Source organism: Mytilus galloprovincialis, chromosome 2 (genome assembly GCF_965363235.1).
Source record: "Mytilus galloprovincialis chromosome 2, xbMytGall1.hap1.1, whole genome shotgun sequence".
Lineage (NCBI taxonomy): Eukaryota > Metazoa > Mollusca > Bivalvia > Mytilida > Mytilidae > Mytilus > Mytilus galloprovincialis.
Window position 1 is genome coordinate 104,279,438 of NC_134839.1, and position 133,914 is coordinate 104,413,351.

The window sequence follows — 133,914 nt, forward strand, 5'->3', positions numbered from 1 at the left end:
CTTGATGGAATGATGTACACCAATTTTAATTGTTACACAACAATATGTGCAATATAGAATTAATTAGAGTGAAGAAAAACAAGATAAATGAATTAGGTATTGAGAATTCACTTAGAAACTTAGATCTGTTCATTGCGTCTTTTTGTGTCGGGATGTATGAGTACCTGGCCACGTCCACTTGTATTTTTGTCCATCTGATGAGTTCAGCCTTTTTCAACTGATTTTTATAGTTCGTCCTTATGTTGTACTGTTATACCACTGTCTCAGGTTAGGGGGAGGGTTGGGATCCCGCTAACATGTTTAACCCCGCCACATTATATATGTATGTACCTGTCCCAAGTCAGGAGCCTGTAATTCAGTGATTGTCGTTTGTTTATGTGTTACATATTTGTTTTTCGTTAGTTTTCTCGTTTGAATTGTTTTACATTGTCTTATCGGGGCTTATTATAGCTGACTATGCGGTATGGGCTTTGCTCATTGTTGAAGGCCGTACGGTGACCTCTAGTTGTTAATGTCTGTGTTATTTTGATCTTTTGTGGATAGTTGTCTCATTGGCAATCATACCACATCTTCTTTTTTATATTAACATATAATCTGACGACAATTACAAAACAGGAAAGCCTGGTTTAATTCAGCTCTGTTCTATGTTTGGAACTTTAACCATAATGGAGAACTGAATCTCCCATCGCTGTATTGGATACCTAAACTACATGAGTGTCCTTACAAACAATGGTATAATGGAGGGCATTCTTAGTGCTCCAAAAAACCTCTTTCTGAATTATTAACATCAATTAAATCAGCAATCAAAGCCGGGCTTCAAAGTTATTGCAATACTACCTATTCTAGTGGGGACGTGAATCAGATGTGGATACTTGCAAAGATCGTTTAGAGTACATATAATTTTATACTCTTTCATCTTGCAAGAGTATTGACAGATCTGACTTTTCTGCCTTTTACATAAGTATACCCAATTCCTAACTAAAAACAAATTGAAACAGTTGGTATTGCTTTTTTCCATAGAAAAGAATGACCAACATCGGTTGATTTCTCTAATGACAACAAATTTGTTACGTTTGCAGATCGTGTTTTTTAAACAGACAATCGGCATTCCAATGAAGACCAACTGTGCATCTCTTCTTGCAGACTTCCTTCTGTCTTATCAGGCTGACTTTATATAGGAAATTCTTAGGAAGAACGACAAGAAGTTAATAGTATATTTTAACTTTTCTTTTAGCTATATAGATGATGTTTCTCTCACTTATTTAGTTATTATTCAACACATGGTGTCTATTTTGAACGAAGTTATCATATCGAACATGAGATAAAGGATAATACAGATACAAGTAAGTCTGCCACATATATTGACTTACATCAATAAATTGACGATAAGGGTCGGTTTAAAAACAAACTTAACGATAAAAGAATTGATTTCATCTTTCCATTTCTATGTAGCAACATTCCAGCAGCGCCTTCATACGAAATACACATCTCCCAATTACCATGATGTAACCGCTTGTATTTCCTATCATGATTTTTATAATATAGGGTTGCTGCACGCAATGACGCAATTAAACGAAGAGTTCTAAATAGTGAAGTTGAAATCCTCCTTTTAGAAATGTTTGACCGTCATAAAATATCCGTTTCACAGATGATAGCGGATATGTTGCTAGTGTCGTCAATACAATCCGTCCCCTTTTCACGAACGTGACCGACCGAATAAGACTTGTTACTGGGTTTGAACTAACTTGAGCAACGACATGTGGCGCAGGATCGGCATTCAATTTCGGAGCACCTAAGATCACCACAGTTTTAGTGGAGTTCATCTTGCTCAGGTATTAGTTTTTCTATGTTGTGTTTTGTGTGCTATTGTTTGTCTGTTTGTCGTTTTCTGTTTTAGCCATGGCATTGACCATTTCATTTTTGATTTATTAGTTTGAATGTTCCTTGAATGTGCATTTATATAACTCGTGGTTTCAAGTTCAATTATTGAGCTAAATAGATATTGTTTAATAATTCGACATTTTTAAAATAATTTGAATAATCTTGAGTTTCAAACTTTTGGAGATTAACTATCGATTTATTTTTGTTGAAATTTTGTTGGGTTATAATTGTCATAAAATACAATGTATACCAACAATAGTTGTAATATATAATGCAGAGGCATAGATGTTTTTATCAAGTGTATAACAACCTTTAATATGATACTTATTAGTTTAAATGTAGCTTGAACGATAGTTAACGTAGTATGAAACATTTATAAAGACACAAAGGTCTGAGAAATTAACTTCCTTCTTATGCAGCTATCGAGCCTAGTAGCAGTAAAACGGCAAATGTGTGGACTTAATCACACTTGATTGCAGGTAAAATAGACATTTTGATAGTAGGTCAATTTTTTATAGTTTGTGATAAATATTGCATCTGGAAAGAGTTTACCGAAAATTACTTTTTTGTCAGTTCAAAACAGATAGATTTATTGACAGTCAAACCCACTCAAGACAGTTGTTATTTTATGAATTAGTTTGATTAGGGTAATAAATTTTATGAGATTTGTTTAGAAATTTATAATAAGCATAATTGTTAAAACTAATACTTGTTTTATGCATGCTCGCCTTTTTTCGTGGCATCAAAAGTTGATAGTTAGAGGAAAACAAGAATATTTGACGACGTCAATTTTGAATTTGACCAAAAAAGAAATAGAATTAGACGAACCACACCTTTGTTATACAAACACACAATCAAACTGTTTGGAAAAGGATAAATTGTGTCCGAATTACAGAATTAATAATTACATATTCAAATTCCGCGGTTAGTGTTTAACTAGTGGAATAGTCAAATCATTTAAACAATCACTTATTTGTGAAGAATCTACCTGTAAGAATTTAAAATTCTCATTATAACATTAATATAAATAGGCTATGCATAAAAGCAGACAAATTGTTGATGATAAAATGTTCTGCGAACAATTACATTAGTTACTGTTTTATATAATCTTAAGACATCATTGTAGGAAACAAACAAAAATAAAAGAACATTATGAACTGAGTGTGTCCAAAAATGAAATATTAATCTATCTTTGATTTTAAATTATTTTTTTTATTTTGTATTCATCTCGTGTTATATTTTGGTTTTGGATTTATATATGTTGAGACATGTTTGCTTAGAGATTGTATAAGTATTTATTGTATTAGTATTTCCGTTGAATATTTCAATATATAACAAACATTGACTTATTGTGTGATATACATTGCGTTCATTTAAATACATACAAAAAGGCAGTAATTCGTATTGACAAAAAATGTCACGACTAATCTAAAATCAAGGTTAGCACCAATCAAAACATTTCCAAGGATAACGAGTAATACAATAATAATTTCAAAATATTTAAATGCTGGTTTCATTATTTTGTTCGTGCGTATTTGTTGTCGGGGATCTTTACGGTTGAAAGAACAATTTATAAAATAATAAAGTAGCATTATGGGCTTGTATGCTGTGTTTTTTAAATGCGCAATGAACCAACCACACAAAAAAAAAAAAAATTTTTCCGTTATCTTTGAAATGCGCAGTAACATAAATTGCATAACATCTAACCTTAATTTGCAAACCTGAACATGTCCTGATGACAAATATATTAAATTGACCAAAATCTCCAAAAAATAATAATATGATAACATGTTCAGGAATACGTCAACATGTTGTTAGATAGTATACAAAACATGATACTTGTCTTGATAAAAATTGAAATACTTTTAACAAACGTGCCTAGTGTGAAATCAATTTCCAAGATCATGGCCCTACCCCTTACAAAATGTCTCAATTGTCCAAATATAAATGGATCTCTCGTTTTTAATTGTATGTGTAAGAATCTAGAACTAAAACAAATAAACTGTATAAGTAGGTTTTTGTTTAGCTACAAACTCTTCAGAGAATGATCAATAAAATTTAGTTAAAGAAGTCTTATAAAGTTGTTACACCATTGATCATAACTCTAAAATACCTATATGTTAGGGCTTATTGCTTTTAATTTGTTTTCATAAATATAAAAATTAAGAAGATGAGGCATGATTGTCAATAAGATAACCCTCCACCAGAAACCAAATGGAATATAGGCAAACAGCTATCGCTTTCAACAAAAAGCAAACCTCATATCGCAAAGTAACCTTATCGCACCGCAGGTACATTATCACGTTGTGATTAGTTTAACACTGCCACGTAGTGACCACTATGGAACCGTAGGGGTTAGTAAATTTCAAAGGGGTTTCATGACGTCACGTCTACTGTTTATGGTGACGTCATGTCTTAATGTTGTTGTGTTTTATTGTTTATTTTTTCAACAAAACGATAAATTAGTTATACGGTTAACCACTGACCCACTGAGGATCTATAAAGGGTGGGTAAATTCTACAGAAGATTCGGCTTCGGCCTACCCCCATTTGGATTTTAATAACCCTCTATATATTCGTATGTGGTCAGAAGCGAACCATACAACTTTTAATAATAACAGACCCCGAAATTACAAGTCCTTATAACTTATTTTCGTTTTGAGGTAATTTTGATTTTATACCTTTTTCATATGAAATATCATGACATAAGAATAATTTAAATTGGAATTTTTGCAGAGATTTACTATAATTAGTCAAATTGATTATTCGTCGTGCTTTATCTTAACAGTTATAAATGTATTTTAAATCTTTAGTCCAATAAACATTATATTATCACAATGCTGTCATTATTGCAAATAAATAATGTCTATTTCTATTCAGCATTTTTTTTTTGCAGTACATAATGTAATGCGAAAAAGTGTTTCAGTAGAAATCTTGTAAAACTCATGATGTTCTTAGGACTTATGATTATGATGACAATGTACTAGTGATAAGTTAAGTAAACATATTCTTGAAATGAGTTCATGCTTATTCGTGTTTTACAGTTAAAACAGTTCGATCCGACAAATTAAAAATCGACAACTGATGACCCAGTTTGACGATTTCATTACCACAAACTATACATCTTCCTACTTTTTTTATTTTTATTTTATATACTTTCTTTCGTTCATGTTTTAGGGTTAGTGATTTTCTCTCTCGATAATATTATTAGTGTGTTGTGTCTAGACAAGCGTCTATCCTTTTGTAGAACCCCCCGCAACCATCGTTTCTTGAATATGTCGTTCTGTAAATGATAATAACAACCTTATTGGTTGGTGTTTTTTTCGACTTAAATATTGGAACGGACTATTAAGAAAGGGGTAGGTCCGGTAAGGGCCGATTTTGGCCTCAAATTGCAATTTCATCTCACGAAAGATTTTGAACACTTTTTAAACTCTTAAGTGTCTATTTCACTTCATTCAATTAGTTTATGTGAAGGATTTTAACTGATTAACTCATTAAAACGCTCCGAGTCAAGCTTAAATATGAAAAATATTTAAATATGCCAAAACATGTCACTTTTCAGATGGTTTTTGTCAAAAATGAAAGTGGCCGCATCCGTGTTCATCCTCAACCTTTATATATGTTATGTATTATCCTCAAATACAACTTACATTTCAATATTAAGAATGAACACAAATGCGGCCACTTTCATTTATGACAGAAACTATCTACAATTTAACTAAAATGCTAAATTGTGAAGATTTCAGTAATTTAGCATGATTTAATGCTGCTAGAACCCGATATATGTGCATTGTATTGTAAAAAACAGCTCATATTTATGTAGCAGAAGCATTTTACTTTCCAATAAATAACTAAAAGTTTACATTTAAACAAATTGGTAAAACTGCTATATTTTGGGGCCAAAAAGGGGTCTTACTGGACCTACTCCTCTAGCACCTAGCTTTTCCTTTATTTTAATTATAAATTTCTGTACAAACATACATGAACAAAATCAGTTATAAAAGCACATACATGTTTCCTTTTGAACGGAGATATCACGTGAACTGTTAAAGCAGCTAAACAAATTTAATCTAAGTATGTCAATAGCAAAATGGTAGCAATTACAATTTTTTAATACATAATGCACATTGGCTTTCTTTTAAATGCATTGTGTTTGTGTCAAACATAATGTCAGTAATTCATATTTGAAAATAAAGAAGTTAAGGATTTTAAAATTTAATTAAAAGTGAAATCTATACTTTTTCCAAAGCTTAATGTTTAAAGGAATACGAATAAATACCTTAATTAGTTCGAATCTTATATATTCGACAAAGGACAAGGTACGATAATGCCTGTTTTTGGCCACCCTATTTTCTCATTTTTCAGATTCTGTTTTTGGAAGCTACTTGTTATGTTAAAGCTTTCCATAATGTTTGAAGTTTGTTTGGATTAACTTCAAAACCAATAATTTTTTGCAGCTTGGGAGGTTAGGGGGGTTAACTTTCTGTTATTATTCCAATATTGTAATTATTATTCATTTTGCAGTTGATTTTACAACAAATTTTTTTGGTGCCTGCGCCAACATGACCCAGGATTTTTTTTATTCCAATGTCATGAGAACTGTTTTTTGCTGTCTAAATCGCATAATTTTTCTGGGTCACGTAGGAGCACGCTTTTAGATTTTAAGAAACAATGGCCAAAACTCATTATTTTTCCTTCTTTTGACGTTTTTGATGCCCTTTTACCCCCCTAACCTCATCCATTTTCTGAAACTAATAGTTTTGAAGTTCATCCAAACAAACTTCAAACTTAAGGAATATTTTAGTGTGATAAGTAGCTTTCCAAAGCAAAATTAGAAAATGAGAAAATAGAGGGGCCAGAAACGGTTTGAATCCATTTACTTCTGATTTATTATTTTGTTAGTGGGGTCTCAATTATCATGGATTTAGTTGCTATAAAGAATTAGTGATACAAGTGATCAACAACATTCGCATATCCTTTACTGCATGGTTTTAACTGCAAAATTAATACCAAATAAGGTACCATTATCCCACAATGTACGACATTCGAACCAATTAAATCTTTACTCCACATCGCTAAAAATGCATAAAATTTAAATGTGGTTGAAAATTTACAGATAAATACATAACATTCAACATTTCCAAACATTAATTAAATAATACATCATACTGTTTTAAAATGTTTGTATTGTGAAGTGATTTTCAAAGATCATGGGACTACCTCTTTATGAATGTATCATTTGACGAAATATAGGGCGATCTTGGGTGGTGAATTGTGTGTTAGTGTCTAAAATTGAAACTAAAAAACCAAAATCAGTACAAACTCTTTATCGTTATCGAATTATTAATGAAAAGTAGTAAAACAATTCTTTATCACTGATCTTTTTAGCATCAATCATTAAGTACCTACATTTCATAGTTATTGCTTATACTTTTCCTTTGATAGCAGTTCCATACTTTATAATATACTAGAACACACCCGTGATATCGTGGGTCCGTGACTGAATTAAAGTATATAACTATGCGTATGCCTTATTTTAGTATTGGTATTGTCATCTATTATAAAATGCACAGTTTTCTCTGCTTTCAAAATCTTTCTGTTTGAACCCGTCGACCTGGAACCCATCAATTATTGGTAATATTAATAATTTGGAAAACAAAAGAGCCTTGATTGGAGTATTTATTACTCAACAGTATTAAACAAAATTCTAAATACACCGTTTGGTGGTGCGCCTGTCAGATGCGGAACGTACAGATAAGGTAGTAGGTAACAGGTGAATATACTATTGGTATCGGTGTCGGACTCGACCCGGAACTTCTTAAATATTGGCAATATTAATTACGTTGAAAACAAATGGGCCTGGAGTGGTGTAATTTTTAATCAACACCATTGTACTATATTAGTTATATATAAAGTTGAATTCTTTGATTCATCGTTTTTACGTGATGACGGCTGACAAATTGGACCTCGTAATTTTAATATTATAGATGACAAATTGATAAGGATTCCACATTGAAAAAATAATCTTATTTGTTGCTTCATAACTCATGAGCTGTGTCGGAAGGCAAACACAAATTGTTTTTCCCTCTTTTAATTTACAGGCACCAAAGTTTATGAACATTTTATTTGAAATGCATGTGCATAGAATTAGGATGTACTCCAAAGTGAACTCCGTTACTATGACCTATAAATTAACAACACATTTCGACTTAATTTTTAATTCAACTTTTTGTGCAAATTTTACTATTTGACAATAGTTTATTCTTATCAGTTATAAACTATTTTTCTATTTTTCGAGTTTCAACATGTATTACATTATCGAAACGCTGTTATAAATGATTGCATATAAAACATTTAAAAAAACCAAGGTGAAGTTTTACCTATTATCATGCAATGTAATTAATGTGACATGAATAGCAATTTGTTTGAAGCACATAATGTTAGATAAAAAAGTGTATTCAATTTAAATATTGTCAAGACCTGGGTGTCCTATCGACTCACGGTTAATGTAATATTTTAAATCAAGTGACTTTGTCCCAGTGATGAATCATTAAAACTATAATATTTGTTCAGGGAGAGGCCGTTTGATGTCTCAAACAAAAACACCTTTAAAGTGAGCATTACATTCAGTTACCGGTAATCAAATTCGTTGAGCATTACTTCGTCATTTCACTTGACCTATATATTTATCCCTCAAACGACGAATTCGTAAAGCTACTCAAGTTTCAAATAAAAGATAATGGAGTCGGAAGCGAGAGCATAACTATTCTCACTTTTGATTTAAAAGTTTTATGATTAAACAACGGTTTCAAACACGCCGGACAGAAAATTTTGTAATTTATGAAGACGCATCTACAAGAAAAAAAATTTATACTTTCTGAATCAGGTTTTTTTGTCTAGTCTATAATTATAATGATGAATGGATACTAGTATAATAAAGAAAACGTACAATCGTATGCCTGATACAACGTTGTATCTTTTATTTTATTTTTCACACGGAATACTAGCTAAAAGTTTTGAGTAGGGTGGTTTTTTTTTATCAACTTATGATAGCAAAGTGATAATAAATTTACTGATCTGTGCCTCCGTCCTTCCTTCCGTTCTGTTCAAAATAAGAAAATTATATACACAATTAGAATCTGAACCGGATTATAGATTATATAAGCGTGTACCGTGTAACATAAATTTGAGAATTAGCTTGTAGTGTACTAAAAAGTAGAATAACAAAAATACCGAACTTCGACGACCACAATTCAAAACAAAAAGTCCGTAGTAAAATCGCAGAAAAGCTCAAATATATCACACGAATGGATAACAAATGTAATATTCCTGACAAATGAGAAATCAGAGAATGTGTACTTTAAAAAAAAACACAAAAAAAAACTATTATAATCTGCTTATATTGTATAATGTAAACATATTTTATTAATTAAATTCAGGTTAAGTAATGTAAACAAATTTGCAGTTACATATTAAAACTTTTCTTTCTGGTGTTGAAATGAAATAGTCGATATTGTCGTATAGCAGAAATCCCCATTTCCACGTTTAAAGAGAATTATTTCGGATGTTATGAAAAACGTAGTATATTTTTTTATAATAGTTTATCAAATTTTCTTACTGGCAAAGGAAACCACTTGAAATTATGTTTAAAACTAAGTTTTATTGATGTGTTTGAGCTTTTCATTTTGCCATTTGCTTAGAGACACTTTCCGTTTGGAATTTTCTCCGAAGTTCGGCTTTGTTGTTATTTTACTAAAATATCTTTTTATACTTTTAGAACGCACAAGTAACACTTAAAATATATTCTTTATTCAGAGTTGTGAGGAAACGTCAAGATACTATCCTTTAAAATTTTGTGCACTGATAAACTCGCTTATTAACAAAGAAATTAAAATTTTCAAAAATACAAATAAATTACATTTTAAACTTATGGTGTCAAGTTTACTTTACTAAGAAAAATAATATTTTTTAAATGTTTGAAATATAGGAAAATGAATTGATTTATCCTGGGGTTTAAACTTATAGAGATAAACTTTTCGATTTGATTTTCTGGAAATTTTGTAGGGTAATAAAAATTAAAAAAAAAATCGTCGCAATGAGTGTAAACAAATCTTTAACAGTATATGTTTCACCTTCACACATAGCTTGAACGACAGTCCAGGCCTTTGTTAGTCTTGTATTATTTTAATTTTAGTTTCTTGTGTACAATTTGGAAATTAGTATGGCGTTCATTATCACTGGACTAGTATATATTTGTTTAGGGGCCAGCTGAAGGACGCCTCTGGGTGCGGGAATTTCTCGCTACATTGAAGACCTGTTGGTGACCCTCTGCTGTTGTTTTTTATTTGGTCGGGTTGTTGTTTCTTTGACACATTCCCCATTTCCATTCTCAATTTTATGGTAAACCCCCTCAAATATTAAGAAGGTCTGAAAAAAATAACTTACTTCTTTTCTTTCTGGTGTTGAAATGAAATAGTCGATATTGTCGTATAGCAGAAATCCCCATTTCCACGTTTAAAGAGAATTATTTTGGATGTTATGAAAAACGTAGTATATTTTTTTATAATAGTTTATCAAATTTTCTTACTGGCAAAGGAAACCACTTGAAATTATGTTTAAAACTAAGTTTTATTGATGTGTTTGAGCTTTTCATTTTGCCATTTGCTTAGAGACACTTTCCGTTTGGAATTTTCTCCGAAGTTCGGCTTTGTTGTTATTTTACTAAAATATCTTTTTATACTTTTAGAACGCACAAGTAACACTTAAAATATATTCTTTATTCAGAGTTGTGAGGAAACGTCAAGATACTATCCTTTAAAATTTTGTGCACTGATAAACTCGCTTATTAACAAAGAAATTAAAATTTTCAAAAATACAAATAAATTACATTTTAAACTTATGGTGTCAAGTTTACTTTACTAAGAAAAATAATATTTTTTAAATGTTTGAAATATAGGAAAATGAATTGATTTATCCTGGGGTTTAAACTTATAGAGATAAACTTTTCGATTTGATTTTCTGGAAATTTTGTAGGGTAATAAAAATTAAAAAAAAAATCGTCGCAATGAGTGTAAACAAATCTTTAACAGTATATGTTTCACCTTCACACATAGCTTGAACGACAGTCCAGGCCTTTGTTAGTCTTGTATTATTTTAATTTTAGTTTCTTGTGTACAATTTGGAAATTAGTATGGCGTTCATTATCACTGGACTAGTATATATTTGTTTAGGGGCCAGCTGAAGGACGCCTCTGGGTGCGGGAATTTCTCGCTACATTGAAGACCTGTTGGTGACCCTCTGCTGTTGTTTTTTATTTGGTCGGGTTGTTGTTTCTTTGACACATTCCCCATTTCCATTCTCAATTTTATGGTAAACCCCCTCAAATATTAAGAAGGTCTGAAAAAATAACTTACTTCTTGAGCACACAGCGAGCCTATTAGCAGCAAAACGGCAGGTAAAATAGACATTTTGAAAGTATGTTAATTCTAAATAGTTTGTGATAATTATTGCATCTGGCAAGAGTCTTATGAAAATTATATGTTCGTCTGATTAAAACAAAAAGTTTTTTTTTTTAATTCAAAGTTAGACCCACACATATGGTAGTTGTGAATTTTACAACTTAGTTTGATTAGAGTAATCAATTTTATAAAATTTGTTTCGAAATGAAAATTAAATATAATAATTGTTGAAACTAACATTTGTGACATGCCTGTATATAAACCAACTAACTGCGCATTTAAACAATCTCAAATATTTATGAAACATGAAACATCATTCTCCGCTAAGGGACCCTTAGTCTGGAAAGTCACATCATATACCATAGTCTGAAACCTAAACTACAACTTTATTTATTGTTTAACACTGTCTTATGCATCTAGTTGTTAAGGTATTTTAATATACAGTCATTATACCGTGTAGCTATACAGTTCAAGTTTCTGTATATTGTTTTTACCTTAGTAGCAATATACCAACATCACCTGCATATGGGATATACGTTTTACGACTCATTCGATATGCAAGAGCTTGAAGCTGCTACTTAGAATTTGTCACCATTGTCTGAGCAGAAAGTTGATAAACCAGGGGTATGTCAAAGAAAGTTTCGTCTTTTTTCTAAAAAGTTCATAAGGAAATACCAAGATCTTGTTGTTAAATATTCCGTATCAACTTCACATATAATACACGGTGGTCTTGAAGTATAGAGTCTAGGTACTGATGTTGTTTATCATCTAAATAGCGTGGTATAATATTCTTTCCTTTGTCTTTGTAAATTATTACGTTTACTGTTAAGTCAATTTTTGGCGACATATTCATTGGGCGTGACTCAGTACTTATCTTTGTATCATTGTGCTATGGTAAAGTTTTAAATTCTTGTCTTTGGTATTTGCCAAGGTGCTTTGTATATATGCCATTTTTTGTATTTGTTAACCTGTTTGTTTGACTTATGTTGATTTAGATTTTAACACAACTTTGACTGCTGTTCCCCACATTTTGACATGTTTACCTATTATGACTGTTGGTTTTGTTTACACAACGTACAAGTGAGTTGTTTACCAGAGTGAAATATATACACGCGAGACTTGAAAAATTACAAGGGAGACAATCCAGTGTCAACAGCGACACCTACAGAATACAGAATACACAACGTCGTCAATATAATGGAATTTTATGCGACTGTCATACAAATGAGAATTTAGCGAGCTATAAAATCATGTTTTATCCATGATATTCTACATAAGAAAATGCATGTACCTAGTCAGGAATGTGATTGTTTATATCCATTCGGTTGATGTGTTTGAGCTTTTGATTTGCCATTTGACTACGGACTTTGCACATGAATATTCGTGGGAGTTCAATATTTCGTTATATTTTTTGACGGTTTGTCCAAGCCTTTTTTTATTCTGTTGTAACGGTATTTTTTTTTACGTTAACCTTGTAGTGTTGCTAAAAAGTACAAGTATCTGTATATCGTGTTTTTATGACATACTTATTTTCATAAATAGATTATTTTTACGAGATAATGTTTGCAATAAATTTATTACCTTATTTCTGCATAGTTTGTATGAAAGTTATTATCTTACCATCAGCAATGCTTAAACAAACCTGATATTTGTCCGCATACTTGAATGGTTTGGTGAATACTGCAAATTATTGCTATTTTTTATATAAATTTGAATTAATGCAACTGAATGAGTATCGCTATAATTTGAACTCACATTCGGATAACTGAAATAAAGACCTGTATGCACCTTTTGTTTCAAAATCACAATAATAAAACTTGCATTTTTGTCCATTCTTGAAAAATAAAAATGATACATGCACGCGATCATTTATGAATTTCAAGTACTATTTACTAGTGTAAAAATTCTTTATAACAAAAATTTTAATCATTATTTTTTTGTTCGGTGTGCGAATAGCGCAACTTTAAATTACACACGTACACTATACTCATGTGTCATCATCAACGAGCCTCTTACATTCTAATACTGCTAAATATTTTAAGACTATGTAACAAAGCAATGTTCGTTATAATGGCGCTAATTTAGGTCACACAATCACGATTTTTACAGCCCGCCTTGACAGGACCTTTCCCGATTAAAATTTGTCAGATCAAGATCCTGTGAATCAAACTTTAATTGAAATGTAATCCCCTTTTTCAATCCGATTCTTGTCCGATTAGCATGGATACAAACGACCGAAGATGTACAATCAGTGTACAAACAGTGAACAGATAGTCAACCGACACTGAGTAAAGATACCAACCGAACAATGTTAGATCGGTAAATTCGCGGAAGCAATTTTTTGTTCTTCTCTGGCGGGGATTCGAAATCATGCTACTGGGATATCGTGGCACCAAATCGCATTGCACAATACCCGAAGCGCTACACCACTCGAACACCTAGCATCTACAAAAATGAAGTTTTCGTTGGCCGGGTGTGACTTTTCTCGTCAATTTTTATCTAGCGTCGTAACAATACATGATATATAGGCATGTAGATGGAATGTTTACAGATCAGCTAAATAATTTATCGTGAGGAATCTTACAAATAATGAAGAATGCAGTCACGGAAGTAATGATATTATAAGTACGTCTGAACCAGCGACAACTCTACGACATATTTCATCAATCGGATCACCAGTGATGGTGATATAAGGCTGAAAACACATTCATATAAATAACAGCTCATCAATGTTAGATCTGTAAATTTGCAAAAGCAAATATTTTTTGGTTCTTTCCTGGCTTGGATTCGAACTTATTCTACTGAGATATCGTAGCACTAAATCGCCTTACACTATGCTCGACGCGCAAGACCACTCGACCACATAGGCTTTACAGAAATAAAGCTTCCATTGGCCGGGTGTTACCTTTCCTCGTCAGATTTAATCTAACGTAACACAGTACATGATTACTAAGTCATGGAGATGGAATGTAGCTAAAATATCTATCGTAAAGGATCTTTCAAATTAATGTAAGATGCAGTCACAAAAAGAATTATGTCATAAAATTAAATATACGACATAATGGTTATCTCTTTTTTTAAAGGAGAAACAAATGTATATACATATATATTAAATATCATAATTTTCATAAGTATTTTATTTAAAACTGGGCATATATTCAAGAATCTAAAGATCACAACCTTAAATGTTACTTTCACATATTTATACTAGATATGTTACAGAGAATATGAGTATTTGTGTCATACGAGTACGGTGCGGATCGTATACGTATTCCCGTATGGTTGGACCGTATGAGTATACACACATACAGTCTAGTACGAGCTTTTTCTATTATACTGTAAACTTGATAAAGGTTGAAAGACTTTTTAACAAAAGTCCTCCCCCATTCGAAATGTCTCATTTGATCAAAAATAAATGGATCTCTGATGCTGAATTGTGAGTAAGTATCTTCATAAAAAATAATGCCTGTACCAAGTCAGGAATGTGACAGTTGTTGTCCATTTTTTGATGTGTTTATCTTTTGATTTTTGCTATTTGATTAGGGACTTTCCGTTTTGAATTTTCTTCGGAGTTCAGTATTTTTGTGATTTTCCTTTTTGTCTAGTATTGAAACTGAGAAACTGTTTAAAGTAGGGTAATTTGTTTACCATAAACTCTTCATCGAATGATCAATTAAATCTAGGCGGAAAGTTCTTAATTTGCATCGATCATTATTTTAAAATACCTATATTTTAAAGCCTATTGCCTATACTATACTTGATAATTATGAACACTAAGCAAATATGGTATGCTTGTCAATGAGACGACTCTTCACCAGAAACCACATGATATGTAGGTAAACAGCAAAATTTAATTTGTGTTTGCCTATGCCAAAATTGAAGCGGTTTTAATTTTTCGATACATAATTAGGTCTTTCCACTCTTCGTGGAAAGACCTTTTGTTTTTCTTCTGATTTTTTTTTGTTTTTCTTCTGCCGTCTGAGATGCTTATTTGTTTTACAACATATCGAATGGATTTTTTGGCCAATGATGTTGTACAGTAATGGGGGTTTCAAAACTCACCGTGTGTGACCGAACACTTATTCTTATTGGAGTTATCTCCCCGCATTCCCTTTTTCTTGTTATCGCCATATTTCTAAAACCGTAAAAGATTTTAACAAACTGTCTTCACCAACTTGTTAATCTACTCTTAATAATGATTTGGTTAATTTTGACTGGTGGGGTCGGATAACCTCTTATGGGAGTTATTTCCCTTTAAAATTTAAGATAGCCGATATGATGGATAAATTCACACATTATAAGTCGTAGAGGCCTAAAGTCTTTTGATATGGAGTCCTTGGTCCATTTGGCGGAAGTTGAGGTCAAGGTCAAAGTTCAAGGTCATGTTCCAAATTTTGAATTTTGCTTGTTATCTTTATTCAAAAGAAACCGCAACAGTTAATGATATGATGTGTTTTCCAAATAACTGTTTACGATAAGGCGCAACTTCAACCCATTTAAGTCGAAGTGTTTTGTTCAACCCTTGTAGGAGTTTTCTCTCCTTTTGTATTTGAAATCGGTATTTCTCCACAACCATACAATTGATTGACCTGGGGTCTTTTGATTTGAGATCACTGACCTATGACCTTGAAATTGAGGTCAAGATCAAAGGTCAATTTAACGTTCTAGATTTTGACCTTTGCTAAAAATTCTTTCTTGTTCATTATAAAAGAATTAAGTCTTCTGCATATACCTAATAATCTTATTTTTTTATATCAGTTTGAAGAACCAAATTACATCAACAATGAGTGATATTTTCTAACATAGTTTTTTAAATTTCATTCTTATTATCGAGGTGGAAAGACCTTCAATTGTTCTCTGAAGAATTGGTTTTTAATTAGGTCTTTCCACCTTTCCGTGGAAAAACCTATTGGATTTCTTCTGATTATTATTATTTTATTTTTTTTCTGCCGCCAACTTTGTTTTCCTTCGCTGTTTTTGTTTTGTTTTGCAGGATGTCGCTTAGACATCAACCAAAAGGCATACGTTATTTCACGAAACAACTATAATATAATGAAACGAAAAGCACAATTTAAAAACAAAAGTCAAAAAGGTATCGAACTCTGCGACTTAGCTAGAACCGAACCGCGAAAGTGCTGGTCTTCTTTAAAACAAAAAGTAAACAACAAGTGTAAAATTGATAACGAAACCATGATGAAACACTTTGAGTCAATACTAGGAGATAATTCGCAGGATCTATGTGAAAAGTTCGTAATCTTATAGACAATACGGTATTTGGCGGTATAAATGTTACACAATTAGACTCTGATATAACTGAAGACAAAGTAATAGCATCAATAAAAAAAATGAAGTCCAGTAAAAGTTCAGGTAACTATGGACTAATAAGTGAAATGTTTTCTACCTGTCCTGACGTATTTGCGCCAATATTAAAGACTCTATTTAATTACATTTATAGTTTGGGAATATACCCAGATTCATGGTCAGAATGCTTGTAGTTGCTGTCCCAAAGAGTGGTGATCTATCCGATCCTAATAATTATCGTCCGATTGTATTGATCAGAGTTTTATCGAAGGTTTATACTACTATTTTGACAAATCGTTTACTCAGTTGGTCCGAAGAAGAAGACACATTGATCGATAACCAATTTGGATTTAGACCCTGCAAGTCAACTGTAGACGCTATATTTATTTTACTTGGAATAATTTCGCATACACTTCAAAATAAACAAAAACTTTATTGTTCGTTTGTGGATTTCCGTAAAGCGTTCGACAAAATTAGCAGGAGGATTCTCATTTATAAACTATTACGGAGTGGTGTTAGCTCAAAGTTGGTAACTATGGTTAGATCAGTATATACATCTGTAAAAATGCGTGTCAAAACTGCCGATTTACTGTCCGACTCATTCGAAAATTTTCTTGGTGTAAAACAAGGGGAGCCCTTATCACCTCTACTGTTATTATTTTTTATAAATGACTTGATTGAAGACATGAATATTAGTCCTTCAGTTGACATAGTTAATATTAATGAAGTTCTGATATACTTAATACTATTTGCAGACGATACTATATTATTTGAGAAATCTCCTTAAATTCTGCAGGAAATACTTGATAAACTACTTATTTATTGTAATAAATTGAATATAGAAGTGAATATTAACAAAACGAAAGTTGTTATATTCAAAAATGGATGGCAACCCGTAACTGCAAAATTTTTCTACAACAACGAAGAACTAGAAATTGTCGATTCGTATATATATCTTGGTATGCTGATACACTAATTGAAAACTTTTAAAAACACAGAATCGATTAGGCTTACAAGGTTCACGATCTTTGGCAGCTCTGAATAATTCTACAAATGGTTTATACTTGACGAAGAAAAAGAAATGTGATTTGTTCGATAGTATGGTTGCGTCTGTTATAAATTATGCTTCGGAAATTTGAGGTTTCCATCGTGGGAATGATGTTGAAATTATCCATAACCGTTTTTGTCGATCTATTTTGAAACTGGGTAAACGTACGCCAAATGTATTTTTATATGCCGAACTAGGACGTTTGCCAATGAGTGTAATTAGAAAACAAAACGTTTTAAAATACTGGTTAAAAATTGTAACTCATAAACCACTTATTGTGTATGATATCTATATATTGTTACTCAGAGATGCAAATACTGGTAAAACTAATTGGGTTTCTAATGTTCGTGACCTATTGTTTAGTATTGGTTTAAACGTTGTATGGTACCAGCAATCTGGTATAAATATATCATTAGATGTCATAACAACTATGTTAAAAGATCAATATATTCAAAGCTGGTTTGCATCTATACAGGATTGTGAGAAACTTACTATGTACAGAATTTTAAAATTAGATTTTTGTTTTGAAGATTACGTAGATTATAACTATAATTCACATTTTTTCACAAAACTGCGTAGTGGTACTATGAAGTTAAATATTGAGGTGGGGCGTTATACAAATATACTAATAGAAAACAGATTATGTACTTGCTGTAATATGAAAAGTGTTGAAGATGAGTACCATTTTTCTTCAGTGTGTCCTGTGTATAGACATGTACGGCTGCTGTTTTTACCAAATTATTACTGTTCGTGGCCAAATGTTAAGGTACTCGTCCGTTTCGTTTCCGTTTTGTATCCGTTACGTGTCCGGTATACATCCGTTGGAGGTCTTGAAGATAAATTCACCAACGGACTTCTACCTGACGTTTAACGGATAAAACGGATGCTGAACGGATCTGAAACGGATAAATGCCAATTGAAAATTTAGAAATGCCATGTATTGGTATGTCAGATTTCTTAAGGTTCATGAGTTCTTATTATTCCTAATCGATCTAAGACATAGGCACGTCTTCACAATCAAGCAGTTCTTATTCAGGCCAGACACTGCCCGGAATTTTTGAAGAACAAACCAAAACCAGTTACACAGAAACATTTTGAATATTTATTCGATTGGCATGTGTTATTATTGTTGCCTTTGATTTTTCCGTATATCTTGTTCATCCGTTTTATCCGGTACGCTTCCGTTAGGTGTCCGTTTTATGCGGTACTCGTCCGTTGAATGTACGTTCGACATCCGTTCTGTCCGGTACGTGTCCGTTTCTCGTACGTTGCATATCCGGTGTGTGTCCGTTATGCATCCGTTAAACGTCCGTTTTATTCGGTCAGTACTTCAACAGACTCCCAACGGATAAGAATTTTGTCAACGTACTCCCAACGGATAACAATTTTGTTAATGTACAACTTTTATTTTCATACGTTAGACGTCCGTTCGTGCTATCCGGTAAGGTGTGACCGAGGCTTAAAGGACAGTGATACAGAATTGAAAATAAATAAGTGAAGAATTTTAAATATTTAATTATCAGTGAACTCAATTCCTATTTCAAGGATTAATGTTTGAAGGACAACGAATAAATACCATAATTAGTCCAAACACGCAAATGGTTGTTTGAATCCATATAATTATGTTTCATTATTTTGTTCGTGGGGTTTCAATCGTCGTGGATTAAGTTGGTTTATAGAACAATTGTTAAAAGTGTTCTACAACATACAAATAAAATAAGTGCTGTGTGTATTTTTTTACTCCAATAATGATACCCAAGAGAGTGAAATTATCCGTGCAATGCTCGAAATTCGAACCAATAAACACTTTACTGCGCAGTACTAAAAATTGCATAAAATGCAAACTTTAGTTAAAAAAAAGAATTCCCAATATGTCTCCATATCCAAACATTAATGAAAATGATAACATGTTCGGAAATACGTTGTTCGAAACTTTATTAAACTATACATAACTGTTTTATTGAGAATTCAATAAAGATTGAAGACTTTTCAAAACAGTTTCTAGTGTGAAGTGATTTTCAAAGATCCTGGTTCCATCCCCAACTCTTTACTGAATAATTACAGAAATTCAACTAGAAAAATTCTATATCACAGTTTGCCTCAGCTTCGATTATCACTCAAAAGTACCTATATTTTATAGCTTTTTCTTCACTTTTCTTATTATATTTCCTACTAAAAGAATATAACAGCAAATCGATAATAAGTCCAAGTTGTAATCAAATATTTTTCTTTGTTGCTTTACAACTTTGTATTCCACCTGAGAACAAACCAGTGCAGTTTTCCGCTTCTTTATTATTTGTATTAAGAAATGTTGTTGAAGACACCAAAGTTAATGAACATTTTATTTAAAATAAATGTGTTTATAATTAAGAAATACTAAAGAATTTACTTTCGTTTTTAAATATTAGTAATTTTGATCACCATGCATATAAGTTATTAGTTTACAACACGCTTCAACATAATTACTAATTCGAAATTTTGCATTATTGTTAAGAAAACGGTTTATTCGTCGTATTTTATCTTTATAATAATCAAGTTGTTATTTTTCTCGAGTCCAACATATATCATTCTATCAAAAAGCTTTCATAAAAGATAGCAAATTAAGCATTTAAAATATCCAAGGTAAAATTACGCATAATGTAAATTACCAAAGCAAATTCTTTTCAACAATTGTACATAATGTAATTTGAAAAAAGGGCGTTCAATTCAAATCTTATAAAAATCAGGGTGTCATAACGACTATTGATTATCTCAATATTTAAACAAACACTACGGATAATGCAGAAGTGATTAATCAGGTTAAACTATTCTGATGGCAAGTTCTTGTCGTTCGCAATCTCATGGTAAAAGGAATACCAACTCGAAATAATGAATTAACAGAATCTTGTTTATTAGGAATAGTTTGTATTGTACTTGTAGATAAAATTTTGTCGTTCTACCACGAACGATTTTAGTTGTACCTTGGAATCTTTTTTTGTATTCCTTAAACGTAAGATATTTATTATATTTCTGCAGAAAACCGATCATTTTTTGTTTTTGTTTTATCTCCGGAAATCTTTGTGTTTAGTAATTAAAATTGCCTAGACTCTGACCGAATGGGATCATTTTACATTTATTACAGACATTGCCTGTTGATGATGACTGAATGTTAATCATCTCTAGATTATTTTCATTGTGCTGGTTTTTTTTTAACTAAAAATATATTTTAGTTCGTTTATGAAAAAACACAGATGAAAAAATGATAGAACATACGTCATGCTTAAAACTTCCCTCCAGACTATACACAGTCTCCATGTAGCAGGAATATGATTTATTAAAGCAAAAGGGGTACAGGAAATCTGTGTTAAAACAATTGTTATTGAGATGACTACCCGTTGCAATCGTTTTATGAATAAAGACACATCCTTATTGTTTGTTGTATGATAAAAAAAAACTTCTGCGATTTTTACAAAAATGCCCTCTATTTTTGTAGAGAACCAATTATGACGGATACAGTTCCTACACATAGTCACAAAAGTGAAAATACAGGGATGTAAGTAGAATTATAAACATGACGGCTCTGAATTAAACATTGCTTTTCGATGAATACGGATTTTAACTAGTTGAGGTAGTGACCTGTAAACTATTAATTCGTCAGCAATATAGAAGAGTGACAAAAGATGCCAGAGTGACAACTCATAAATCGAAAATAAACTGACAACGCAATGGCTAAAAATGAAAAAGAATAACAATAGTACACATGACACAACATAGAAAACTAAAGAATAAGCAACACGAACCCCACCAAAAACTAGGGGTGATCTCAGGTGCTCCGGAAGGGTCAGCAGATCCTGCTCCACATGTGGCACCCGTCGTGTTGCTCATGTTATAACAAATCCGGTAAACTTAATAGTCTAATTCGGTAGGTCACATTCATGAAAGGGAAGGGGATTGTAGTTACAACTTAAGGAACTTATCCGATACCATCTGGGAAACGGTTATTTCATTACGGTCAACCAATTCGTGATGGCGTTCTTAAAATTTACGAAGGAATGATTTCAACTTCACCATTTGGAACTCTTGGTTTAATAGCTTCCTTGTGAGCAGCAACCCTCTCTCAAGAAAATTATGATAGGAAACACAAGCACGGGAATACCGTATCAATTTGGAGATATATATCCTGTATGCAGGTGCTGCTGGAATGTTTCTTCTTAGAAATGTAAAGTTCCCAATTGAAAAGCTGAAATCATCTCTTTTGTCGTAAAGTTTTGTTTATAACCGAGCCTCATTGTCAATTTCTAGATGCAAGTCAAAATATGAGGCCAACTTAACTGTATCCTTTATCCCTAGTTCAATGGGATAAATGCGTTCAACATAGTCATCAAATTTTGAATTATTTAGTGAGAGAACATCATATATATACATATATATATTGATAACTTATCTTTCTTCATGTGAAGTTCCTATATGAAATCAGCCTCATAATAATAAAGAAACAAGTCGGCAAGAAGAGGGGCACAAATTGATTCTCCATCGGAATGCCCACAGTCTGTTGAAAAACACGTCCTTCGAACTTTACAAATATGTTGTCAATCAAGAAATCAAGCATCTTGATAATGTCAGTTTCAGAGAATATTTGTTTGAATCAGAGAGATCCTTTACAAAGTAGGATATATCCCTCCATTAGACAAGATACGTGTATCTACGTTGGTCATTCTTTTTTATGAAACAAAGTAATACCAATATAGTTTATCTTATGTTGACCCAATTGAACGACATTGTTTTTTGAGATACAATGGTGCGTCAAAATATTATCCTAAACAATTTGATTTAGTATTTAAGTTTCTTACTTTAACTGTTATTTTCTGGACAGCTCGATATATTTCATCGAAATGAAAGTGAGTGTAAATTTCATAATTGAAATGTTAAAAATCGAGAAATGTACATATTTTATTATTGTGTAATGTAAACATTGTAGCACTGAATCTTCTGAAAAAGAAAGCGACCCATATGAGGAGCAACTTAAAGATTCGAATTGTTCACCAGAGAAAGTTTTAAAAGTTTGTTTTGCCATATTTCTGTTTATCATGGTGATCTGTAGTGGATTTGTAGCAAGAATATCACTTCATATCCTGATTTGGCACACGAGTCCTCCAGTACAGTCTGGCAGGTCCAAACTTGGTACACTCGGTGGTTTGTTGGAGTCCAACTGTTCCACCTGTTCCACAAATAACACAATAGCTTGCAATTTGGACACGTCTCAGGTTGATGAATCTTGGATATGGGCAGTATTTCTTGTCATCATTGCACCCTATCTATTAACATTTCTGTCAACGTTTTTTAGAATTTGCTTTAAATCGAATAAAGCAATCAACTGGAAAATACTATTTGTGGTATGTATGGTGGGTAGATGAAAAAAAATGTCTTTCCAAAATATACTGTACAATAACTGATACCTATAAACGAGGAGGTATGATATAAGCCAAGATTACATAGATGTTATTTTCACATGTAAACATGGATTTTGTAATGACGTTGTCGAAGAGACTTCATCAAAGCGAACCTTACAAGCGTACACAAAATATAGCTTCTTCTGATTTTGGCTATATATCCATTTAAAAGCTTATTGTTTATGTAATAAAAAAACTGACCAGATAATTATATATCGAAATATACTACTCGTGACAGAACAATTTGATAAGTAATTCATACTTTTTGTGCATAATGTACCTCTCCGTCACTCCTTGAATTTTTTTTCATATTTAATCCCTCGATTAGTTATTCTATAATTTTAGTTCCTAAAATTGCAATAGTTATAAATTTATCCAAGCCGTTCACAAGTTAATTAATTCTATTGATTAATGAACTGGTTGATTTATCTGGACTAAACTTAGTAGAGAAAGGTCAGCTTTACCCTACATTGGTATTTTTTCCAATTTGCACACATTTACATCTGTTTAAAATAAATGTTGCAGCATAATATACTCCTGGGTAAATCTGTTGTCATTAATTTCAATATAAACCTTAACCAGCTTGTTATTTTGTGTATGTTCAGCAATGGGACTATTAAACCGACTTATGATACACTTCAAAATCAAATCTTTATCATTATTTGTACTTCATATGTATTCATCAAATAAAAATGCTCAATCCTTTTTCTGACATTTTCAGTAATTAATTCAAATATCATTTACTATAAATGAAATAACTTGTGTGAAAGTAAATTGTGTACAAATACTATTATTCTTTTCAGGCACTGGTTATTGAAACGATCCATTCTGTTGGTCTTTCTATCTTAGCTTTCGTCATATTGCCTGTATTCGATCCTGCTTCCGCTTCCGTTGTGTATATGTCAGTAGCAGTGATACCGTCTGTATTAGATGTTATTGATAAACTGACAAGCAAACAAGCAACTCAAGTTTCTCCCAGTCTTCCATTCTGCAGTGAGTCCAAAAAGATCTCACTTATCTTTCCTGTTATAGGGGCGGCTCTTCAAATGACTGGAATTGGATTTGTTGCTTGGTATATAAAACATGATTTGATGGTTGGTTTGTTTGTTATGGCTAGCATTTTTGTTTCTATCAAATATTGGGAAAACTTTATTAGCATTAAACAGAACTCTCAACATTTGAAACATTTAAAAACGCTGAAATTTGAATTACAAACCGGTCGGACTAAGGTAACATGCCTTTTAAGCATATGGAAGATTTTTATAACTTTTCTTGTAGTAGTTGCTGTTTTTTGTGTACGATCAAATAACTCAATGAATGGTTTCAAATCTCTCTTTAATCATGGAATGTCTACTTTATATTCTTTTTTTGGATCGCAAGAATTTGGACAAAATTCGACATGCCAAAGTCATGTGCCATATTTTATAGCTGTGGTTACCATTGTCTGTGACTATTTATGTTATAAAGCTTCAAAAATTGTGTGTGTCATTAACTGTCAAAGGTTCGCTTTCAGTCCAATATTAAGTATGCTGCCAATTGTTACAACTTTGTCCTTAGTTGCGCTGATGCATGATCCAAATTTTCTAAGACTTGAGTCATGTGACATGTTTTTCTCTGACTGGTGCATAAGTGGGATTGATCGACTACCAGAAAATTGCTTAGAAATCTTGATTGCCTTCATAGTATTAACTATCTCCCTGATTTTCATAACAAGGCATATTTGGAAAGTTGATGGATACAAGCACGGAGAGACAACAAGGTAAGTTATTTACAGTGTTCAACCTACTCAGTAAAGGGTAAATAGTAATATGTTATACCTTGCAATGGATATAATAAACTTTCATGATTCTTACACGATGTATCATTTGCTAGACCCGTTGCTAATTTCTATTTAAACGTCTGCTTAGTTTGATCTCAGTTCTTCATTGGTCAAAATTCAATTATGACGTTAAATGTTCTTGTTTTTCTCAAAATGTCCTTTTGTGGCGTCATTAAAAAAAGATGCCATGTCTGATGACGTCACATAAAAAGAATACATATTTTGCAGTTCATTAAAAACGAAGGATTAAGTCTGTCTGCATATCGATTTTTAATCATTAGATTAGCAGATCCAACCGCCATATATTGTGCAATACGATATGTATTCAGTCGCGACAGTTTGTTACATACTTCCTCGTTAAAACTGAACAATCATACATTTCATTATTTAAATGCAATGCTTACAGTATTAATTCATCAATTGAGTATTCAATCTGTAAATAAATCTTTATACAATGCCGGAATATTTAGTTACAATGCCGGAATATTTAGTTATATGCAAAACATAATTTCAATCGTTAAGATTGATATTTTAATATTTACACAGGATATTTGTGATGCCATTCTATTGTGGGATGTTTATAGACCTTTCGTTGACATTAAATCGTCGAAGAAGTGACAAAGAATATGACATAGTTCTTTGCACGGTAATTATTACATAATTAGTAACAAATAAATCTATTAATTTGTTGAAGATAAAACCAAACGGGTGTATTCAATGATAAATATAAATGGAATTACCTCGTTTAAAGCAAATCAATATTATAGAGGGTCTGATAAATGTAAACCATGTATTGAAACATTCACAGGTCAGAGCATCTTAAGAAATTCAACTTCAGAGCAATACATGAACTTAACCGAGTACCGTTATCTAAAATTAAAAAATCACTTGACCAAGGAAGTATAATAGATAATAGGATTTAAGAAGTATAGCCAAGCAAAGCTATACTGGAAAACGAAAAGTTAAGACTTAGTCAAATGCGGTACGATATAATTTGAGGTAAAGTATGATAATGGATAATGTTACACTCGTTTCTGGAGTTATAGTCTACCCAAGGCAAAATTTGACTTTGCAAACATGAGAAACCAAGTTGTCAAATATCTTTTATATACTCGAAATTTGAAGCTTTTAAAAGCTGCAAAATATAATAGTAGCGAAACTTTTTATTATTATTAGGTCTTTCCACTTTTCCGTGGAAAGACCTATTGGTTTTCTTCTGAATTTTTTTTTTTTTTTCTTTTCTTCCGCCTAATTTTGTTCTTGCGATAAATATTTGTTTCGCAATATGTCGCTTAGATATTTGGTATAATGATATTGAACAGTTTATGCGCCTTTAAAATTTACCCTGCGTAACCAAATAATTTTCTTTGTAGGAGTTATCTCCCCGAACACTGTTTTCTTTGTGCCCGAATGTCCTCCGTAACCGTAAAAGAAAGCGACAAATTTATTCTATAAAATTGCTTGTTATATCCTTTGCATGATTTGTCCTATTTTGACCGAAGCGATATGAACACTCCATATGAGAGTTATTTCCCCTTATGCATTTGATGTAAGTGATATGAATTTCTCTCTTAACCATAATTGATACAGACCTAGGATCTTTTGATTTGAGATCCTTGGCCCAAAAAAAAAATGAATATTAGGTCAAGGTCAAAGGTCAAGGTCATATTCAAAATTTTTGAATTTGGCTTATTTTCAATTATTTCCAAAAACAATATAAGATATCGACAAATTATTTTTGATAAATTGAAAGTTGCGACATGTCCTAACACGTATATTTTGATTGCAAGGGTACGTTGAACGTAAAAGGGAGTATTTTTATTATTATTATTATTATTATTATTATTATTATTATTATTATTATTATTATTGAAGAAGAAGAAACTACGACAGAAGATTAAATTGCTTCGATTTTCGCCAACTGACATTTTACAATTGATATATAAAACGTTAGCTAGTTTGTACCTTGAAATATTAAGTTCAAAATTGTATGCTTAAGTTTGCTTTTATCACTTGTGATGAGTTCGAAAAATGGAAAAATCCTATTTCAGTGAACAGTCGTGTGTTGTTCATTGGTTCAAGTCAAGTTCACATGACATTAACTGTTAAAATTTGCTTTTAACTGTAGTAAGTGACACTTATTAATTCAATCAAACCCCAAGATTACCAGGGTAGAAATCAGGATAGAAAAGAATATTACAACTACCAGACATCTGCATTTTAACAGTTAACGTCACCTAAATGTAACCTACTTGAGGATTGAACCATCATTATCTATTGAAATTCAAGTGTTTTCATCATGTACTAGTTGTTTGTCCACAGACATAACATGTTTGGGAGAGAGAAATAAGATCTAAAACTTCTGTATGTTCGTCGTATGTTGGCTAAATGGCCGTTATTGAATATAAACAGATTTTTCAAATTTTGAGGTATGCGTTTAATACTACATTTTACCAGAAAGCGTTATAAGGATGATAGTTAAAATAACAATTAGCCCACAAAGTAATGATTTATTCTAAAGAAAGAAGAAGATGACACAAATAGAACTGAGAAGAAGAAAATGCGATTAGCATGTTGTGCAACGATGTGGCACGAAACTGCCGCAGAAATGGAACAGTTGTTGAAGTCTTTATTCAGGTTAGGACTTTTAGTTATGAAATTCTTGGCAATTAATTTTTCAATTTCTATTGAAAAATATAGTGGTTATGAATGACTGCCACTTCTTTGATTGACTTAATCGAAAGATGCAACTTATATGACATATACATCGCACACCTATAAAATGTCTATCACTACAATAGATTTTCTAGATAAAATTTTCTTGAGGCTAGCGTGTATATGCAGCAAATATTTGTCCGTATGGGCATTTGGTGATCCAAATCCAGAACTGCAGTTACATTATTGTTTAGGTTGGCATGTTTGTTATCATGATGTCCAAATGTCCAGTGTAAAAGGTAACGGGAGGGTTGGGTCCCGCAAATATGTCTCATCTCACCACTTTCGGTATGTACCTGTCAAGTGCCAGGGGCCTATGAATCAGTGATTGTTGTTTGTAGTTGCTGTATCAGAAAAATATATGTTTTGTGCATAAATTAGGAAATTGTTTTTTCACGTTTGAAATGTTAACATTTATCTTTTCTGGGCCTATTAAAGCTTTTTGTTCGGTATTGGCTTTTTTCATTGTGTATGGTGACCCATAATTCTTATACTCTACGTCAGTTGGTCTCTAGTTGATAATTGTCTCATTGGGAATAATACCACAACTTCTTATTGTAATTTTGAAAAAGACTTAGGTGATGATTGTTAAGTTTGAAATCCAACACACACACTCCACTTTAAAAACGAGGAAATCCCTTCTCTTTACACAAGTTTACCTTATTCTACACCTTAACAAATGGTGTATATACTTGTCAACAACAGCAATATTACACAAGTTTGAACTCTAATTTATTATAAAATATAATAAAGAAAGAAAAACTGTTGAATTAACCATTTAAAAAAAAATCATTTGCGAAACAAACGCTTATGATTAAAAGAATCTGACCAAATAGGAAAGTGAAAAATACCGTGTTATTAGACACAGGGGTCAAATTTATTTTAGTTTAAACAGTATTTATTAATAAAAAATGTCAAGATAGATATTACAATGTTACATAAAGTTCAAATATGGGATTCGGAAACAAGTTTGGAAAAACTTTTATAAATCCGTCTCCCTAACAAACAATATTACGTGCCAACAGTATATTCAGTTTACGGTAGCATATGATAAATTGAATAGATACACACACACACACGCAAAAAAAAATACAACAAATAAAATAAATTAAAAAAATTAAAATGTGGAAAAAAAAGGGAAAAAAACACGAAACAGTCAACTCTTATTTACTTTTCTAGACAGTCACTGGAACCAACACACACGTCGATCCGACTATAGTCAATTACGCCGGGCAATCCACTCGATTTTACATCATATTAAAAATTTATTTTGCTGATAATGATGACAAAAGCCGGCAATTAATTTAGAAGATTAGGGAGCTACCATTTGATTTTTATGGGGGGCTAGGTTGAAAAATTTTGTCCTGCATTTTTTTTTAGTTGTAGTCTCTGTCCTGCCTTTTTATTTTTCACTCTATTCGGTCCTGCTTTTTTTTTTTTAGTTTATCCTGACTTTTTTTAAATAAATTGTCATCCTGACTTTTTGTTTTTGCAAGTGTCTCATCCTGCCTTTTTTTTTACTCAAAACTCCTGTCCTGCCTATTTTTTTCAAATTTCATCCTAGCCCCCCATAAAAATCAAATGGTAGCTAGAATGAAGTATCAAAATATATGCAAGGTCAATCAAAATTTTAAGCAGACCATGTATAAGTTTAACGTTTAAAGTTTTAATATCGATTTTTGAATTTTTTGGGGTAAATACGATTTTTGAAATAACAAAAACTGACACAAAAATTAAGTATTTGCCATAAATTATTGGTTTTGGTATGAAAATAACACTTATTAAGAGACCAATTGAGCAATCATTTATATTAGAATAGTGTATCCAATTTCATTATACATAGAAAATATATTAAACCTATAGTTCCATTTATGAAGTTGCAATCATTCCCTCCGTTGAAAAGATTATATTCTTCTCACCTCAATGAGTTGTTTAAAACATGTGCTTTGTCCTGTACCAAGTTAGGAAAATTGCAATTGTTATATGTATAGTTCGTGTCTCTGTGTGCTACATTTTAGTGTTGCTTCTGTTGTGTCGTAGTTATCCTCTTATATTTGATGCGTTTACCTCAGTTTTAGTTTGTAACCTGGATTTGGTTTTTTCTCCATCGATTTATGAATTTTGAACAGCGGTAAACTACTGTTGCCTTTATTTATTTTTACCTGTGCCAGTAAGTACATTTGAAAAATTTGAAAAAAAATAATAGCACCACGTTTTTAATTTTATGTTACTACTCCTTAACCGTGGAAATATAGGTTCTGCTACACGGCAAAACCGATTATGTAAGTAGGAAACTGATCATGAAATAAATTCAAGTGGATAAAACTGTTACAGATTACAGATACTAGTATGGGAACAAAATCTATGCTGACTTCATGTTTATCTGTCCACATGAATAGAAGTAAATTCAATTCTTGAACCAATGCATGTGTAAATCATGAACTTAGTCTTATGTGCACGATTTCATCATTTTTCAAGCATTCATTTCGTAAAATCGTCAAAATAATATTTATTTCGGTCAGTGTTGTTGTGAAAATATGGCAGCTAAGTAATGGTCGTGTTTTGTAGCCGAAGTTTACCTATTGTCACCTTTTGTAAACAATCAACAAAGAAGCATTGTATTAGGATAAGCACGTGTATAACAGGAACTATAAGATATAATTTATTTTGATGTCGAGCGATTTTTACGTTTGTTGACTCTCTATGCTAATTTTGTTTTCCCCTTCGAACTAGCGTATTACGATCACCGGATTTTTACGAGAAAGGTCAAGCTCAGGTAACTGCATACGGAAATCATGTCACCGAATTATTGGCTTGAAGCTAAGAATTAAAAAAAGTGAATTTCTTTTTAAATTTGGACAAATTAAACAATTTATGTACATAAGTTTAATTATAAAAACTAGCTATTTAATTATAAAAGAGTATAGTTACGCATCATTTTGTTTTAATTTGCCGTTTCATATGACTTTGAGTCTGTCTCACATTTTGATTCACATGTTCTATATTTAAGCATCTCATGTAAGTTTGTAAAAGACGGTAATTTAAAATGATTTGCAAACTTTTTTATTGAAAAAGAAATTCATTCCAACAAATATTTCGTACTAGATATTAATGTCAAAGTCAACTTTATTAACTCACAAACATTTTTGTACAATAATTGAAAAATAGAAATTTTCCTGACTATACAAAGTTTAGATTAAAAACATTTCTACAGTTAAACAACTTCCAGGTTAGGATTTTCAAATTCTTGGTAATTTTTTGTCTGGGCCTATGTAGAGTCTCAGTTAATACATGTTTGATGCCTGATGTTCATATGATGAAATCATAATCTTTCAGTCAGTTTAATTGAAGTCTGGAGCTGGCGTGTCAGTTAACTGCTAGTAGTCTGTTGTTATTTATGTATTTTTGTCATTTTGTTTATTTTCTTTGGTTACATCTTCTGACATCAGACTCGGACTTCTCTTGAACTGAATTTTAATGTGCGTATTGTTATGCTTTTACTTTTCTACACTGGTTAGAGGTATAGGGGAGGGTTGAGATCTCACAAACATGTTTAACCCCGCCGCATTTTTTGCGCCTGTCCCAAGTCAGGAGCCTCTGGCCTTTGTTAGTCTTGTATTATTTAAATTTTAGTTTCTTGTGTACAATTTGGAAATTAGTATGGCGTTCATTATCACTGAACTAGTATATATTTGTTTAGGGGCCAGCTGAAGGACGCCTCCGGGTGCGGGAATTTCTCGCTACATTGAAGACCTGTTGGTGACCTTCTGCTGTTGTGTTTTTTTATTTTGGTCGGGTTGTTGTCTCTTTGACACATTCCCCATTTCCATTCTCAATTTTATTGATGCACTATTCAAATCATCATCACTTTTTAATATCTTCCAGTTTAGACCACAGGCAGAACACAAACGACTGGCATGCTAAAGTAAAAAACGATGAGGAGGAAGTGGAAGATTTTGATTTGGAAGGTAAATGTGAAAAAAATGATATATTCCACTATTAAATACATGGATAATGACTGTAGAATATGCCTTTTGATGAAAGAATCAAGTTTATTGTAAAACATAACAAACAAACAATTTTATGTGAAAATATCAGCCACAGTTCACTTTGAATGACGAGACCTGACATGATGATGATATCAGAATTTCCATGTGATTGATTTAATTAACATGTCTGTGCACTATTGATGACAAAGAATGCTCGTTACTTAAGGTTAAATACTACAGAGAACGAGGGCCATAATCCCAAAATACGTCGGGTCATATTCGCATCAGCCCTCACCGACTCAAAAAACAGGAAATGCTCATAACCCCTTAATTTTGCCACGTGAGTCTATACACACTAATTAAAAACCTCCTCTTTTAAACTCAGGAAAAAATGCTAATAAATATAAATTCCTTGCCCAATTATACTTCGGGGGATTTTGTGAGTTGACAAGAAAGTTTAAATTCTCTCTTGTATACACAAAGAAAAAAGTAAAGCACATCCACTTTTTTTTTTGAATTGCCAAATATTACGATGAGGGTCATGGGATCCCGGAACAATTGGTGGCAAAAATAGTAATGCACACTGATAGGACATAACATTAGCTTTAAGACATACACAACAAATTGCAACATAATTAATCATTTAATGAATAGATTATCACAAAACTTCAAGTCCAGTTTGAATACTAAAACATGTCTATTTTAAGTATGCACCTTCTGAGTTATGCATGCTACTAATGTCATTCACTTAGAAAACGTCCATTGTAAGTCTGTTAACGATTTCCGTAGTTCAGTATTCAATATCGGGTGTAACAACCACGTGATTGGATGCAGGCCTCAACCCTGCGGCTCATCCCTCCAGTTAGTCGTCGGATTTCCTGCTGTGGTACTTGCCGCCATTCCCGATGCAATGGTGATTCCAACTGACGTTAATTTTGTACAGGTGGTTCGGTTGCCTGTACCGACGGCCTAACGTGTCCCACTTATCTATCGGATTTAAATTTGGGCTCATGGCAGGCCATGGAAGAGCGTTGCCATTCATAAACACAGGTCTTGCAGCTAATAGGTGGTCATCAAAATGTGGTACAACAACTGACCAAAGAACTTCTCTGATGTATCACTATAAAGGTTTCCTCGTATAGTGAACAAGTCCGATTAGCAGTTATAAGAGATGCATCCTCATACCACCACAGAGCCTCCACCGTAAGGGACAGTTGTTTTGATGTTCCTTGATAGAATGTGCTGTATTTTTAAGTCCCCAAATTCTCAATCATCCATGCAGAAGAAACCGGCTCTCGTCTGACCAATGGATCTTGCTCCAGTTCCTCAAGTTTCCTCTTTTACAGAACAGTACGTTTTGTCAATAAAGTCATTAGCGGTGTGATGTATTGGAAAGGACAACTTATGAATTAATATGAATTCTAATTTATTTTTTTAGGTATAACTGAGATCGTAGAAACACGAAAGGTGGGGAACGGGGGTTTTGAAAAAGGACCAGCTTTGATCCCTACCAAGGTTTATTTATTTCAAACTTTTGTCCCTAGCGATGGTCGCTCTCTTCTCATCCATTTCTTTAGAAATCTTTATCCATAGGAAGTTTTGGACCGGAGTATTTAAGTTTAAACCTGGCTCCAGGTCCTTGAATAGTGCAATCTCTTGATGCGGATAATTGACGAGAGCTTTCTTTGCTTCATCGACATTGATTGGCGACTTACCTTTTGAATATAAATGCGTGTAACCTGCAAATTAAAAGAAAATAATAAAAAATGATTAATGACAATGCAATTAAACCGGGTGAAATAGGGCAACATAATGATAAACACTCAGTTACATCATTCGATTATAACTAAATAGCATACGGGTTATTTTTTAGCGGTCTATGTTGACAAACAATTGTTAATAATGTAATTCAAAAACACACATAGTACTAGTGCAAAGAGAGATAACTCGAACATGTCTATGAAACAATTTCAATTGCACTATGATAATAGGTGATATCGGCGAAAGTACCAAGCAAAGCCTATGTATAGTAAAAGAGTGATTTCGCCCTAACTTTTTAAAAAATCAACATATTTTAGATGTGTTTTTTGCAAACTAGATGTTTTGATAGATGCCAAATCCATTTGAAACATCAAATCGTTGCTAAAATATTTGGAATATGGACTTTTTGCTGATTGGTATATGGTTGCTAAGGGGAGAATTTTAGTTGCTAGGGATAATTATATGTCAATATTTGCATTAGATTATAACGTTGGATATGAAGTATTATAAGTATTTCGATATTTCATTGCTTTTTGGCAATTTCGATTTTTTTGATTTTTTGTAATTTTAATATATTAACTTTTATGAAAAACTAATATTTACAAAACTACGTAAACAAATACATAGTGAAAATTATGGAAAGCCAACGGGGTCAAAATTCTTAATTCGTAACTTGTCAATTCGTAAATTTTAACTGTGTAATTTCTAAATTTTAAATGCGTAAATTGTCTTGTATATTTGTAATTTCAAAATTGTTAATTCGTAAATTGTCAATTTGTAACTTGTTACTGTGTGATTTCAAAATTCTTTATTGGTAAATTGTCAATTTGTTTATTGATGTTTTGTAACTTGTAACTTGTCGATACGTGAAATGTCAAAGTGTGAAATGTTGTCGGTGTATTATGCTAACGATCATTATGACGACAAATGGCGCTCAGTTTCTTCTTCGCGTGTAAGTCATCTATAAGAAGGAGCACCTTCATATGGAGTATATACCTAGTAATTTATATCAATTATGTTTAGCAATTGCCGTTAAAAGAAATCAAAACCAAAAAAATGCATTATTACAGGAACCCAGTTTTATTTTGTTTACTGAAATTAAACTAGAACACACCCGTGATATCCCGAGTCCATGACTGAATCAAAGTATTATATATTACTACGTGTAAGCCTAATTTTTGCCTAGATTTTATGTATTGGTATTGTCATCTGATAAAGTCATGCTGGTTATAAGATGCACAGTTTTCTCTGGTTTCAAAATCTTTCTGTTTGAACCCTTGAACTTATAATCTATTATTAGTAATATTAATTGTTTGGAAAACAAAAGGGCCCGGAATGGAGTTATGTTCAATCTACAAACAAATTGAAGTTTTTAACGATCTTGACTGGCTATACAGTCCTTGCACGGTCGGTAAATCAACAGCATTGTCCTATCTATAATACTAAAATAACGAGGTCCAATTTGTCAGCCGTCATCACGTAAAAACGATGAATCAAAGAATTCAACTTTATATATAACTAATATAGTACAAAGGTGTAGATTAAAAATTACACCACTCCAGGCCCTTTTGTTTTCCCTGTAATTAATATTGCCAATAATTAAAGTTCCGGATCGAGTCCGATACCGACACCAATAGTATATTCACCTGTTCCCTATCACCTTATCTGTACGTTCCGCATCTGACAGGCGCACCACCAAACGGTGTATTCAGGATTAATATGCTATATAAACGGGTCATATTAATAATAATAATAATAATAATATCTTTATTTAGAGAGAGTAACTGATTTGGATTACATCAATTTTCAATCAGGCTCTCTTAATACAATAATAATTACATAATAAATAAACAATGCATCAATAATAATGGTAAATAAAGATTATGTACAATTTAAAATACAATAAACATTTATGATATGGCATTACAGTAAAAATATGATGGTAATGTTAAAAGTACATAGATTTGTATTTATGTTTAAATCTGGATATTGTATTTGATTTTTTTATTGAATTAGGAAGACCATTCCACACTTTTGGTCCATTGTACGAGAAACTAGACTTATACAACTCTGTATATGGTTTTAGAATAATAAAATTATCTTAGGATGAAAATCTCGTATTATATTTTTGGTTTGCAGAAGCTGATACAATAAGACTGGACATATATTCTGGAACTAAGCCATGTTTGCCTTATACATTAGTAATGATTTGTGATAAAGTATTCTTTGTGTGATTGGCACAATGTTACATTTGTGAAATAATTCTCTTGAAGGTTTGGTGTAATCATGTTCGTCTAAAATTATTCTTGCTGCCCTTTTTTGCAGTTTTAGTAAACTATCTAATAGAAAGTTATTACAGTTTCCCCATATTGAACAACAATAATCTAAGTGAGGTAAAACGTAAGCGTTATAGTACATTTGTCTAGCTTTATGATTTAAATATTTCTTTATCCTTTTTAGTAAAGCTAAAGAAGAGTTAACTTTTTTAATTATATAATCGATATGAGAAGACCAAGATAGAGATGCATCAATAAAAACACCTAGAACTTTTTCACATGTACTTTCTATAATTTGTTGTCCATTTAAAGCAAGATTAATGTTTTCATTTGATGTAACGGAAAGCTTTTGTTTAGATCCAATGCATATGGCTTTCGTTTTAGATACATTTACAGCCATTTTATTGTCATCACACCAGCGAAAAATATCTTGTAAAACCGTATCAAGTTTTTGACTAATTCAACTTTTGTTTTGTCCAATGACTGATATGGTGCTATCATCAGCAAATAAATCTGTGTTATATTAGGATTAGACAAAGGAAGATCATTAATAAAAATTAAAAACAACACCGGTCCTAATACGGATCCTTGAGGTACACCTGGTTTTTTTTTGTTTTTGTACGTCTGATAATGTATTTGAAATAGATACTTTCTGATATCTGTTAGCCAAATATAATGTAAACCAACGTAATGAAGTATAAGCTAATTTGTATTTGTTTAATTTTTGAATAAGCAGTTCATGATTGAGAAGATCAAAGGCTTTTGCTAGATCTAGAAATACTGCTCCAACAAGATCGCCATCATCAATGGCTTTAAGCCATTTATCTATTAAAGCTGTTAAAGCAGTTTGACAAGAATGGTTTGCACGAAAGCCTGACTGCATTCTATACAATAACTTGTATTTATTAAGATATTTTACTAAGATTTACTTAATCACAGGGTTGACACTACTAAATTGACAAATTGTTACCTATTGTAGTATTTTAATCAGTAAGACTTTCTAAGATAACAATACGAATACTAAAAATCTGTGACTAAAAATAAGGCGTATAGGTACAGTTTTCAATTTATTAGCGGGCATGACGTAAAACAGCGAATCAAAGAATTCAACTTTATTTATAACTAATATAGGACAATGCTGTTGATTAAAAAATACTCCACTCCAGGACCTTTTGTTTTCCAAATAATTAATATTACCAATAATTGACAAGTTCCAGTTCGACGGGTTCAAACAGAAAGATTTAAAAGCAGAGAAAACTATGTATCTTATAATCGGCATGACTTTATCAGAGGACAATACTAATACTAAAATAAGGCTTGCAATTAGTTATATACTTTAATTCAGTAACGGACCCGCGATATCACGGGTGTGTTCTAGTATCAGTTATAAATCAAGTTGAATTCTTTGATTCGCTGTTTTACGCCATGCCGGCTAACAAATGGAAAACTGTACCTATACGCCTTATTCTTAGTCTAGATTTTTAGTATTCATATTGTCATCTAAAAAATTCATACTGATTAAAATAATACAATAAGAAACAATGTGACAATGATAAAATTTAGTAGTGTCAACCCTGTGATTATGAACCGTATATATAGCAAATCTCAAATACACCGGTGGTGCGTCTGTAAGATGCGGAATGTACTGATAAGGTAATAGGTAACAAGTGAATATGATCTTTGTATCGGTATCGGATTCGACCCGAATATTGTTAATTATTGGCAATTTTAATTATGTGGAAAACAAAAGGGTTTGTAGTGGTGTAATTTTTAATCAACACCATTGTCTTATATTAACTATATATAAAGTTGAATTCTTTGATTTGTCGTTTTTACCCCATGATGGCTGACAGATTGGACCTCGTTATTATAGTATTATAGATATTTCATATTCAATACAGTTTTGATATCTAGTATACATTAACTAAGTGACTTATTCAAAATAATACTTCATTCATTTTTTTATGCAAAGTACAAATATGATATAAAACATTTTTTATCTTCATTACTCAAGACAATTACATTGTTTTTGAAATTTTAATATTGAGATTATAATATAAAGGAATATCATACATTTAGTCAAAAATTTGCGACCCAGAACACTGATATTAATATGAATTTTCCAGCTCAAAAAGCCTCCGTCTAATATTTCATGTATTTAGCCTAATTTTGACCCGGTCAAATATTAAGAAGAAATATCCTGCTAAGTTACAGTAATTATTTTTGCAAATTTGATTGGCGACACATATGTATATACCTTAATACAGGAAGTGACATACCCTCCCATGTTTGGTGATGAGTATAGCAAACATACATATTTATTATATACCTGGTAGTCATGCCATATAAAACAAACAATATATAAATAGCAAATAGCCGAGAGGGTGATAGAGCAGATTGGTACCCAAGAAAAAATGTCAACCGCGGCTAAGCCAAGGTTGACAATGCTTTTTCGAGGGGTACCAATCTGCTCTATCACCCTCTCTGCTATGTGTTATTCAATTTATTATACAGAATGTCCTATCATTATTGTCTTTTAAAGATGAATTATATTTAAAAGTATTTTCTATGACATTACTGACATAAGAAAAATCAACAGAAGTGAAACAAGATGTTTTTTTTTTTTTTTTTTTTTTCATTTTGACAGTCAAATAATAAAATCTGAGCCAAAACATAGAACTTAAAAATTGTCTTTAATAACTTGTTGTTAATTCAATTCATTGTCCTTTAAATTATCGATTTGTGATTGGTCTGGACGAGAGGGTCACATTAAAAAAACATTGTCACCCACTCAGCCTTGTGATAGAGTAAATTAACACCCTTGTATGAGCCAATCATCAAAATATGGCATTTTAACATAGAATAATGTATTGTATGTCTATTTGTTTTCTATAATATGTATGTGCTGTTTATAATTGATTTAATTTAGTTATTTTTTTTATTTAATATGGAGGTGCTCCTACTTACAGAAGAAGAAACCGAGCGCCATCTGTCGTCATAATGATTGTTAGCATAATAAAACGACAACATTTAACACTTTGACATTTCACACATCAACATTTCACGAATCGACAAGTTAAAAGTTTAAAAACAAAACATCAATATACAAATTGACAATTTACCGATGAAGAATTTTGAAATCACACAGTAACAACTTACAAATTGACAATTTACGAGTTTTAAACAATTTTGAAATTACATTTGGCTTTCCATAGAAAATAGGTTCGGCAACTTTTCTAAGTTCCTTGGCCGGGCCTGACTGCTGTAAAACCTTTTCAGGACATTATGAGGCCTTTTCGGTGGCTTCATATTTAAGTAGAAGTATATGAATAAAGAAGTAAATAAATTGCAGGAGTAAGTAAATTTAATTAAAGGTCGGCATATATGTACGTAATAACAGACAAAACATGTGCTCTGGTGAGCTCTTTAACCGACTATCACATAACAAATCATGCAGCATCATGCAAATACTACCAAATAAAAATGAAAAAAAATAAATCATGCAACTATAATGAAAACAAATCTATTTGATTTGTGAGCCTCCAGAGTCAAAGTTCATGTGGCAAGCGCCTCTATGTGCATTGCACGGGGGAATCAGCAAATCACTTGAAAATCATTAAAAAAATAACAAACTAAAAGCATAAAAACAATAAATAAATAAATAAATATAAGCACTAGCATTTAATGGCAGATAAATTCCGTAAATGCATAAAAAGCAGAACAAAAGGACTTTCTAGAAGGAAAGAAAGAAATTTCAGCTTTTAGACAGCACTGGATGGAAACTAAACTGGTCAAAAGAAGTCATGATTTTAGCCATATTAGGAAGGGAGGTCCCTACTTGTGCTGCCTCAAATCTAAAGCATTTTTTTACCATAACTTGAGGTTCTAGATCCAGGTACCTCAGCAGTGTTCACATACCTGAAATTATATGAATTGTTTTTTATTACAACTAAATCTTGAATAAATAAAGGATATTTTTTATTAATTCTTTTAAAGGTCTCCAAGGTAATTGAGCGCATTCTACGAGTTTTTAATGATGGAAGGTTTGAAATCTGCAGAAGTGTTTCGTATGAGCTCTGATGGTCTTCATAAATAAAGCGAAGCGCTCGTTCTTTTTTTTTCTCTATTTTTCTGGTATTTTGTTCACCACAGAAATGCCAAGTCAAAGGGCAGTAACTAAAGTTAGACATAATAAAAGAGTAATAAATTGTAAGTTCACACAGTTTGTTTAGATTTTTCCCAATTCTTTTCAAAACATTTAATTGCCTTGCAGCCTTTTTACAAATATTTGAAATATGTAAATTGAAGTTTAATTTAAAATCAATTGTAACTCAAGTAGTTTAACCTCATCCTCACATGATATAGAAATACCATTCAAATCGAACACAGTCTTTGAATCATGTGTTTTTTTGCCAAGAGAGATAGCTTGAAATTTCTCTGGGTTGGCCTGCATTTTATTGGAAGAAAACCACTGTATTAAATAATTACTGTCTTCCTTAAGAGCAGAAATTACATCTTGTAAGGAATTTCCAGACTTTGACGAAGTATTGTCATCAGCATAATTATATAAAGAACATTTTTTTACAAAAAAGAACAAATCATTTATAAAAATATTAAATATGATGGGTCGAAGGATGGAACCTTGTGGTACCCTTTAAATATGTCAAGCATACATTTTGGTATACTTTCACACACTGTTTTCTTTTTGTTAAATAACTACATGTATATAACATATCAAGTGAGGATTTGGAGAGACGAACAAGCTTTTAGTTTTAGTATCAGTAAGTTATGGGGGAGGCAGTCAAATGCTTTTGACAAATCCATAAGGATAGCTGCAAGGTATTTATTTTGATCTAAGGCTAATTTCCAATCTTCAATCACTCTTAATAAAGTTGACTGACATCCAAAACCTGATCTAAAAGCTGCCAAAAATGGACTGAAGATTTTATTAAAGTACTGTACTAATTGTACTTCTATGGCATTTTCAATTTTTTTTAGAAAATAGCCGGTAATACACTTCGCGGTCTATAATTTCCCTTTTCTAAAACACCATTCTTTAATAGGTGCAACTTGAGTTTCCTTAAAACGGTCAGGGAAGGTCGATGATCATAATGATAAATTAAAAATATCTGTAAGGGGTTTTACAATAGCAGGGGTTTAGAAAAATGCAGTAATTTAGGTGATATACCATCTATACCAGTGGTTTTGTTAACATTAATTTTACGTATACGCTTCTCAACAAAGTCTTGATCTATAGGGGAAAAGGTAAAATTGTTTTGATCAAGATCTGGAATATTATCTTTAATGGCCAAAATACTCGGGTGATCATCAACCTTTATTTGACTGCTTCCTATATTCTTTGCATAATTTACAAAATAGTCGTTAAATATCTCACATACCTCCTCCTGTTTTGTAATTAAAACAATATTTTCAGAGAGGACAGTTTCCTTTTGGTGTACATTTCCCTTATTTGTGAGAAAAGTTTTCACTGTTGGACAGAAATCTTTCGATTTCGGGCCTCTAGCACACCTCTCTACAAAATATTGGTTAATGGATTAATTTTTTAGTTTTGTAACATAGTTGTGTTGGCGCCTATATGTCTCCCAGTTCTTATTACCACTGAAATTTATTATACAACATTTTTTCTTATAAATGGCACTTTTAAGCTCTGCATTCATATATGGTACCTGATTTGGATTTTTTTTCTTTCCTTAAAAGGTGCGTGTTTGTCAGCTTCCTCAAGGAAACTTTTACTAAAATTATCATATGCTGCATTAACATTATCAAATTCAGATATATCAAAATGCTTGTTATATTTTGATATAATTTTGTCTATAGTTTTGCCACAGTCTGTACTGGAATGGTCATCTGTCATACTACGAGGTTCATATATCCCACAAAAGAACCATTTTTGTTACCAACTGCTGCCTCTATACCAATGGATTCAACATCTGAGAATTCTAGTTGAATTTTTCTATCGCCGTGTTGATTTCTATCAGCACGCCACATTGTAAAATTATCGACACAAAATTGAGCATTGGGGAAAAGTTCATCAATTTTTGTTTCTGATAAAAAAAAAATATCTACTAGTTTCGGGGTTGTTAATATTTAATGGGTTCAAATTTATAGCGGAGGCTATTGATGTTCAAATACCCACACATTAAATTACTGGTGTTACTGCTTCGAACTTTATTTAGCTCCTAAAATACATCTTCGTGCATGTTGTCATTTGCACATGATTTCACAATGTTTATATCTGTCAATCTGGAAATGGTGGTTGAATGACAGGGGATATAACTCAAATCAGCTGTTTCCTCGTTGATTGACATCTCGATTTGCAGAACCAACTCTCTCTTATTTTATTCGGAGTCGGTTTCACAAAATAACTAAGATTGATCGCAACCCATGAACAATTCAGTATACTTAATTACGACCAATCTTAGTCGTAAGTTATTTTGTGAAACCGACTCCAGATGTGTATTTAAGCGGCAATGTGGTACAATGTAATTTCTTAACCTTCCACTGTGAAGTTTTAGAATTAAGCCAGTTCAGATCGGACAATGTTTTCATATGGAATGTATCTATAATACTAAAATTACGAGGTCCAATTTATCAGCCGGCATCAGGTAAAAACGACATATCAAAGAAATCAACTTTATATATAGCTAATATAGGACAATTGTGTAGATTAAAAATTACACCACTCAAGACCCTTTTGTTTTCCACATAATTATTATTGCCAATAAATAACAAGTTCCGGGTCGAATCCGGTACCGATACCAATAGTATATTCACCTGTTACCTATTACCTTATCTGTACATTCCGCATCTAATAGGCGCACCACCAAATGGTGTATTTGATTTTACTATATACACGGGTCATAATCACAAAGTCGACACAACTAAATTCAATCATTGTCAAATTGTTCCCTATTGTAGTTTTTTTTAATTAGTAAGACTTTCTAAGATAACAATACGAATACTAAAAATTTGGACTAAGGCGTATAGGTACAGTTTTCAATTTGTTAGCGGGCATGACGTAAAACAGCGAATCAAAGATTTGAACGTTATTGGACAATGCTGTTGATTAAAAAATACTCAATTCCAGGACCTGAATATTACCAATAATTGAAAAGTTCCAGGTCGACGGGTTCAAGCAGAAAGATTTGAAAGCAGAGAAAACTGTGTATCTTATAATCGGCACGACTTTATCAGATGACAATTATAATGATGGAAAATTGTATGTTGGAAAAGGAAAATAAAATAAAGTAAACTTTCATAAATAAACTAATAAATAAAATAAAATGGAATTATATTGCATTGCTTAAGCTCTAAGACAAAGTAGGTGACGTAAGATTAAGTTAAATAGTTTCATCTTTTTGTAAATAATATAGTTAATCTCATTTCTAGAGTTCTTTTGATCATAGCTATTAATCAGACGTTGAGAAATAAATTAAATAAACTGTCATCTTTTAAAAGAATAAAAATGTTTGTAATTTGCGATAGGAAAATAAACCTAAAGTGTTTCTATTGTCCACTTAATAATTCTGTAAAGTAAGTAAGATTTTGATAATCCTTTAATTGCTTTTACGTAACTAAATACAACATATGTCAATCATATAAATCTATAACATAAAAAGAGAACAGTTGACCAATAAAAAGTAACTTTAGAAAATTCAAAATTGACGCTAAAATTTCATAGGTGAATAAAATAATTCCAATCAGCACGTGATGTTGGGGTTAAAAAGGGAAGACCGCAACCTCCCAACATCACAATATCACACTTAAATGTACATAACTGTTTGGAATAAATAATTGAAACATCATTGTATTTTATTCACCAGGTATGTAAATTGTTAAAGTATAAACCATTTTCAAATGAATTTTAAAGTAAGAATTTATCTTCTGATTTAATAACTTAGTTTTGTATTTAAAACTTAACTTAAATTTATAAAAGATTTTCATTAATATATATAAGTTAAAACTAAGTTTACTATTTAAATCACTGATCACATATCACACTTTAATGTAGATAGCTGTTTGGAATAAATAATTAAAACATACTTGTATTTTATTCACCAGCGCCGGGCCTCGAAAGGAGCAAGTGTCCGAGATGAGGGACACGCCAGAAGAAGGTATAACCTAGACCAGAGTGAGCTATGGTATTCCCCAGATTCTCCGAAAGAAGTTAGAATCCACGTATAGATAAAAGCGAGTCAGAGTAGTCCCCAAGTGAAAGATGTCAGTCCCCCGAAATGTAGTTATTAACGTTTTGGAGGGAAAGGGGAGACTACCTGACAGAGTAGCGATTCTTCCCCCTTTTCCTGCATTACACAATACCAATACTAAAATAAGGCTTACGCATAGTTATATACTTTAATTCAGTCAAGGACCCGCGATATCACGTGTGTTCTAGTATATATTTATATATATACAGAGTTTATATTGTAAGGAATGAACTTCCGTAACTGGTTTAGAATTGTACTAGAATGCATTGTTCATTTATATTATTATTTTTTACGCATATCTAAGCAGTCTCTATCAGAAATACATAATCTGCATCAACATTGAAATTTTAGAATGATACAAGCTTGGTTCGTTTTATTTTCCCTTATATAACGTTAAAGCTTGTTCTAGTATATTTAGAATATTGATATGATTCATTTTACATCATTATAATCATATTTTTTGTTTTACGGATGCTTTGTGAATAAGGTATCAGATGATAATAAACTAGGTAAATGAAACATTTAGTGTCTTTTGTATAGATAGTTCAACTGTTCCGTATGACTACTTATTCATTGGTTTGTAATTGCAGGACATATTTTCTTCGATAACGCTTTTGATCCTATAAAAGAAGGAGAAAAATATGCTGATGTCAATGAATATGTAAAGGACCTAATCAGTGTTATGAGTAAAGTTGGAAGGTAACGTAAAATTATATAAGAAATATGTGTCTTTCTAGTCCGAGATGACTCTGACGTCCAACGGCTATTTTGCCAGACAAGCTAGGGCCGTCTGTCAAAACAACCGTTGGACGTCATAGTCATATCGGATTTGTTAAACACATATTGACTTCCAGTTTCTAATCGACGTCTGTTCCTCAAATATACGTCCAATGTGATGACGTGTCGTTTTCAAATCTGTTCCCAATACTCTAATCCTCTAAAAAAGTAAAATCACAAAAATACTGAAAATGGTGGATTGAACCGAAGCGCCTCCCAATTTTATCATAAATATATCCAATCGATGGCAGTCTCTTTCATCGATGTCTTATGTCATTTAATGACAATATGAGAACCACCGACAACATCTTACATGAACATGCATATTAAAAAAATTTGATGAGTAAAGTTCTTTTCTCGATCTACGTTTTCGAAACCTTTTATATTCATATAAGTAAATGACATGTAGATAAACGAAAATGAGACAAAAGCCCAACAAAAATAACCTAATGACATCTAGTTTTAGTTTCAACAATCATTTAATAAAAGTAATGATGTCATAACATCGATTAAAGACGTTAGCGCTGGATTTATCTCGACCGTGGTCGAAATTATGGCTGGTCCGGTGGTCCGAGACCAGTATAATTTGCGTCGGACCAGTAGATTTTGTGAGCTGGTGGTCCGGCGGACCGGTAGAAATTCGTCGATAAAAATCACTGATTGCATTGCAATCTCAATTTGATTACAAAGAATTTTCCTACGAAATCAATTTCACTTGGCGGTACTAAGCACAATGTAATAAATTGTATAACATGTGAAGAATTTGAAGTGGCAGCAGACCTAGATAAAAAAAAATGTATTTTTGAAACCGGATCTTCAGATTTTAAGTTAGATTCTGTAATCGCTCATGAACAATCAGAACAGCACAAAAAATCTACCGGAATAACATAAGTAAAAGAAAGCATGCAAATACAAGTAATTATCATATACTTAGACTAAATAACATATAATTTTTACTGTATGATAAAAGCATTAAATTTACGTAAATTCCATATTTTTCGAATTGGTGCTTAGCGGGCTGATATGTAAAGTTTATCACATGCTTCGATTGTTATTACATGCCTTTCCGTAACGTTATCGCATGGCATTCCGGTGATACTCGGCATATTCCGGAAAATACATCTCAATCCTACGTTTTCAATGAAAAATATTACAAAGTGGTGTACCAAACAATTATTTCGATACTGAAAAGTATATTGTGTAAAATAATAATAAAAAAATTAAAAACTAAAAACTAACAAATTATTAAATAAATGCATTTTTTAAAAGTTTCAAACATCATAAAGATCATAACAGGTCATTTTTCATATCGCATGTATTATCGTGACATGCGATATGAAAAATGCCATTTAATAATCTGATATTATCATAATATACTTAGAGAAAATGACATATGATTTTTACAGTATGATAATAGCATTGAATTAACGTAAATTCCATATTTTCGTTATGTTGTTTAGCGGGCTGATAAGAAAAATTTATCACAAGCTTCGATTATTATCACATACCTTTCCGTAACGTTATCACAAGACATTCCGGCGATACTCGCCAAATTCCGGAAAATACACCTCAGTGGTACGTTTTCAGTGAAAAACATTACAAAGCAATGTACAAAAACAATTATTTGGATACGGGAAAGTATATAATTGTGTAAAATGAAAAAATAAACCAAAAACAAACAAAAACAAACAAAATAAAATGATAAAATAAATGCATGTTTAAAAGTTTCAAACATAATTTAATAGAAAGTTACTTTAAAAATGTTTACTTTTCCAAACAGTGTTCATTATGTATATTTTTGGAATATTTTTTATTGTCCATAACAAAATATATCATACTGCTTGGTTTTTTTTCTCTGTTGAGGCATATGCAAGAAAGATTTCATATCGAATTTAATACATTTGGGGTCCGACGTCCGAGAACTTTTCACTCTTTGAACTTCTATTTGAGAACCACGTAAAAGGATCAATAAATGTTAGCTTTAATTTTTCTCTATTGTTGAAGCATATGATAAAAAGATCATAACATGTCATTTTTGATATCGCATGTATTATCAGCCCTCGGTCAATATCAGCCCTCGAGCCATGCGGCTCTTGGGCTGATATTAAACCTAGGGCTGATAATACATGCGATATGAAAAATGCCATGTAATAATCTGATAATATCTATCATTTTTAGTAGTGTTTGTCAAATGAATGTCATTTTTGCATGATAATAATCTCGATGTCACAGAAGCAAGGGCTCAGACCCGCAGATAGAAGAACCAAAATTTAAAAGCAAATTTACATATCTTAGTTGTTTGCTTTATTTCAGATGAATATTGTATCTCATCTGCTAACAATAAGATTTTCGTGATAGAAACTGAAAAAAGAAGACAGCCCCGAGAACATTAAATACACTTAAAATTACTAGTACATGATTATATAATACTATGCAGTTAGTTCCACGATTTGAAAAAAAACATATAGATGCAAAAGGCTTAGTGGTTTCCGGTGTCCTAGAGCCATTCTTCCCCCATTTCATTTTTCCGGGGGGACTAGATTGTAACAATATTATAAGGGAAAATGTATATGATCCAATTTATTCCCGTCAGCGTACTTTCTTTCCTTTATATTTCAGCCTTGCATCATTTTCTATTCTTTATTTTTTTAACAGTCATTCTGAGTTTGCCTATTCTGTAACCCTCTTTTGTAGACTTTAGCTTTCGGAAGTTTATTTTATCGTATTTTTGTCTCGGTGACTCGAAATACATGATTATTCATCACAAAAATAACTTGCATTTTCAATGAGGTCCTCAAGTTAAGGACATCAACAGTGGCGGATAAAAAAAATCATAAGGTGCCACTGACTGTCACAAAGAGGGCAACCAAACTTTCCCCCAAAAAGGAAGTGGCTCCCTGTCCCTCTCTTAAATCCGCCTATACTTCCTTCCACCTTCGTATCCGATTGAATTGAGATTCAAGATATCTCTAACTAAAGTAAGTAAGTAAGTCACTGAGTTTGATAAGTTTAGATCTTATTTTGTACTGTTACACTACGGTCACAGGTTAGGGATAGAGTTTGGCGTCATGAAACCAGTTTAACCCCGCCACATTCTGTATTTGCCTGTCCCTGTAATTCAGTGGTTGTCGTTTGCTGTTTATCATTTTTTTCGTTAATTGTTTTGTAAATAAATCATGACAAACGAGACCATTAGTTTCCTCGTTTCTTTTTATTTCATTTGTCATTACGGGGCCTCTTATAGCTGACCATGCTGCATGGGTTTTGCTCATTGTTGAAGGTCGTATGATGGCCCTATAGTTGTAAATATATAATGTGAATAAGTCCCTGGTGAAGAGTTGTCTTATTGGCAATTTACCATATTATTTTTACATCAAGTATTTTCAAAATTTCAATGAAAATTTCAATGAAGGCATTAACTGTGTACTACGATTGGTACAGTAGCAAATCGGGGAACCCCTAACCTGTTCACGAACCAGCGTAGAACCATTTTGAGTGCATGCGATTACTTCAGTTTTTGTTAACAATGCAATTTTCATTGATAATTCTTTGGTCATTTTTTCCCAATTCAAGCTCTTTTCATAAAAGAAGAATAATATTTGATGATGGCAAGATGATGAGAACTCCGTATGGCGCACGTATAACTTGGAAGCTACCAGGAGGGAATGATTTAGTCGCTCATTTAAAAGATAATGACAAAATACGGCACAAAAAACGATGGAGTCAGGTATTAATATTAGACCTACCTAACATTATACTGTGTCAGAGGAATATGAATACTAGTATAGTAGATAAAAAAAACTTAACGTAATATTAGTTCTCTTACCTCCTATATATATATGATAATTGGGGTCATAAAAATACAAGGTTAGTTGCCATATAGAATTAGCAACTATATGGTATTTAGTAAGGAGTTACTTCCCTTTCAAAACAAAAATGAAATCTAAAAGTTTTAAATACGAATAATCTAATAATGAACGATTGAAATACATGCACAAAACAAATTTAATTCTAACATGTTATGTTATGGTTGGCATTTGTTTTGTGTATAGACAAATGGAGGTTCTTCAACATGTTGAAACTAAGTATTGAAGACTTTTAAAATCACTTTGATAGGCCGGCTAGTCTTAATACCACATGTGAAGATAGTCGGTAAGATAAATTCGTTACACGGTGTGCTAGTGGCATGATACGATATATGTGGGGTCACTAAATTCCATATGGGGATTCGAGCTTCGCATATGGAATTTACTGACAGAATGTTACATAACTCAATTCAATTCAATTCAATAATGTATTTAAGAATCATCTCTCAATAATATAATTGTAGAACATTACATTAAATGTAAAAAATATATAGATATAAAAAGAGAATTTTAAGAGACTAGTATTCTTATATAATTTGCATATCTTAAAATACTTGAATTGGATTGGTCAATTAGATTTTTTCTCTTTGTTTACACTTCGATATACCATGTTTCCGAAACTACTTTCGCAACCTATTCATGCTCGCAATACACATGCTAAATAGGGATCTTGGATTTTTCGGTAAATTGAGATTAAAAACAAATACATAAGGCCACACCAATTTGATTCCCTGTTCGACGGACCCGCCCGCACCTATTTTTTTCAAAACAGAATTTTTTTTATATTACCGCTTCCCGCATCCGGAAATCTAATCATGTCCATTTCCCGTACCGTTTTTTTTTTTTTGTTAATATTATAAAAAGATATCAACATTTGTTTTTAAAATCACAGTCTAACCTGTATATAACGATTTTAAACATAAAAGCAACCCCACCACACTTTGTAAATATCTGTGAGAATATTTGTTTCAGCATAAAACCTATTTATCCAAAGCGGGAGTGCTACGATATAAATTTATAACAGCGGAAATACCTGTAAAGAACAACAAATTGGTTACTTTCCCCCTTACTTATATTCCCTATCAAAAAATGTTTGTTGTTAGAATAAAGTACAAAGAATCTCTGAAGGATTTGCCTTCAACTGCAATTATATTGTATGCTGGCGAAACAAAACTATCCATAGCCGCTGCATGTTTATGCACCTGTCCTGATTGATCGAGGGGCCTGTCGTTCAGCAGTTATCGTTTGTTGATGTTGTTCATTGGGGTTTTCCCGTTTGGATATACATGATATATAAATTAAATCGTTGGTTTTCCTGTTCGAATTGTGTACGCTAATAATTTTGGGGTCATTTATAGCCTGCCGTTTGGTCTGTATCAAAGCCCTGTGTAAAAGGTCGTACTTTGACCTGTGTTTGTTTTTATCAGGTTGAGAACAACCCTCCCTCAGACAAGGGGTTATTTTACGGATGTAGAAAAGAAAATAGAAATACCAAGGATTTATATAGTTCTTCTATTCAAAACCTTTGAAAACTTAGAATTTTGTACTCAAAAAGAGGAGAGTTACATCATATTTTAAACAGCTTTTTCTAAAAGAGGGGTCCACTTATTTTGAATAATATTAAACTGTAAAAGTAAATGTGTTAACATTGTTAAAGTCCAGGAATATTACAAAATTCTTGGACATGTTTTGACCATTTAATACAAGATAGATATATAGTTCTTTGAGAAAATATGAGCCCTTTTGTACAAACAAATTTATTATAACTTATAATGATCCCTCATAAAACATGTAAAAGGGATATATTTATAGCATTAAGGGGTTGTCCCCAAACTGATTATGACTTGGATGGAGAATGGTCTCATTGTCAGTCACACATACATAGACCAGATTTAATTATTTCTTGGTGAACAGGGAAAACATACTTCAGAAATTAAAGAAATGTCAAAGTACAAGTGATAAATCAAGCTTTAATATTGTCAAAACGTACTATTTTATGTTCACAAAAAAAAATTATAATCGCTCGCCTTTACTTTTCAAGCTTCGCGTCAAAAATTTGCAAATTAAATATTTTTTTATTAAAATTTTCAAATCGCTCGCTCGCCCCAAATTTTGGAGTCCAAAAATCCGTAGAACAAGAAATTAAATTGGTGTGGCCTAACAGTTGTTTCTATTTTAATGCATAACAAATAGAAAAAATGCATTAAAGCTTCAAAAATGTAGTAATTAAAACTTATAAATTAAATAAAATGCCGCGAAATCTCATGCATTATATTTCGCAAATTTACGTCATGGCAAAACACTACGGCATACCGATGAATGAAAACTTTATTCGTTAATTGTGTTAATATATTAAAATTTTGTCTGTGGCAACATTTTAATAAAACACTTTACGCTTTAAAATTCGGATGATAACTTATTAAAATGAAGTTCTTGAGGTAAGTGCTATTTCATTTTAGATTCTGTTGCATTTATCGAACATTTATGGATTTTAGAAATTCAATATGGCGGACAATGGTGTATTTGATGGTACTGATCGAATTACAGTAGCCATTACACAGAAAAATGCTAATAAAAATCTTGAATATTTGGTTGAAGAATTATGAAGAATTCTTACATTTTTTCTAGAGGTTATTGATCTGTAAACCGGGTCTCTTACTCATAGGGACTCCTTCTGACTTTTATTCAGTTTGTGAGTAAATCGCCCCTGTTTACACCAGTAATAAGTTGGGGCCCACTGACTGCCTAACAGGGCTCTGGTCACGCTATACTGAGTGATAACCTATATTAGCAACCAAATGTTTTCCAAATAGGGCACCCTGCCCCCCCCCTAATTCCGCCTCTGTACACATCAATAACCTTTAGGAAAAAATGTGGTTAATCCTATAATAATTTTTATATGATTTGCATGTCTATAAATACTTGAATGGGATTGGTCAATTACATTTCCCCCCTTTGATTACACTTCGATAAACCATGTTTCCGAAACTGCTGTCATTTACTTCAGTGATCAATTCATGCGCAATACACAAACATAAATGGATCCCGGGATTTTCAGCAAACTGAGAGTGAAAAACAAAAAACATAACAGTAGACTTGTTTCTATTTTTGTATAATTCTGAATGTAACGCGTCTTCTGATTGGCCGATACTTGTTTAGTTTATCAGCCGATATCAAAGAAATAATTTAGTCATTTGACCGTGCGGTCATCAACGTTTTTTCATGGTTTTACACCAGTTTAAATGGAATCTAGAATTAACTTATTAGAAATAACTGTATTTTTTTATCTGTCTATTCGAAATAACATAAAATATGTGGTGCACACTCTGAATAACGCGCGCATTTTTGATGTCATTTCTTCATAGACAGAAAAGAATATTACAGCCATTCTTAAAATATTTATATATAATTTAATTTTGGATTTAACGCGTCTTCTGATTGGCTGACGTTATTTTGTTATCAGCCCATAGACATAATTTAGTCATGTGACTGTGACGTCATCAACGTTTTTTCATGGTTTTCTACGGTTTAAAATGGAATTTAGAATTAAATTATAAGATATGACTGTAATATTTTTTCTGTCTATTCGAAATAACATCAAAAATGTGGTGTACACTGTTAAATAACCCACTACGTGCGTTATTCAGTTTGCACCACATTTTTTATGTTATTTCTTAGTTTAAACATATTTATTTATTATAGTGGATTGGAAAACAAGTTTTGCAACCTATATTAATCCCTTTCCACTTTGCGGGTGCGAGTACTGCCTTGAAGCGGCATTAGCCTACTCTACAAATCTACAAGGGTGTCTTTAACGTGCAAGAGATATGGCTCTCTCTTAACACGGGTCACCCATTTATCGTCCCCTTCCGACGGACTATTAGTTATTTCTTCATAGACAGAAAAAATATTACAGTAATTCCTTCAATGTAACAGAAAAGAAATAATGCATTAGAGTTTTGATAAGGGTATAAAAATTTAGATTCGTATACAATTCCGGGAAATTTCACGAATGATTTGGTGAATTTACGTCAAGGCAAAACACGAAGTCATACGATTCAAAACTTTCAGACGAAATATTATTTCGCTACATACGGATAAAATCTAATTAAAATAAGTTTTTGAGGTAGGTTATATTTCATTTTAGATCCTGTTGCATTTGTCGGACATTTTTGGTTTTTAGAAAGTCAAGATGGCGGCGTATTCCTTAGTTACGGCATGCCATTGTGCTTTTGATAGTCAATATAGTAGCCGTCAAACAAATAAGGTTAATAAATAATCGCGTATGTCTGGGTGAAGAATTATAAGGATTAAACACATTTTTTCTAGAGGTTATAATTGATGTGTGTAAACCGGGTCTCTTTTTCACAAACTTGTCAATGACATAAAAGTCCGAAAATGTGTTTATTCCTATAACAGCATTTACAACATTATATAAAGAATTCATCTACTATAAAACATTGATAAGAACATTATTAACAATATAAAGGGAAAACGGTACAATTACATTTTCCCAGCATTAGGTTGGCCTTTTGTGTACCCAAGACAAGTGACGGAAGTCGACCTAGGAGCGCTGTGATTGGATGTAAGGGTACAATATATTTTTTTCATTTATCTATGAATAACTACAGTGTGTATATTTACAATATAAATTTTGAAACCTATTGAATATTTTCCAGAAAGTTATTCGAAAAGACTTCTAAAATTTCACAATTTTTTTCACGGTAAAATGACGGTGGGCATGGATAACATAAACAAGTTCCGTTGCAAGTTGGTCATGATACTATTAGGCTTCAATTTTTAAAACAGAATAATAAAGTACTAACACCACACATAACTGTTTTATCCAAGTTTTTATTATAAAAAGTGGTATATTTAGAAAATGTTAGTATTGTCGACTATGGCAGAATGAATAGTACCGTTTTCCCTATAACATGTCTACGTCTATTTAGAATAAGATTACAGGCTTTGACACAGCTACGAATCACATGAAATAAAATTAAATCCGCCATATTCAAACCATACTCCACATTTAGTTATTATAGTGGTTTTCAATTGTCTTAATCGTTATGTGGTTCCTTTATTATGACAATAGGTGATGTATATGAATTATATATTAAAATGGAAGTTAAAAGAAAAATTCGGGAAATCTGGTTATCAAGATGCATTAGAAAATACGTTTCTCTTGGCCCTTGATGGGGACGTTGAATTTGAACCGGAAGCAGTTCTAAGTTTAATGAGACGAATGAACAAGTCAAAAATAGTTGGTGCTGCGTGTGGGAGGATTCATCCAATCGGTTCAGGTATACATTGTATTTAGATCAAACATGAATAAGTGATAAGATGTAATAACTATTTTGTGAAAAATAAAGGATTCAATATGAACCACATTGCAATATAATGCGGACTTAGTTTTAGATTAAACAATGACATTTGTTGGAATACATGTCTTCTTCTGTGAACTTTCTTTCTTCTGTTAAAGTTGTCTAAGATATAAAAATGAAGATGTAGTATGATTGCAAATGAGACAATTTCCATAAAGAGACAAGGCTGACGTAAAAGTAAGCAAGTATAGGTCACTGTTCGACTTTCTACAATGCGTAAATACCCGAACCATACAAAATAAAACAGCTGATTTATGTTCAAATCAAAAAACGAAAAAAAGTTAATAAAGAGTGTTGTAGGTTTAAACACATTTGTGGTGACAAACACTCTTTCTAGCTTGAACAGTGGTGTAGCAGTACATCATTAGAACACATTATACAAATCAGTTTAAAAAGTGCTGGACTCATCAGACACAGGGCAAAAACAAAAGGACACATAACAAAAAGACTTCAACCGCAAAATGACGATATCAGAGTGCTTGTATTTTCAGGTCCAATGGTGTGGTATCAGCAATTTGAGTATGCAATTAGTCATTGGTTACAAAAAGCTACAGAGCACGTGATTGGTTGTGTATTGTGCAGTCCCGGTTGTTTTAGCTTATTTCGTGGTTCTGCAATAATAAACTCCGGCATTCTGAAAACGTACACAAGCTTACCATCTGAAGCTAAACATCATATTCAGTATGATCAAGGTAGCTATGTGGATCAAGTGATAGATAACTGAAAAGTATTACACACAACGTGCTTTCACATTAAAACTAAATTTCATTAGCGCCAAAATTAAATAAACATTTCTTTTGCTACAGGTGAATACATGTAAATAATATAAAAATAGTGTTATTCAATAATCATACTAGAGCACATTTTTTTGATAACACAACACATATCATTTCGAAATCAGTCATCGTAACCACAATGAAAACTACGAAAGCGTATACGTATTAGCGGAACATATTTATATATTTCTTGCTAAGTTTGCGTTATAACACAACCTTTTGCGAATTATAACGCAAACATTCGCGATATTGCGCAAACCTTTGCGTTATATAACACAAACATTTGAGAAATAACACAAACATTTGTCTTATAACGCAACCGTTTTGCGTTATAACGCAAACATGTGTTTTGTCTCAAAATTCTCATTTAAGTTTCAAAAGAAGCAGGTGCTATTAATAGAGGATTAAAATTATCACACTTTGTACGCAATGCAAAGTAAAAATTTTGAATGTTATGGACTAATGGACTATAATACTAATAATGAGCAGTATATTACAAAGCAAATAGAGGAAATTTAAGTTATACCGAAGAAAATAAAAAATTCAACTCTGCTATATCAGAATTAATAAAATTGAGAATGGAAATGGGGAATGTGCCAAAGAGACAACAACCCGACCATAGAAAAAAACAACAGCAGAAGGTCACTAACAGGTCTTCAATGTAGCGAAAACATACTTCTAAAGTAAGCTTCTGCTTGAGCATTGTGTAACGTTGGTTCAATCCAAACAAGCTATACCCTTTTGCAATGAATGTATTAAATGTAGATTTTCTATTTCTCTTTATTAAAATGTCCATCCCAAGTATCTTAAGCTTTCAGTTTACTGCACTACCTGATAAATCAAAGACTAAAACATACCACTTTATATTGGAATGTGACCGTATAGGTACAAAACGTGTGTGTGGTTTTTTTTTTTTCTTTTCTAATAATTCCCATATTTTTTCTTATCTAATAATTCCCATAGACTTGCGTTGCGCCTTTTTATGTTCTCATAAAGTTTTGCATATTTTCTTTATCTGTTTGCACGTAGTATAATTGAGAAAGTTAAATAATTTTGACAGATATTATTTATTTTCTTACATTTTTCCGTGTTTTGGAAAATACAGCAAATTTTTCAAACATTTTGAAGTAGGATTTCAATTAATAACATTCGCGATTCGATACCAGATCTGTCAAGATCCAATCGGAATACTTGACGATCGTTTTCCTCGATAAACCGAATGACTGCCGTGTAGGGTTAAAACTTCATATTCAACATAGATTTATGTGTAATAATTTACACGTATTCTCAAGCCTGTACTTCAAAAGTTTGCTGTTATCTGTTTAACCAGCTGCCAGTCAACATCCTGAACATTAATCTTCCTGTTGTTCAAGATGAATATATTACTCTTCGATCACTTCTAAAATTTGGTAATTGGCTCCGGTGGGAAAGTCTTTCCATTCAAGAGTCTTTTCATTTTGCTGCCGTACCCAATCCTCAAACACATATATAGTCACTCTTGAAATCTTGTAAGAAAGCCATCGTGTTGTTACGCATACCCTTTGTATTCTTATGAAGTAAGTTTTTTTTCGATGATAGCCTTCTATCTTTTGAAAGAATCTGTGGGTTCGATTTAATTTTTTGTCCTTTAACTTTCACGGTCATTTTACTTTCCTTACTACATAATAGGGTGTTTACAATTTTCATAAAACATTCCATGTTATTTTGAGGTTTAACATATATCACTCATTATATTTTAGGAGAGGATAGGTGGTTATGCACTCTGCTTTTAAAGAAAGGATGGAAAATTGAGTATTGCGCAGAATCAGATTCGTACACTTTTGCACCTGAAGGGTTTTACGAATTTTTCAATCAGCGTCGTAGATGGACTCCTTCCACAATGGCTAACATTCTAGATCTAATCTTAGATTATAAGAATGTAACAAAAACCAACCAAAATATTTCGTTCTTGTACATAGTGTATCATGTCTTCCTGTTTGTATCTACATTACTTACACCAGGCTCAATATTCATGCTGATATTAGGCGCTATTATTTTGGGATTTGAAGCAATTCCACCATGGCTGGCACTCATTCTAAACCTCATTCCTGTTGGCATATTTATATTATTGTGTTTATATGCCTCATCACAGAAACAGGTACACTATTTTATTATATGGATGAAAAGATCAGTTTAATAATTGCATACGTCAAAAGGGTTTTATGCTCTTTTATAAACACAATTAAGACCCCCCCCCCCCCCCCCCCAATAAATTCAACCAAGCCATTACCTATTTAGTTTGGAATATATTTAGTTTCTTGAATAAAATCGTTTCTTCAAAAAGCTTAAATGCGAAACTGAACAAGTATTTCGTTGAATTTTGTTATATAAATTGTGTTTTATTATAGTATATGTTAATGTTAAAATGTTGAAAAAATATTTACGATGTGATAAAATTAAAGTTAACGATAAAACAAGAATGTGTCCACAGTGCACGGATGCCCCACTCGCACTATCATTTTCTATGTTTAGTGGACCGTGAAATTGGAATAAATTCTCTAATTTGGCATTAAAATTAGAATGATCTTATCAAAGGGAACATGTATACTAAGTTTCAAGTTGATTGGACTTCTACTTTATCAAAAACTACCTTGACCAAAAACTTTAACCTGAAATTTGCACTATCATTTTCTATGTTCAGTGAACCGTAAAATTGGGGTCAAAACTCTAATTTGGCATTTAAATTAGAAAGATCATATCATAGGGCACATGTATACTAAGTTTCAAGTTGATTGGACTTCAACTTCATCAAAAACTACCTTGACCAAAAACTTTAACCTGAAGCGGGACAGACGGACGGACGAACGAACAGACGGACGGTACGACGGTACAACGGACGTACAGACCAGAAAACATAATGACCCTCTACTATCGTAGGTGGGGCATAAAAACTAGCTTCAACGTGAGTGCATCCATCAAAATGAATTCAAATGTATAAAGGAAACTTTTGCAGTTTATACTGTTAACATACATTTAATTCTGCTGCTTTATCAACAATTGGGGTGGAATTCAAAATCATCCATATAATTAACAAAATCTTTCGTCGGGGTATACATGTTTTTCATCGGAAATGTGTACAAAAAAACACATACATAAATAAAGGAAAAAATATAAATCGATAGAAATATGATCATATAACTTTAAGGGTGTACTTAGGTGAGGTTTTGGAATTTGTGTTTAATGTTCAGACTCCTTGGTCTTTTTTCATACAATACAATGTAAAATATTTGAATGGAGGACAGAAAGTCACAGGACAAAAAGTCACAATTATTTTTTTCAATTTTTATCTTTGAGTTAAAATTGCTTATTTAAAATAAAATATTTTTGTATTATTCTTGAACTATTGTAAATAAACCAACTTTGTAGACAAAATTTATCAAAAAAATATCAAAGATGATCAAATAATTGTTATGAAAACAAAATGTCAAAGTGGCTTGCACTTGAATGGCTTCATGCTGCCAAAAAATATACCCTTTGCGTGCTTAAAATTGAATAAATCTTAATTTTTCAAGTATAATGACAAATTTCCCTAACTTTAACATAAATATATGTAACAACAAGTAAATATTTCAAGATATATCTCTTACAATTGTCAACAAATTATTTGTGTCTTTTTGTCCTGTGACTTTTTGTCCTATCAAATTTGTGACTTTATATCCTGTGACTTTTTGTCCTGTGACTTTCTGTCCGTTTACCAAATATTTTTCCCCATAACACCCATTTATTTTTTCATACAAGACTTTAAAATAGCTCATGAAAGGTCATTTACCAAAATTTTAGAAGATTCTTAATTTTCTTTCTTTTGTTTTGAGACCTAATAATACTAATGCAAGTAAAAGGTAAAAGTCGGAGTCAGCCTTTTCCCGCCATATTTTAAATCTCAAATATCTCGAAAAGGAGGTCCCTGATTTATCAATATTTTTAGCTTATTTTTATCCTTAATTGATGCTCTACCAGCTTATAGTATCAATTTTTTTAAACTTCTTAATTCATTAATTTTCACCTAACCTCACCTAAGTACATCCTTAAAGACATAATTTTACATTATACTGTGGGAAGATATCTATTTTCTGAACTATTTAATACCTTGTATTATTGGTACAAGTTCTCCTTAAGTACAATCAACATAGTAACTTTGACTAACAGTGCCATGGGTCCATTTCAAACTACTAGTACGATGGAACAAGTTTAACGGTGAACTTCTGTTACGTTTATTTTGTTTGTACATGTATCCCATATTTAACTTCTAATTTGATAAGGTAATGATGAAAATCCTTAAGGAATCATAATACAAGTTACATAACACGTGTTACAATACTGCAATGAAATTATTTAATGAATTGCTATTATCTATTTTGAATTTATTGAACCGTAAAACTAATTTTTGACTCTTCACATTGAATAATCCGCGAAGCGGATTATGTAAAATGTAAAGAGTCAAGAATTAGTTTTATGGTTCAATAACATCAAAATAAATTATTGCCATTCATTATAAATTTCTATCAAAACTAAGGCTCAAAGAACATTTAATATTATTTATATTAACAATAACAAACGTACGCACATGTTGGCGTATGAATACACAACGTCAAAGTGGGCGTGTCGCCATCAAAATTGACAACATTGAAAATAAAACTTATAATTTTAACCAATCAGAAGACAGTAAAAACACAAAATTTATTTATTTATTTTTAAAATGAAAATTCCTACATGTTTTAGATTTAAGAAAATAAATCTGTTAATATTTTGGATATGGTTTCTAAAACAGATCATAAAAACTGCTCTTATGGGCGTAGAAAAAATCGCAACCAAAGAATAATAACAATACAAATATTTCACATCTAGCATGTATTTAAAAAAAAAAAACAACAGTAGATCTCGTCTATTAAATAAGCTCTGTTCTTTGTCTGTTAATATATTAAATCAAATTTTGAAGGAATGCAACACAATTCAATTTTGGAGTCCTGAGTTTGGAATCGTCAAAATTATAAATGCATATTGTTATTCTAAATTGTTTACCAAAATTGATCGCCGTGAAGATCACAAAAACATGTTATTTTAAAAATATGTCAAAAACGGTTTTGATTTTGTAAATATTGCCGGTTTTTTCAATGATCATTCTGTAAAGAACAAATTCCTGGCTATTTTGATAATACTGGCCTCCCTCTTACTTGTTATGTTTACAATAAATACTTGGAATTTCCTAAATATGTGTTTAACTACAGAGAAAAGTGTAAAAATGTTAAGATCAGTGACACTACACCTACCTCATAAGATTGCAGTAATTCTGACTACATTTATGGCCCATGTTCCCATGTTTTAACTGGAAACATTAACATCGTTTGTGATCGAGAGTTGGAATATCTCTGGAAAGGACCTTTATATTGTCCCCCGTCAATTATTTATTGTGATGATAGTCGTAACATCATCCACGACTCACTCCGTACTTACAGATCTACATTGATAAAACGAGAGAAATAATTAGATTGTTTCTTTACTTTGGTGATGAACATAGTTGATATACCTATTCAACATTTTAAATAAATTTTACTCCTAAAAACAACCATAATAGAACTCGTCAAAGAGGTCTACAAAAGGAAATCACCAATTCACCATTTTCGGAAAATGACATATGTACCAAACATAAACTTTTCGCTACCTCTTTACAAGCAGAACCAAATTCAATGAAAGTTCCAACTATGTACTGGCTTCCGAAGCAGCACAAAACCCCTTACAAATATAGATCTATTACGTCTTCAAGCTAAATTATCGACTCTAGGTACTAGTACACTTCGTACAAATCTGTCAATAGATTGTTCAAATAAGGCCTTAGAGAATAGTGGAATTGATTACTTTTGGAGTGTCAAAGTTCGTTGGGAGTATTAAGTCTTGTTAAATTGTTTGCTTTTATGGTGATTTCAAATCTGTTCAATGCTTTGATTTTTCTACCCTATATACCACTTTGCCTCAAATTATTTTAAAGAAAAAAAATCACATACCTGATTAAATGTATATTTAAAAATCCGGAATGCGAATACATGTATATGTGTTCAAACAAAAGAACTATGTCAATTGGATCTGCTTTGATACTTGTTTTGCCATTGAATTTTTACTAGGTTACATTTTTGTACGCTATGGAGATTCCATATATATATATATATATATATATATATATCTTCAGATTATCGGAATTCCCATGGGGACTAAATGTGCACCAGTTATTGCTGACCTGTTTCTGTGTTGTTATTAGTTACAACTTATGACTAAAATCAGCAACGACCCATCGAAATAACATCTGATTCAAAAGTTTGATATAACACTTTAAGATATTAAGATGATATATTAGCTCTAAATAATGACGACTTCAGTATGAACACTAAAGAGATTTATTCTGGATCTTGATATCAAAATCTTTAACGGAAAGCTTAATACCCAAAATGAAAGAGATTATTTTTAGTTCATATTGTTTATTACTTAAAATTATCATCGATACAAGGACATCATTCGTAAATGCAACATGCAGACTTCATATACGTACAGGTATTTTACATCCAATATTGTATGGTAATATTCTTTGCAAACACAAAAATGCCGGCATTCACCTTAAAAGCTATCCAAACCTTAAAACAGACTTATTCGAAAAGGATATAGTTACGATACTGTTGTCTCGTCATTAAGAATTGCATATTTTAGTATTACTACTCATGTGATCTTTGCGTCGGAAATAAACACATTTATTCTAAAACCAGTTGTTGGGATGATACGGGTTATGTTTTTTCATATATTCTATAATGATATGATACTAAACCCCTAAACGGGAGGGATTGTATTTCTGAGAGTACATACATGAGGGTTTGGATGGGGTTAAATGATTAATGAGTAATGTCAGTTTGCTTATTTTAAATTCTTTTGTTACCTATTCTGACATCGGACTTCGACTTATCTTAAACTGAGTTTTACTGTGTGTATTGCTAAGTGTTTCACAACATTGGAAAACACACTATAAACTATAAATTGAAATGGCTGAAAATTTTCTAGTCATACCAAGCGCTTAGCAAAGGTGGTATATAGACAAGTTATATCCCTTAATAAGTAAACATTAACCAACAAAAAAACCTTACAAATAGTATCAACAGGTCAAATTGATAAGTATGCATACAATGAGAGGCCTTATATGTAAAATAATTTTAGATATTATTCACTATTACCGATTGTGTGTTAGTTTTTCTTGATGCATAAAACGATAAGTTAATTTAAATCAACTCACGATTTTGTACATTTTGTTAACATTTCACACTTTATTCATTTAGCTTCAATATGCCGCCGTTCTGTCTGGAGTATATGTGATAGTGATGGTTATTGTCATGATTGGTGTAATACGAGATGCTTTAAATGAGGGTCTATGTTCGATTACCACCATCTTACTGTTGTTTGTAGCCGGAGTCTTTGTTATATCAGCATTAGTGCATCCAAAGGCAAGTGTTGCTAAGTCAAAATATAAAGCGGTGTTCACACAGTGGCAATAATGGCTCCCGTTGCAGATCAGACAGCGATAGGACACGAAAAGTGAAAAGTCGGATTACTATCTTCATTGATCCGGAATGTCCTATCAATGTTTAAGCGCAGTCGTAGTAAAAGATCCCTGCGGATCTTGGATTGTCCGGAGAAGTCGTCAAAGCAACCCGACAGTTAGACTTGCCCGGTAACTTTCGGGGAGAATCAGCCGACTTTGTTTAGATGGATTACAATCGGTACAATGTTCTGTCTTTTTCTGTATTGTTAAAAAAGGGCGCTCATATTCTAATGTTATATAGCCGTCAAAAGCAATAGAGATAAAAATTTGATAATAAATAACATTTAAGATAGATGGGGTGTCTAAATTATAATCCATTATGATAGATTTTTTTAATAATTTGTCAAAATGTAGTTTATATCCTGCTTGTTTTAAAAAAAAATTAATAAAAAGAATGGGTCACGGGACTTATTTTCACACTACAGGTTGTGCAAAATTGTAAAATTTTGTATAGATTATGCATGGAAAACACAATTTTCCGCCATAAAACGAAAACTACATCATAGAATTTTGAGATAAAATATGAGAAGATAGCTCCAATAATATGCTTTCAGGTAAGAAAAAGAAAAAACGGGGTCACTGGACTCGTTTTCTTGCTACATAAAAAAAAATGGGAAAATTCCTAACACATTCTATTGTAAAACTAACACTATCTGAATTATCTGCCCTGACTTTGAGTTACCTCCCCTTATTTGGCAAAGTTGGAAAAAGTTGAATCAAACAGAAGCATTCGTTTTTTTGTAAAATACAACAATAAATATGATAAAACATGGCATTTTCTATATTATAATGAAAATTCTTACACATGAATTGCCTACTATTCTCAAAATTTGCACATTTAATCAAAGATCTAGACCTTGTTTTCTGGTATTTCAAAATCCAAGATGGAGGAAGACACCCTATATACCTTAAGGTGGTATGGGTGTCTTCCTCCATCTTGGATTGTTAAAAACAGAGAACCAAAGGTCCATATGTTCTATCAAGTTAGCAAAATGGGATCCAGGAATGCAGATATTTAATGTGATTTTCATTTAAAAGAACCAATTTATAAGAATATAACTTACAAATATTAATATTTTTGCAAATGTTGATTAGTTTTGGTTGTTTTTAATTTTTTTTTTAATTGGCATTTCAAGGGGAGGTAACTCTAAAACAGTGCATTTTCTGAAGGATTCTACATGAAATTTTCCTATTTTGTATTTTAGCCGGAAAAAACGTACGGTGACCCTATCTTTTCTTTTGATATTCTCAAAGAATTGTCTGAAAGCTATCTTTTCCTTAATTATTTAACAATTCTATCATTTTGTTTAGTTTCTAATCACAAAATGGTGTTTTTTCCTGTATAATCCATACAAAATGTGTTATTTTGTCACGTCCTGTAGCTTGAGAAAATGCACGGTGACCTATCATTTTTATTATATTTTTCAACATATATCAATGGATACAACGTTTTGGCAAAGTATGAACAAATTCTATCATTTTTATTTTAGACTCCCATACCACCTTAACTTGTGGAAAAACAATTTGTTTATGATTGTTTAATGATCAAAATCTCTTCTTTTTTTTTTTTTACTGCTTTTATTATATTGACGAAAATAATTATGTTCCAGGAGTTTTTATGCATAATGCCGGGACTTCTGTACTTCGTCGCCATACCATCGATGTCTATGCTAATGTTCTTGTATTCTATTGGTAATTTACATGTTGTTTCTTGGGGAACAAGGGAAACTAAGCAAAAAACCGAGTCCGATTCTCCAAAGAAGACGCATACACCAGAAAAGGAAGAAACAGGATATTTTTGTTCACTTGGTAATTTTGTTAGGTGAGTTTATTTAATTTGTAAGTTTTATTTGGTCCTTTTTTGTTTTATAAGCTCTTCAATATTTGAATGAATTTTTTTATTTTCAAATCTATTCACCTTCGCTACACCGAAGAGACATTGATTATTGAAATGCACTTCCAGTACAGTCAAATTGGATTCTTGTTTCATGGTCTTGGAGATTAGCTTCTTTCCAAGTTCCATACAATCCATGAAGGTTTAAAAAAGTTTTATCTCAGATAGTCTGTAAAGGTTAATTGTAAATACGAAATCTATCTATCTATATACTATAATGAAAATGAAAAAATATATATTTTTTCAAAAGTTAGCTTCATACATTATCTATAAGTAATATAAAAAAAGTTTCATAAAATTCTATAAAAGTTTGATAAAGAAATTGACGTGTAAAACAATCAAGTTCAGACTGTATTTATTTGTTGAATTAATACAAAAACTGAGATCGTCAGGTACGTTCGGAAAAATTAAAATAAATATTTTCAAACGTCCCGAAATGTAAACCTTTTTACAAATATTCTCATAAATATTAAAAATCATTTTTGTCGAGCCTGCAACATTTATGTCGTTAAAGCCAGATATAGCGATCCTAGATTCCGTCTTCAACGTGCAAATCACTGAATGAATTACAACATGCCTATTTGCAACGTTGACTTATAAGTGCAACAATAATCCATATTCTTTATCATATTTTGTACCACTTTAACACAATATACAGTAAATCTATTGTAATAAGACATAGCTCCATCATTACAAAAAAAAGAGTCTTTGATATTTCAGTTGTATATTTTGTCCAACAAACAAATATACCAAAGAGGACTTTCTTTATACCAATATGCTGAATGAAGTAAATGTTTTGGTGAACAAGAACGAGAATCAAGAAGAGGAGGGGAAAAGTGAAATAGGTATCAAAACAAGCATTTCACAATTTTTATACTTTAGGCGTTTATGTTTAAAAACTTATTTTTGGTAGATATAAAATTATGTTAGTTTTTTTTAAACTAAAAAAAATTGAAATACAGTTACCAGTTTTTCAGAGCGAGAGTATCTTATTAATTTCATATTTTCTGGACATTAAACAGTAATGAACAACATTTTTGTTCAGAAATAAATTATTTATATAGCTAATACTTGGTACAGTGCAAGACGAAGGTTAACATGAAGTTGTAGTCGTCAGATAAAAAAAACAAACTGTGGATATTTGGGTCAAAGTTCACAATTGTTTCTCCATAGGCGGTAATAGTAACGTTTTCTTCTGTTGTTTAGTCATCGTTAACTTGGATATGTGTGATGGCTCGTTTCGATGCTGATACATTTTCGCATATGTGGTTAAATTTTCGGGGTACGCAGTGAGATTACTTTGTCCGTAAATTAGCAAACCCCGAGAATCTTTTCGTAATGCGGCTCCTCGTGATAAAAAATCCCTTTTCAAACATTATAAGTTCTTTGAACACATTTATTCTATGTTCCCCTTCTTTCTAAATCAACACAACTAAGTAATCTCAGTCACTTGTTTATCATAGAAATGTGTCAAATATCACTACACAGAGATTTTTGTATTTACACACACCTACTGAGTTCCTCGTTTTGAAGCGCATTAGAGATCTTGACCCATTTGTATAATGATTCCATAAAACTCTGCTTAACTAAACAAAGACGAATATGCCAATGTGGAAGCGTAGATCAGGTTTTATATCTGTTAACAAAAACATTGAACTACATGAATATGATCACATCTCTAAGGGTAAGAAATATTTTACATTATGTGATGTGCATTACATGGAAGCCCGGAAAGATAATTTTATTTCATTTTTATTAAAAAGACCACACTAAATTCAAGTAGTACATCCCTGTCAATTTGAAACACTTAATAACTTATTGTTGGTTTTTAATTTTTCTTGATATGATAGTGTTATTGTGTTTATTTCGTAATACTTTCAGATAAAGAGAGTATGGAAGAAGTAGCTGACGACTCAAATAAGTGTACTGAAAAACGTGATGAAATTAAACATGTAGAGGAAGAAGAGGAGGACAAAGAAAAAGATGTCACTGAAAGTCATTATTATGCCGATGATACGGTTCCAATGATCGGTAAAAAAGAACTGAAATTTTGGAACTCAACAATTGAGCGATATTTAACGCCATTAGAAACAAAAAAAGAAAAAGAGATCAAAGTTCAAGAAGAACTAATAGAATTGCGTAACAAAGTGTCGTTATTCGTTTACTTGTTAAATGCAATCTTGGTAACAGTTATGTTTGGATTAACCCAAGTTAACACTTTCAAAGATTCTTTGTCTATATCAATATTTTGTGATAATAATCCAGTTTCGATAGTGCCAATAGCTTTACTTTTTGCTGTTGTCTTTGGTTTGCTTCTTTTGATTCAATTTCTCTGTATGTTGTACCATAGGTTTTCTACATTAATACATATATCAGCAAGTACTGACATGACAGAAAGTAACGAAATTAAAGAGGCAAAAAAGAATTGGAATATGGTTGAACTTTTGGCGTCTCCAGAAGCTTCAGCTCCATCTAAACGCGAACCCACTTGTGATAAAGCAAAAACAATTCCAGATGGTAATAGACAAGTGCTAACAGAAAAAATATTACCATTAAAAGACCTTGATGCTGTTGTCGGAGCAAATGCTGAACATCTTAAAGGTGCATTATATCAGAAGTACCAAAAACAACTAATTGCACAAGTTTTGGGTAAATGGACAAAAAATGCGAAATATGTTAATGACGATAAACCAGGTATGTTACAGCTCGTACAAGAAGCTACTAAACAGAAATTAATTGGTCATAAGAAAAAGGAGAACAGCATAGATATGATGACAGAAATACCAGCTACAAAACGCACAAACGGAAACAAAGTGAAGCCAGTAGATAGTCCAGAGCAAAAACGAAAACTTTCGTCATCATCAATTTCAAGTCAAAACGAGAGTAACGTTCGAAAGGAAAATGACAATGATTCTCTAAGTGAAAGTTACAATGGTCCTGATACTAATGACTCGAATGTTTAACAATAATAAGTTATGCTTAGATTTTTACATAACTAATGCCAATAATGGCTGCAGTTTTTATCCATTGTATTATTGTATTATTAATGATTTTTTTTTTTAATTTATAACCACTTTTATTATATCGTTTATACTCTTTTCTAATCCTATTTTCTATAGTCTGTTATTTGGATAGCGAATTGATTCATGTTTTTGTCACTTTACTGGTTCTTCTTGGTTGATAACTTAGAACTTGACTTAGAGTTTGTTTTTTTTGTAATTTTTATTTATAACCAGTTGTATATACACTTATTGTACTAACTTATTAGCCGTAATAAAATTCTAAACAAAATGTAGAAACATTATTTTAACCTTACAGTCACAAAAATGAAAATGTAAGATCGCATCGTAACAAAAAGAATTATTCATATTTTTATAGTAAATAGCGGTTAAGTATTTCATCAATACTAAATTCTGCATAGTTTTTACATTCCAATATACAGCTAACGATAAATAAAGGCTACAATTATATATTGGTGTTCAAAGGTCATACATGGAGAGAGAAAAAAGCGCGTTACTAAAAATGTAATAAACACATCAACTAACAGACTGAGGTAAACAAACAAACAACAGGGACACTGAAGTGAACAACGTAACCTATTTGATAACAACTGTCATGACTTTGTACAGGAATTTTAAGAAAAAATTGTGGTTGAACCTGGTGTAATGGCTTGGCAACCGCTCACTTAATGATAATGTTAAAAAAAATATCGCTGAAATGACAACACTACGTGACAGAAATACAGCACGAACACACGCAAATAACGGGAAACGCTCAAATAAATAATATAATACCAGTAGTTGACACAATACGCAAAATGCAGAAAAACAACGCACATATTACCAACAACAAATACCACAGGATAAAGAAAACTGTAACGCGCTTACGTTACTAACATGCTCGAAATTTTTACAATTATTTTCACAATACTCGTCCAAAGAATTTTTATGACAATGATGTTATGTAAAGGCAATTTTAAAGTTACTGACACCTTAACAAAAACAACAAAAATGAATGCATGAATGTTGGATGTCCAAAATACCGAGACACACACAAAGTAATGCAAATTTACACTAGGTATAACAGTCATAACCGAAAGTATGACAATGATGGTATTAAAAGGCAATTTTATAATTATTTGGATAACAAACGATCGGACATAACAATAACATGATTCTACCGAAACCATACCAGAAACATAAAATCAAATACACGAATGTCGAATGTACGAAATACCAAGACGCGTCGTATAGCAATGGAAATTAACACTCGGTATAACAGTCATATTTAGAAATAGGTCACGTTTGGGACTCAGCAGACAAACCGATTGCATAAAAAGTAAAATCATCAAAATACTGAACTAAAAGGAAAATTCAAAACGAAAAGTCTCTTACCAAATAGCAAAATCAACCGAATACATAACAACTGACTTAGTACAGGCATTTTCTAAAAGAAAATGGTGGATTAAACCTGGTTTTATAGCTAGCCAAACCCCTCACTAGTATGACAGTCGCATCAAATTCCATTATATTGACAACAATGCGTGAACAAAACAAACAGATATAACAGGTAAAAAGGTCAACAATACGGGTATGCAAGTCAATATTGTGTTATAATCAAACAAATATGTAAAACAAAAAAGAAGCACAAAATGGCATTAAGACGAAGCATATTAGCAAACGTTAAAGACAGGATTACATAAATTTACCATAGTACAATAACACAATGGCGGGATGTATAAATACAGAGACACATCATATATGTATCAAAGATACATAAAAAGGCAGAAGGTTTGGTACCATTAAAACGTTTAATCCCGCTGCTATTGTTTGCACCTGTTCTTAGTCAGGAATCCGATTTTCAGTGTTTTTTGTCTGTTAATGTGGTTCATAAGTGTTTCTCGTTTTTATATAGATTAGACTTGGTTTTCTCGTTTGAATGAATTTACACTAGTTATTTTTGGGGCCCTTTATAGCTTGCTGTTCGGTTTGATCCAATGCTCCGTGTTGAAGGCCGTACATTGAACTATAATGGTTTACTTTTATAAATTGTTACTTGGATGGAGAGTTGTCTCATTGGCACTCATACCACATCTTCTCATATCTATGTAGACAAAGCACATAGCAAAAATGAAAGACAAGCATAAAAACATGTTTAACAATAGCACAATGAATGGATGCATAAGTGCAGAGCCACGACATATGTATCGAAGTAACACCAAACAGACAAAGCACATCAACAAAAATGAAAGACAAGAATACAATCACAAACAAGAACTTAATGACAGGATGTACAAGTATTCAGTAAAAAATTTAAATTGCACTTTCATATATCACATAATGTATTTATTCTTGTTCTAGTATATTTTTCTATCTTTACAACATGTTCTAAAGTGGTCCACGACTCAGTCACAAACATAAAGATACCTGTTTAAGATCTTAAGACGTCGTTATTTTTGTAGTTATTTTTTAATTCAATCAAGTTTTCTCTGATTCTACTGCTACAATATAAAGGTGGAGGATTATTATAAAATATGCTGAATCAGTAAGCTTTCACTACTAATTTTATTGACCATCGCATGACTCATTTCAGGAAACATAGAAATATATCCATCCGGTCTCGTTAACGCTCTTACGTGTAAGGTCAGGTAAACGCTTTCACGTTTACATTATGTGCCAGATTTTTATTAAACTTATATCAAAGTTTTTTTTAGCATTGCCCTAAAATCGGTGTCGATCAACTTTTTCTTTTTTAATTTGTACCACTCGGATATAATAATTTTATCGGAAATCACATAAAAAGCGTTCTCATTTGTAATATTTTTGCCAGAATTTTATGAAATTTATATCATCGGTTTATATCGGCAATGTATCAAACAAATTTAAAATCAGAGCTTAAGAACAATTTTTAAAAGGTTATGTCCCTATATAAATCATAAATTGCAACTACTCTCTATCTTCATTTCTCTATGACATTTATGAAAACAAAATATAAAGAAAAAAGAAGTCATTTTTAGTTATTGCTTTTGAACAGACAAAATGTGTGCATTACGGGGAACATCGGAACTAAATAACAGAATGTTTAAAACCTTGGAAGATTTAAGTGAATTTCAAAATTAGCGAGATCAGATGCGTCAATATGGCAAGCTTCTCTTTCTATGCGTTTCACCCGCCATTCAAATCAACACTCAATCAAGATGTAAAAGTCGTAAAATGATCAAAATCGATAAGACGACTACTTTGGAGTATAAAACTGTAAGGTTGCAGAAACATGTTGCTAGTGAATTGAGACACAGACACATAGTATCAATCAACTGGGTAATAGTTATACATAGCCCCGATGTCAGTTTTTTTCCAGCTCTCTCGGAGTAATTGTTATACCAAGTGCAATAAATACAGTCATTGTCAATGATTGAACTGACTTAAATGATTCTATTTTTAAATTTATATATATAGGGTACACTATAACTCAGAAATAAGCTACATAAAATGTATTACTTGTGTACAGATGTATTCATCTAAGGTTAAAATAAAATGTCCTAAGATTAAGTAGAAATGAAGCAAATTCACAATCAAGCAAAAATACTTATTCAATACAATAATTTCCAATCAAATCAAATACTACAATATATTCCTTTTACTGTTTTTAAAATCTGTGATTTTTTTCTCGTTAAAATAATAAACCTTACATTTTTTAACATCTATAAATTGAACGAAAGAAAGTGTTTCGATATAAACGTATTTTTTTTTCTGTCCCAGATGTGGACACATTTATAGTTACATTTATAAAAGAGGGACGAAAGATACCAGAGGGACAGTCACTCTCATAAATAGAAAATAAACTGACAACGCCATAATTAGTTACACGTTATATATACGTTTTATGAAACATGCAACATATGCATTATAAAAAGAATTAAATAAATATCAGAAGTGCGTCATATTTTATTTAGTATAGCAATTGTACAAAATAAAATTTACACAACCAAATAAACACATATATATATAATAATAATTTGACATGAGAAGCTATTTCGAAAAACTAAGGACTTTCTTATCCCAAGAATGTTTATTTGAATTGAAGTCCTGTTATGTAATGTTGTCATTTTAATGTTATATTTAACATTGCCATAAAAGCAGGATGTTTGGCATGCCACATAATCAGGATCAACCTACATTTTTTTTTCTTAAAATGTCCTGTACCAAGTCAGGAAAATGGCCATTGTTATATTATAGTTCGTTTCTGTGTGTGTTACATTTAAATGTTGTGTTTCTGTTGTGTCGTTTTTCTCCTCTCATTTTTGTTGCGTTTCCCTCAGTTTTAGTTTGTAACCAGGATTTGTTTTTTTCCAATCGATTTATGAAACTCAAACAGCAGTATACAACTGTTGCCTTTATTTACCTCAGCTAAATTTGGCACAACTTTTTGGAATTTTGAGTCCTCCATGCTCTTCAACTTTGTACTTGTTTGGCTTTATAACTATTTTGATCTCAGCGTCACTGATGAGTTTTATGTAGACGAAACGCGCGTCTGGCGTATTAAATTATAATCCTGGTACCTTTGATAACTAATTAACTATACTAAACATTTTGAAGAGTGGAGCCTACTTATTTTCAACGAAATTAAATAATAGAATTTAATTAAATGAAAATTAAATTCATTTATTGAATTAACATAAACATGTATTGAGACTCGACAAATCGAGTCGTCCTTTACTCTTATTATGCTAATTTGAGCATGTGATAGTGATGTGATAGCGGAGTAGTAAAAGTCCGTGCAATTCAACGGTCACTTTTACCTTGAAAACCGAACGGAGAGGACGTTAAAAAATTAAGACCCATCCTCTCCCACCCTTAAGAATTGAACTGTTTTGCTGCTGGTTTTATTTATTTTTCAGATGCTCCAGTCTTCATACAAATATCCGTCATGGTAACATGCTGAAGCACAGTCACACAACCGGAGCGGAATTTACTTCATTTTATGCAGACTATGGATAGACCAGCTGCTAATTCTGAAATATTGCTGAATGAACCGCCCTTCAGTACCCCAGCTTTGGATCGCCCAGCTGTGATACAATGATTAGTTCAATCGTCATCAACATTTTATTGATTGACAAATATTTTGGTTGTGTACTGTTGTTGTAACAGTTGTTGTTGTTGTATAAATGAATTTGGATTAAATGTTGCCATGACAATTCAATATCCAAACAAAATCAGTGTTTATTATTTGTTGTAGTGAAATACAAAGCAAGGCATCAATGGCGTCTGTTCTTCAATTCTGATATTTGGTTAAATTACACCAAGTGATAACTTTGATAAAATGATATATTCAATAAATGTTCAATATTCATTGTATCTACTGATATAAAAGGAAATTATAATTGTAAGATGTAAATGAGACCTTATTTGACTGGATTAAAAAAGAATCTTGAATGTCTTACTTTATAAAAGTGAATAATAAATTTGTTGGAATCAGATGATATTTGTTGTTGTTGTAACTGTGTATGTACATTTAAAGTTTTCTTGGTAAAATTCATTGGCATGTTATTCGTGGCAATCAAGGTAATTGTGGTTTCTTTGATGTAGGAATCCATTAGATTTGGCAAATGCAGAAACACCAGTCATCATAAATTTCGCATTAGCATTGCTATTATAAAATAGCCATATATATTCAACTTAGGTTTAATGGCTTCATGACATCACTTTTTAAATGGTCTACAATTGTCTAAAGCATCCATGATACCGAAAGCTAAATCTCCCCTTTCGATGTCATGAAAAGAATTAATGAAGTCTTTTACATCCGACACATCTCCTTTTATTGATTGTTTCCAAAGCAGTATCAATCTGAAGTTTTTACTTTCAACACTGCCAATCATTATTAGGACTTTGGACACAGTTCCAGCAGGAACCCCAAGTCGTATCGACAAATCAAACCCCTCATCTTCTGACAAACAGGCGGCAAGTTTATGTAGACTCTCCGCGCTTAATAACTTCTCAATAGCTTCTGTAATACAAATAATCATGATATAAAAAGCACATCCAGGAATAAACTGAATTCCAAATCCCTCAAAACAAGTTGATTTCAGATAAATTTGTATTTTTTAATGTTCCTTTATAGTCATATTGCTCCTAACATTTTCAGGTTTAAGAATTCCTGGTGAATGATATTCCGAACAATGCTTCGGAAAAACGACAATTATAAAGTGTTATTATCAACAATAGTGAATATAATTTATGGTTCATTTACCGAAAAGAAACTTACTATCGCGGATAATTTATTTCGCTACTATATCTTTCTAGTTCCCGTCGCGACATTTCAGTTTGTGAAGGAAAGATCTAAACTTTAAATATTAGCGTTATTTTTCAACTTGCAAAATTCACGAAAATAAATTGCTCTCGAAAATTAGTTTGTTTTGATCGAAAACATATAATGAGTTTTGTGTAAACTTGTATGAATAATACTGGACAAAACTTCTTTCTAGTTACATGCAACATTTTTTTTATATCAGCAGTAAAAGAAGGCTTCCGATTTACTTTGAAATAACGTTATCTATGGGTGGCGCAAATTGTCGATATTTAAACATATCCAAGACTTGTTGAGAAGACAAGTCCATACATATTTTTTTTCGTAAGAGAGATAAGAGAGGTGAAAGATATCATTGGTGTTGGTTTTTACGAAATTTTATTATAGCCATGGTTTTGTTTGTCGTTATAAAAACTATATCACAACTTGAATATTCTTACGTCTTCATTTAAGGGTTCATAGAGGTAGACCGCGTGTTATTTTTCTCAACGCTCATCTCACTTTTAATAACGTCGAGAATTATTTGGTGTACTGCTTATACTTTTGGAGCACCTAACATCATCCCAGATTTTTGGATGGTTGGTACGTGATGTTGTTTTTCTGTATAGTATATTGTAGACTTGTATGTCTATCGTGTTTCATTCTTTTTTGCCGATATATTGGGTTTTTTTGCTCCATTACTTATCACTGAGTATAATTTATCACCGTCACACAGGCGTTTATCCTTGTTTTTTTTTTATTTTGCGTTGCTCGATCTTTTTTCCATGCAATGTTTTTCTTTTGTTTTTATAACTTTATATTCCCACTTTTTCTTTTTGGGGAATGATGCTGACTTGAATTCCACTTATGATTTTTGTTCTTCTTTTTTTAAAGAGATATTATAAAAATTGTCTTTTTAAGCAGCAATGGTATGAGTGTTTTTGATTTAATTCATACCTTTTGTATATTCCGGTGCTTCGATTTTGGGTACGACTGAAAAATATACAATGCAAATCAGGTAAATAAAAGTAAAAAGTAAACCTTCATATTGTTATAAATAGGGCCACAATAACTCTGTTATGTTTTTGGACCTTATAATTAAAATGTTCCCTTACATGTATCATATGTTTTAAGTGATCACAGTGATTCAATAAGTTAAAGTTATCAAGTTTGTCAACATGTCATAAATCGTAGGCGACCTTTTAAAATCATATGTATTCTTAAATTCAAGATTAGTCAATCCATTGGGTATCATGTGCAAAACAAAGGGTAATTCTTGATAAAATATTGGAACCTTTTGTGATGTTGTGTCAACTGGGAAATATAAACACTAGATGCAGGCTCAGTTGGAATATTGATACATATAAATGATTCTTTGCAATGGGAAAACAAAATCCTCTTTGATATGTGGTAATGTTCCCAACTGTCCTTCGTTGTTAATTTTTAAGTTTTACAAAGTTACGAACTTCATTATGCTTTAAATTTGAGAATGAAGATGGGGAATATGTCAGAGACAACAACCCGACAAAAGAGCAGACAACAGCTGAAGGCAACCAATGGGTCTTTGACACAGCGAGAAAATCCCGCACCCAGAGGTGGTCATCAGCAGGTCCTGAAATAAAAGTGTGTACTAGTTAAGTGAAAACTTATTCCTTTTTTACACATATATTAAGAAATAGCTTCTATAAGTTGTTACTGCCAATTTAGAAATATAACGGCTCACACTTGTAGAGCAGAAGTTGCAAATTCTTTCAAAACATCCGGGTTTTCATGATTAGTTGTGGGGTGAGTGTTGCAAAATCTTAACCAATTTTTTAGTAATATTTTGTTGACTTTTTTTTTCTTTAAATCTGTTGTTCTTGACATGGTATTGTCTGTTTTTATTAGATCTGCTTTCTTGAGATATTTTTTCTATTGTCATTACACTTGTCTATACTTTAGATCATTTTATTTTTTAAATTTTCTACTTACCATCAAAATCTGGAATAGGTGCTGCAGTATCGATAATAACTTCATGGATAGTCTTTGTTCCGATATAAAATCGAATAACCGCTACCTTTTCCTTATCATCACAAAGTAAGGGTTTAATTCGACATTTTATTTTGAATTTCACCCGGCAGGAATGTCCGACACTAAATTGCAATGTAGGGAGTTCCTTGTAATGTCTTTGTTTGAAATTACCGTCAAGGTCAATATTTACGACTGAAGAGCGGGAAACGAAATCGATAGTACGAGAAATCCCACCATCGTCCGACATTTCCAATCGTTTATCATCTGCTACTCCACCTAGACCAAGGTATTTACTGACCGTATTATCAACATCTGGATGTTCTACTATGCATACCCAAATGTTAAACTCCTCTTTTTTATTTTCGTGAAAGGTAAGAATTTTGCAAACACAAGTTCGTGATGAAGCAACAGAAAATCCACGTTCTAAAATCGGTTCATATGCCTTGTATTTATTTATTTCTTTGGTAACCACATACCAGAACCTGAAATCAGAGAGAAAGCTTGTTGATTTCCAGTAAAATTCCACTTACTTGACCAGTATCTTGTTTTATCGGCCTATAAAAGAAACCAATTAACAGCCATGATACATATACATCTAGTTTTTAGCGGACTAGGAAAAAATATGCGGCGATCATTCGCGTTTCTTATAAGGGCGTTTTTCATTAAAAGTGCGCTATTTCAGACCTAAAAAATCGAAAAAAAATCAACTAAAAAAATGCAGCGGCTTTAAACATTTTAAAAGTTGTCCAGTATAATAGAGACAATGTACTTACGTTGAGTGTGTATGGTCCAGCATCACTATAAATTTCTTATCCGTACTTGTTCTACAACCGATAATATTTATTCTTCCTTGCTTCTCACGAATCAAGTATACCTCACTGTCTATCCCATATGAAATGTCATTCATTATTGTTATCAATAACGGCGATATTCGTTTAGAATACAATAATTTATTTCGTCGAATCCATAGACCATCTGATATATAGGTAATCGGGTATATAAGTCTTGGACATACGTCGTCATATTTTGAAAATCGTTCCCTGTCTATAAGTCGCACCTATAATACATATAGTCCAATTTATTTAACAAAACACAACATAAGATTTCATCGTTTTCTTTGTACATTGAAATCAGACGTCTTGCATCTATAATACTAAAATTACGAGGTCCAATTTGTCAGCCGTCATCACGTAAAAACGACGAATCAAAGAATTCAACTTTATATATAACTAATATAGTAAAAAGGCGTAGATTAAAAAATACACCACTACGGCCCTTTTGTTTTCCAAATAATTAATATTATAAATAATTGATAAGTTCCAGTTCGACGGGTTCAAACAGAAAGATTTGAAAGCAGAGAAAACTGTGTATCTTATAATCAGCATGACTTTATCAGATGACAATACTTATACAAAATAAGGCTTGCGCATAGTTATATACTTTAATTCAGTCACGGACCCGCGATATACGGGTGTGTTCTAGTATACCTAAATAACATAGTACCATGTATTGGTGTGTCACAATTCATAAACAAATAATAAAGAATGTAAAACAGCTAACAGATGACCATTCAGTTTAAAGGAGAAAGAAAACAGTATGAGTTGGTGAAAGATAGACGGTCATTCTGGCAAAAATAGAATTGACAAACAAACTTGACCTGTAGTTGTTAATGTATGTGTCATTTTCATGGGTCTCTTGTGGACAGTTGTCTCATTGGCAATCATACCACATCTTCTTTTTTATATCAAGTTGATCAAATAGTATAACCATTCTCGCTCCCTCTCGTTGCTACTACTAATAATAATTGTTTTATTTTTTATTCGGTTGTCTTGCAGTTGAAATTTATCAAATTCATAAACTATCGGTACATGAAATCCGGTGACTTTGAAACCGGACAGAATATGAGTTTGTAATGATAATACGATGGTTTTTCAAGACTATTTCCGTATAACGAAGACGTTTCAATGATTTAATATTAAATAACTGAACTATGTATTTGAATATTTCATTTCTAAGGAGAACTTGTTCCATGTAAAATGGAATTTTGCGAGCAGCTGAAACATCATTGTTTTCTTATTATGTCATATTTCTTTATTTAAAGACAGATATATTCCAATTTGATTTAAACATAACAGTTTTAATATTTTTACCTGAAATGTAACGTCTTCCGGTTCATCCAGAACTCCTCCTTTCACAGCTACTTGTATGTCAGGAATTAAGGCATTTTTAAACTTGTATCCATGCTTGTCAACTTTGTAGGTGAATTGTATAAAATCGCACGTTGCAAAGAAATTTCCACGAATTTCTGTTTTGAATACTACATAACCTTCCTGAAGACAAAAATTCTAAATAAAACATTCATTTTCGGCGAGGTAAAATCAGTGAAGTCAAAATTAATAGCCCTAAGCAAATTTAAACTCGAGAAAAAAAGTCATAATCCTTTTATATATAATAGAAAAAAGACGGATAACATAATGGCGAAAAACAATCAAATTTTTACAGGTGAAAGACTGAAAAATAAATCAGATACAACTAAAAGGTGAAAGTCAAAGCAAAAAACTGGCTTAATATATTTACCATAGAGTCCGTTTTGAGTATCCATGACTAAATGTCGATCTATATTATAGTAAGTGAGTGAACATAATTTATATATACCAAAATGTGTCAAGTTCAAGAACAAACAGGATTTCATTATCATACAAGTAATAGTATTTTTCTAAAACTAAAGACAAAACATTGAATTCCCAACTTACAAATATTGAGTTTCCCGGTGTTTCCTCGAATCTAGCATCAATTCTCCGCCATACCAGTCCAACCCTCATCCTTATAAAGAATTTCAATTTTTCTGAATCGAATCTGATTTTGACCGGAATTCTCACTGTTATGATATTCATCAACTGAACACTTGGGATGTCAGATTGTAATACATATATAGATGAAATGATATCTTCATCAGGTTTAAAGTATATTTCGTTGATCATTTTCTGACAGTCCTGTTCCCCAAGTCTATCAAAGCCATCCAAAAAATCTATAGCGGCGATGTCAGCTTTTTCCAGTCCAGCTTTCAGTTCTAATTTTGGTTTACTGTGTCAGTAAAAACAGATGGTTTACATTTTGTTTGTTCTTCGTATCACCAAAAAAACAATAATCTAAAGGAATTATATTTTCTACCAAACTCTCTTTTATCCAGGGCCTTTATTTGATTGACACTGATTTTAATTGACTTAGATTGTCCATTTTCCTGCTGAACGTCTCCTACTACTCCGGCCTCCACCAATAAAAACTGGTCGTCAAGATATAGCCAACAGAGTTGAATCAGCATCCAATCAACAAGTGACAAGCTTAAGGGAAGCGAAAGATACAAAAGGGAGTAGAACTCTGACTTGGAAAACCGGTTATTATTAAAGGGATTTGTGTAGTATTTATGAGGGGCCTCAGTGGCCGAGTGGTCAAAGTAGTTACTACTGTAATCACTAGCCAGTCAACACTGAGGTTATGAGTTCGAACCCCTCTCGTGCGGGTGCAGTCGACTCCAATCTTAATTGACTAGGATTGTCTGTTTTCCTATCTATCGAAGGTCGGTGTTTTTCTCCGGGCACTTCGGCTTCCTCCACCAATAAAAACTGACCGTCTCGAAGTAGCCTAAATGCGGTGCTTAAAGGTGGCGTTTAAACACACACAAAATGTATTATTTATGCTAAATAAAAGCATAATTATCTAGTACTTTCGTTTCTAGTTAATAAATAAATGTAAGTGTTTAAGATACCCTTTTCTCAAAAATAAAAAAAAGACGTGGTTTGAAAACACTTTAAAGTGATTTAAAAAATATTACCTTTGTATCTCCTCTGTTGATACCTCAGATCTGAAAAATACTAAAGTATTATGGTATGTGATACTAGCAGGTAAATATCAACATTACATGAGAAATTGCGTAAGTATTCAACTAAAAGTATGCTTTTGTTCAGTTAACAATATTTTGTAACTTATGGTATATCTGTAAAATTTCTATCAAGGACATAAACTTAAACCTTATTGTTCTGGATTTAGAAAACGACAAATATAGAAATTGTTTTGAGCTTTTTCTGATATTTTATGTAATAAGAAAATCAAAATTACCTCTCTTTGCCCATTGTTAAATCGAACGAATCACGTCGTTCTACAGGATGCACTGTTTGTACTTCTCTGTAAAATAAACACATTCATATACAACAAATGGAAGCTTTTAACGACCTTGACTGGCTATACAGCCCATGCACGGTCGGTACATTCATATGACAATCATCTGTAAGCATTAATTGCATCTGTTATATTTACATAGTTCTAGCGTTGGAGAAAAGGTATTTTGCAGGTAAAGAAGATGTTTCATTTACAATAAATGCAAATTAATTGACTGTTATAGTGTGTATGTTTCATACGTTTTATATGTTCGGTTTACCAAACTTGGTTTTGAGTCTTTATGGTAACGGTTATTTCATGTCACATGTCATGCTGACGCTATACGTTTATCAATATATATATAATTAAGGTAGGAATACACATTTGTTAGATCTCCAAATAAGATAAACAGAATTGTAGTTGTCATTCTTCTTCTTCTTCTTCTTTAGTTACGGAATACCATCAACTTTTTGAGGATTACTTTCCGGCGCATGCCTGTATGAGGTCGCTTTAAGTTAATTTCATTTTTTTTTTATTACTTTTATTTATTTATGAAATTTACAATTTTTTAAGTTTCAATTTTTACATTTTTTATATATATTTTTTTTTAAAACCTATAAGAGAAAAACAGTAAGCACATTTAGTTCAGATGAGAGTATGTTTTAAGGAGCACCTCATGAGTGAGTGCATCCTTAAAGTTGTCTGTAGAGGTTTGGTTTGAGATATCGGGTGGTGATTTGTTCCAATCTTTGATTGTTTGGCTGAAAAAAGAAAATTTAAAGGTGTCTTTATTACACTGAAGTTGTCTGTATGTCTGTTGATGGGTAGTTCTTGTTTTAGACTGGCTTTTTATGAGTATATCTTGCGATGGTATTGCAATTTCATTGTTGATGACTTTGTGCAACATTTGGAGTCTGGTTTTTAGTCTGCGTTCTTGTAAGGATTGCCATTTTAGATGTTCTATCATTTCAGATACACTGCTGGTATTGTGATATCTGTTGCAAGTATATCTTGCAGCTCTTCTTTGTACTTGTTCCAACTTATATATATTTTCTGAGGTGTATGGATCCCAAACTGTACAGCAGTATTCTAGTTTTGGTCTAACTATTGTTTGGTAGGCTCTTTCCTTAACTAATTTAGAATTTATTTTTAGATTACGTCTGATGAATGCTAATGATTGGTTTGCTTTTGCTGCTGATTGTTGAATATGTTTGTTCCATTTGAGGTCTGAAGAAAGTGTAATGCCTAAATATTTTGCAGATTGAACTTGTTCTAAGATATGACCATGCATGTTGTAATAAAAATGTATTTGTTTTTTCTTTGTTGATACTCTAAGGATGTTACATTTGTCAGGGTGGAAAGACATGAGCCAGTCTTTCTCCCATTTTATAGCTGCTTCTATGTCTTCTTGAAGCTTTATGCAATCATTTCGGCAGGTTATAGGCCGATAGATTCTGCTGTCGTCTGCAAAGAGTCTTATTTGGCTGTGTTTTAGATAGTCCGGTAGGTCGTTTATATGAGAAAGAGTATTGGACCCTGAGGAACACCTGATGTTACTGTAATTATGTTAGTTGTGTTTTCGAGGAGTACTGTTTGGGTTCTATTGGAGAGGAATGAATCGATCTAATGAATTGCTTGATCAGAGATGCCATAGTGTTTTAATTTGTAAAGTAGGCGTTTGTGTGGCACTTTATCAAACGCTTTCGCAAAGTCCATGATTACTAGGTCAGTTTGAATATTTTTGTCGTTGTTTTGAGCAAGTTGGTGTACAAGAGAAATTACTTGTGATTCACATGATCTTTTAGATCTGAAGCCATGTTGTAGTTCATACAATATTTTGTTTGTTTCTAGGTGTTTCATCATGTTACTTGCTAATATATGTTCTAATAATTTACATGAGGTGCAGGTAAGTGATATTGGTCTGTAATTTCCAGGATGATGTTTGTCTCCTTTTTTAAATACTGGTGTAACGTTAGCATGGTTCCAGTCTGAAGGTACTTTGCCTGTCTCAAGAGATTTGTTGAAGATGATAGTAAGAATGTATGATGTTATGTCAATGTTTTCTTTAAGTATTTTGCCAGCGATAGTATCTGGTCCTGTAGCTTTGTTAGTGTTTATATTTTTTATTAGTTTATATACTCCTTCTCTACTGATGTTTATTTTTTCCATTATAGGGTGTGAACTAGGTTCACACCCTATAATGGAAAAAATAAACATCAGTAGAGAATAGGTTCTTAGATGCGATTAGATATATTCTGTAAGGTTTTAAAACATATCAAAGAAACACAAGTAAGATTAACTTTGGTATATTTAACATATAGTTAGTAGACAGACCTGATAATATTTAACATAAGAAAAAGAAAATTGCTGTGTTTAACTCATTTGGTGGGAATATATGCGTGGGTGTTACTATCATACTGACGAATTATTTTTAAAATCTCTTGGAGAGAGAGATAGAGAGAGGGGAAAGAAATAGAAAAGATAAAAAAAAAACATGTTAATTCGGAAATGTAAGGCACTTCAAACACATTGTCAACCTTGGTGCCCTACTTGAACTCTGCCCTGGATCTGGTTGAAGACTAAACGGTCAAAGAATTTTGTCTATATGCATGCCTCTTAAACATCAGCTCCCGGCATTTACTTATCAATATTACATCGTATATGCTCTTTCGAATGCAACAAATGTTAAAAGCATTTTGAAAAAAGGATGTGGTTTTCGCAATTTAATTGACTCGGAGCTCATTGTTGAAGGACGCACGGTAACCTATAGTTGTTATCTTCTATGTCATTTGCCTCTGGTGGAAAGTTGTCTCATTGGCAATCATATCATGTCTTCATATTTTTATATTTTGAGTTTAGCATACAGCTGCAATCTTGTGATATGCAAAAATATTGTTGTCAAAATTTTACATTATTTTGAATGTAGTAATCAAACTATACTAGTCAACAAAAGAAACGACACACGACTTTAGAATAAAATGGATCAAAAAGTCTTAAAACTAAAACAAAATGAGATACACTATTTTAAAAAGCTTTCATTTGCAATGTATGCACATATTATAATAAAAATCAAAATATGTCGGAAAGTAATTAAATTCCGTGTAAACGATCATAGGGTGCAAATTATTTTTGCGGAAAGTTCGACACAAAATCGACACACAATTTTCTAAGTACTAAATGAATTTTCAAATTTGTTTAAAAATATTCAATATGCTAATCAAGTTATGTTCATATTGTAACTAATGGGGTGAAATATTGTTTTTTTAAATATTTGGTAAGAAATGTGTTTTTTAAAATCTCAAAAAAATGCGAAAAAAAAATGTTTTCGTCTCAAATCAATGTTTTAGATATGAAAACAAACACACTAAATTTGGAACCTTTCGGATTAGTTTTATGATTGTTAACGTTTTTTTTTTTAATTTCACTTGATAATGTTTATATTTTAACGAATTCTTGTGGGCCGAACTTTGCTTTACCAATAAACAAAGAAACTGTACGATTTATAAAAAAGAATTGATGGCAAACATTGTCTTTATCCTTAAATGAGAGGTTGACATCATTAGTTGGAACTTCTGTTTTAAAATTGTCGTTTTATGTAAATTTTGTCCAAAAAAAATCGCCAAATAACGTCATGAAAGCAACAAAATTTAAAAAATAAACGATGTTATATTTCCATGGTAATTAAATATTCCCTTAAATATTGGTCCTATAAACGGAAAACTTTATCTTTAATTTGAAAAAAAGTCGTGTATCGTTTCTTTCGTTGACTATTATATATAGCAATTAAACATACGTCTCCGCCTTCGTAGAACTCTGAGTACCTTTCTCCATTGTTTGAAACTGTATTCTCTTCCTTTTTAGGCCACTACAAATGACAGACGAATGGTTAACTATAATGTCATGTAATTATCTATAAGTTAATAATATTGCTGCTCACAAGGAAGCTATTAAACCAAGAGTTCGAAATGGTGAGTTGAAATCATCCCTTCGTAAATTTTACGGACGCCATCACGAGTTGGTTGACCGTTATGGAATAACCGTATCACAAATGATATCGGATATGTTCCTTACGTCGTAACAACAATCCCCTTCCCTTTCCTGAATGTGACCTACCGAATTAGACTATTTACCGGATTTGTTATCACATAAGCAACACGACGGGTGCCGCATGTGGAGCAGGATCTGCTTACCCTTCCGGAGCACCTGAGATCACCCCTAGTTTTTGGTGGGGTTCGTGTTGTTTATTCTTTAGTTTTCTATGGTGTGTCATGTGTACTATTGTTTTTCTGTTTGTCTTTTTCAATTTTAGCCATGGCGTTGTCAGTTTGTTTTAGATTTATGAGTTTGACTGTCCCTTTGGTATCTTTCGTCCCTTTTTTAGTTATCTTGGTGTAATCAGGGGTGTAAAATTCCGTACACCCCTGATTACACCAAGATAACGAATTTATTTTTTATGAACAATTCCTTTACCCATTTTGAAACCAGGATGTAAAATTGTAAAAATGGTAATGAAAAATTTCCATCGTAATATTTTTTCAATGTCCATGTTGCTGCACATTGTCAAATACTTTTTTACTTTATTTATGGAAAAATTCAGAAAATTTTTGTGTTCTTCTTAGTTTACAAAAAAACAAAATATTTTTTTTAAATTTTTAATTTTTTTTTTTTTACTTTTTTTTTGCATTTTCTTATTATTTTTTTTCTAAATTTTATTTTTTTTTTTTTTTTCTTTATTTTGGCAAAAAAAATTTTTTAATTTTTTTGGCAAAATTTCATATTTTTTTTTAATTTGGCAAAATTTTATTTATCCCCGGGTGAACAAGGGTGGGGTGTTATTTACACCGGGGTAGTCAACCAATCAGATTGCAGTATTTTTGCTGCATAAGAAGAAATGCACTTTAAACAACACAGATTTATTTTTCAATTTATTTATCGATTTCTCCAAAATTTTACGAGATTGTGTTAACTGAAATATGAAAATAAGTGAATCATCAAATAGAAAATCACATTGTTAACCAATTACAACAAAATAAATAACAGCAAAAGGAGAGATGCGGTAAACCTCTCGTTATACCTTCCTGAGACATTGAGAATATAGTAGCATAAAGAGTTGAAGACATATACATCGTAAGTTTAAAGTTATCGAAGGTACCAGGATTATAATTTAGTACGCCAGACGCGCGTTTCGTCTATATAAACACTCATCAGGGACGCTCGTTTCAAAATAGTTATAATGCTTAGACAAGTACAAAGTTGAAGAGCATTGAGGATCCAAAATTCCAAAAGGTTCAGATTTCCTGATACTGTCGACGCTTTTCCTGATCATAAACGACTGTCATTTTTATTATCCAAGTCGTACTGTAATGGTAGCCTTTTTCACGCCCTCTAACATTTAAATTAATTCAAAACAGCGCAGCAATTCCACGAACAGTTGCGCGTACCCGATAACATCCATGAGCAACAGGTGAGACATAATGTACTTGTCCAAATTTATAAAAGATAGATATATTACTATGGAGTGTTGTAATGTCGTTGACAAAGGTGGTCTTTCAAATTTCAATCGACGCATTGAGCTCGTCAATATTTATTGAATGCAACCAAACATAATTGAATTTGGTCTTAATGTAAAAAAATTAATTCCACAAATATGCCTTGTCTAAAATCAAATCTAATTTGCTAATATGCTTGGTCTATATGCCATTTTGTGCTTCTTTGCTACATATTTGTTTGTTTTTTGGAGTTATTAAGATTATAACACAATGTTGACTGCTGATTACTTGAAATTTTTACCTATTATGTCTGTTTGTTTTGTTCACGCATCGTTGTCAATATAATGGAATCTGATGCGACAAGTGAGAGATTTAGCTGGCTATAAAACCCGGTTCAATCCACCATTTTCTACATAAGAAAATTCCTGTACCAAATCAGAAATATGACAGTTGTAATCAATTCGTTTGATGTGTTTGAGCTTTTGATTCTGCCATTTTATTAGGGACTTTCCGTTTTGAATTTTCCTCGGAGTTCAGTATTTTTTTGCTTTTTACACGACCTCTCTTGATCCACGAAAATAAGATAATACTTCAATGGTTGATCTTAATGTGAAGCGTGTTTTTTTATATACATTCCACACAACCTAACAGTGAATTTGTTCAGTTATTACAAACAAAATATAAAACATAGCTCTGATACATAGAAAATAATTTGAACTTGATTTGATTTGTGTCTTATAAAACACGAGCCTTGCGTTCTAATACATAGAAATGTACCTTGTACAATATATACCTTTGCGATCTCATTTGATTAAAATGAGCATATCGTTCATCATTCCTGATGTTTAGATTCCACATTTTGACTCGATCATTACCATAGTCTCTCAATGCGCCATCGACTGTTGCTCTGACCTCTGGTATTTTACTTAAAATCAGACATATCCATTATTTTAAAGATATTTTTTTCTGATGTTTGTTATACTGACTCATATGTTTATTATATTGAAAATTTAATACTTCCATGCTTGCGTTTACTTTAAGTAGCTCATGATCAGGGCCGAGAGGTATATGTATTGACAGGGCCGAGAGGTATCACTATTCTGTCAACTCTGAGTTGGTAAGTTCGACAAGTGCGTTGGTAAGTTCGACATGTGCGTTTGAAACTAATCTCAGTTGACTAGGCTTTTCAGTTTCCTGTCGAAGGTCCGTTGTTTTACGCTGGGACCCAGACTTCCTCCACCAATAAAGTCTGACCGTAACGATGTAGACATCAATTTTGGAAGTGGCTTAAAACTTCACCAATCAATCAATCAATTTGATTTACCAGTAAATAAATGTCGATGGATTAACACTGATATAAAAACACAGTGTGGGAGGTTTTATGTTTAACAATATTCTTAAATGAGTTGCACAAGAAATGAATATTAACCTGTGTTAACTGCCAATGGATGCTACATATCTGTTAGGATGAACTATCTGTACTACATATTGCACTTACATTATTATTTAGCAGTTAACTTATATTATATAATACATATAAAGAACCTGCTATTCAAAATAATTTGTTTTTAAAATTTATGATTATAACATGAATGGTACTTAACGTCTTCATTATCTACCATACATTTTCTATTGATAAGTGGTTCTATCCATGATTCCCGTAAAACAAATATGATATAGGCCTTTCTTAAATTTAACGACTAGATTTATATGTAGATTATTTTTATCATAATTTCATACTCTAATTTTAGCTTTATATTGTATATCCTGCGCTATTTCAAATGAAAAAAAAACGACAGACCAAAAGAAACAATGTCACAACACATTCAACAAATTGAATGAAAATCTAATTTTGAAAGTACCCGGTCAATTCATTTTTATGTAAATATGTTTGAGTTGGACATACCCCTTGAACTTGCCATAATGGGCTAGGGACTTCGGTACATCAAATCCTCCGTATGCTTGATTCGACTTTAGTTCTGTCTGATGTAGTTGACCTCTAATAAATTAAATACAATTTAATTTAAATCGTCAAGATATAACAATTGTTAGTTCAAAATAAGATTGCTGGTAAAAACTCCAAAACTCAGATGTCAGTTTGTTGTGTTTTTTTTTTTTCGGGGAGGTGTATTCGAGGAGGAGACCTCTTTTGTCGTCTTTAGCTTAAAGTGTACCTATATTATTTGCTCAAAGAGACAAAAAAGTTCATACACACAAGTTTTTGTAACGTATATAGTGTTCTCTTTTTCAAAAACATAATAAGATATTTTTTTGAAGCAATTGTTTGCTGTGTTAGTGTTTTCGATAAGCTGACAGATTAAGAGACATATTGTTATTGCTTTGAGGCGCAAAGCTAAGCTTGCTTCAACGGGTGACGGGTTTGAAGTATTATTAAGATTCTAGTCCCTACATACTTTTTGTGGTTTATAATAAATGTCACTTTCATTTATTTTGAAGTTTAAAAAGTTGTTTAATATATTTAGCGCTGACTTCTGTTTGCAATGAAGACATGAGTCTTGCTATCACATTATTTTTCTTTTGAATACTATAATGTTAAATCAGTAAAGCTAGATTAGCAATATATATTATGGTCGTTCGTCCTTGTATTTGTGTTTAAACGTTCACCCATTTGCTCATTCACAATATCAATATATGACGTGGCTCTGTATTTATACATCCCGCCATTGTGTTATTGTACTATGGAAAATTTAAATTGCTAATATGCGTTGTCTATATGTTATTTTGTGCTTCTTTGTTTCATATTTGTTTGTTTCCTTAAGATTAAAATTACAACCCATTGTTTACTGCTGTACCCCTATTTTTATATTTTTTAACCATTATGTCTGTTTGTTTTGTACACACATCAATGTCAATATAATGGAATTTGATGCGACTGTCATACAAGTAAGATGTTTAGCTAGCTTTAAAACCAGGTTCAATCCACCATTTTCTACATAAGAAGATGCATCTTGCACCAAGTCAGGAATATGGCAGTTGTTATCAATTCGTTTGATGTGATTTGGCTTTTAATTTTGCAATTTGATAAGGGACTTTCCTTTTTGAATATTTCCTCGGAGTTCAGTATTTTTGTGAATTAACTGTTTACTTATCATCTGCGATTACTGTGAGCAAGTCATTGACGGGATTTTTTATTTCAAGCTTCAGAGAATCTTACTTTATGATATAATTACCTTTTCCAAATGAACATGTATGTCTCTCACAGAAATAAAAATGAAAACAATATAGATACAAATGAGGATGTGTGAGTTTGTGAGCTCTGCTAAGAGGTTTAAGATTACCTGAACATATGTGCAGGGTCCCTGGATAGTTTGTGAGCTCTGCTAAGAGGTTTAAGATTACCTGAACATACGTGCAGGGTCCCTGGATAGTTTGTGAGCTCTGCTAAGAGGTTTAAGATTACCTGAACATACATGCAGGGTCCCTGGATAGTTGTGAGCTCTGGTAAGAGGTTTAAGATTACCTGAACATACGTGCAGGGTCCCTGGATAGTTGTGAGCTCTGCTAAGAGGTTTAAGATTACCTGAACATACGTGCAGGGTCCCTGGATAGTTGTGAGCTCTGGTAAGAGGTTTAAGATTACCTGAACATACGTGCAGGGTCCCTGGATAGTTGTGAGCTCTGCTAAGAGGTTTAAGATTACCTGAACATACGTGCAGGGTCCCTGGATAGTTGTGAGCTCTGGTAAGAGGTTTAAGATTACCTGCACATACGTGCAGGGTCCCTGGATAGTTTGTGAGCTCTGGTAAGAGGTTTAAGATTACCTGAACATACGTGCAGGGTCCCTGGATAGTTGTGAGCTTTGGTAAGAGGTTTAAGATTACCTGAACATACGTGCAGGGTCCCTGGATAGTTTGTGAGCTCTTCTAAGAGGTTTAAGATTACCTGAACATACGTGCAGGGTCCCTGGATAGTTTGTGAGCTCTGGTAAGAGGTTTAAGATTACCTGAACATACGTGCAGGGTCCCTGGATAGTTTGTGAGCTCTGGTAAGAGGTTTAAGATTACCTGAACATACGTGCAGGGTCCCTGGATAGTTTGTGAGCTCTGGTAAGAGGTTTAAGATTACCTGAACATACGTGCAGGGTCCCTGGATAGTTTGTGAGCTCTGGTAAGAGGTTTAAGATTACCTGAACATATAGGTCCCTGGATAGTTGTGAGCTCTGGTAAGAGGTTTAAGATTACCTGAACATACGTGCAGGGTCCCTGGATAGTTTGTGAGCTCTGGTAAGAGGTTTAAGATTACCTGAACATATGTGCAGGGTCCCTGGATAGTTTTAATTACCTGAACATACGTGCAGGGTCCCTGGATAGTTTTAATTACCTGAACATACGTGCAGGGTCCCTGGATAGTTTAAGATTACCTGAACATACGTGCAGGGTCCCTGGATAGTTTTAATGAAGGGTTTTTTGTCGATGTGTCATCGGAGAATACTGAAAACATTCCAATATCTTCCAGCATACTGATAGGATAGTCACGTAACGTCACCTTATTGGGCTCGTCATCGCTGTCCTTTGGTTTCTCTATCACCTTTTCTTTTCCATCTTCTTCGTCTTTATCGTACAGCAAATGAAGTCTCTTAAGACTAGAATAAAAAAATAATGTTGTAATTTGATCATTTAAAGAAAATGTTGAATGAGATATTGCATCTGATGTTGATGTTTTATCATTTTGAAGTTATTAGTGTTTGTGCATACAACATGCATTGCCAATAATCTAATTTGATGTGGGTTGTTTTAATTTCTAGAAATGACATCACTACAGTACCTGTGTATTCGCCCTTTAATAGCTCTGTATTTAGATCACTACAGTACCTGTGTATTCGCCCTTTAATAGCTCTGTATTTAGATCACTACAGTACCTGTGTATTCGCCCTTTAATAGCTCTGTATTTAGATCCCTACAGTACCTGTGTATTCGCCCTTTAATAGCTCTGTATTTAGATCACTACAGTACCTGTGTATTCTCCCTTTAATAGCTCTGTACTTAGATCATCACAGTACCTGTGTATTCGCCCATTAATAGCTCTGTATTTAGATCACTACAGTACCTGTGTATTCTCCCTTTAATATCTCTGTATTAAGATCACTACAGTACCTGTGTATTCTCCCTTTAATAGCTCTGTATTTAGATCGACACAGTACCTGTGTATTCGCCCTTTAATAGCTCTGTATTTAGATCGCCACAGTACCTAAGTATTCTCCCTTTAATAGCTCTGTATTTAGATCACTACAGTACCTGTGTATTCTCCATTTAATAGCTCTGTATTTAGATCACTACAGTACCTGTGTATTCTCCCTTTAATAGCTCTGTATTTAGATCACTACAGTACCTGTGTATTCGCCCTTTAATAGCTCTGTATTTAGATCACTACAGTACCTGTGTATTCTCCCTTTAATAGCTATGTACTTAGATCATCACAGTACCTGTGTATTCGCCCTTTAATAGCTCTGTGTTTAGATCACTACAGTACCTGTGTATTCTCCCTTTAATAGCTCTGTATTTAGATCACTACAGTACCTGTGTATTCTCCCTTTAAATAGCTCTGTATTTAGATCGCCACAGTACCTGTGTATTCTCCCTTTAATAGCTCTGTATTTAGATCGCCACAGTACCTGTGTATTCTCCCTTTAATAGCTCTGTATTTAGATCACTACAGTACCTGTGTATTCTCCCTTTAATAGCTCTGTATTTAGATCACTACAGTACCTGTGTATTCTCCCTTTAATAGCTCTGTATTTAGATCACTACAGTACCTGTCTATTCGCCCTTTAATAGCTCTGTATTTAGATCACTACAGTACCTGTGTATTCGCCCTTTAATAGCTCTGTATTTAGATCACTACAGTACCTGTGTATTCGCCCTTTAATAGCTCTGTATTTAGATCACTACAGTACCTGTGTATTCGCCCTTTAATAGCTCTGTACTTAGATTACCACAGTACCTGTGTATTCGCCCTTTAATAGCTCTGTATTTAGATCACCACAGTACCTGTGTATTCGCCCTTTAATAGCTCTGTACTTAGATCACCACAGTATCTGTGTATTCGCCCTTTAATAGCTCTGTATTTAGATCACCACAGTACCTGTGTATTCGCCCTTTAATAGCTCTGTACTTAGATCACCACAGTACCTGTGTATTCGCCCTTTATTAGCTCTGTACTTAGATCACCACAGTACCTGTGTATTCGACCTTTAATAGCTCTGTACTTAGATCACCACAATACCTGTGTATTCGCCCTTTAATAGCTCTGTACTTTAAGTTAGATCACCACAGTACCTGTGTATTCGCCCTTTATTAGCTCTGTACTAAGATCACCACAGTACCTGTGTATTCGACCTTTAATAGCTCTGTACTTAGATCACCACAGTACCTGTGTATTCGCCCTTCAATAGCTCTGTATTTAGATCACCACAGTACCTGTGTATTCGCCCTTTAATAGCTCTGTACTTAGATCACCACAGTACCTGTGTATTCGCCCTTTAATAGCTCTGTACTTAGATCACCACAGTACCTGTGTATTCGCCCTTTAATAGCTCTGTACTTAGATCACCACAGTACCTGTGTATTCGCCCTTTAATAGCTCTGTACTTAGATCACCACAGTACCTGTGTATTCGCCCTTTATTAGCTCTGTACTTAGATCACCACAGTACCTGTGTATTCGACCTTTAATAGCTCTGTACTTAGATCACCACAGTACCTGTGTATTCACCCTTTAATAGCTCTGTATTTAGATCGCCACAGTACCTGTCTATTCTCCCTTTAATAGCTCTGTATTTAGATCACTACAGTACCTGTGTATTCGCCCTTTAATAGCTCTGTATTTAGATCGCCATATTAAGTCTTCGTGTCTGTACTTGTATTTCCTGTTATAAAGAGATACAGAGATGCAATAATTATACAGAACCGAATTTACGGTAACTATCATAATTTGTCGAGATGTTTTGAAACAAGTACCGTATTTGTGTCGGGTTTTTAAATTGATACACGCTCCTTTTCTTGAACAGGAGAACTAGGTGTTTTTTTGCAGATCTTGGTTGCTTCTATTTAATCAGAACATTTATAGACTTGTGTTGATTTTTAGCTTGGCAAATTGTATAAATATATGTCTAGTGATGAAGACTTAATTTAACCTCTAGATGTCTTTTAATTTTAACGTTGGGTTGCTGCCTCATTAACTTATACCCTTCATCTCTTGTTTCATATAAATTAATAGTTTATTGGATCATACAAGGTTAGAAACGACCACCGTACCTGATAATGGCGAAGAATTTATTAATTTATGAATAGACCAAGATAAAGAACGCGAACAGTTAAACCTCGTCACATATGCCATAGGCGGATCAGGGGTTGGGAGGGGCTTGGGGGCTCCGGCCCCCCTTTCGTGGGAAAGATTTGGCTAATTATATAGGGAATCACTGAAGCATGACTGGAACGCCCCCCCCCCCCCCCCCCCCTTATGAAAAGTTCTGGATCCTCTACTGTATGCATGTGCCTGTGTAACGCAAGGAACCCGTTTGTGGTTGTCAAATCTTATTATTTTTCGTTACTCGTCTATTATTTTTCGTTACTCGTCTATGATTTTTGAGATAGTGTTAGTCTTTGACATTTCCTGTAAAGTTTAAAGTCTATTTAGAACATATTATATTATAGACATCGGTCTGTTATTGAAGATTGTAAGTTGACCTCTAGATGTCTTGTTGTTATTTGTGTACTTATGTTGCTGTCTCGTCAACGTATTGAACCACACCCCCAACTTTATCACATTGAACTCATTGTGTATGCCATTTCATTACTATGAAGATCTACCTATACCTCTAGACGTCTATTAGTTTTACTTTTGTTGAATTTTAATGTCATTATATATAGACTATCATGCCTTGAGCTTATCCTGATGATACTATTTTATCTCAATTCTCCCTTTTTTATGATTTTGAAAAACAATTAAAGGACCCCATAAATAGATATATATATCTATAATACTAAAATTACGAGGTCCAATTTGTCAGCCGTCATCACGTATAAACGACGAATCAAAGAATTCAACTTTATATATAACTAATATAGTACTAAGGTGTAGATTAAAAATTACACCACTCCAGGCCCTTTTGTTTTCCGCGTAATTAATATTGCCAATAATTAAGAAGTTCCGGGTCGAGTCCGATACCGATACCAATAGTATATTCACCTGTTACCTATTACCTTATCTGTACATTCCGCATCTGACAGGCGCACCAACAAACGGTGTATTCAGGATTAATATGCTATATACACGGGTCATAATCACAGGGTTGACACTACTAAATTGTCGAATTGTTACCTTATGTAGTATTTTAATCAGTAAGACTTTCTAAGATAACAATACGAATACTAAAAATCTGGACTAAAAATAAGGCGTATTATATAGGTACAGTTTTCAGTTTGTTAGCGGGCATGAAGAATTCAACTTTATTTATAACTAATATATGACAATGCTGTTGATTAAAAAATACTCCATTCCAGGACCTTTTGTTTTCCAAATAATTAATATTACCAATAATTGATAAGTTCCAGTTCTACGGGTTCAAACAGAAAGATTTGAAAGCAGAGAAAACTGTGTATCTTATAATCGGCATGACTTTATCAGATGACAATACTAATACTAAAATAATGCTTGCGCATAGTTATATACTTTAATTCAGTCACGGACCCGCGATATCACGGGTGTGTTCTAGTATATATATATATAAACACCTATTGTCATCTGATTTGTATGTGATTGGTTTCAGCATTTCATTGTATTTCTTCTCATCGTCGTCGTGAACTCCTGCCATGTTCTCTACTGCACTCCTGCCATGTTCTCATCGTCGTCGTGCACTCCTGCCATGTTCTCTACTGCAAATGATTAACTATATGCATTGAGAATAACAACATTTAACAACAAAATGTTACCGTTAGAATGCATTGAAAATTTAAATTTACATAAATTGACAAAATCATTTCAAGATTTATGTTTGGATATATGTGCTTGTAAATTTTCACAATGAGCACCAAGCTCTACGTAAATTGTTAATGGAACTGTAAACAGTAATTATGTATTTTGTAGATCATAGCCTTGCAAGCCAGATATGTAAAACAAAGTGAAAAAAAATACTTTCTGTAACACATATCGTCCCATGTTGCAGTTTATACTGACTTTAACCTCACATGCATTGTAACATGTTTTTTTTTAATTTTTATTATGGTGCCTTTAAAGTATTCTTCTATATTTAATAAAACTGAAAAAGAAATATAATACTAACCCGCGTATTAAAGAAAAAGAGGCAATGAATCCAGGATAAAGAGAATTGTATGTCCTCCAATAGTACATGTATGTGGTAGACTTGGATCACTAAACGAGCACATTTAAAAATCTAGCATGAACCTATCTCTCCAATAGGTACATACTATTTCAATTTTGATATAACTGAACATTGCTGATACTTTTATGTACCAACTGCACGATTACTTTGAAATCCGAACATTATACAATAAGTTTAAATGTACACGTTTAAATATATGAAGTTTAGGTGTTCAGTGTCATTATCGCTAATCAAGACATCATTGAAATTCGAAACTGTGTATAAAATATAACAATTAACCATTTAATTATATCAATTAACAATCAGTCCCGTTATATTAATTCAAATTATCTTCCATTTAAATGCAGTTTATATGTACACAAGTTATAATTGTCTAACCAAATGAAATTTTTTTTATAAAAATAAGGTATGACACAGTAGTTATAACGGTTTTTTGTATCGCCTGCGATACGAAGGACATATAGGGATTACTAAATAGCTATACAGCGGCTGCGATGTTAAAACTATTTGCTTTAAATTCCAGAAGATAGATCACATGGGTACTTTGGTTCTTGTTGCAGATTAAGAAGTTTATAGATATAGGAAGATGTGGTGTGACTGCCAATGAGACAACTCTCCATACAAATAACAATTTAAAAAGTAAACCATTATAGGTTAAAGTACGGCCCTCAACACGGAGCCTTGGCTCACACCGAACAAGAAGCTATAAAGGGCCCCAAAATTACTAGTATAAAACCATTCAAACGGGAAAACCAACGGTCTAATCTATATAAACAAAACGAGAAACGAGAAACACGTATATATTACATAAACAAACGACAACTACTGTACATCAGATTCCTGACTTAGGACAGGTGCAAACATTTGCAGCGGGATTAAACGTTTTAATGGATCCAAACCTTCTCCCTTTTTCTGAAACAATAGCATAACATCACAACAAAGAAAAACATACGATAAAATATCAATTGGTAGACTTAACTCAATCAAAAAACGTATGATTAAACAATGAACGAATAAATTTGATCTGCGATATCTGAATACAAATGCACAGTTAATTAAATATTAGCGACAAACATTCATGACCAAAAAGCTAACAAACAAATTCAAACACAGGACATGACTGAGAAATATTTAACCAATCAATGTTCACTTTAGAAAAAAACCGGTTTTTTTATAATCTTGAAGTTTATACAAATGTTGTAAGAATAAGTGAAAAATTGAAGATATTACAAATAATGAAAGCTGGTGTACAGACAAGATCCATATAAATAAAAAAATAACAAAAAAGCATTATAAACAGTATCAACAGGTCGAATTAACAAGAAAATACGATTTGAGAGTACTTATGTCTGTTATAAGCCCATTGTCCTTGATCTCACTTTCATGGTTCAGCGACTGCTTTGAAAGATTTTGTAATGTGAATTGTTCACTTATTATGATTAATATGATAACTATATTTGGTATGTGGGTTCGATAATAGTTATACACAAACCCATTTGTTTAACCAGAGTAACACGGTGGGTGTCAGTAGTGGCGCAGGAAATGCTTACCCTTCCAAAGTACTCAAGTGTTCGTATTGATTAACCTTCAAGACACTTGTGTCTATTGGTCAAGGCAGTATGTTGACCTCTAGATGAATTTTAATGCTGATGGTGTTAAGTTGCTGGCTTATTGGCGAGTTACACGTTTTCTTTATGGAATAGAATTCAAACATCTCTCATTTCGTAACTGGAATATAACAGCAGATGTGTTAGTAGGTCAAAGTTACATAATTACAACAAGATGATTATATCGGTAATTGTGGGTTAATGGATCAAGTGAATGATATTTATAAATGTATCATAAATAAAGAGTTTAAATGGTAGCAGGTGAAAGTTGATGGTGCCAACATTCATTTACCTACTCGAATACACCCAATGACATTAATATACAGGTTAATGGTATCTGATCTTGCAATAAGAAATTAAAGAAATCGTCTAAGCACGTATTCATCAGCTTTCAGATGTGTCTGACGAACATTATTTCTTTCAATAATCCAGAAATTGAAGAACAAAGAAGTATATCTATTACATGTACTTGTCCAGTTTATGTATGTATGATAGTACAACACTCACTGAACCTAACAACAAATGGAAGTCATCATGTTTTGTCTCTTTTCTCTGTCTCGGCACACAACAACTCCTTACCTATATCAACTAAAAGTGATATTCAATGGAAATTTGAAGAACATATAATTACACACAAAGCACAGGACAACATAACAGTACAATATTCCAAACATAAGATGACAATAACATCCACACCATAGCACTGATATAGTCAAAACTCAAATTAGGAATAAAATAAAAACAGAATAAATCGCTCTCAGTACTTCATCCATAAAAATTAACGAAAAGCAGATTTCAAATATATGATAGAATACTTTGTGAGACGACCCAATACTTATACAGTGATCATTATTGTGAATGAACATAACTGTTACTGATTTTATGATCTTTGATAAAAAATGATATTATTCAACACTTTACAGAACATGTTCATAAGTTGCACAGGTTTACCTCACCATAACTGTTGCCATAACTTAGCTTAGTCAAGCTACATACGTTTATCAGTACCCTGGTAGGCTAACTTAAAGTTTGTTCAGAAAGGTGTTATGCGTTGTTGTGAGCGATTTGTTCAGAGAGTGTGTGTTGCTGTGGAAGGTTTGTTGAGAAAGGCTTTGTGCGTTGCTGTGAACGTTTTGTTCTGAAAGGTTTTGTGCGTTGCTGTTGACTGTTCAAATGTTTGGCGTGTTGTTGTAGACGGTTTGTTCAGAAACGTTTTGCGCTTTGTTGTGAACGGTTTGTTGAGTAACGTTTTGTGCGTTGTTGTAAAAAGTTTGTTCGGAAATGTTTTGCGTTGTTGTTTCAGATTTGTTCAGACAGGATTTGTGCGTTGCTGTAGACGGTTTATTCAGAAAGGTTTTGTGCGTCGCTGTGGACGGTTTTGTTTTCAGAAAATATTTTGCGCGTTGTTGTAGAAGGTTTGTTTAGAAAGGTATTGTGCGATGTTGTGGACGATTTTTTTCTTTCAGAAACTGATTTCAAACACGATAAGTGTTGTTTATTTTACATAATAATTCACAAAGAACTTGAAGATATATTGAAATTTATTTGTTTGGATAATAATCGACTTATCTTGTCAGAATATTATTACTATCTTAACTTCATCATTCTTTAGACAGACATCTTATCTGCTTCATCCACATTCCTTAGAATAAACAGTTTTTATAAATTTATCTTCTACTGACAGTCACATTTTGCATATTGCTTAATTGATTTCTTTTATTTATGATATTTACAGTTCAAACATTTAATCTTTGCTGATGATTGTAAGTTGTATTTGACATCAATCAAAGATAATTTGTTTTACTGTTACAATTTGATAGTCTAAAATCATTTAACTTTTAACAAACTGAGTCTAGAACGGTTGTTAACTTATAGTTTAGTTTTAGGTGAAACATATTTGATTGTTCAAAAAGGATAAACGAATTAGATATATAGATTCACGTAATGTATGCTTGATTGGTTAATGGTTGCTTAACGTCCGGTGTCAATTATTTTATAACAAAAAGATGTGGAATGATTGCCAATGAGACAATTCTCCACAACAGACCAAAATGACACAGAAATTAACAGCTATAGGTAACCGTACGTATAGTCAGCTATTATAGGCCCCGAAATGTATGTTTAGGAGAAGAACAATTTAACAATAAATTTAATAGGTATAGACTCTGTAATGGAGGCCGTTCAGGATGAAGGTATGAGAAATCTGTTCTGCCTCTTGAAAAACAGGTATATTGGACAGGGGCAGATATTTAAACTTTACAACAGGCCACCCTCAATGAGTTATTGCAAGGGTTCAAAACGTGTAGAGACTGTTGAACTTTCTTAACACGAGACACCGGATTTAACGTCAAGATTCTGACCGGACGTTGCTGCGTTTTTGTACATCCCGCACAGCCAAACGGGTTTTATGTCCGGTCGAAAGAAGACCAAAATAACTATTTTTCTACCCTCAGTCACCTCTCTAGTCTTTTAACTTGCAACAGTCTAGATATATAGTTAAGAGTTAATTATATGAGTTGATAAGGTTTGTTACAATATAGCTATATGGTTTTATAAAACAATTGATTAATACGATACTGAAAATCTATTCATTCGAGTTTGATGTTTTGTAATTTTACAGACTGTTTTAAGATGATTGACTGACTAGTCTACATGTAAAAAAAGAGACAGAAGATATCAAAGGCACAATAAAAAATAACGATTCGAAGAGAAACCATCAACACCTAATAAATAATATAGGTAAAAAATCTAAATAAAAACTTTGACACTTTTTTTTAGTAGTGAAGGATATCTATGAATAGATTTCATTTAGTACATGTCATAGAGATGCTGTAAATACAAGATAACCTTCATTCATATCAGTTAAAACATCACATTCGATGATTACCGCACATTTGAATGGTAAAAACCTTATGGTAACTCATTTATAAGAATAAAGAAGCAAACATCTTTATAAATCATTATTACGAAAAAAGATAAAATCAAAGTTTAAAACGATAAGACTACATAAGCCTCAGGTAATAAGAGACAAGAGTGGGATTAAACTAATCAGAAGAACCCTAATGACTGACTAATCATCATGTTACAGTGTAAATGGTGACTGCCATGAACCACGACCCGAAAGATTGGCGCTGATCATCCCGTTATAGTGTTCATGGTGACTGTGGAGAAATACGACCCCGAATGACTGGCGCTGATCATCCCGTTATAGTGTACATGGTGACTGTGGAGAAATACGACCCCGAATGACTGGCGCTGATCATCCCGTTATAGTGTACATGGTGACTGTGGAGAAATACGACCCCGAATGACTGGCGCTGATCATCCCGTTATAGTGTACATGGTGACTGTGGAGAAATACGACCCCGAATGACTGGCGCTGATCATCCCGTTATAGTGTACATGGTGACTGTGGAGAAATACGACCCCGAATGACTGGCGCTGATCATCCCGTTATAGTGTACATGGTGACTGTGGCGAAATACGACCCCGAATGACTGGCGCTGATCATCCCGTTATAGTGTACATGGTGACTGTGGAGAAATACGACCCCGAATGACTGGCGCTGATCATCCCGTTATAGTGTACATGGTGACTGTGGAGATATACGACCCCGAATGACTGGCGCTGATCATCCCGTTATAGTGTACATGGTGACTGTGGAGAAATACGACCCCGAATGACTGGCGCTGATCATCCCGTTATAGTGTACATGGTGACTGTGGAGAAATACGACCCCGAATGACTGGCGCTGATCATCCCGTTATAGTGTACATGGTGACTGTGGAGAAATACAACTCCTAATGACAAGCGCTGATCAGCCCGTTATAGTGTCATGGTTACTGCCGGGAACCACGACCCCGAATGTCTGGCGGTAATTATCCCATTATAGTGTACTTGGTGACTGTTGGGGAAATACGACCCTTAATGACAAGCGCTGATCATCATGTTATAGTGTACATGATGACTGCCGGGAACCACGACTCCGAATGACTGGTGGTGATCATCCCGTTATAGTGTCATGGTTACTGCCGGGAACCACGACCCCGAATGACTGGCGGTGATCATCCCATTATAGTGTACATGGTGGCTGTGGGGAAATACGACCCTTAATGACAAGCGCTGATCATTCTTGTATAGTTATGTGGAGACTGTCGGTAAATACCTATATCACTTTTTGTCAGTGTTATGTTCTGTGACCTTCTCTTTGTTTAGTAAATGTTGAAAAAAATATCATTTCGTATTTATTACGGACTCTTATTTTCAGAAAACTGAGAAAAGTCCAACAACTGATAGAAAACAAAACATATTCAGCACTGCAACAGTGTTACCTGTTAATGTGTTAAAAACATTAAAGCACCGTATCAGTTGGAAAAAAAGGAACATGTGTAAATACATGTTTGAATGAAATGTAAGACAAAAAAATACCTAAATATGTCGCTCTTACATGAATGAATGGTTGGCATGCCATTGACAGAAAACGGAATGCAGTTTTCTATCAGCATTGATTGTATGTATCATTCTTCCCTTTGATGTATGTCAAATTATGCAAGCAGTTATAAACAATCTAACAGTTGGTATTCATTCTTTTATCTTTGAAGTCAGAAAATAAGAAACATTACCTGTTTTTTGTTCGTACAAGTGTTTTGAAATCTATTGGTACAACAACCTAGGATTACGAGGTACAATACACCAAAAGGGTGTGTGCTATGTTATATAATAGTTTGTTAGCTTATAAACAAAATGGGTCTTTGACATTAAGTTAATAGTCCTTAAAGGGTAATACTTTTAGAATATATGAAAAAGTTATCGTGTTAGTAAGTATTGGTGTCCAAAATATACTAAAATACCTGTATGATGCATTGAATTTAGTTAAATAAGCCTGTCAGTGGTTTAATTATTGCATTCGTATTTATATCAGCATTCAGATAATATTCATCTACATTAATTCATGTTATACTGATTAGCACACTCAGTCTGACTTAAGAAACTCATTGACTATACTACTAAGGGGTGTGTATTTAACGACATTGACTGACTAACCATGAAGTTCTAGCAAGTTAATTAATATTTGTAGATGGGTTCCTTTTTTTTAAGATTCTGATTGTTAGCAATGACTTTTAATATCTATGATACGTTATAATATTGTGAGTCGATACCTCTGCTGGTGGACTTATCGTCCCCAAGTGTATCACAAGCCCAGTAGCCAGCTGTACTGCAGTACTTGCATTAACAGATAGATTGTGTTTTATTGAAATTTCCTATTACAAATTTTGGACATTATTTTAAATTGAGGGATTTATTTTCCTCATGCAAAGCTCTGATAATATTCCTTGCCCGGCTTTTGCTCTACTAAATTTGTCCTTTTTGGTCTAAAGCTCTTCTTTTTTTAGAAAGCTTAAGATTTTCAAATATTTTGGCCTCGAGGCATCGATTGTCTAAATGCGCATCTGGTGCAGAAAAAAATGGTATTCGTTATGTTATTAAAATCTTATTAACATAATCTAACTAAACAGAAATTTTCACATATGATATATTGGTATTTCGACAACTTTGTGAGTACATATTCATACATAGTCAAGTAGTCGTTTCAACTCATTGAGTTAGCAAAAGCTTTCTTGTATCAATTGTACTGTCGGTCCACCTTATTTCTACTGCCTTTATTGATCTTATTTGTGCCTTTTTGTCAATTTTTCTAATGATTTCGTTGCTTTTCGAAAAGACTCATCTACATGCTATTGTATCTTTACAAACATAGAAATAAAACGCACAGTCGTTCTCTGTACTTCGCGAGTTTCATGATAACTTGTGACACGTTATATGATGCCAGTATGTCTCTTTCGTCGATCTACTAAGTTCTGATGCCACTATTTTATCGATCTACTAAAGTCTGATGCCACTGTGTCTGTTTTATCGATCTACTCAAGCCTGAATTCATTATGTTCCTTTATCGAGCTACACCATTATATTTGTTTTATTGATCTACTAAAGTATGATTCCATTATGTCTCTTTTATCGATCTTTTCAAGTCTCGTGCCATTATGTTTGTTTTATCGATCTTTTCAAGTGTCGTGCCATTATGTCTCTTTTATCGATCTTTTCAAGTCTCGTGCCATTATGTTTGTTTTATCGATCTACTCAGTATCATGTCGCCAGTATGTCTCTTGTATCAATCTGCACAAGTATGGTGCAACAATGTCTGTTTTGTTGATCTACTAAATTCTGGTGACGTGTTTGTTTTGTATATTCACTGAAGTCTAAATCCATTTAGTTTATTTTATTGATCAGATTCAAATGTTGAATAGATTTTAAATAATTCAAGCTAACCTTGACATTTTTAAGTGGTAAAATTTTCAAGGTTGATTTGTTGACTAAAGATCATCGACTAATTTCAAATTTATGCTAACCTTGGTTTATTTTGGTACACAGATTGTCTCAAAATAACATATTTTGGTTAAAAAGAGTTTGAAAACTCAACACTTAAATTTTCAAAACATTTGTCTGGTGAATATTTTTTTTCAAACGCAGCAGATTCATATCTTCTGATTGTCTCACCAATATACATATGGACCTTGTAGATATAAAGATGTCCAAAACAGAAATTGCAGTTATCATTGATTTTTTAGGCAAGCACAAATGCGGTTAAGTGGTAGGTAGGATTTAGTACTGGTGCGATCAAAATGTTGTGATGGCAAAACAAACTTGTAAACGCGAGACTTGATAATTTCATCGCTTCTATGATAGTTGGTATTATCATCTTGCAACGCCTCTCCGTAGACAAAAAGAGGACTACTGAATTAAACAATTGGGAACTGCGACACTATATGGTTGCAATGACAAAATTGATGGTATAGGTATCCTAACTCTACTCCTCGACGTAGACGCAGTCATGGTCATCGTCATTATACATCACCTACATGATGTCTCTAATGCGTTTCCCTCAGTTTTAGTTTGTAACCCGGATTTGTTATTTTTCTATCGATTTATGAGTTTCGAACAGCGATATACTACTGTTACCTTTATTAATGACTTGCTGCTGCCATTTATACAAAAGCCGTTAGGTATTCATCGCATTCGCACGAAACTTTATTCATTACCTTTTTCAAAACTTCATTCTCTGTTCAATTTATGATTGGAAACCACTGTTACAAACCCTCATTCAACCCAGACAAACTAACAGCTATCATTTTGGACATTGAGTCAACTTTGGCAATATCCTTCATCATAAATTAGTTCAGTCGAAAATACCTCCTTATTTCAAAGATCAGTCTGTACCAATCATTTCTTATACATATACCAACCTATTGCAACTAAAATTTTCAATCACAAACACGTTTTGCAGGATCTCAATATTGACGACTTTAAGTCTTAACCTCCCGATTGCACGTGTGCTAGTTCCCAATTCACATATAATCCAGCTGACCATGGAATTACCAGTGACCTCAACATTGTCAATAACACTTCCCTGCGAAATGTGTTATCGAACAGTTCGAAATAACGTGAGCCTAAATCCATCAATTGGAAATACAACTTCAAAATATTGATGGATTCAGTCGAGGATCATGCCAGGGAATGGGCCTAGCACGTGAAGGAAGACGTAGACACTCTTTCCGAATGGATTAAGGCTGTGAGGTCGTTGAAACAAATCAGAATCCACTAAGAAGCTGAATTGGTCTATCAATGCCAATTCTACGTCAATCTTTTAAGACCCAAATGTTGCAAAACACTTATCCTACCTCCATGACAAATATGTTGTTGTCCCAGTAGATAAAGCCCCAAACAACATAGTTTTTTTTAAACTTATTACATTAACTGCTTGATAAACAAATTAGGTATTGACAATTCACTTGGAAACTCAACATATACCATCACGACACTTACCAAAGAGGAAATCCTGGATAATCATAGATCTGTTCTATGTTCGTTTGGAATTTAAACCAAAGATGAAGAACTGGATCTTGTATCAATATATTGGATACCTAAAGTACATAAGTGTCCTTACAAACAACAGTATATATTGCTGGGTCTTCCAAGTGCCCACGAAACCTCTTTCTAAACTATTAACCTCTGTTTTATCAGCAATCAAAGCCGGGCTTCAAGTTATTGTGAAACTGCCTATTCTAGAGTTGGCGTAAATCAGATGTGGATATTAAAAAATTCCAAAGATCTTTTAGGGTACATACAATGTAACTCTCTTTCATCTTGCAATAGTATTCAAACATTTGACTTTTCTACACTTTACACAAGTACTCCACATTCCAAACTAAAAGACAAATTGAAAGAGTTGGTATTGCTTTGTTTCATAAAAAAAGAATGGCCAACGTAGACACATGTATCTTGTCTTAGAGATTGATAAATCCTATTTTGTAAAGGATCACTCTGATTCAAACAAAAAATTCCCTGAAACTGACATTATCAAGATGCTTGATTTCTTGATTGACAACATATGTGTTACGTTCGGAGGACGTGTTTTTCAACAGATTGGCGGCATTCCAATGGAAACCAATTTTGTCCCTCTTCTTGCCGACTTGTTTTGTTTTTTTTATTATTATTATGAGGCTGACTTCATACAGGAATTTCTTAGCAAGAAAGATTAGAAGTTAGCAATATCCTTTAACTTTACTTTCCGCTATATAAATGATGTACTCTCAAATTCAAAATTTGGTGACTATGTTGAACGCATCTATCCCACCGTACTGGATATAAAGGATACAACAGATACAGTTAATTCGGCCTCATATCTTGACTTACATCTAGAAATTGACAATGAGGGTCAGTTGAAAACAAAATTTTACGACAAAAGAGATGATTTCAGCTAGTAGTGAACTTTCCATTTCTAAGTAGCAACATTACAGCAGAACCTACATACGGTGTATATATCTCCCAATTGATACGAAATTTCGTGCTTGTATTTCCTATCAAGATTGTCTTGATAGAAGGTTGCTGCTCACAAGGAAGCTATTAAACCAAGAGTTCCAAATAGTAAAGTTGAAATCATTCCTTCGTAAATTTTACGGACGCCATCACGAGTTGGTTGACAGTTCTGGAATAACCGTTTTACAGATGATATCGGATATGTTCCTTACGTCGTAACTACAATCCCCTTCCCTTTCATGAATGTGACCTACCGAATTAGACTATTTACCGGATTTGTTATAACATGAGCAACATGACGGGTGCCACATGTAGAGCAGGATCTGCTTACCCTTCCGGAGCACCTGGAATCACCCCTAGTTTCTGGTGGAGTTCGTGTTGCTTATTCTTTGGTTTTCTATGTTGTGTCATGTGTACTATTGTTTGTCTGTTTGTCTTTTTCAATTTTAGCAATGGTGTTGTCAGTTTATCTTCGATTGATGAGTTTGATTGTCCCTCTGGTATCTTTCGTCCCTCTTTCTTTGACACTTGGTGAAAAAGTAGTCATGACATTTTTTACACCGCATAGTTTATCATATTTAATTATACTTGTTTTGCAGTCATTGCCTACAAGATTGATAAGTGTACAACATTCAGAGAATCAACGCAACTGAATATTATTGTTATTATTGTTCTTTGTCAATTATGTTCTCCTATGTTAATTATATTGTAGTCCTGTAATGTTATGTTGTCATTTTAATGTTATATTTCATATGGCCATTAAAGAGGGAGGTTTGGCATACGACAAAACCAGGTTCAACCCACCATGTTTTCCTTTAAAAATGTCCTGTACCAAGTCAGGAATATGGCCATTGTTATATTATAGTTCGTTTCTGTGTGTGTTACATTTTAACGTTGTGTTTCCGTTGTGTCGTTTGTTTTCTCTTATTTTGTAGTGTGAATTCACATTACTATAAGACGTGTCGCGGTACTTATCTATCCCAAATTCATGCATTTGGTTTTGATGTTATATTTGTTATTCTCACAGGATTTTGTCTAATGCTTAGTCCGTTTCTCTGTGTGTTACATTTTAATGTTGTGTCGTTGTTCTCCTCTTATATTTAATGCGTTTCCCTCAGTTTTAGTTTGTTACCCCGATTTTGTTTTTTGTCCATGGATTTATGAGTTTTGAACAGCGGTATACTACTGTTGCCTTTATTTATTATACACATATGCACATTCACGGTCCTACAATCTGTCGATACCTATATTCTGGATTTGCTAAAGTTCATGCTTTTCTCTGACTGTAAATGATGATTTTACACTAAATCCATTGTATTTTGGATTTGTACTGGTTAATTTTCTAGTCTTTATTTCGATACATGATTTGTATATTAGTAGTTATTGGCTTTGAACTGGCTTTCAGTAATTATGAGTACTTTCTTTGTGTTTATTGTATTTTGGTGGTTGATTTGTGTTTTTTTTTTTTTTTTTTCGATCTGATGAGTCAAACATTTTTCAACTAATTAGTATAGTATTTCTTATGTTGTACTACTGCTGTCCCTGGTCAGGGACACTACTGTACCAGGTCAGGGTGAGGGTTTGGCACCAGCAAACATGTTTAACCCCGCCACATTCTATATATGCCTGTCCAAAACCAGGAGCCTGTAATTCAGTGGTTGCCGTTTAATTTAATTTGGTTTTCGTTATTGTCATGTGTATACATCCTGACGCTATTTTTGATGTTTAAATTGTCATTTCGGGATATTGTATAGCTTACTATGAAGTATGGGTTTTGGTCATTGTTGAAGTCCGTACGGTGAACTATAATTGTGAACAATCAGACCACGTTTTCTATCTATTGTCGGTTTCAGAAAACAAATAATATTTGCCAGTTTCGAAAAATTATAAAAATACGTGTCCGCTTTCAAATGTAGAGACCTCGTACAATTAATCGATCCACTTAAACAAAACATAACAAAACTTCTCTTTATTATCTGATTTATTTAATTTGAATTCTTTGGAATGGTGTTTGCTTTGTTGCCAAAAAACAAGTGTAATTCTGTGGAATTATCTATCTATAATACCTTTAACCTTCTATATTTCATAAACCATAAAAGAATAAAAGAGTTTAGCACTCTCACTGTCTCATTTTACACTTATACAGCCACATTCAGTTACAATCATATTAGGGAGAGATGTGAAAATTATATTGCCATTGTTATCATAATATACTATCCTTAAATGTGTACTTTTTGTTTCGGAACATGTACTGTTAGTTGTACATGTGCCTTCACATACGCCTGTTTCAAACGATTTCGGTGCAATGATCCAATCGGACCACCCGATAGTTTTGAAATCAACTAATAAATTATCCATGCAACATGCAGAGTTATTTGCACATATTGATGTCTCTCTCTTTGAACGAATATAAGTTTTCACTTTAGTATGTAAAATAAGAAAAGGTCTTGTACGATTTAATCTCCGCTTTCGCCGAGGTCGTTTGATTTTTAAGTCTCTCATTTTATCCCTTGTCTTTTTAGATTTCCTGCGATTTTTCCTTTTCTTTTTATTCCTTCCACCATTAATTAGAATAAGTTGAGCTCTATGATCACATCCGACACAATTTAAATGTAAGTATAAATTTTGATCGTCTCTTTTCATTGCGTTTTCTATAACCTTTGATGGGACGGCCACTTTTAGCCATTTTGTTCTCTTTATTCTGGTTGTAACGGAAGCTACGACTGTACTAGGTTTCCCCTCCGTGTCTAAAGTCGATAGCTTTAAGAATATAGTTCTGACTCTCAATCTTTTACGTCTTCCATTGCTTCCCTTCTTCTTCCGTTTATATTTGATTTTCACCAGAAGGTCAGCACTAGTCACCTCTAGCTGACGACCTTGATTGTCTTGTACAACTTTGAACAGCACAACGTTAGCATCACTCAGATTCTCTGTAGAAATAATCAAACATTAAAAGTATTCAATATACAATAATTTAGTGATGAATAAGGTATCATTAGATGGAATGTTTTGTCCGTTTCTGTTAACCTTTTTTTTTTTTTTTTGGTTTGTGCATCATTGACTTTTCGTATTTATAAAGACTTCTTTGAAATGTGTTTGCTACCTGCAATGCTTATTTTTTTGTTTATTCCAAGATACATCTATATATCTAATACCCTTAGTGTCTCTCCATCGACTTAAATTATCTGATACCATTTTTTGTAAAAACTATTTACTGGTAACTGTTAAATTGACACATCTCGTCGACTTATTCGAGCAATTCTACAGGTGAAACATGCAGAGCAGGATCTGTTTACCCTTCCAAAGCTGATGAGATCAACCCGGATGTTTAGTTGGGTTTGCGGTAATAAACTTTTAGTTTCCTGTGTCGTGTTTGTGTGTTGGTGTTGATGTTTCGTGTTTTTTTTTGGGTTTTTTTTTTTTTTTTGCCATGGCGTTGTCAATATAAAAAAAGATGTGCTATGATTGCCAATTAGACATCTCTCCACAAGATAACAAATTATACAAAAATTAACAACTGTAAGTCATCGTAAGGCCTTGAGCAAAGCCAATACTGCATTGTCAGCTTTAATAGGCCCCGAAATGACAAATGTAAAACAATTCAAACGAAAAAAACTAACGAACTAATGTATGTACCAAAATTGTTTTCGATTTTTTTAGTTTGAATGTCTCTGTACAATTGGTATCATTCTTCTCTCTTTATATTTACCTGGAATCTGCGAATGGCTAACGACTTCCTGTATTTCAGCATAGTATTCGCCTCTAGGTTTATTCACATGATTTACATCTTTTTTAATAGGACGACGACCGAATAATTTTCCAGTCACATGTCCTGATGCTATAGGTTTCCCGACGAATGGTCGATCGTTTAGTCCTATCTTATTTAGAATTCTCACTTTTATAGCTGCAAGCTTTTTAAATCTTTCCAAGTCTGTTTGTATGGCAGGAAAAGAACCAAATTGTAGGGTGGATGAAATTGACATAACCATGAATAAGGTATAAAAATATATTGCATCCATTTGTGGTGGTTGCCCTGTAATAAAGAGATAGATATTTAATTCAATAATATTGAAGATTTGAAAGAGAAAAAAAAACACGTAGAAATAGATAACAGATCCCATGTACAATTCTGGATTAGACTGTTACATGGCTGATCATTATACATGATGCAATAAGTTTACAATTTTTCAGAGCTAAATTCAAAAGTAAGTAATTAGTTGGTAGCTGTAAAAGTGAACAAAACAATCAGGATTCATAGAAAATTTAAATACAAATGTTACTTGTTGAGTTCATTCAAATCTAATAATATTTTGGTCAACATAATACCAGATATCATGTAGGAATAATACAAGATATTCCCGGCTTAGTATATTTCTAGGATTTTGATTGGTTAACGCACGTCGTCACAAAACCCATATCACCTGGGTGTTGCTATAACCCATATATTTGACCGCTGCTACCCATTACACCTGGTAACTGCACGCACGTTTTCCTTAGTTTCATGGTTGTTCCTTGTGAAAACAGAATTCTGTAGATTATCCATGATATCTTTAATCAATATTTTACTAAGCCGGGAATAAGTCTTTATTACAACATAAGATGTCGATATTACAACATATATATAGCTATATCGTTATTACTACAAATGATAACGGCATATTCATTTTTAACTATAATCATAACCGACGGCCTCACAGTAAAGTATTAAGTTATGAAAGTAAGTTACATACGTAACCCAACATTCGTATGCCAGTAAAGTAAGCTAAGCATATAAATGAATGGTTATTATATATAAGTTAGCTAATAAAAAAAAACTGTGTGCGTGATGCTATGCTCAAAATTCAAATGTAATTTCAATTTAACCACAAAGAAGTGCAGATTTCGCACGTGGCAAATTAACACCAGAATTCCAAAGTAAAATGAAAATTAAATAATTATAAAATTTATAAACACTTTCTATTTTCAGAGGTATGTACAAGCTATTTGTATACAACATTTTTTTCAATTTGTTAAAATGAACCTAAAATATATACACAATCCATGCATCTGTTGATGGAAACGTTAAATTTAGGTTGATCAGTTTTCTATATTTACCGTTTTAATGACGGTGTTCTCAGAATAAACCTAATTTTAATTCAAAGCAGTTCAGTTAAATGCATTTGAAGTGTAATTAAAAGTTGCAAATTAAAAAAAAAACAGGCTTTACATGTGTTACAAAGTCAATGTTGTTTTTTTTAACCTAAGAGTAAAAAAAAGTAATACGGCATTTAGTCTGTTGTGGCAGAAAAAAGGTTTACTAAGAGGGTACAGAACACTAATGTAAAGGTGGGATTTTTTTATGCATCTTGCCTCACTGTGACTTTAATACGAAGAACCGCAGTAAAAGTGCTTTTCTTGGCGTTTAGTGTGGAGGTGTGTTGTTTGTGCTTTGTTGTTCGCACTTTTCTTCGCGTTTAGTGTGGAGGTGTGTTGTTTGTGCTTTGTTATTCGCGCTTTTCTTCGCGTTTAGTGTGGAGGTGTGTTGTTAGTGCTTTGTTGTTCGCACTTTTCTTCGCGTTAAGTGTGGAGGTGTGTTGTTTGTGCTTTGTTGTTCGCGCTTTTCTTCGCGTTTAGTGTTGAGGTGTGTTGTTTGTGCTTTGTTGTTCGCACTTTTCGTCGCGTTTAGTGTGGAGGTGTGTTGTTTGTGCTTTGTTGTTCGCGCTTTTCTTCGCGTTAAGTGTGGAGGTGTGTTGTTGTGCTTTGTTGTTCGCGCTTTTCTTCGCGTTTAGTGTGGAGGTGTGTTGTTTGTGCTTTGTTGTTCGCGCTTTTCTTTGAGTTTAGTGTGGAGGTGTGTTGTTTGTGCTTTGTTGTTCGCGCTTTTCTTCGCGTTAAGTGTGGAGGTGTGTTGTTTGTGCTTTGTTGTTCGCGGTTTTTCTTCGCGTTAAGTGTGGAGGTGTGTTGTTTGTGCTTTGTTGTTCGTGTGCTGATGTGTCATGGATGGACACCACATAATCTTTGGCTCTTTTACATTAAAAGTATGGTTTAATACACAATAATAAAACGATTGTTATGACTGATATTTCGTTCGAATACCCCTTTTTTAATGCACATTTGCATCAAACAGCAAAAACTATTCACTTCTACAAGCTAACAAATAAAGAATATAAGGACATCACTGTCCTTTTGGTCGATGCCTCTGCTGGTTGTGGGTTCCTAATTGTTCCATTCACCCAGTGTCTCGAACAGATTTAAATATGTATAACTTTCAACATCTTTCACATAAATTTTATTGAAAATACAAAGTGCTTCTATTGAGAAATGCTTCAAATCTGTAGACAGATTTAGTGTAAAGATCAATTAGACATGAACGATGGCATTTATAAATGGCACATATTCATACAGTTTTATATCTCATAAAAACCACAAGACAGGTCAATTCATTTCATAATTTTCAACTGATTTCTTGGCTACCTATTTAGTATTTTGCGTTAATTTGTATGTTTGATATTTATGATGGTGTTATCAATGATACAGCTCTGACAGACAAATCAACACCAATACGCTATGAAAGATAATAATAGCTCCATCTCTTTTTACATAACCTATAACAGTTTGTAAGTCAAGGAAAGTGTCTATTATACCGCTCGTATCTTACCAAAATCAAAATACTTTACATATCTATAAAAATATATCTATATCTTAGAGATTATTTCATGCTGCGCTTTGCAGTTTGTTATTGCTAAGCTAAGAATGCGGTGATTTACAGACTATTCAATGCCAACATAAGTATAGAAATTATGCAATGTCTGTAGTATAGAAAGTATTTATTCAACGACGGCAAAATCAAAAAGATTATATCATGATAGATACCCTTAAAACTGATTTGACTCAGACCCTTTTTAAAATATGACATTGAGGTATTCTATAGTTATCTATATACATGTAGATCATAATTTGATGCATTTGATTGATTGATTGATTTTTGGTGTTTTAACGCCACTTATAAGCACCGCACTTAGGCTATTTCGTGGCGGCCAGTTTTTATTGGTGGAGGAAACCGGAGTGCCCGGAGAAAACCACAGACCTTCGCAAAACTGAAAATCCTAGTCAATTAAGATTGGAGTCGAGTGCACTGGCAAGAGCGGGGTTAGAAATCACAACCTCCGTGTAGACTGGCTAGTGATTACAGTAGTAACTACTTAGACCACTCGGCCACCGAGGCCACTTGATGCATTTGATAGTCATAGAGTAACTAATTGGATTTATATTGGCATGTTAAATGAGTCAGCTGGTTGGTACAAACCGAAATATTCTAACGATCACAAGGATCTTATTCTAATGTAACCATTGCATATATATATATATTCTTTGCGGTATCCAGAAGAAGAGTGACAAATAGGGCCGGACAAAGAAAACCCTTTTCGTCGGTATTTTATTGACAGAAAAATAAGAATGACCTATTAAAATCCACTTTACATGTAATCCTTTTGGATTAATGTATTAGCATTCTTTGATTCTGGTTTGATACCAAATTGATTGTAATCATAATAAAGTACTTATATATATATATATATATATATATATATTCGTACACTGCTCTCATCTTAAAAATACATGCCAGTGTTTTAATTATACATGTAGACACCGTGTTCTTGTGAAAGACTAATTTATCACAGTCATGTATATCTAAAGATGATCAAACAGACGTAGTTCATCAAATTAGCATCCAGTCAAATAGGTGCAGTGGTTTAACATAACCTGCTAATAAGCTGAAAATTGCTTGTCAAATTCTATAATTCACTCTTCTGGTGAAATTCCCCTCGATCAAAAAAATAATAAAAAAAATGTCTATCAAAGGATTAAACAGTTATTTAAAAGAAATCATGAAATATGAAAAATTGTACACTCAAAGTGTTCGCTGTTCCACAAAAGTACTCATGAAACATGAGTTGGATGAAATATTTAGTATTGTCATGACAAGAAGTGTGCGTGGTGTCTGCTACACTACAGGGCTCCCAAATGAGTATATCTCAATTAAGCAGAATTGTAAAGAAATGGAGTAAAACAATTAATAAATATAATTGTCAGTCGACAGAGTTTTTTGTATGTCAAGTATATACCAAATTCAACTCCTTGGAGAAGAATGGGCTAAGGTTCAGTAATCCAGGACAAACAATGCCAACAAACACTTGAGAAAACTCGAAACAAAAGAACATCTCTTTTATTGTTGTTCTTTAAGTCTATGTCATAATTTGTATTTTTTTTCTAACGCAGAGCATGATGTTTAAATTAACACCATTCAATGGCTTTGGCTAGAGCGGAGATAGTGTACGTTGCCGAAAACACATTGAACAACAGATGCAGGGTAACTCCAACAATGTACAGGCACATATAGAGTGAACGTTTATAATTTATAAGTAGTAATGACAGTTCAATTGCTATATCACGAAACAATATAATGCTTATTACATATATTTAATTTTGAATCGACAATGTAATTACTCGAAGACACGATTTAACAATTTTGACGAAGAAAACGTTTTACTTTTTAGTGTTAATTAAATGATCTGCAACTAATCACTTGAAGCAAAGGCAATGCATCTTATTCCTATTCAAGTATGCTTAATTATGTTTGAAAAATATATTAAGTTTGTAATGTTGCAGTCAAATCTGACAATAAATAATATACTGTTGTTTTTAACTACAAGCTCATGCATTCACTTGATAGTAACATATGTGATCATTTGCACACTTTCATACCCGTACAAACGAAAAGAAAAGAAACACACGATTATTGTGTTCGTTGTATATTCCGACAGTCTTCACAAACCGTACCGTACATAAGTTGCACATTTCCTACGTTTTCATTTAATCTTTTTCATATAAAAGTGTTATGCGATAATTATTTACTTTCTACCTATAAATGCAAACAAGTGTTAAACAAGTATAAAAGATAGATATAAGAAGATGTGATATGAGTGCTAATCAGACAACAACTCTCCATCCAAGTAACAATTAGTAAAATTAAACCATTACAGAGCAAGATACGGTCTTCAACACGGAGTTTTGGCTCACACCAGATGTCTAACTCGCTCAATGTTAACGCAATTGTTCAGGGAAAGAATGAAAACATGTCGCACAGTAGGACATAACAAGTTGGAGCATTATTTCATAATACAAGATGGTAGGAGGTGTAGTTGCATATCAAACTGGCACGAACATTTCATATATGTAATAGAAAAACAACGGGTATGTGGTGTCCATCCATGACTCAAAATCAGGACATGCAAAGCTAAACAATACATACACAAAAAAAAAAAACATAAAAAAGCGCTTTTAACTACTTGACATTTAAAAGACATGTTTCGTAAACAGCAAGTAGAGCACCAAGAGTAATGAAAATCTGTGACATGGTGTCATAGCCAGATGAAGCTTGGTGCCAAATATCAAGAAGCTATGACATTTTGTTGCTGTGAAATAATGCAGCAGAAATCTGCTTCAGAGTGGCGCAACTATAATACTGAGTCTGTAATGTATGGTACTCGCCAATAACATACACGGGCTTTAGATATATACGGTACACAATATGACATCGATTTATTGTATATGTTAGGGAATAACTAAGAATCAGTAGAACTTAAATTTGTCGTACCAAAGTTTTACTATAATTCATATCGAAATATTGAGCTCACAGAAAAAGGTGCTGACAGGTGATTTTCTTTGTATGACCTTCTTCAGCAGGTAAACATTAGACAAACAATTAGTCATATGGAAAAATGCAGATAACATAGATATAAGAAAAATGTGGTATGAGTGACAATGAGACAACTTTCTCTCCAAGTAACAATTTATAAAAGTAAACCATTATAGGTCAAAGTATAGTCTTCAACACGAAACCTTAGCTCACCCCGAACAGCAAGCTGTAAAGTGCCGAGTTATTTGGTTTTTATGTTTCAGTGACCCATTAATTACCCATGACCGAGTTAATTTGTATCCATATTTGAGCCATCCAAAATTCAGCCCTGACCATATCATGGGACACCGTTTTCCTGGTTTTGATAACCTATAGGAACATTTTGGGGCGTCAGACAAAAATGGTATATATCAGTCGGAACTATCTGAGCTCACTTTGTCTGAGTTTTAAAACGGAATCATTTGCAAGATTACTGACTTTTGAATTAACAATCTAAACCTACTGGTGTACAAATATATGGATCATGCTGTTTTAATGATGAAAACTAAAAAAAGACGTACCTGTTAGCAGCTTGCATGTATAGAAGTCCTCATGTAAATTTAAACTATCATTTTGTCACAATTGCCTGCTGTTGTATTGTTTCAAGCATCCAATTAAGACCGTTTTGTCAGAACTTATTCTGTTGGTACTGTTGTAACGTTACTTCAGATTTAAGTTCTGTGTGAAAGTGTTTTATCTATTTAAAGGCATTAGGTGATGATAAAATTTCAAAACTGCCACTTAAGTATAACATTGGCAATACTCTGCATTTTTGAAATGCCCGTGGTGAAATAAAAGCTTTCTGGCAGTCTCCAGATGCAAAGTTACTAATTATTACACTTGTTTATATTCTTTCTCTCTTAGTAAGTGATTATGACTTGTTAATACTGTGATTCATTATCCACACCGATTGGCTAACAGCGTTTTGTCATAAATGTTCTGTTGGGGATTGTTAAACTTTTCAATATGCTTTTTAACTGTTCAAGATTTTTTCACTTATTCATACCATACTCCAGTTGGTTATTATTCACGAAGTACAAAGAAGTCATGTACTGAATCACATTATGACTTTCACATAATTATAAAACAATTACGACATTGTTGATTCAAAGATTTGAATTGCTTTTAAAGATAAGACAGTTGACCTCTCGTAGACCTATATCTTGTGACTGACAAGCATATAAGCAATTACATTTGATTTTACCTTTTCATATTGAATTATGATGGTAAACTCTGAAAGATTTTAATTTTGATACGAATAAAATCTGGAAATAGTTAAACTACCACAAGACGGTTTGGGTACTAGTAATTGTCTAGTTTACTTCTAAAAAAGTTGCCGCGGAAGCATTTTATTCTAAAACTGAGGTAAGTAATGGGTTGCCAAAACATAAACATATATTACTTAGGTACTATTACGTAGTTATAAATACTAGTACCCTCATTTAATAACGCTTTTAAACATAACCCTCCGAAGCAAAGTAAGAGTCTTACCCGTTTTTTGAAAACCCACAAAAGTCATGTCTTCAGGGCTAGCTAAGTAATTGGTCAGCATAACACGAAAATCTCTTACCAAAATAATAGATAAGTAACGGGCCACTAACGCATGCAAAACCATTACATCGATGGTTAGAAAAGTAACGGGTCAACTAAACATGGAAAACCCTGAACTCGGTCACATCTAAATAAGGCAGTTAGTTTTCTCGTTTGAATTGTTTTACATTGTCATTTCGGTGCCTTTTATAGCTGACCATAAAGGTATGGGCTTTAATCATTGTTGAAGGCCGAACAGTGACTTATAGCTGTTTATTTTTGTGTAATTTTTGTCTCTAGTGGAGAGTTGTCTCATTGGCAGTCATACCACATCTTCTTTTTTTATAAGTAGTGGGTCAGATCTTCACCTCAAATTCACGAGAACATGGATACTATTAACTCAATCATAGTCAAGCACCATGAAAATCCCTAACTTAGATTAAAAATAAGTAGTGAATCAGTACTAAAAACTATTACATCGGCGTTAGATAAGTAATGGGTCACCAATCTTGTGACGTGGGCAAATTCCAAAATCAACTCTACGCGACGTTTCCATTACAGAAGAAATGCAATGGGTCAGAAGCGACTTCTCCGGGCGATAGAACATGATTATTAGACTCTGCAATGAAGGCGATTTCTGGAAAAGACCTTTGTTACCACTTAGCTGTGACCTTTTGATACATTTATTGCTTATTGTTTCAAGAATTGAACTTCAACGTTTTTAAATTATCCGCCGTGTACTCTCCTTAGTGAAAGATGAAAGGTTTATTTAAAACAATATAACTACAATAAGATTCTGCAAGCAGATATGAATTCAAAGAATCTTTTTGAAATCTCAGTAAAAGTTTCCAGAAGTGCATTTCTGTACGTAATGCAATGTATTTATGGTAAAAAGATATAAACGATGCTGAATAAACAATTCTTTAAAACCTAATCAATGACGAGGACAACTTTCCAACGTTTATTGCACTTGACTATTATATCACATGCAGTTTTAAATTGTTTAAAGAGAGTACTTAAAATTACTCTAACGCATTAGTGAGTGCTTGCTTCAAATTGAGTGTTTGTCCTATTTGGCATATTCTATAGACATGCAGTTTATACATATATTGTAAGTTGGAATTCGTTCCAGACACTTATTACAGCATGTGTATTTGATGAATGCGTAGAGAAGGTGTTAATAGCTGGCAGGCTAATGCTTGTTACTTGTCAAACATCTTTGTCATGACGAACCGATTAAAATAAGTACCGGAAGTCATGATCGTTACATTATAATTTTATATAATCCAATTCTATTCGCTTAGAAAAATACATTCTCTCACGATCTACTGCATGTCAAAACCAATTCAAATTAATATTATTAATTTTTTTTTTTTGTGCTTTCTTCGTTTCAGAATTCTCTCGCGTGTACAACTTCGATTGTCTAATTTGTATCTCCCGCCTTTTGTTTTACATGCGCACGAAGACACTGGACAAGAAACAAGTTGTTGAGTGTACAATTTAGTGCTTCAGTAAGAGTACTGACATTCGATATCCCAATTATGTAAAAATTTTGACCGATAAATGAATTATTTATATTTTTTTCACCCCGGCTGCAAAAGATTTTTAGTGATAACTATCGTTTAAATTTAAGAGATTCTTGTAGTGAAATAGGTACACTCTTAAGTGATTTTATTTCTCCACGGGACATCATCCCCAAGAAACAAACAATGAGCAATAATAAAGTAAAGTCTTCATTATATTTGTGATCTTCGTAAAAATACGTTTTATAAGTTTATCAACTTTTAAAAGAATGATTTTCATTTTATTTTTGTTAAAAGCACCCGTCTGCACCAAGATTTGCATTTAGAACAAACAAGGCCATTCCTCCCAGTTGATTTAAGAAAGAGTGCGATACTTTGTTCTATTCGATAGAAAATGCTATTTTTTGCATAACCACTTGGGCGATATAAAGCAGTAGCAGTATGTGGAATGTACTAAAAATAATTCTTGCTATAATGACAGTAGAAATATTTATGTTTTTGATATAAAAACCCCAGTCTATAATTCAGTTTCAAGATTATTGAACTATCTATAAATAGTTTAGATATAACCTACATCATTTGTGAGGAGATAAGACCTCACATTTTATGTCTGATAACAAATAATAATATTATTGTTCTTACGTATTTTATCAGAAAATAGTTTATCAGATATAGAAAATAAATATAAAGAGAGTATATTGACGTTCAAATATCTCATTAGTCAGTTATAAACACAACAGTGAAAATAAACTGAGTGAGGTCTGGTGGTCCACAGAGTATGTATATATATCATGGAAAACGATCTTAATATAAAATATTATAATAAATGACTCAGAAACATAAAAAAAAAAACACAAAATAATGCATTTTGACAAAGGGAATAGTTGATTTCTTTGATAAACTTGGAGCTACTTACAAGACTTTTATTTGAAATTAGAAATTGGAATGCTTTTTTTTAATGTTAAAAGTGTCTTACTGGTTGTCAATTGCACTAATATGGATTCATTGAAAATACATCACTTTGTTAACATCGCCTATGTAAATTTTAAAATTGTTTGTATGCACATTGAACGACTAATGTATGTGACGTATTAAATTTTCTGACGTCAGACACACACATCAATGAATGTGTTTGTAGATAGATGTTTTTTTGTGTTCTGTTAAATTGTTCCTTTTAAAATTGTTATACGATGATGACTGATGTACCCATATTTTGACTATTTTATTTATTGTGTCTGTTTAGTTAACGCATCAATGTAAAAAGAACGGAATTTGATGAGACTGTCATCAAAGCGAGAGGGTTAGCGCTATAAAACCAAGTTTAATCCACCATTTTCTACATTTGAAAATGCCAGGAATATGACAGTTCTTGTCCATTTGTTATTGATGCGTTTTGTTATTTGATTTTGCCATGTGATTATGGACTTTCCGTATTGATTTTCCTCTAAGTTCAGTATTTTTGTGATTTTACTTTTTGTTAAGAGCATTCCTTAGCGTTTGTTTGTTTTTTTTTTTTTTTTTTTTTTTTTTTTTTTTTTTTTTTTTTACATACATAATATGACCATTTAACGGTCATACTTACAGAAGAATACTCGAAACAAATATACGACATCGAATTTCATAGAATAAAATGTATGAAATGTGTGTTGTAGAAAAAAAAACATTCACTATTTTTTTTTTTTAACAAAATACTTTCGATTGATGGTTATAGGTGAATTGATGTTGGTTCTCATATGTACAAAAATGTCAGATGTTTCAATCTGAAAAGATTTGTTTTAGACAGTTGATTACAACGTTAAACTGTCTGATTAGAAAGCTCAGAAAGATATTTCAAGATTATAATTCCGTAATTCAAGATTAAATACTTTAAATTGTATTACCAACATTAATTTCTGAATTTGACATTTATTATTCATTCGAAATTCAATATATCTAAAATTACCAGTTAAAAGACATAAGGTCATGTTTTTCTTTCTTTCACTGTTTATGACGTCTTAACACTAAATCCAATGGATGTTGGATGTGCACTAATTAATAATTTATTCTTAGATACATGATTTTTTAATTACTTGTTATTGTAGTGCTGAGTTCTCTGATTGGCAATTATACCACATCTTCTTTAGTACAGACTGAGTATATCGTTTGTAAGCAGCAACCCTTTACAGCCGATTGCATTGAGTGTGTAGGCAAATGCAATATCTTTGGTTAGCTTGCTTGCTAGCTGAGCCGTGAAGTTATTAATAGGTGAGGTTCACTACCATAGAATGACGATTGGTTAATACCTGGTATAGATATAATTTATTTAACTGGTACGACATGAAAAAATGACAGATTTGGATTGGTTAATGCAAATGAGTTAATTTACTCTAACCCATGGCTAACATTATATTACCCATTACGGATACGCTTCGTCAAGAGTGCGCTTGTTAAATACTTATATACTTATAGTTGTTAATGTTTTTGAATTTAAAAGCCATTAATGACAGGACAGTAAGTACAAAAAAGCTAATAACATGACAATATTTTCTGGGGTAACAATCATATCTGAGTGCGACATGCGGTTACTAATGAGTGACAAGAATCAAAATGATAAATCAAGTTCTAAATCATCCAGAGTCTAAACAGACACTTGCGTGAATATTATACTAACACAGAACTCCAAAATAGAGCAACTATAGGTGTCAATGGCAGTCAAGTAATTTAGCGCTCGATATGTATACCAGTAAACTTTGAGTTAAAACCTTGCGCATGTAGGTGAATGCACGTTTTTAATGCCAATAATATTACCAATGTAATATTTATTGCATTGCATTGAATAATAATACTAACTGATGTTACTGTGTTTTTTTAGGTAATTGTATTATGAACAACAAACTAAGACAAATATTGTATAAACACAAACAATACTCACTGTCTTGAGACTATAATACTATACTATTCCATTAGTCTGCACATTCAGCACTTAGGATGGAGCTTCGTTGATGATTCCTCTACTAAAAAGAACGCGGCAGTGGAAGTTGAGTGTTTTCTATCTTGACGAGGTATTACGTATTCTAGTAGATAATTATTTGCAGTAGCTAGTCAATGATTTATAATGATAGCTCCCGAAATTTTTATTGGAACAATAAATTTATTTATATATTTTTTTTTAAAGTCTAGACTGTTTATTGCTTATACACGAAATTTTTTCCAAACGTTTCAATTATTTCAATTTATTCCTTCTTCTTCGTGCATTTTTGAGTGCAGAAAGAACCAAAGCACTGAATTCTCATTTGTACCGATATGCAAATTCGAGATGTGGCAATTTTTAGAGCGAACAAAATGCTTATTAAAATTAAATAAATAGACTTAATTTCCTATATATTGAAAGGTAACAAATGATCTTCGAATATAAACCATGATCTATCAGTCCATTATATGATTGAAATAAATAAATGGACTATAAACAATTCTAACTTGTTTTATTTTTTAAATAATGGTACGTATTGCAGTACAAGGAGAATTAAGTGTGAGTGACGTAATCTCAACAAAACAGGACGGGACTACAGAAATTATTTCAAAATGATCCTTCATGTAATAGTAATCCGATACAAATAAATAACAACTATTATAATTAAAAAGACTCCAGTCCAGTAATTGAATAAGCAGTGACTCAAAGTTAGTATACTGTACCTTAAGGAGTGCTTCATCCGTCCTTCCGTAAAATTTTCTGAAATCTTTTCTAAATCTACCGACCCCGCTAGCAACGATACAAATTGATAGAGTAAAAATGTAAGGGTGGTTTTCAAAATTAAAAATTGTGTTCTTTTTCATGAAATCAACCTATTGCCAGTATTGATTTTTATTGGTCTTTTTCTATTTTTTCCACTGAAACAATAATGTCAATAAATTGTTGTAAATGATAATTGTAAGACCCTTTAAGAAGATTTGTTAGTTCCGGATGTCAATGATGCCACATACCATGCTATAACTGATAATAGTAAGACCATTTAAGAAGATTTGTTAGTTACGGGAAGCACTGATGCCACACACCAGTAGGTATTAGAAATCATATTTTATCTTTTTTCAGAATTTACAGAGTATGTCTGAAACAAACTTATTAGTTTAAAAAAATACATTAAGAATTTATAATAATAATTTTAAAATAAAACAATTTCTTTTTGTTAAAATCAAACTATTATAAGCCGTATCATTTTCCCAACCTTCTTGAAGTGTATGAAAATAGGTTTAAACCACGAAACTCGTAGAACCCTGATAAAGTAAGTATCTCTTTTAACAGGTCGGGAACTCTACCATATATGGAAATGCAGGAATTCGCATACTTATGTCCTCGCACATGTAACTGTTCATTTACGTGTGACGCAATTTATGTTTACCTGGGTTTTTGACTAATCCATTAAATGAGTAACAATGCATGATGGACTACTACGTGTTTACAATCAACAAAGAACACGTGTTATTTACTGAAATACAACACATTTTTTCGTGCAATGCGGGATTAACAATTTAGCTAAGTTTTTCATTTTATGTATCCACATTTATAGTTCGTAATATAAAGTATTCGTTCCATGCTCAGATTAACGAGGAGTTGTTTCTATGCGAAGAAACAAGTGTTTGAATTACCCGATATACGTAATATACAGCCATTAATTATATTTATATGTTTGGTGTTTATCACGGAGGTATTCGTCCACCAGACAGCAACGAAACAACAGTGAAAACACAATTACCAATACGACAAACTTACTAGTTTAAGGTTAGCGGTCGATAACAGCTGGTGCTAATATTTATGAGGGCAGCAACCTTCGTATAGAAAGTTAAAGAAAAATGTGTGATGCTTGAATTTTGAGTTCGTACAAAAAGGCGAAGACTTAGAGTTTGTCAAATATCTGATGGGGTTTTCACAATTTTTTTATGATATTGTACCTTCTTTTATGATTAAAAAGTAATTTAAATCGACAATAAGCATGTGTTCGTTCATATGTTTTTAAGAAACAACAATGTATAATCATCAAGCGGGCCATTTTTGGCCGATTATACGGTTTGAGTTTTTCTCATTGTTGAAGGTATTACGGTTGCATGTTATTAGTTTCATCCACTTCATTTGAGCTTAAGTAGATAATTGTCCCGTTGGCAATCATATCCCATTTCCTTATTTTTGTATACAAACGTCTTTCAGAAGGTGCGGTTTTCAATTTATATAATAATGTTGTGTTTAACATTGACTATGCGAAAATAGTAGCCAGGGTGAGAGACAATAGTGCACGACCCGAAGGGGAGTGCACTATTGTCTCAAACCCTGGCTACTATTTTCCATAGTCAATGTTAAACACAACATTAATATCATTATTATACTGACTGTTTACTATTTTGAATAGTGACAGTAGTGTATTTCAGTGTAAAAAAAATGCGCTTTATGTAACCAGAGACATATATACACATATATATGTCTCTGATGTAACTCTGCATATAGATATAAATAAATTTGGTGTATTTGCTGTCTTCTGATTGGTTAAAAGTATTAGTTTTATTTTCAATGTCAATTTTTATGGCGACACGCCCACTCTGACGTTGTGTATTCATACGCCAACATGTGTGTGTACGTACGTTGTTATTGTTAATATAAATAATATAAAAAGTTCTTTGAGCCTTATTTTTGATAGAAATTTATTTATAATGAATGGCAATAATTTATTTTGAATTTATTGACCCATAAAATTAGTTTTTGACTCTTCACATTCAATGTGAAGAGTCAAAAATTAATTTTATGGTTCAATAAATTCAAAATAAATAATAGCCATTCATTAAGTATTTATACTGCAACTAGTTGTGTTTATTTCCTAAATATAGAAGCATAGCTATATTTTGTATAATGTCAATTTCATCATGGAACACTTTCTCCACAATCAGAGGTCCATTACGGGATACAAAAGGGTTTTTTTTACGATTAAAAAAGCTATGATTTTATTAATTTAAGTTGCAGTATAAAAACAATAATCATATAACTCAATAACTTACAAAAAAAACAATGATAGAGGATCATAAAATTACTATTTATCTGTAAACAAATTACTTCTAAAGTATTCAAACAATTTTGGCTTCAACGGCAGTAAGCAGAAGTAAACAAAGAACAAAAACGTTCTAACAGAAACTACAGTAATTTAAAGTCTCTTAAAATGTCAGAGAAATTTAAATGAATATATCTTCTATTTCCCCCTGATTGTTCAATTGTAATAGTTTATTATTTGCCATGCTTATAAATCCAACCTACTTGTCTGTCAAAGCAACTAAGCTCCGCCTTTGCACGTGAAATTGACAATGATTGACATGAAAATCAATAGTCTGTTGCAACAGCAAGGCATACTATTTTCGCATAGTGCAGTTAACGCTATATATTTCTTTAAAAAACTATGCAAAAATAGAGCAATTTTTCTATAGAAGGACATTCTTACAGGAAGTATAATAATATGAAATATTTACCGACGTCTGTAGAACACTAAGTAATATTTCCCTAATCAGAATTTGACGGGTACAGAACATGCACAAAGCCATATCATCTTTCATATTTCATCAAAACTGCACCACAAGACCTTTTTAAATTCTTGTCTGACAGTGTTAACAAAACCTATAAGTTAAGTTTTTGACATATTTCAGTATTCGGGACTTTCAAACTGTTCCCCTTGTTCTGAAGGTAGTGAAGCAAGCAACTGTAATTTCATTTTGTTTTCGTCTTTGCAAAGTTCTTTTTTTTTCTGATGGAGATATTGGATTTTTTTTATTTTTTTAACGGACTCGGACTTTTGCCAACCTTAATCAAATCATTAATATGAGTGTTTTTGTTTGTTTTTTTTATGCCGTTTGTCACAAACATGTTTATTTTTTTTTTATTTGGCAATAAAGTTTATTATTATTAATGGTGTTATCCATGTTTATGTGCGACAAAGTGGGAACTTTGATATGTTTTGTGAAAATTGCAGCGTTGGGTCTAAACCTATTGTATTTTTTTTTTTATTTATTGGATAAATTTCTTCTCTGTAAAATACAAGTACCTAAATATTACAATAGTTTTAAAGTAAAGAAATAGTACTAAATATTAAAAGTAAATTTCCAGTAATACAAATATTTAGTACAGACATAGTACCTATGCAAAAGTAGCTTTGTATAGCTTACTTTTCAGCATTGAATCTATGATTGCTTACTCTACTAGAATGTGTCTTGGATGGAAAGATGTCTCATTTGGCACTCATACCTCATCTTCTTATTTCTATAAACAAAGCACGTTCTAGAAAAAAAACTAATAGGTAATTTGGACCCACTATGACCCATAGGATTTAAATAATAGGAGATATTGCACATAAGTCAATTATTCAATAGGACAGCAGCCGAACGATAAAAATACCTGTGAGGTATATTTTGGGATAAAATTAGCGACAGACGGACTTTATCGATGGATGAAACTATCCAAATATATGAAGCTATTTATCGTCCCCATTTTTTTAACATTTATTTTTAGTATACTGAATATTATGATGTTCTTACTTTTAGTTCAGGTCCTGATAAAAAGTTTACACACCGGCCAGTACAGATGGAAGTGTTTTAGTGCCAGTTTTCGTGTTTTTCGAGACAGAAATATTTTGGAAAGACTCATACAGGTTTAAAAGAGCTAAAAAAATGTTCATATTGGACAGTGGTCACTTCATATGAAATATCACTGTATCACGCCGCGAAATTATTGCACAGGTACAATGCATAACAATGGAAAAAACCTGTTCAACTACTTTTACAAGGCGAAAAAGAAAGTCGAAATGTGAAGCCCGTAAACAATACTTTTTTAATCTGAGCATGCAAATTGAAGATTATGTTATATATTTTATAATAAACATATTCGCATAGCAAAAACATTTATTTAAAAAGTCCCAGACACTACATTATTTGACCGTTTTTCCACTAATTCCACGTGTTTTCAAGTAGTAGTATACTCGTAGTAGCCCACAATGCATTGAAGTTCATTGACCCGATTGGTCAGTTTTCCAAGGCCATATTGGCCTTGTGTTTGAGAAATTACTATGCAAATATATTCTGACGTCAGGAAATCTAGAGTTCTCGACCTGTTTTAAGTACCAACTGCCTACTTTTGTTGCCATCCATTTCGAAGAAGACTTGGTATGTAAAAAACATTGATATTCTGGTTAATTAAGTTTTGAACATTTTATTCATTAATGATTTGGAAAGGTTGCGCAAAATGTAGAAAATATAAATGCTTTCAAAGAAAACCCTTTTTTATAATTTAATCCATTTGTTTCTATATGTACGAATATTTGTTTAGTTTTTATGTCGTTTGGCGAAGAAAAAAAACATTTTCTACACATATAGCACCAGGAAGATTATAAATATCTAATATTTCACATTTTATTCATTACAAATAAACAATTATATATATATATATATATAGATGTTCAAAAGTACTTAACATACCGATAAGGTGAAGGTCATCAGATAGTGAAGAATTTCCCATAGGTTACTCTCTATACTTATTTTAAATCTTCTAGATTATAAACAGACTACAAAAAGCTAAGGAAAATGAAGATGCATAGGGGAGCAATAACAAGTCAAAACTTGAAAAAAGACAGACACAGAAAAAAAAGAAATATGATGTAACAACAAAAAAAAAACGTCATTAAACACTACTGTTAAAATTGAAGATTGAAATATACCTTCACAACTGGGATTGAATGAAAGTGCTTGTGAATGATTAACAATTTCTATTCCAATTGAAGCACGCGTCTTGTAACACATGACAACCAATAATCCGGGAGCAAGTCCCGTTTGGTAATTTCGTGATCGAAGGAAAGGGCAGCAACCACATTGGTCTTTTGATGTTGTCCCTAAGAACTTAAGTCTTACTCTAAAATTATACATTTTGCTTTGAGACCCAAATATTGTCAAAAAAAAACAAAACTTGCATTTTCAGGTTAAGAAAGGGTCTTTGAAACACCCAGAAAACATGATTTGGATCGTTTGTTTTATAGCTTTTTGGGCCTTCAGTGGCTCCAAAACCCTTCAAGAAACAATTTGCCTCGCTCCGCTCGGCGAAATATATTTGCCAATACTTTAAAAAGAGGCTAGTTACAACCAAAGTTTAATACGTATATGTATATGCAGTTGGGAATTTAACAGTTGAATTTCTGCAGAGGATGATGATTAATTCTGATTAAATGATCATAATGTCTTGACTATACAAATAAACAAATCATTTAAAAATTGTATGTTTTCGAATATCATAAATAAAGTTGTGAAAATGAATAATCAGTCCTTTGCTTTAATGAAAATGAAAAATCTTGCTTCAATAGTGCAGAAAATGAATAATCTGTCCTCTTAGTTTACAAAATAAATAACCGACCAAAAACAAATCCTCCTGGCCCCCCTCCCCCCCCCCCCCCCCAGAATATCAAATGGTCGTCCCCTTATCTTTGTTTGGCTTTCTATACTATTTTGACCTGAGCGTCACTGATGAGTCTTATGTTGACTGGCGCATTAAATTATACCTTTGATAACTATGAGTATGTCTAAATGTTCTATTGTATTATTTATTGAGTATTTCTCTGTCCTGAATGTTCTCAAGTTGAATTTATTTGTACTGTAGTCCTGTCATGTAACGTTGTCATTTTAATATTTCATTTAACATTGCCATAAAAGCGCGATGTTTGACTAGCCACAAAACCAGGTTCAACCCACCATTTTTTCTTAAAATGTCCTGTACCAAATCGGGAAAATGGCAGTTGTTATCTTATAGTTCGTTTTAGTGTGTGTTGCATTGTCTTTTGGTATTTTGTTGCACTTCAGTGTTTCTGTTCTTTCGTTGTTTTCCTCTTATAGTTGATGTGTTTCCCTCAGTTTTAGTTTGTAACCCGGATTTGTTTTCTTTCGATTTATGACTTTTAAGCAGCGGTAAACTGCTATATATACAACTCGTCTAAACATACTGACTCAGACGTACTTATATATATATATATATAGATATTTCAAATGGTCAACAAAATCATGATGAAGTCCGTAAAGGTTTCAAAGGAATGAAAAACTCAATCACATCACTACAAACAGGTGTCTAAATACTATATATAGTTTTGGGGATTTATCTATACACTTCATAAGCTGGTACTTAACTAGTGATATGTGTTCCTATGTTGACCATTCGTTTGTATGAAACAAACTTGTTCTTATTCTTTCAATTTTGTTTAAAAGTTTAAAATAAGGAATACTGTTGGTCTTTTTTACATTGTACGAGAAGAGGGATTTAGATCGTATGTACTCACATAGAATTTTTGAAATTCAAATATAGCATTCCTGTTGTCTCTAGAATCGACAGGTTTATATAATTGGTAATTATGAAGCTCGGTTTTAATTGTCAATTGAATATATGTTAGTATTCTATATATAAATAGGCCGGATGGAACAATTGATATAGAGTCAGCTATAACACTGTTTGGAGACTTCTGTAGTAGAGTATCAAGTAGAGTGAAGGAAAATCACATGCTTAATTTTCGGTTCATGGATTTTATTTACGCACAAAAACAATACTGTTTCGAGATTTGTCTTTAACATCATATAGATTCCATTTTGAATAAGAAATTTTAATTATTGTGTACACATATTGTAACCGATGTTGAATTTTCATATACACAAAAGGAATATGTTCCATTATCAATATTTGGAAGAGTATAAGTACCTAGTTCTTACGTAAATTATGCCATTTTCGTGCACCTACATGCTTACATAGAGCACTCATAATAAGTAAAGTTTCACAATAGATATGTGAAGATGTGATATGAATGCCAATGAGACAACTCTCCATACAAGTCACAATTCGTGAAAGTAAACCATTACAGAGTACGGCAATCAACGCGGAGCCTTTGCTCACACCGAACAGCAAGCTATAAAGGGATCCACTAGTGTGAAACCATTCAACTTTGGCAAATACCATTACTTTAAACATTGCACTAAAATATGACTGTTTATCAACACACTAAAGTTTGTAGCAACATTCAACTAAAATGCTTAATCAATCATTTTTCGTTTGATAATCGCATAATTCAGTTTTTATCATAAAATACAACATTTATAAGTCTATACCGCATAAAGAAAGTTATAGCAGTATTGGGATTATATTTGTCCGTTTAATGTAATTGAGGTTTTAAATGGTTTCCATTTATGATTGTTAAAAGAAATAAGTAAGTTCGGTCTTCAAAAATCACGAAGAAATAAAATATTGAAGTGGTAAATGGCGAACTCATAAAACATGTTGTTTTGTCTCTATTGTATTTTCTATTAATAATACGGATACATGCCGACTATAATCGAATTTATTACATGTATCAATTTACAAATGATATCGAATTATATTCCAACCCTTAAAGAATTTCTTAATGGCAATTATATATAGAACAGGTTCAAAGTATATTGATGTAACTTCCTCCATGTGGGATAGACTTAAGGTAACACGATACCGAATGACGTTACGCCATGAGTTATCGTTCCTGACGTTATCGAATAACGTTCACACATATAAGTCAATGCAGCGGGTTTTGTGTGACATTTTTAACGGTAACTTTCCCTAGATGCAGAGTGCCGAGAGTTTTGATGCAATACGTAGCGGTTATTTGTCATAGATTGTTTTATCGTTTTCTCGTAATCATTCTGCTCATTGTTAATCTTTAATACTTTACTTTTTAAATATTCTGTTTCTTTGATATTTAAGCATCTGCACGCTTTATCTATATATATTTTCTTATACATAACAGACACAGTTGTATCACTTTATTTTTATTCTTGGTATAGATATAGGAAGATGTGCTGTGAGTGCCAATGAGACAACTATCCATCCAAATAACAATTTATAAAAGTAAACCTTGGTTTATTTTTGCAATAAGTACTTATTCATGATTCATGCCGTATCCTCATGAAATTTTGTTTTGAAAGTAGAAATCTAATTTATAGACAAGCTTAGGATGATGTGTGAAAAAAACGGGAAATTTTACAATTATTAATTCGTTTTAAAATGTTCATCAAAAACACCGCTCGGACAAAATTGAAATTTATTTGGATGAGAATACGGATATAATTAGGGGGAAAAGCACAATACAAGCAAACGTTGAAAATCATAGAGAAAATAGTTTGTTTGTATGGAATGTAAAAAAGTGGTTATTTAGCCGAATAACTTTTCCTGTGTTCCATGTGTAAACAGTCTCTGAAATTCATTGGTCTGTACAGAGTAAATTCGATAATAGTTTTGGAAATATTTTAAAATACAGTGCTAGCTTTGTAATCGTATAAACCAGGTCCACTAAGGACTGACAGCAACATCGGAATGAAGCATTAGAAAGTTAACGAAGGCTGAGAAATACATGGGCACTTGATTCGGCTGAAATAAAATAACAAAATTCAGGTTCTGTTACAGTCTGAATAAAGCCAGCCCGAGTATCTACAAACGCAAGTTGATAGTTGGGGCTGGCTGTAGTCAGACCGGTTCCGTGTTCCCTGATTCCGTTATAATTTTTTTCTCGAAATTTACATGCAAACGACTGACTTTTTATTATTCAAACGGCAAGAGACTGTAAAAAAGCTAGATCTTGAAATCATTTAGATTTTATATTCGTGTTAATTTACGCTTGCATGGGTATTCGGTGTTTTTTTAGTTTTGAGTTGGAAATAATGTACATGTACAAGTTGGGAGACGAAACGACTGAAAGAAAATTAACAAAGTTACCTTTTAGGGCTCTGAGGGCCATATTGCTCGCATACTAGGCGTCGTAAAAGGCCCGGAAAGTTTCTTTCTTAAAATTAGTTTTTAGAACAAGTATACAAGTATTTATCACATATTTTGTACTGATATGTACGTTTTTGCATGGCCAATAATAGCCGGAAGTCAAGGTTGGTTATCAGCCCTCGGGGCCGATATCGATATCAGCCCTCGAAATCCATATCAAGCCCCCGAGTTTAACTTCCGGTAACCTGTCAATCAAAGACTATTTGTAAACAAGTTGAACACAATGAAAAGAAATTGAGAATGTTACGAATCTGCTATAGAAGAAAAAAGTAGAAATCAACAGTGAAAATCACAAAAGTGTTCGTAAAATTTTGACTTCATAAAGAATTTAAAAATATATGAAGCCACACTGGAATGAGTAGCGATATAGAATTCTTCTTAACTTCGGCATTTTTTACCATTTGTAATGTAACACTTTAAAGTTGTTTAATATTTGCAATTCTTAGAATTAATATATTTATTGTTAATTATATCTGAAACTTTTCACAAAACGTTGTTTACCTACTGTGATACGATTTTTTTTTAACTAACAGTGATACATTTTTTATTTTTTTTCGTTAAATATCTTTTTGATTTTTGAAGAAATATCAAACATAATTTGGTGTAAGCTATTTGTTTTCTCTTGCATAAAAATATGTGATAAATAGATTATTACATGTCATTTTTCATATGGTCCATAGTATCAGCCCACGACCCATATCAAGCCCTCGGGCTAAAGCCCTCTGGCTTGATATGGGAGTCTAGGGCTGATACCAGGGCCATATGGAAAATGCCATGTAATAATCTATAAATATATACATGTATAGCGTCAGTTAAAATTTTCCCGACCATCATCGCGGATGCCCTGCCTCTATTGCAAAACCTACCTATTGTATTTATTGTTAACTTGTTCTCGTCCTGAACATGCATGAAATATTTTCCACTGGACGTTAACCAACCAATAATCAAAGCAATCAATCCTACAATTAATCCCGTCACTTGGAACTTTAGTTGTTAAAATTTAAATCATTGCCTCGAATTTTTTAAAAAAATTCGACAAATTTAAACGAAGACAGCGAGAGACCAAAATTGAACAGTTACGCAAAACTAAATGTCTACGTAACCACTTGCTCATTATGGAAGTGGGGTAACATGAGACTTTATTTGTAAAAGTACAAGTACAAATAAAAAAATTAATTGTGTACATGTACATGTTATTTGTACAAAAGTTGGCTGATAGAACGATAAATGGAGATATGTGATATGCAATTTATAAGATAGCAACAGCTGGGCATTAATTAAACGACATCAACACCTTAAAGACATGACAGGTTGCTGGATTAGGCATTTTGATAAAATACAGAGGCACACAGAGTACAGATTCCGGCTTACATCTGATACAAGATGAATTTCAAGCTGGAACTTTTAAATTTCGCAGTTGTTTTACTTATATAAAGAATGCATATATGATCTCAAGATTTGTTATGTAAATAATTTTTCACAAATGACAGAATGTTGAAATTTGTTTGAATACAGTTTGGTAACCCGAATTATTCAGTCCCTCCCCGTAATCGATCTCTCCTACTTACTTATTGTTGTAAGCGGAATATAACTACTGAATTATTCGGGTTAACAGTTTGCAAGGTTTGTCCGACTTGCTGAGCAAACAAGTAACACATTTACACCACGCAGATTACACTATACTTAGGGAGCTACCATTTGATATTTATGGGGGGGGGGGGGGGGGGCTAGGATGAAATTTGAAAAAAATAGGCAGGACAGGAGTTTTGAGTAAAAAAAAAAGGCAGGATGAGAAACTTGTTAAAAAAAAAAAGGCAGGATGACAGTTTGTGTAAAAAAAGTCAGGATAAACTAGTAAAAAAAAAAGGCAGGACCGAATAGAGTAAAAAATAAAAAGACAGGACAGAGATTACAACTAAAAAAAAAAGCAGGACAAAATTTTTCATCCTAGCCCCCCCCCCCCCCCCCCATAAAAATCAAATGGTAGCTCCCTTACTACATGTATTGTATGTACCAGGTCAAGAATATGACAGCTGTTTATCATTCTTTTGATGTTTTTCAGCTTTTGATTTCGTCATTTGATAAGGGATTTTTTCGTTTTGAATTTTTCTTGGAGTTTTGTTATTTTAATTTTTTGAATGTGTATTTTATCAGGATCATTATTTTTCCTCATAATTTTCACAAATAACAGAATGTTTAATCTTTTTTGACTGGTGAATCAAATGTAGTCTTTTATAAACAACTGTTTTCAAAATTGTATTGTATCGTCCCGAACATGCATGAACTATTTGCCACTGAACGTTAAACAACCATCAAACCGAGCAATTAAAAAACTGTAAAATGAATCATTTTTTTTTTAAATACTATATTTCTGCATCACGGGATGCAGTGATGATACCACCATTGTCTAATATGATGGAGTTAAAAATCAGTAATTCGGATGAATCTCACGTGAAATGTTTCAGTTTACGTAAACTTAACAAAAATCTGAAGGTATTTTTTATGGTTTTAATCAAATTTTAGAACTTTGATATTATTTAAATAATTTTATTTCAAATTTTTACGTGAATTTAGCGTGTACAAAATTCCGGTGATTTATGCATGAACTATTATCATAAGATTCACATGGAACCTGTTCACGTAAGTTTCAAGTATATGCTCATTTGATGTGAAAGTCAGACGATATTAATATTAATTCATATGAGTGAAATTCCATGTGCAGGACGAAATAAAATTATATTTGATTCAGTAGAATTTTATATTGCATTACTAGGAACTTTACGGCAGTCGACAGGGGATATGAAAATAAAATATACTCATTCAGATCCCGACACATATTTTTTTCTCCATTTCTCTGAGAAGGAATAACGTTATATTCTGTACATCATAACGTCGCACGTTTTTGTCAAATTCAAGGCCTATCGATCAACTTTGAAGCCATTTATTTCAAAAACAAGGATGGTGGCATATGAGTTTCTATACGTGTATGGATTCACTATGCAATCCTGGATATTATGTTAATTTTTTGTTTTTCTCCGTATATAAGAAAATAGCCATCAACTCAAAAATCTAAAAAGGTAAGCCGATAAAAAGGCATTTCCCCTATATACCTAAGTAAAATTGTCGCCAAAATTGACGTTTTCCTATGAAAATTACAAAAAAAACAAAAATGGTGACCCCCATTTTTTATTACATATTCCGATGTAACACGATTCAAAGTACACGTATGCCAAAAATTTTGGAAATCGGGAGATATGCCATTCGGTATCGTGTTACCTTAAAATGTTTGACAAGCCAATGCATTACTATTTTGGAGCGAAATAACACCAAAGG

The 133,914-nt window shown here is 32.6% G+C and overlaps 3 protein-coding genes across 9 annotated transcripts; 1 reads left to right on the forward strand and 2 right to left on the reverse strand.

Annotated features, from left to right (window-relative positions):
- The first annotated feature begins 2,223 nt into the window (after nucleotides 1-2,223).
- Nucleotides 2,224-67,507, forward strand: LOC143065219 (chitin synthase chs-2-like). 6 transcript variants are annotated; one of them, XM_076238651.1, is made up of 16 exons: nucleotides 2,224-2,360; nucleotides 21,163-21,222; nucleotides 22,648-23,062; nucleotides 23,923-24,878; nucleotides 25,485-25,584; nucleotides 27,460-27,575; nucleotides 31,539-31,621; nucleotides 44,498-44,606; nucleotides 48,258-48,411; nucleotides 53,646-53,853; nucleotides 54,426-54,626; nucleotides 56,450-56,847; nucleotides 62,060-62,224; nucleotides 63,933-64,144; nucleotides 64,937-65,061; nucleotides 66,098-67,507. In XM_076238651.1, the coding sequence occupies exons 2-16, from the start codon at nucleotides 21,173-21,175 to the stop codon at nucleotides 67,177-67,179; spliced, it is 4,374 nt and encodes a 1,457-aa protein (XP_076094766.1). In that variant the 5' UTR covers nucleotides 2,224-2,360; nucleotides 21,163-21,172; the 3' UTR covers nucleotides 67,180-67,507. The 6 variants fall into 6 exon arrangements, with proteins under 6 accessions (XP_076094766.1, XP_076094768.1, XP_076094770.1 ...); XM_076238652.1 differs by lacking the exon at nucleotides 2,224-2,360 and adding an exon at nucleotides 20,578-20,679; XM_076238653.1 differs by lacking the exon at nucleotides 64,937-65,061 and having other exon boundaries at nucleotides 66,098-66,220.
- A 3,637-nt stretch (nucleotides 67,508-71,144) lies between these two features.
- Nucleotides 71,145-94,623, reverse strand: LOC143065221 (uncharacterized). Its single transcript, XM_076238658.1, has 15 exons — nucleotides 94,453-94,623; nucleotides 93,905-94,045; nucleotides 91,966-92,037; nucleotides 89,534-89,755; nucleotides 87,059-87,151; nucleotides 85,946-86,077; nucleotides 83,457-83,528; nucleotides 79,625-79,690; nucleotides 79,341-79,370; nucleotides 78,262-78,592; nucleotides 77,659-77,838; nucleotides 76,282-76,565; nucleotides 75,470-75,990; nucleotides 74,456-74,491; nucleotides 71,145-73,219 (listed from the first exon to the last, which is right to left on the reverse strand). The coding sequence occupies exons 2-15, from the start codon at nucleotides 93,982-93,984 to the stop codon at nucleotides 72,915-72,917; spliced, it is 2,424 nt and encodes an 807-aa protein (XP_076094773.1). The 5' UTR covers nucleotides 93,985-94,045; nucleotides 94,453-94,623; the 3' UTR covers nucleotides 71,145-72,914.
- A 12,333-nt stretch (nucleotides 94,624-106,956) lies between these two features.
- LOC143065222 (inhibin beta B chain-like) lies at nucleotides 106,957-120,782 on the reverse strand. Of its 2 annotated transcripts, none has more exons than XM_076238659.1 (3): nucleotides 120,670-120,782; nucleotides 108,703-109,026; nucleotides 106,957-107,923 (listed from the first exon to the last, which is right to left on the reverse strand). In XM_076238659.1, exons 2-3 carry the CDS (start codon nucleotides 109,010-109,012, stop codon nucleotides 107,121-107,123), a joined length of 1,113 nt encoding a protein of 370 aa, XP_076094774.1. In that variant the 5' UTR covers nucleotides 109,013-109,026; nucleotides 120,670-120,782; the 3' UTR covers nucleotides 106,957-107,120. The 2 variants fall into 2 exon arrangements, with proteins under 2 accessions (XP_076094774.1, XP_076094775.1); XM_076238660.1 differs by lacking the exon at nucleotides 120,670-120,782 and adding an exon at nucleotides 115,227-115,382.
- Nucleotides 120,783-133,914: the final 13,132 nt, after the last annotated feature.

Coding starts and splice junctions, on each gene's coding strand:
- LOC143065222 (XM_076238659.1), bottom strand. CDS start 109,012: ATGGATGCAATATATTTTTATACCTTATTCATGGTTATGTCAATTTCA. Junction 107,924..108,702: donor TAGCCATTCGCAGATTCCAG/GTAAATATAAAG, acceptor TTATTTCTACAG/AGAATCTGAGTGATGCTAAC.
- LOC143065221 (XM_076238658.1), bottom strand. CDS start 93,984: ATGGCAGGAGTTCACGACGACGATGAGAAGAAATACAATGAAATGCTG. Junction 86,078..87,058: donor CATTATGGCAAGTTCAAGGG/GTATGTCCAACT, acceptor TCTGATTTTAAG/TAAAATACCAGAGGTCAGAG. Junction 83,529..85,945: donor AATCAAATGAGATCGCAAAG/GTATATATTGTA, acceptor TGTCATTTGTAG/TGGCCTAAAAAGGAAGAGAA.
- LOC143065219 (XM_076238651.1), top strand. CDS start 21,173: ATGACGGATACAGTTCCTACACATAGTCACAAAAGTGAAAATACAGGG. Junction 21,223..22,647: donor AAAAGTGAAAATACAGGGAT/GTAAGTAGAATT, acceptor TAAACATTGTAG/CACTGAATCTTCTGAAAAAG. Junction 64,145..64,936: donor TCACTTGGTAATTTTGTTAG/GTGAGTTTATTT, acceptor TTGATATTTCAG/TTGTATATTTTGTCCAACAA.